Source organism: Sceloporus occidentalis, unplaced genomic scaffold, assembly GCF_023333645.1.
Source record: "Sceloporus occidentalis isolate IW3139 unplaced genomic scaffold, rSceOcc1.0.p SCAF_1, whole genome shotgun sequence".
NCBI classification, from domain to species: domain Eukaryota; kingdom Metazoa; phylum Chordata; class Lepidosauria; order Squamata; family Phrynosomatidae; genus Sceloporus; species Sceloporus occidentalis.
The window spans coordinates 176,148,557-176,269,932 of record NW_028316981.1 but is presented as its reverse complement, the minus strand read 5'-3'; the positions used below and the strand labels follow the sequence as shown (position 1 = coordinate 176,269,932).

The 121,376-nt window shown below is 41.4% G+C and overlaps 6 protein-coding genes across 8 annotated transcripts; 1 reads left to right on the top strand and 5 right to left on the bottom strand.

The window, feature by feature from the left end:
* Positions 1-1,659: 1,659 nt before the first annotated feature.
* On the bottom strand, positions 1,660-12,545 carry LOC149322788 (hepatic lectin-like). The gene is made up of 6 exons (XM_089532236.1): positions 12,452-12,545; positions 10,092-10,190; positions 9,036-9,095; positions 6,347-6,498; positions 4,433-4,545; positions 1,660-2,424 (listed from the first exon to the last, which is right to left on the bottom strand). Exons 1-6 carry the CDS (start codon positions 12,543-12,545, stop codon positions 2,289-2,291), a joined length of 654 nt encoding a protein of 217 aa, XP_089388362.1. The 3' UTR covers positions 1,660-2,288.
* Positions 12,546-50,954: 38,409 nt separating this feature from the next.
* LOC149322787 (uncharacterized) lies at positions 50,955-62,632 on the bottom strand. The gene is made up of 8 exons (XM_089532103.1): positions 62,547-62,632; positions 59,323-59,426; positions 57,997-58,215; positions 57,295-57,354; positions 56,288-56,374; positions 54,907-55,058; positions 52,749-52,861; positions 50,955-51,099 (listed from the first exon to the last, which is right to left on the bottom strand). Exons 1-8 carry the CDS (start codon positions 62,630-62,632, stop codon positions 50,955-50,957), a joined length of 966 nt encoding a protein of 321 aa, XP_089388229.1.
* Positions 62,633-72,625: 9,993 nt separating this feature from the next.
* On the bottom strand, positions 72,626-84,646 carry LOC149322786 (hepatic lectin-like). 2 transcript variants are annotated; one of them, XM_089483021.1, is made up of 9 exons: positions 84,083-84,646; positions 81,218-81,281; positions 80,473-80,531; positions 80,084-80,191; positions 78,872-78,979; positions 77,606-77,680; positions 74,699-74,850; positions 74,146-74,258; positions 72,626-73,319 (listed from the first exon to the last, which is right to left on the bottom strand). In XM_089483021.1, the coding sequence occupies exons 4-9, from the start codon at positions 80,124-80,126 to the stop codon at positions 73,157-73,159; spliced, it is 654 nt and encodes a 217-aa protein (XP_089339147.1). In that variant the 5' UTR covers positions 80,127-80,191; positions 80,473-80,531; positions 81,218-81,281; positions 84,083-84,646; the 3' UTR covers positions 72,626-73,156. The 2 variants fall into 2 exon arrangements, with proteins under 2 accessions (XP_089339147.1, XP_089339141.1); XM_089483015.1 differs by lacking the exon at positions 80,473-80,531.
* Positions 84,647-84,900: 254 nt separating this feature from the next.
* Positions 84,901-96,074, bottom strand: LOC149322785 (hepatic lectin-like). The gene is made up of 6 exons (XM_089483036.1): positions 95,989-96,074; positions 93,028-93,126; positions 90,912-90,986; positions 89,873-90,024; positions 86,178-86,290; positions 84,901-85,491 (listed from the first exon to the last, which is right to left on the bottom strand). Exons 1-6 carry the CDS (start codon positions 96,029-96,031, stop codon positions 85,326-85,328), a joined length of 648 nt encoding a protein of 215 aa, XP_089339162.1. The 5' UTR covers positions 96,032-96,074; the 3' UTR covers positions 84,901-85,325.
* A 6,772-nt stretch (positions 96,075-102,846) lies between these two features.
* FBXL12 (F-box and leucine rich repeat protein 12) lies at positions 102,847-109,333 on the bottom strand. Of its 2 annotated transcripts, none has more exons than XM_089482979.1 (3): positions 109,209-109,333; positions 105,910-105,982; positions 102,847-104,383 (listed from the first exon to the last, which is right to left on the bottom strand). In XM_089482979.1, the coding sequence occupies exons 1-3, from the start codon at positions 109,310-109,312 to the stop codon at positions 103,571-103,573; spliced, it is 990 nt and encodes a 329-aa protein (XP_089339105.1). In that variant the 5' UTR covers positions 109,313-109,333; the 3' UTR covers positions 102,847-103,570. The 2 variants fall into 2 exon arrangements, with proteins under 2 accessions (XP_089339105.1, XP_089339097.1); XM_089482971.1 differs by lacking the exon at positions 109,209-109,333 and adding an exon at positions 106,957-107,549.
* On the top strand, positions 109,319-115,554 carry UBL5 (ubiquitin like 5). The gene is made up of 5 exons (XM_089483003.1): positions 109,319-109,489; positions 110,182-110,318; positions 111,522-111,605; positions 113,024-113,061; positions 115,366-115,554. The coding sequence occupies exons 2-5, from the start codon at positions 110,263-110,265 to the stop codon at positions 115,407-115,409; spliced, it is 222 nt and encodes a 73-aa protein (XP_089339129.1). The 5' UTR covers positions 109,319-109,489; positions 110,182-110,262; the 3' UTR covers positions 115,410-115,554.
* The last annotated feature ends 5,822 nt before the right edge of the window (positions 115,555-121,376 follow it).

The following is a 121,376-nucleotide window of genomic DNA, read 5'->3' as shown; positions in this document are numbered from 1 at the left end:
AGAAGAGAAGGTTAAGAGGTGTTATGATAGCCCTGTTTAAATATTTGAAGGGATATCATATTGAGGAGGGAGCAAGCTTGTTTTCTGCTGCCCCAGAGAACAGGACCTAGAGCAATGGATGCAAGCTCCAGAAACAGAGATTCTAGCTCAACATTAGAAGGGACTTCCTGACTATTTCCCCATGTCCCAGTTGGTGCAGTAGGGGAGAGTAAACTTGCTGGATTGTCAATAGGGCATGTCTTAAAATATGTGAAGAGATTTCCATGAGAGGGTATGGATTTATAGGGAGTCCTACATTTGTAAGATGTGTCTTCCATTTTCAGGTTGCTCCAAATGTATAGGGCACATGCTTCATTTTTACACTGGTAGACCCGGAGCTGGAATAGCCCATCACATCAGAAGCAATTTCAATTTGAAACACACCCACCACAAGCCAAACGTTTTCACCTATCAGCGCAAGACTTATTTCTTCTTAGTGAAATTGATTGTCTTCGACAGTGCTGCTGTTTCCGTTTTTGGAGGTCTTTCAACAGAGGTGGAGTGGACAGTCTTCAGGAGTCATTTAGGTGGATCTATTTCTCCATGGAAAGATGTTGAACTAGGTGGCTGTTGGCATCTCTTCCAATTCTAAGATTCTTTCATTGTCTAACTGGCATTTTAGAATGAGAATGTTGGAAGAGAAGGCAAGGGCCTTCCAATGAAACCCGGAGGTGTCATTGTAAAGAGCCTGAGTGGAAACTGTCCTGGTGGATGGGAAGCCAGGATCCCTGAAATCACCTGGAAAGAAGGAGGCTCTGCCATCTCAAAGAAAACATCTTCTGTTCCAGATCTCTTTCCATTGGGAAGTTCTTTGTGATGGTTAGGTGGAATGTCTCTTCATGTGTTTTGAGTCTATTTCCCGGTGTCCCAATTTGTAGGGAAGAGTAAACTTGCTGGATTGTCAATAGGACATCTCTTAAAATATTGGAAACCATTTCCATGAGAGGGTGTAGATTTATACTGAGTCCTACATTTGTAGGATATGTCCTCAATTTTCAGGTTGATCCAAATTTCTATGGCACATTCTTCATTTTTGCATTGGTAGACCCAGAGTTGGTACATACCATCATACCACAAGCAATTTGAGTTTGAAACACACTCACCACAAGCCAAACATTTTAACCTATCAGCACAAGACCTGTTTGTCAGTGGAATTGATTGTCTTTGACGGTGCTGATGTTTCTGTCTTTGGAGGTCTTAACACAGAGGTGGGATGGACAATCTTCAGGAGTCATTTAGATGAATATATTTCTCCGTGGAAGGAAGTTGAACTAGGTGGCTCTTGGCATCTCTTCCAATTCGAAGATTTTTTTTCATTATTTAAATGGCATTTTAGAATCATAGTCTTGGAAAGGAAGGCAAAGGCCTTCCAATCTAACCCCGATGTGTCATGTAACAAGACCAAGAAACCCTGATTAGGGCTTCTGTCTGCAGCCATTCCTACAGGTCACCTAATTGTACCCAAGTAGTCACATCCTATTTATTCCAATTACAGATTTATATTTACAGCTGCATCAGGGGTGAATGCACACTTGCACCTGTGTATGTGTGAACTGATGGATTTGTATCTACTTTAAATAACAAAAAAAAAAATAATAATAAAATAGCATGGCATAGTGGTTTGAGTATTGCACTGCGACTCGAGACCAGGATTTGATTTCCTACTTGGCCATGAAACCCACCAGGGGACCTTGGGCAAGTCACTTATTCTCAGGGGAAGGCAATGGCAAACCTCCTCTGAAGAAATCTTGCCAAGAAAACCCTGTGATGGGGGTGCTTTAGGGTTGCCATTAGTCAGAAACAACAGCAACAACATGTGCAAGTGTGACAAAGTGGTTTTAGAAGTGGTGACTGTGTCAGTGGCTTCAGCCTAGGATTAAGCAGTACAGTATAACGTCACTTCCAAACAGCCTTGTTGCTTGGAAGACTCCCTATCTTCACCCCAGCTGGGGTAGGGGGAAGAATAAAAAAAGATGTGTGTGTGAAGGACATTTCCACCATGTTTGGAGATCCCGTGCCTCCAAGATAAAATAAATGCCCCTCACATGCCCATTCAGAGATGTGGGCTGTACTTCCACCATTTTAGGTTTACTTATGCATAGGCATGGATAGGATTGCACTGGAAGGGGCAGTATTCTGTCTCTGCATATGTTGTAGTTGTATGCCTTCAATCAATTTCTGACTTATGATGACCTTGCGCAAACCTATTGTTAATGTGTGGAAGTGTGCTTCTCTCTTTTCTTCAATCTTCAGGAAGGTAAAGGTCTTTCACACACATAGAAGTTCTCTCTGTTACAGTTCTCATCATTCCATTCTCCAGAAACACTGATCTCAGCACAGTCTTCATTTCTTTCATAGTCAGTGGGTTGTCCCATTTTCCAGTTTCTAAATTAGAAGAGTGGTGACATTATTCTGTCAGACATATAGCAAGAATATTCATATATTTTTTTCAAACTGTAAAATCCTCAGTCTCCAAGCACATCCACACTGTTCCTGCTATGTGCTCCTTTATTTTCTATTAGTAACTTTAGCACAGCTATTTCCTTGTTTATTACATTTATAGCCCCCCTTTCTTCCTTCATGGAACTCAAAGCAGTTTAAATAGGATTGCCTAGCAGTTTCTTACCCAGGCACTGAGCAGATCCCCCCAACATCTGTAGTGTCTGCAGGTTGTCACATTAGATGGCTTTGAATCATTTTCTGGCACGTCAAGTTAAGTGGAGGCTGGTGTCATCCATGTCATTGGTGGGGTGAATTTACTCTGGGGTTTGGCTGAACTTTACAGGTGCTGCTCAAGGTGCAGAACTCTGTACCCAGAATAGATTCATCACCTTGGATACCTCGTTGAAATGGAGGGTGCATCAACATTGTAGAAATAATGTGGCTTGCACCACTTTGCTGTAGTTTTGCAAGGTCTTAAGCCTTCTCTGCCAAAGAGTGCTGGTGCCTCATAAAACTACAAAGCCCAAGATTCTGTAAGATGGAGCAATGTCAGTTAAAGTAATATCAAATTGCATTATTTGCACAGAGTATATGCACCCCTAGAGTGGATGTACCACTCTACTGATACTATATTATTATTATTATTATTATTATTATTATTATTATTATTAATATCCCACCTCTCCATCAGGATCGAGGCAGTGTACAATATGCATAAAAATACAACAATATAAAATAAACTCATTGACCCTCCCACCAACACAACAGTTAGAATTCCCTTATAACAATAAATACATCCCATTATTAAAGCAATCAGTCAATCACATAACACAGAGAGATGGGTACATAGAATATTCTGTATGGGGACCAAGTCAGCAAGTGACTGAGTGAGTCATTCCGGGAAGACACCCCCCCCCCCCCCCCGGTAAAGTTAAATAAAAAGATGCAGAACCAGTCAATGATATTTTTAAAAATCTCCTCCCCCAAGTTAATTGACTAAATTAAAACAAAATCTACAACAGGGGTCATGTGGAAGTATGGCTTTGTATAAAGTGTAAAGGCAGACTTACTGCTAAACATGAAAAAAAAAGATAATTACCATAGAGTATATACATAAATTCAACCTAGACAATGAGGAAATCAAAATAATTAAAGACTTCTTATACCTTGGATCAAACATTGATCAGAATAGAAATTGCAGTCAAGAAATAAGAAGACTAGGAATCCAAAGGGCAGCTATGAAAAAAGGGCAGCTATGGCCAAAATCCTAAAGTGTAAAGATACACAGCTGAACACTAAAGTCAGAATTGTCCAAGCCATTGTATTCCCCATTGCTATGTAGAGATGTGAGAGCTATACAGTGAAGAAAGTGGATAAAAAGAAAATCAACTCATCTGAGGAAAAGAGTGCTGAGGATACCATGGTTGGCCAAAAAGACAAATGATTGAGTCCTAGAATAATTCAAGCCTGAACTGAGCCTATTGTACTTTGACCACATCATGAGAAGGCATGTTTCATTAGAACAGATAGTCATGGTGGGAAAGGCAGAAGGCAGTAGAAAGAGAGGAAGACCACATGCCAGATTGATAGACTCAATCAGAGAGTTCATGGTCCTGAACCTACAAGACTGAGAAAGATGCTGAAAATAGAGGCTCATGGAGATGTCTCATTCACAGAATCCCCATGAGTCAAAATCAACTCAAAGGCAGCAAACAACACTCATTCTCCTCTCACCCTCAGAACCTTAACTTGGTAGGAAATCCTGGTGTGGTGGCATTGTATTTGCTTCCATCTGGGTTACCAGATTTCGTTTCAACCAAGGTGCTGTAAAACATTTCAGATGAGAGGGTCAGCCAACTTGATGCTTGCTACCTTCCCTGGATGGCCAAACCAGGAGGATACAAGACTTGAAAGGTTTACTAAGCCTGCTGGTCCACACTTTGCTGCTTACTTGAAGCTAGTCCTGTAATTGGTGCCATCAACCCATCGCCATTCTCCTTCAGCTTTCAAATCATTGAGTCCGATCCAGTAGCGTTCACCCTTGGTTTGGAGCTGGAGAAAATTCTGTGAGCCAAAACAAAAGCAAAGAGAGTGAAAATATGGACTGGCTGGCCCTTGATCATTAATGCTACACAAAGACAGTAGGAATACATAGGTTCCATGTTACTGGAATTGTGAATGTGCTTTGAAGTTTAGCATAAACTTTAAATCAGCTATCTAAGTGCTAAACTTATTTTGGGAATAGGCAGGCACTTTTGATGTCTCTGTTTAAAGTTTTGACTAAAATGTGAGGCAAATTCATCACTGCATAGATATGGAAGCCATCAGATACCACTGAATGTATTCAGGCACCGTGTCCCACGTTCATGTAGACAGACTTCCTCTTGAGCTTATCTTGAAAACTACCATACCTTTAGCCTCCTATTCTAATTCCATTTACTGATGGAAATCTACATCATATACATAGTTACAAATGTTTAACTATGAATCGTCTCCTCACCTGATTCCCCATACCTACCAAAACAGCCATCAGTCATACTGAGTGACAAAGGTCTGTTCTGTTGGTGGTTGGGGCACAGAAGGATGATGTTACAAGCCCCCTTCCAGCAGTAATCTCCACTTGGCAAGATGTTGCAACAGTGGTCTTGCTTCAGATCATCACATTGCTGCTCATTGGTGAGTAGGGCCTGGAAACATCATCCTACTGTACCCTGCTTGCCAGCAAAACAGACCTCCATCACTCGATGTGGCTGCTGGTTGTTAATGTATGTTTGGGAGGGCCTTTGCAATCATGGCAGTACTGCCATGATAGTAAACATGACTTCTGAACCTGTGTAAATCTAGATTATGTACATGTAACTGCTCAGCAGGATGTCATCTGTAGATAGATTATAGCAGTCATTTGATTTACAGACTGTATATGGCTGGCATCCTGTTGGCTATTCCAAACAAGAGTAGATCCATTTAAACAATTGTTGAATGGTGGGTCAACACATAGGTAAACTCCACTAATCTAATGGATTGATGCACAACAGGATTTAGACCTGTGTGTGTGTGTGTGTGTGTGTGTGTGTGTGTGTGTGTGTGTGTGTTTGGAGGAGGACTGAATTAGTATGCTGTGAGAAATAAATCATAAAAAATAAATGAAAGTGTATCTGAGCCTGACTGCACAAGTGGCCCCCAGCTGGGAAAAACCCAGTTGTAGCAGAGCTCTTGGCTTTCTTGAGGTGAATGAGTACATTAAACCATTCGAGAGACCAAATGGAGCATTGCATGGGACATTTATAAAAGGGAGAGAGATTATAGGTTTGTAGTTTATGAGTTAAATTTGTTGCTGATCTGCACATTTTCTCCGAGGTTCTAAAAGAGTTGGTATAGGATGTGCAGAACATGCTGCTTCCTGTTACTGATATGTTAAGCCAAGGGTGAGAATTACACTGCCCTCCAGATGTTGTTGGATTATACCTCCCAACATTACTCATCACAGTCTGTGAGAAGGTGCACTTCAACTCTCAACATTTCTAACTAGGATGGCTGGGAATTTAAGCCCAAGAACATCTAGAAGACTTGAAATGAGTCCCATCCCTTTGCTAAGCCTTTCTTAAAGTTTATACAGTTGCCCCTTCATATCAGTGGGCCCTGCATCCACAGATTCAATCATCCACGGTTTGAAAATACCACAAAACAAATTTTGATTTTGCCAGTTTATATAGGGGACAACATTTTACTACACCATTGTATATAATGGGACTTTATCAGCCATGGGTTTTAGTATCAATGAGGACTCCTGGGACCAAACCCCAGTGGATACCAAGGGCCCACTGTATGTTTCTCCTTCCATGCACTTATACTCCAGTATATTTACCTGTTCAGCCACATTGTGGACAACAACCAGGGTTGAATTCTTTTCTTCACAATGGTCCTTAGCTGTGTGCCAAACAACTTTCTGGGTTGAGAAGAAGTAACATCTGCCATGGAAGTACTCCCACTCCCTGCTTTGGGATCCACATGGGAATACTGGCAAAGAAAGAAACACTGAGAATAAAAACCCTGCATCTCTTTCATCAAAAGCAGTTCCTTGAAGCTCTATGTCAGGTCTACTGTATCTTACTAGCTTATGGGAGGCCCTAGCTGAGGTTTTTGGTCCCACATTTACCAAAAATATCTCTTCCAACCATTATGGGAAAGCTGTGTTCTGCCAGAAGCCAAAGGTCTGCTGAGCTGTAAAGTGGGGGTGGGAATAATGTGGTCTCTAGATATTGTTGAACTGCAACTTTCAGCTGTCCTCACCATTGGCTGTGCTAGCTAAGATGAGGGGAGTTGCAGTTCAACATTTTCTAGAAGGCCATTTGACTGTCACCCCATTGTAAAAGATATTAAACAGTTTTGAATGGACAAGTGCATAAGCATCATACCCATTGCAGAGAAGATGAATAGTGGAAGAATGATACACTCTCAAATCACCCTTGGTGGGGCATTTCCTTGCAGCAGTTTGCACTGTTTGTACTGGACCTAGTCTATCCTATCAAAGCTGCTGGCCAAGATGGATGAGGAGGAGGAGGATGAAGGAGCAGGATGTAGGGGGCCAGTGGGGCAAGATTGGGGTGGATGATGATGAGGAGGATGAAGGAGCAGGATGCAGGGAGCCAGTGGAGGGAGATCGAGGAGGATGATGATGAGGAGGATGAAGGAGCAGGACGCAGGGAGCCAGTGGGGCGAGATCAAGGTGAATGAGGAGGAGGATGAAGGAGCAGGACACAGGGAGCCAGTGGAGGGAGATCAAGGAGGATGATGAGGAGGAGGATGAAGGAGCAAGACGCAGGGAGCCAGTGGGGCGAGATCAAGGTGAATGTGGAGGAGGATGAAGGAGCAGGACGCAGGGGGCCAATGGGGCGAGATCTGGGTGGATGAGGAGGATGAGGATGAAGGAGCAGGGCGGAGGGGCCCAGTGGGGCAAGATCTGGGAGGAGGAGGAGGAGGATGAAGTAGCAGGACAGAGGGGGCCAGGGGGGTGAGATCGTGGTGGATGAGGAGGACGAGGATGAAGGAGCAGGACGGAGGGAGCCAGTGGGGTGAGATCGGGGTGGATGAGGAGGATGAGGATGAAGGAGCAGGACACAGGGGGCCAAGGGGGTTGAGATCGGGGTGATGTTCCACACCAGACCAATTTGGATTGAAATCGAAGTGAGCTTGGAAACAAATTTTATGAATTCTCTTGTTACCGAATTCACCTACATTAGGAGTCACTTTGGATTGACTTTGGATCTGGCTTGAAATGACCCCCCATAGAGAGCAATCACGTATGATAATCAATCACGTTATAATGTGAATTCACATGGTTGGAACCAGAATGGCTTCGGATTGGAGTTGCAAAAACCACCGTGTGATAAGGTCCTAGGAGAACAGCAAAGCTTAAGTCCATATCTGACTGATTAATACTTATATCTCTTGAGATTTCACCGGGCTTCATATTTATCTTAAATTGTTTAAGTCATTAAAAATTGTTTAGAAATACAGAAGAGATTGAAATAAAAACTTGAATGATGATTGTTATTACTTTTTTGTTTAGATTTTTTGTAGTTCTATTTGTAGGGCAATTTACATAATTTCTATAAGCAAAAGTATGAAGAAGAACGAAAGCAATGTATTGAAAAGTCCATGAATCTTGTGCTGCAGAACTCTGCCTTCCCCAGAGCTTCTAATATTTGACAGCTTTAGTATATTCAGGAATTGATGTTTTGTCTCTTGTGTAGGAAGTGTATACTTATTTGAGCATTCTCTAATTTCAGTTTATATATATTAGCAGGGCGATTTAGTGCAGACTGTAAGCTTTTCATTAGAAAGTGGTAACAATCCCTTCTAAAATCTGTAACATTCATATCAAACCAAATCTAGTAGTATTCTGCATCCATGGATTATCTGTTATGAGGTATTGTCTACATTCTACATTATAGGTGCTTCAGATCTTTACAACTCCATTTCCCACTAGTTCATGCCAGTCTGGCCAGTGGTGAAGAAAAATGGTAGTAGTAGATCTCCAACATCTTGGTGAAGCCACATGAAATAGGTTAAGTTTCTCACATTTAGTTTACATGCTTCATTTCAAGTGCATCTTTCCAATCATAAGGACTAGCAACTTTCAAGCTACCAAACAAGCAACTTTAAAAAGCAAAAATAAAACTCAAGACCAATACTACTATACCCCTGCAGAATTATGGCATACATATAGCTCTTAATATAAGGTAGCACAGTTTTAAGCTCCTTCAGTTCAACTGAGAGCAGTGCCTTTAAACTCACATGCTGGGGTCCAAACATGCCTGAAATGTGTGTCGACTGATGGGGAATACTTGCTTTTCAAATGCAAACATGAGAGAACCAGAATTTGGGGAATCTATATTCCTAGAAAGTAATCCTATTAGGTGAATTTGAGTTGAAATCCATCTCAGATTTAGTACTATTTCCCTCCCCAGGCATTTGGGTCCAAAAACCAAAGGAGATTTGGGAGGGAAAGAGAGTAGGAGGAAGGGAAGGGAGGGACAAAGAAGAAGACTTACATCCTTCCTTCATTGGAAGCTGCTCATGCACCTTTTTCACCTCTGAAGAAAGCCTTGATCCTAAAATGGTCAGGACATACCAGACACAAAACTATTACTAGCTGAGAAACTTAGAAATGACACAGAAATATTCAAAAGAGAGCCCTTTTTTCTTTCCATTTTAACTATTTTCAAACAATTGCAATGTTCTGAATGCATCTAATACAATAACACAGCTGTGAGCAGCTCTGTAAGAACTATAGTGCCATTTACCAAGTTTCCACATTGCTTATGAGTATTACAGGCTACCAGAGCTCAAGTGAATTAGAGGAAAAACCCTCTCAAATTGCTGTGGTATACAGAGATGTTTTACTTTATGGTTTTGATCCATGTTCCAGCTTTAAGCTCAGAAGGGGATGTAGGTTTCTGAGTTGAGCCTCTTTTAATGACCATTCAATATCCTTTCTTCCCCAAATAACCAAGACAAATATAAGAGTTGTATTATATGTTGGATTTCAAGACTGAAGTAGTGGATTTTATGTTGTTTTATGTTTTTTAAAAGAGTGATGGAATTCTTTTAGATGGGCCACATACAAAAGTAAGTACCTTCTGATGTCAATGAGGCCTACTCTGAGGTAAGTGTGTACAGGACTATACCCTCTACTACAATGCTTCCTTATGTAGAATAGTCCTCCGTATAGAGACTTCATGAATATCTGATGGACATTCTTCAGAGGAGACAAGAACTTATACATGGTTCTGGAAGTGGCTAGAGTTTCTCACTGTGAATCCTCCACATGGTCATAAATGTGTGAAAGGGGTTATGCATAACATCCGCTCTTCTAGGTAAATAGGGTTGTCTGCTCTCCCAATTATCACCATGCTCTACTAGCTCTGGTAGAAATAAATTTGGATCCTAGCTCAGAAATGTTTGGTCAGTAATTTCAATCAGTTTTTTTTAGTCACCATCACTGGCACATTACACAGTGAATGTGTGTGTGATATTCCTCCTATATGCTGCCTTGAATCTATGTATGTATCTCTGAATTATTTCAGAACTCAGAGTAATTTGATTACCATTGGACATCACAATCCCAAACAATATGGCAATCAGTAGGTAAGAGAGCGCCAGCAGCAGGAAAGAGGATCTCCAGTTCCATTCAGGTTGGCATCTGTCTTTTAAAATAAAAAAGAGAGAGAAGGTTGAATTTCTACACAGGAATTTTCTCCAGAGTGCTGCTTTGAAGGCAATCAACTCTGTAAGAATAATAATTGGGCCCAAACCGACAGGCCAAAATAAAGCTGCTTCAGGTCACTTTGGAGGTATACCATTTAAATGCTGCATGCGTCCTAAGAGGCCGGAAGCTGTGACAAAGCCATACTTCAGTCCTAAGGACTGGAGCACAACTTTGGCACAGCTTCTGGCCTATTAAGATGCATGCTTCTTTTAGAAGCATACCTCCAAAGTGACCTGGGCCCAAATATCATTTTGGGTTAGCGGTCACTATGTAGGCAACATGAGTTCATCATTATAAACAGTGAATTGTTTCCCCCAAGCCAACATGGTACTCTGATGCAGTCACATAGATAGCAAACCTCTTCCACTGGATAATTTGGCCACAGAGATAGAGGAAAGCAAGATTTTATACATAGCCTTTACTTTCAGTTTCTGTTTAAATATGATTGTACAGTGGGCAACAATGTCACCATAAAGCTGTATTTCTTGGTTCAAAAATACAGCCTATAGGAAATGGTTATGTTCACTTCAGATGGGCCTCTTTCATTTTGGTTCAGAGTTTGTCAAAACATAGAAGGGAGCATTAACTTTTCTCAATGCTATCAACAATATAAAATGATTCGCATTAGTTAATAAAAAAGTATTGAGACCACATTGAAAAGTAAGAAATGTACCATCAGTGGACAGCATAAAAATAATTCATAAGTTATGACCAAGCCTGAAAGGTGGTTCTACTACTGTACGGTGGCAACTCTACTCTGAGTTTTAATGGTTGCCTCCATTGGTCATTATATCTTCCCCAGTTGCTCCAGAAGCTATTGAGGTGCAGAATCTACTTGTGTTGTTCTCCCGCCTCGATCCATAGGGAGAGGCAGGATATATATAAATAAATTATTATTATTATTATTATTATTATTTAAAAATGATAATCTTTTAATTGTGTTCTAATATTATTATTGTTTTTGGCTAGTTTAAAAATTGTTTGTGAGCCACTTTGGGTCCCAAACTGGGAGAAAGGTGGCATATTAATGCAATGCAATAAAATAAAATACATATATGCTGATCCTTGTAGATCACTACTTTGGGCAAACCATTTGAGCTGTTTAGGTACAGAAAAGAGCAAAAGCTGGTGAAAGTGTGTGCAAGAATATGTAAGCATCAGTTCATCTGCTAAAGGTATGGAAGAAAGTCACAGGCTCTGCATACTGATAACAGAGGTAAGTATCTTCTGAGAGAAACAGCATGATTCATAAGAAAGGCAGGCAATGAATGGGAGATGACAGTGGTTTATATTGCAGGAAAGAAGGGAGTGGCAGAGTGAAAGAACCACACTCTTAAAGGAAATAGCAAAATGTATGCTCCTAAATGTGGAATACAGAATCAGCATGATTTGAGCATTGGACTATGGCTCTGTAAACCAGGGTTCAAACGCCTGCTTAGCCTTGGAAACCCGCTGAGTGACCATAGGCAAGTCACGTCCTTTCAGCCTCTGAGGGAGGCACTGGCAAAATCTTGTCTGAACAAGTCTTGCCAAGAAAACCTTATGATAGGTTTGCCTTAAGATAGCTATAAGTCAGAAATGACTTGAAGGCACACAGCAAAAAAGATGTGGAATTTCTTGACAAGAGCCGGGGAGAAGCTGTTGTGAGAAACAAATAATAATAATATAATATGTTTTATTTATAGACCGCTATTCCGCGATGATCATAGCGGTGTACAGTAAAATCGTAATACAATACAAAATACAGTTAAAGGAGGGAGAAGTCTCGTCCTTCAGGCAGTCCAAGATGTTACTGGGTCTGCCTGATGGCTCCCTCTGAGGCCGAGATGACAGTTGAGGAGGGAGGGGCCTCTTCCTTCAGGCAGTCCCCGATGTTGCTGGGTCTGCCTGATGGCTCCCTCTGAGGCCGAGATGACAGTTGAGGAGGGAGGGGCCTCTTCCATCAGGCAGTCCAAGATGTTGCAAACTATCAGCAGAACAGATTGCCAACCAAAGTCAAGCAAGTAAGGCAATATCAACTATGGCATGGGCAGACTGGCATCTCCCTTTTTCGTTTTTAAACTGCCACATAAAATGTTGATTTTCGGGGGGGGGGGGAGGATGTCTGGGTTTAGTGGAAAACATCCCTCCTGTTCAAAACAGCAGCAATACATTTACCTTCCCCCTTAAGTTCAAGCCATATCTATAGTAAACATCTACCTCTTGTTCCTGAAGCCATGACTGTGCCAGTTTCTTCTAGATGTACTTGGTCTGTGTTCTCCTGCCGCTCATAAGCAACAGCATCTCGAACCATCATGCTGCTGTGTTCACGTTTCTCCTCCTGAAGGCATTTATAATGTGATCAGCAAATTGAGAAACACTTTTTTAGGAAGTCCCTGTTCCTTTGCTGCTTCTTAGAAAGTTGAAGGGGAAGTTCAACCAAGAGAAGGACATGAGCTAGTATTCTTCAGAACTTAGGGAATTACACCTCCATCAGAATGTACTTTTAAAGAAGGACCTTCAGAAAATAATAGAATCATAGAATCTTGGAGTTGGAATAGACCACAAGGCCCATTACATCCAACCCCCTGCCATGCAGGAAAACACAATCAAAGCATTCCTGAAAGACAACCGTCAAACCTCTATTTAAATACTTCCAAAGATGGAGAATCCACCACACTCTGAGGCAGCTCATTCCACTGTTGAACAGCAATTACAGTAGAAAAGTTCTTCCTATGCCCCCCCCCCCCATAAGAAAATGGTATGTTGCATCATAGGGGACTCACCTTGTCTGGTTTTGTTACAGTTCTCTCTGTCCTTTCATCATGTTGTCATTTACAGACTGCAGTGGGATGAAGAAGCAAGAGAAATAGAACAACAACAACTACAACAACACAATGAGTAAGCTTGGGGAAAAGAAGAGGAGGGTGCTCCAGGGATCAGGGTTTATTAAACGCTAGATACATAATGATGGAAAATCACCTATTTCACATAATATCTTATTGGTGGTTGTTGTTGTTAACTGCCCACAAGTTGACCTTGACACATAGTGATCCTATGAATGAGATATCTCCAAGACTCCCTGTCTTCCACTGCTCAGCTTAAGTTTTGCAGACCCATTCCCATTTGGTGTGTGATTTTACTTTCTTTCTTCTTCCCTCCAGCTTTCTCAGCATCTTTCTGAGTCATGCCTTCTCATGGTTTGGCCAAAGTGTGACATCCTAAATTTGATCACCTTGGTTTCTAGGTGTATTTCAGGATTGATCTATTCAAGAACTCATTTGTTTGTCTTTTTGGATGTCTATGGTATCCTCAGCACTCTTCTTCAGCACCACATCTCAAATGAGTTGATTTTCTTTTTAATCGGCTTTCCCCCCGTGTCCAGCTCTCACATCAGTACATAATGATGGGGAACAGCATGGCCTAGACTAAGGCGGGTTATAGACCGCCAAAAAATACGTATTGAATACGTATTAGGGTTAGGAAGGGGCGGTGCTTCCGCACCCCCCTAACCCTAATACGTATTCAATATGTACAATATGGCGGCGGCCGTTCCACACGGCCAATGCCATATTGACGTAACGGACGCTCTGCGTCCGCACATGGTGCACCAGAAGTGACGCTGCGAGTGCACCCTTTGGCACTTGCGGCACCTCTTCCGGGGCCCGAGAAGGAGCACGATTTCCGTGCTCCTTCCTCTGAGCGTCCGGGAGCCCCGTGATGTGACAGTGCTGCTTCTTGGCGGTATGTAATCCGCCAATGCTAATTTTATTGCTCACTTGTATATCTTTACTTTTTAGGATCTTTTCTAGCTCTTTCATGACTGCCCTTCCCATTCCTAGTCTTCTTGTCTCTTGACTGCAGTGTCTGTTCTGATCAACATTTTATCCAAGGTATGAGAAATCCTTAACTATTTTGATTTCCTCATTGTCTAGGTCCTGTGTGGTAATTATTTTTGTTTTCTTTATGTTCAGCTGTAAGCCTGATTTTGCAATTTCTTCCTTGACCTTCCTCAGTAATTGTTCCAAGTCCATGATGTTTTCCACTTGTGATATTGTATCATCTGCATGTCTTAGATTGTTGATATTCTTCTAAATGCATTCTTCCTTTTTCTAAGTTTATTCCTGATTTTCGTATGATGTTTTCTGCATATACATTGAACAAGTAGGGTGATAAACAAGTAGGTTATAACAGCTTTAATATGATACCATTGTTGGTCACCAAAAGGCATTCAGATTAAGATCTAAGATAGTGTAACACCTGCTTTTGCTTTTGTAATAAAACATTCCAGGTGCCTTCACAAGTTTGGGATGGACAGCTTCGGATGTCCATGTCAACTGAATACACAGTTTACAAGCTCTTGCTTTTAGGGAAATATTAACTGAAAATAGATGTTTGCATCTTGTTTCCACTGCTATTTCACATTTTGATCCTGCTTTATGTAAGGCAGGGCTGGAGAACACATATAGCTCCAGATGTTGTTGGATTGCAATTCCAGTCATCCCACACTATTGTCTGTGCTGGCTGGAGCATCTGTCAGAAGGGCGATGCATTCTCCAAGCTTGTGACAAGAATAAGCAGGAACCATCTCTTTGGACGCTTCTATATGACAAATCCCGTCTCCTTTTGTGTCGCGTCTTTTTAGATTGTAAGCCTGAGGGCAGGGAACTGTCCAGTTAAAAAGATTGTATGTACAGCACTGTGTAAATTTACAGCATTTTATAAATAAAGGTTAATAATAATAATAATAACTTTTTTTAAAAAAGCCATGTAAACTGCACTTCCAGTGCTTATCCAAAAAAGTGAAGATGGTACAGATCAGCAAAGTATCATTCCTTTACCCTCTGTAAAGTAGGGTAGATTGCCAGCCTCCTTGTTGGGTAAGTACCTATGTGGTAAAACAAGGGGCTGTGTGTGGGGTAGGGGTTAACAAATACAATAGCATTGTAAAATGTTACCCAAAACCTGTACTCAGCATCTTCAAGGGGTTAAGACAATGGGGCAGAACTCTTGGGGTGGGCATGAGAGTTACTCAAGGGGGCACAAGACTTGGAGGCCCTCCTCCTCCACCTCTTCCCATTCTTTTGTGTAAAATGTACACATACATTGAGTTAAATATTGGATTTACTTAAATAAAATGTTTCTAATTTGAGCAATGTTATTTCCTTATAACATGTTAAAATATGAATATACATGATTGTGTGAATGAGAATATGCACACTAAATAAACAAAATATTTTTTATTCATGTATATGTCAAGTGGATGTGTGTGTGCAACATCCAAATGTAGATGGAAAGCGTGGAGTCCTAAGAGTACCACTGGGTTAAGATCATAGAGGTGAGGCCTAGATGAAGAAAGAGGAAGAAGAAGCTGACCATATTCCGAAGGGAGGCTCGGTTAACCAAATCGAAAGACTTCCTTATTTTTGTGTTGGCATGAAGAGGGCGGGGGGGGGGGGGGATACAAAGGGCAGTGACTTTGTAAGCTGGCAGTGGGCATACACACTTGGAGAGCCATTTTTGGCCCCTCTGATCCCCCATCAGGCTGCAAACCTGCCAGCACTGTTATGAGTGACTGGATGTCACTACTTTGTGGCAAAACACCACTTTTTGGAGGGTGGGCCTACTGAAACCTTGTTTACAGATACAACAGGACCCTTGGGGTCAATTGGGGTCAATTATGTCTGGGAGAAATAAAAACATTTTGGGCTAATTTTTAGTCATTCTTTTTTTCAGGGGCACAGCAGGCTCCAGAGAATCCAGGAAGGCAGGAGCCATCTGTGATTCCCCAAAAGATTGCCTGCCATACACAGACCACACTGTTTCCACCTTTGATGCATGGGATGGAAATGGTTACTGGCTGGCCTCTCCTTTTCATGTCATACCAGCCTATCTTAGCAGATGCCGTTATGGCAGGTAAATGGCTATGTACTATGAACCAAGATGGTTGTGGTGGAGATGAAGCTGGTGGCAGAAAAGTGGAGGATAGGAAGAGGGAGAGGTGTTTGAACTGGAGAATATGATTAGGTGAGCTCTGCAGATTACCCAAGGAACCCAAGAGGCTTCAACTTTTCCATAGATATAGCTGATCTAATTCCTGTTCTTCAGGTTTAGAAATAGCCATTATGCAAGGCAGGAAATGGCTGAGAAGTGTTCCTAGTGAATTCTGAAACAGACTGCTTTAGATATAACACCTCTGCCAGCCAGTACATGGAGACACTAAACTTAGTGGAACCTCAGTCAAAGTGGCTTCAGAAGTGTCCTGAGAGAGTATGGAGGATTATGAACTCATCACACAAAAGGCAAAAATGAGGAATAGAATACTTCTGGGCCACTAGAAAAATGTGAAAATACATTTTTTATGGAATCCGGTGTAACTGTGCAAGTGTATATGCCAAACTAAGAGTGTCTAAGATGTTGGGCTAGGATGGATCATACTCTTAAATGTACCTATGGATTTTGAAGTGTGTTAAAATGGAAATTGGACATGGCATTTTCCAAGCATATCTACCAACAAAAGCCAGTGTGGTTCAGTTGAACTAGGACTATGGGAGACCAAGGTTCAAATTCCCAAATCAGCCACAGAAACCCACTGAGTGGCTTTCAGCAAGTCACGCTCTCAGTCCAAGAGGAAGGCAATGCCAAACCTCCTCTGAAGAAATCTTGCCAAGAAAATCCCATGACTTACCTTCTTCTTAGGGCTGTCATAAGTCGAATGCACGCAGCAGCAGCAGCAGCAACAACAACAACAACCTACCAGATGCAAAAGCTGAATGTCAGAAATATATACTGAGACTCTGGAGTAGTTAGTTTCCTTAATGATATTCGGAGACACTGAGGCACAGATATCATGCATTGACAGCCCTTCAAAGAGAGGAAATCTCCTGAAGCCAGAGGCTCAACTATCCTGTCCTTCAAGGTGGGTATCTCTTTAAATCAATGTGATACCATTAATTACAAAAGCAGGGCAGAGAACTGGATTTTATAGTCTGATTCCTATGTGCTTGGGGTAGATTTAGTCAACCTTTTGATATGGGGGAGGGAATGTGTCTACAAGGAGGGAGAGCAGTCAATGAGCTGAGAGAAGAGTGTGTCCATGTCCAGGAGTTCCAGGAGTGAAACATCACACATGATCTCATCCAATAGGGAGGTACCATAAGAAGTGAGATGACATCACAATGCTACACAACCAGTTGGATTCAGGATATTGAGATGGATCATTCTCAGGGCATTTGAGAGAGGCTGCATTAATGTATAAACAGACAACTCCAGAGGTACTGCAAAGTATGTGTATGAGTGTCTGATTTAAGAACAAATAGTTCTTCTGACAAGTTTCTTGTGGTGGTACAGGTCAGGCTTATTTTGGTTGCCTATTTAGAGGTCTGCGAACACACGCATAAGGTATAATATATATAAGATATATAAGATATAATGCAAGAAATTGAATGTGTGTGGGTGCGTGCATATGTGTTACAGGGAACAAAGGGACAGGCTAATGTGAGGCAGAATGCCCATTCAAATGTAAACAAAGAGATGAGCATGTCTGCATTTCTGTCAGCATTCAGATATGTCTAGATTTGATTTCTAATAAACGCAGAGCAGGTGCAATGGCTGATGGTTAATCTATCGGAAAGCCAAGATCTAGCTTACTCCAGTTTGTTTATATTATCTCAAGTAATCTGGTTGGGGGAGTGGATTGTGGACATAAATAGGGTATTGTCAGTGCCTTTGCTTTGACTGGATCTGATAGCACAGTTGATAAGCTTTGCGGAGGCAAGGGAGATAATAAAAGAAGCTGGATAGATAGCAAGCAGACTGCTCTGCTAGTTTCCATTGTATGAAGAGAATACAACTTCCAAGACAATAACACTGTTCCTGACAACTGATGAACTGCCCAGACATATTCATGTTGATAATAACCAATTAGGCTGTGCTAAAATAGATATAAGGTTGTTTGTAGCTATGTAATGGAAGTTTATAGATATAACAATGCTAAAGATATTAATCCCTTGGATGCTCTAGAGATATTTAGTTTCTCAAAAGAAGAGATGGCATTTGTAAGGGATATATGGCTGGGTTGTATTGTTTAAGACAGCTCTATGTGATCATCATAGAAACACCTGCTAAAGAGATGTAGAGAAATAGAGGTTCAATCCTCCTGAAAGTAAAACATCTTCCTTGCTATATACTATAATGTAATGAATATATGATGCCGTACATCAATGGAATGGAATGGAATGGAATGTAAAGAAAGCAAAGTGCCCAGACATTGACATATCAGTGTTTCTCCCTAAGGGGAATGTATATGTTTGTGTATAATAAATATAAACAAACTGACTCCATATAATAAATAGGCTAAAATATTACTAAAGATCATGCTCATTTCCCCATAGAAATACCCCAAGATTTTAATACTTATGAATGCTTAACTGGCATGCTGATCTTAACTCTGTCTGTCTGGTTTCACCACCATCATCATGAGCTGGATGCCTAGGTGACCAGAAGGTGATAATGGGACTCCAGACAGAATCCAGATTATTTGACAAATGGCCTAGGACCCTCAATCCCTTAGTCTAAAAAGATGGGGTGGGGAATCATGCCTGTTTCACAGGATCCCAGAAAGATGCAGTTAATTACACGTGCGCACACATATGCATGTGTGTGGCTAACAAAAACAATGAATAAATATTAATAATATTAATAAATAACATAGCAAAACATTTTGGCTCTTCAGCAACTGAAGAAGGCAGCAGCAAAACTCTTTTGCTTATTTATTTATTTATTAAGTTCTGTTTGTTAATGTGTGTATGTATGTATATAAAAAAGCATTACACTGCTTTTTGCTGCTACAAAGGTTTGTAAAATACAGGGGACCCTTGTTATACGCTGGGTTTTGGTTCCAAGATCCCCCGTGGATAACAAAATCAGTGGATGCTCAAGTCCCATTAAATAAAAAATGGAACATCAAGGTTTACTATTTGAAATTTATACTTTTTAAAAAACATTTTCAAACCGTGGCTGCTTGAATCCATGTATAAAAAATCCATGTACATATAAGAAGGGCCAACTGTACAGGGAGTAATTTTCATTTCAACATTTTACAGAATTACCTTCTGTCATTACTTTGATCTATAGAGTGAATACCTATTTGTGTGAATATCAAGCATCAAAGATCAAGAATTTTGGCTTCAGCTGTAAAATATACCTTAAAAGTAGGACGGAATAAGGTTGTGTTTGCATCAAAATTGAAGAAATGAGGGATCAGCAGATAGGAAAGGACTACAGTCGTCCCACCATGTTCGTGGGGTTAGGGGAACAAGGCCCCCACAAATATGGAAAATTTGTGAATAGCTGTGCCAGTTACAGGAGAACGTGGGTGGAGTTGGGTCCCAACTTGGGAGAAAGGCGGGATAAAAATAAATAAGTAAATAAGTAAATAAAGGACATAAATGACATAAAGAGTGATGAGTGAAGCAGAGAATATCCTCTTTGCATAAAGGCTCTCAATGAACTTCTGAACCCCAACGCTTTAAATATGTTAGATAAACATATGAGGATGGGAGAGTGGTGTTATCCCACCCACTCCAATATTTCCCTCCTCAAATTATCTCAAGCAGCCAGGTAGGCACAGATAAAAAACAGATAACATTTTTCTCTGCCATTTTTTCCTCCCCTCAGAAAAAATCGATTCTGAGCTGGTGTTCCCACGTATTTGCCTCGCTTTAGAATTGATTCTTTGGAAAAGTACTTCCAAAAATGTAGCGTCAGGAAATGCCGGGCTTTTGGTGTTAGCTCTGCATTTTCCCCACTGGACTCAATCAAATGAGGATCAGAATCAAGTTCTACTGGGAATAAGGGCGATGTACCTTGCATCGAATCCTAGACCTTTTCGTAGTGGGAATGAGGCCTGGGTGACACCAAGTACAGTAATGCCAGTGCCTCCACACATAAAACATATTTCCTATCCAAGGAGTTAGACATGGGAGAAAGGGCTACCTCAGTCCTCCCTCCTCATATGTGTACTTGAACTATTTAGAAAATGTCTATAGACTCTCCATATCTGTGGGCAGCAGAGAAAATGAGCTGAGATGAGTGGCTGCCCATGGCAAGGAGTTTCAAAAAGTGAAGTACCATATGCCATCATGTTACTATGTGATCCCAGCCAATAGGGAGATCACATAGTAAACATGACAACATCACAATGCTTCACAACCAGTTGGATATGACACTATGGGAATGCCTTTGAGAGTACTCTTAGAAACAACTGAAAGGGAGAGGCAATGTTAACACGTAAGGGAAACATTTTGCTTTCCAAAAAAGTGCAACAAAAGAGACAATCCTTTGACGCTACTGAAACTGTTTTGAAATTACAGTGAACAATTTTCACCACAACTACCCACAGAATACAATGATGACTTTTTATTGCTATGATATGTAGAGATGGTAATACTTCATTCAGTTTAAAATAAATCAGCAGGCTTTCTATTATGTGAAGAAATGGAGAAAGGTCTTTTCAGAGAAATCCTCACCCAAAATGTGCAGTGAAAGTAGCATATAGGTTTGGCATTTTAAGACCTTCACTGCCATCTCCTGGATCAGAGAAGCCTGTGATAGATCTTGTGTTATGTGTTACACTTTCAGAAGTCATTTGAAGGGCAGAATTGCAGCTATGATATGAATCCACTGTTTACTAGTAAAAAGATTTCTGAAACCAGAAGAAAATTGGCTAATTATCAACTATAATAAAACTAAAATTATGGTTTTCTCTAAGTGTCTATCCTTGCCTCATTGGGTCATAGCTGGACACAAAATATATCAAGTGAGATGGTTCAGGCATTTGGGAATTATTTTCCAATCTTACGGTGCTTGGGTGTCACAATGGACTGCTGTCATGCAGGAAGCATCTAACAATGTTAAAGCTATAGACTAAAGGTGGTCAGCTATTTCTTGCTGTGATTAGGATATCCTGGGCTTTTCTCCAATACTGGAAAGCCCCCCCCCCCCCAAGTTCTGCTTTGAAAATTGTTTGGTGTACCGAATTCTGCGCCATCAGCACTTTACAGCTTGAAGCCAGTTGCCTGTCAGTTGAATGCACTACCTACAGTTACATTTTAAGGTACTAGCCGAAACATTTTTATGCAGGAGCAGAGACTGGCTGCACATACCTTTTTGCAGAAGCATAGTTGCATCTTTCATTGGTCTGAAGCTATGAAAGACAAGCAGCAGAGATTAGGTGTCTCCAAACCGAGATTGGCATGCCAGATCAAAGATTTTGATATATAATATTTGGCATCTGCTGTATGCACTATTTATTTTCCCATTAATACGGGATTGCTATTTCACCTTGAGAGAGGTGCAAATTATTATTAGGAAATTATTAGAAAATTTGACCATGCCTAAATATTGCATGGTGTTCACTAAAGTTCAATTTAATGTAATCCCTTCTCCTGTATTAAGGGGCCAATATGGGAAATTGCCCATAATGATCATGTTTGTCCTTGTGGAGAGGGTTTGGTAAAGTCTATAACTCATGTTCTTTTTTCTTGTACCTTTTACAAATCTGAGAGATTAAGACTATGCGCACCTCTTTTAAACAAGCTTCCAGGAAGCTCTGTGGACTGTGACATATTTGCTAGGAGATAATAATAATAAAAAGTATATTGGAAGCTATTGCAAAGTTTTTTTCTCCTCTCTGCTGCTGCTGCTAAAACACATAAGATCATGCTACACATCATGCCAATAATATCTGGATCTGACTTAAGGTTTAGAATTAAAAATGTTTAGGTTGTTTTTGTAGATTTTAAAGTGTGATAAAGACAATAGAGAATAGGAAGGTATAAGTAAATTGAAGAAGGTGAGATAATGTATGGATACGTAAAAGAGGGTAAAGGGAGTTGAGTAAGAGTCGAAGGGAAGTCGAAGGGAAGGAAGATTAAATTGACAAGGACTAAACTACAGTGATAGTGGAATATGGACAGTGAGGTACAGAGGAGATATATTTGAAGGATTTGGCAGTGGAAGAGTAAGTAAGAGTAAGTAAGAAACTAGAGATTAAAGAATTTAGAGAGTTATGAGGGAATTGTTTTGGTAAAAGATCCTTTGTTACTCTGGGATGTTTTGCCTACTCATGCCAAGATGATGTAGTGACCTGCTGTATTATGTACATTTATATTGTGAATGTGTGATTGTAATATTTTATTTCTAATCAATATACTTTTTAAAAAAATGAAATAATTTGAATGTTGTTATGTATAGGTTTTCTGGAGATTAGGCACTGCCAGTTAGCCTCCTAAAGCAAGTGTGGGGAACGTGTAGCCCTCCCAATGTTCTTGGATAGCAGTTCACATGACTCTCTCACCTTTGACTATGGTGACCAAGCTGATGGACACTGCAGTCAGGCATATAGAAAGCTATAAATTGCCCATCGCTGCCATAAAGACCCCCTAAAAAGTGCATTTGTCAGTTTTACTGACATAGGAAGATGATTGCATAAATGAATCAAGGTTTAGGCTTATCTAGCTAAGAGATTATTTAGTTTAGAAAAAATTACTTAAGCAGCAATTCTATATTCAATGGACCCTTGGTATCTGTTGAGATTTGGTTCCAGAACACACATACTGCACCAATACAAGAATCCATGGATGCTCATGTATGACTATATACAATGACATAGTAAAATGCTGTCCCTTATATAAAGTGGCAAAGTCAAGGTTTGCTTTTGGGAATTTTTTCAGAAATTAAATTGTCAAGCATGGATGGTTGAATCCATGGATGGAGAATCTATAGATATGGGGGGCCAACTGCAGCATTGAGCCACAGCATTGAGCCATGGCAGTTAAAGCAGATTTTGGAGTATGAAGTATGAATCTATGCTGACAGGATGGCAGCAGTGCTCCTGGTAGATTCTGCCATGCCAGTCAGGCTTTTGCTGAGAAGTCAGACTAAAGGTGCCAAACAGATGGAGGATGATCTCTCAGAGCTAGCTCTAAAGGAGCAAATCCAATACCATCCAAACAATGATACCTTTATTGGGCCAACCAAAATGCACAATTACATGCTGCAAGCTTTTGAAGTCACTCTGGCTTCTTCATCAGGCAAACGGGAGAAAGAATTTGAAGATGTTAGTCATAGCCCTGCATTTTCTGTTTCTGGCCTTAGTTCAAATGGTAGGGAGGGCTATCTGCAGGCTGGCACCTCTCCCTTTGGCCATGCGGTCACTGGTAGATTTTCAAAGTCAAGGAAATTTAATGTCCATTTGCAATTCAAAGAAGATGTTTCCTTGGAATTCAGCATGTCTTCTTCCTATTTGAAGCCACAGGCTCCTATGTAGGTAGAAAACACTGAATTTCTCAAGAAGTCTTCATGTTTCGCATCAGGAAAGCTTTAGGTGGTGTAGAGGTAAAGCATGCCAATCAGTCCAAATAGCTAAAGGAACTAGTAAGTCACAAAAGAAGGCAATAGTATACCATTCCTGAATGCTTTTTACTTTGATCATGCTATGACTCTGGTCCCCTAAGCTTGAGTACATGATAAATCTCCCAAGGGAATTTGCAGAGAAATTCATCAAGGCATATAAGCAGTTAAAGACTGATGATCAAGTGGGTTTCATCAGGGTAAACCTTCTATAACAGTACTTTGGGGAAAAATCAGTTTAAGCTGTGCAGCATTCTTCTCAGGTAATTTGAACAAACAAGTTGGTTGTGGGAGCAGGACCTGTCTTTTTGCTACTGTTCTCTGTAGCCAGAAAGGCATGCCAAAGCAGGTCCCACACCTCCACTATGGTTCTTCATGAAGGCAAAGGTTTCTCACACACATAGAAGGCTTTAGAGTTACAGGACACATCATTCCAAATCCCAGGTCCATCCATTAGGGCGCAGTCTTCTCCCCTGTCATAATTATTGGGCTCACCTGTTTTCCAGTTCCTAAATGAGGAGAACAGTCAGATTATTCTGGCAGAAATTTGGAAAAGAGGAGTAATTACTCTTCACTAGCCCTAAAACACAGATAAGCTATTCCATCTAGATGCCTCCAATTTTGGCACACACCCATTCCCTTACTTATTACATGTACATCCCTCCTTTCCTCCATCAGGGAATTCAAGACAGCCTAAATAAGGTATCGAAGGCGCGTTACAGACCGCCCAAGACGGGCGGTCTCGTGCCGCTGCTGGTTGCAGCGCAGAGGAGCCACAGCAGCCAAACCGCGTGACTCCTCCGCGCTGCAAATAAGAAGCGCCAAAATGGCGCTTCTCTTTGCGGCACGGATATGACGCCGCGAGGTGCTAATGGCACACTCGCAGCGTCATATGTGCCACACGACGTGCGGACGCAGTGCGTCCGCTATGTAAAGATGGCAGCCCCCGTGTGGAACAGGCACCGCCATTTTGTACAGACTCAGTCCGTATTAGGGTTAGGGGCGTCTAACCCTAATACAGACCAAGTCCATACTTTATGCCCGTCTGTAACGGGCCTAAGCAGTCTTCCTTCCAAGTACTGACCAGATTGTGGTCCTGGTAGGTTTGTCAAACACCTGGAAGGCTACAAGGCACACCAAGCACCCTGCATTTGGCTTGGTGTTTTGCAGCCTTTCTCACTGCTGTGTCTTACTTGAAGCTGGTTCTGTAACTGGTGCCATCAATCCATCTCCATTGTCCTTCATTATTCTCATCAGTGAGTCCAATCCAGTGGCGATGGCCCCTGGTTCGAGACTGGAGGAAATTCTGTAAGGCAGAAAGTAGGATCAGAAAAAGGAATATGTGGGAAGAAGCATACCATCTGCACATAAATGTTATTCGTTGTTTCCAGTTGATTCCCCCCAACTCCTCTCCTTCGAAAACATTGTCTCAAACTATTTTGAAAAGGAATGTTTTATCTTTTCCTTACCTGCTGCCTCTCTGTTTTAAATCACTGCTTCTTCTCAATCTGAAGATGACTCAAACAGATTTTCTCTTGTTATTACAAACATGCATCTAAAAACCTGATGGATGGTAGCTTGGAAAGCAATTTACCATAGAGAAGCAGCAGGCATAAATGTTTTTAAGCACTCCATCTTGCCATTTTTCTGCTTCCAAGAGTCTCGTGACAAAGGCTCATCTACATGTGTCAGAATGCTTTGGGGGGTAGCCCAGAGTATTCTGGCTGATTTCCCCCCAAATCCCTCCTTACCTGCTGCAGGTCTTCAATGAATGATGAGTGGCTGCTTTCCCATGCAGGGCCTGTGAGTTGGCCACCACTTACTGCTGTAAGCATGAGTTGCTCAGAGGTCAGAACAAGGCACTCAGCCTCGTTCGGACCTTAGAGTAACTCATGCACACAGAGCAACTCAGCAGGGATGCTTGCAGGGACTGCATGGGAAGGGAGTTGGCTGTCACCTCTGCATTTTGCTCTGGGTTTTCTGGGAAACTGGGAGCAAAAGGTAAGTCTTTTAATACATGGCAAGGAGTGGAAACCCTGGATTGGATCCAGGCATTGTGAAAACAACCTAAATCCTATTTAGGGTTTGGGGCTTGGGGCTTGTATAATGTTCCCATGCAGAAAGCCTGGAGTGATTTTAGGGTTTTTAAGTATGTAGACAAGCCCAAGGTTGTGTGGGTGAGTGCAGTGTTAGGGTTTTGTGACAACAGTTCCATGATGTTTTATTTTGCTCTCACTTAAGAATTCACACTTGCCTCTCCACCAACATCCTTACCTGCTTGGGCAAATCATGAATGACCACCAGGGTTGAATTCTTTTCTTCACAGTGATCCTTAGCTGTGTGCCATGTAGCATCTTGGACAGAGAAGTAGTAACATCCACCATGGAAGTATTCCCATTCCCTACTTCTAGAGCCACATGGGAACACTAGCAAAGAAGGAAAATTTTAGAATTTAAAGCTTTGATGACCGTTTTGTATATTAAAGCAAAAGCAGGGCCTTGCCCTAAGTCAACTCTATTTTTTTGGCTCTTGAGAGCCCTGATTGGCTGAGGTTCTTGGTATCAATGTGTGCACTTTGATATGTCTGAAAAGGAGTAGCTGGTCTACAGTAGAATGTAGAATGCCAACTTTGTCATGATGTAGGCCCCATTCACACTGCCTAGTTTTAGCACTTTGATAGATACTTCTTTAACTGCCATGGCTGCATCCTAAGGAATCCTGAGATTTCTAATTGGTCAGAGGCATCTGAGATGAAATCTCTAAGACCCCCTCTTTCAACTGCCAATCCCAGGATTACCCAGGATGGAGCTATGGCACTTAAAGTGGCATCATAGTGATATAATTATTATAATTGTTTAGAAGGAAAGGGGCCATATAAAAAGAGATTACACCTAAACATTACGAAGAACTTCCTGAGGGTAAGAGCTGTTCATCAGTGGAATACACTGCTTCAGAGAGTGGTGGAGTGGAGTTTCTTCTTTGGAAGTTTTTAAACAGAGAGTGGATGGCCATCTGTCAGGAGTGCTTTGATGGTGCATTTCTGTATGGCAGGTGGTTGACTGGATGGACCTTGTCGTCTCTTCCAACTCTATTATTCTATGAACTGGCTTTGAATGATTGAATCTCTCTGTTGTCCATGTGTATTTTGAATGGATCTGATTAACCGGGGGGGGGGGGGGGGGCTAACAAAAAACCCACTTAACCCAAGTTTTTCTAAAGAAATTCACATTCAATATGAATAGACCAAGGATAAACCGGGATAAAACTCTATGTGCCTTGAATTTGTTTCAAATACAACCACATTGACTCCATCTTTATTTATTCTTTATTTGAGTGCTGGCATGTATGAGCAACAAAAGAGATGTGCATAGGTGTAGGTCTGTAGTGTGAACAGCAAATCCAGAATGAGTGAATGAGATTATTTGCATAGTTGCACTGAAAAAACAACAACATCTGAATGATCCTTCAGAGGCTCTACCCAATGTTGGGTTTGTAAATGTGGGATTCACTGCTGCCTCTGAGCAACCCCTAAATCTGCTTGACAGAGCTGCATAACCCTCCAGAGCTGGTCTACATGCCAGAGGGAGGGCCTAAATATCGCAGCACTACCACCAGCATCAGTCTAATATTGTTTACGGAAAGGGGAAGAATGTCACACATACAGATATAAGGGAAGTCATAGTTGAGTTAATGATAAGCCAAGGTTCCTGATCATGAAGATTTGGTGCTGACATTTGATTCAGACAACACAGTGATGGAGCCCTGGTGGTGCAGTGGTTAAATGCCAGTACTACCGCCAAAAGGTTGTGAGTTCAATCCCGCAGAGCTCCAGGCTGACTCAGCCTTTCATCCTTTTGTAGGTTGGTAAAATGAGTACCCAAATTGTTTGGGGCAACTGGCTAACACATTGGAGATTATCGCACTGCGTTCTGAGAACGTTCTCATCATGTGATGAGAACGGAACGCATTTGAGTATACCGCACGTATGTGTTCCAATCGGGTTCTCAGAGCGTTTAAATGTGTTCCAAATGTGTTCCAGGAGGGTACAGATATGAATGTGTTCCCAGAGAGCTGAAACGTGATGAGAATGTTCCAACAGAGGTGTGTGCGATATTCTTATCTGTTCTCAAATCCGTTCTCTCATTCCTCCGTCTCCTGATTGGCTGAAAGAATGACAGGCAGGGAGGCAGGCAGGCAGGCGAGCGACTGCAGTGAGGGAAGGTGTGTGTGTGTGAGGGGGGAAAGAAGGAGGGAGGGAAGGGAGGAAAGTTGGGACAAGTGAGAGAAGAGGAAAGAAGGGAAAGAGAGAGAAAGAGAGAGGGAAACAGGGGGACCAGAGCAGAGAGCAAGAGGGAGAGGGTCTGGCTGCTTCTGCGGGGGCCTCTAGTGTCATGTCCAGCGGGGCTCCTGTGCTGGCAGCCTGCAGGAGGCAAGGATGGCAGGGATGCCCAGGACCTTCTCCTCCTTCCCTCCAGGAAGGAACCCACAAAAGCTCCTCTGTTTGGAGCAACACACAAAAGCAAGCAAACAACTCCCAGAATTCCATAGCAAAGAGCCAGACAAGAATTAAAGCGGGGAGGGAAGCTCACAGGCCCCACCTGGAATATTGTGTCCAGTTCTGGGCACCACAATTCAAAAAGGACATTGAGAAACTGGAGCGTGTCCAAAGGAGGGCGACTAAAATGGTGAAAGGTCTGGAAACCATGCCCTATGAGGAATGATTTAGGGAGCTGGGGATGTTTAGCCTGGAGAAGAGAAGATTAAGAGGTGATATGATAGCCCTGTTTAAATATTTGAAGGGATGTCACATTGATGAGGGAGCAAGCTTGTTTTCTGCTGCTCCAGAGACTAGGACCCGGAGCAATGGATGCAAGCTCCAGGAAAAGAGATCCCACTTCAATATTAGGAGGAACTTCCTGAGAGTAAGGGCTGTTCGACAGTGGAACACACTCTTTCCTCAGAGTGTAGTGGAGTCTCCTTCCTTGGAGGTCTTTAAGCAGAGGCTGGATGGCCATCTGTTGGGGATGCTTTGATTGTGATTTCCTGCATGGCAGAATGGGGTTGGACTGGATGGCCCTTGTGGTCTCTTCCAACTCTATGATTCTATGATTCTATGAAGGCACACATTACATGCGCGCACACACAGGAGGCAAAAGGCTGACAAGCAGCCAAAATGGGGAATTGGGATGACAGCAGAGGACTCTTCTTTTCTAACCGGTTTAAAGAGCTGCTATGGCTGCCGGGGCTCTGCCCTTGGCCCAGTCCCCTTCCTGGCAACTTGCTTTCCTTCGGCTTGAAGAGACCTGCATGGAGCTCCTCCTTCTTCCCAGCCTTGCAAAGGAGGTTTGGGATGTAACTTGCAATGCTCATCTCTCCCCATTTCTCTTTCTCCCTGCCTTCCTCCCGATCCCTCCTTCTTCTCTCCCTTCCCTCCCTCCACCTTTCCCCCCTCTCTCTCTCACACACACCCCTTCCCTCACTGCAGTCGCTCGCCTGCCTGCTTCACTGCCTCCCTGCCTGTCATTCTTTCAGCCAATCAGGAGACGGAGGCGGCCTTGGTGGAATATGTTCTCGGAACGGTTTCAGGAATCGCTGTGCGGTAAAATGCAGTTCTGATCACGTTCTGATCACGTTCTAGTTTACTAATGCAGTAATATCTGTTCCAGGAACGTTCTCATCACGTGATGATATGGAACGTTCTCAGAACGCAGTGCGATAATCTCCATTGTAAACCACTTGGAGAGTGCTTAGTGATATAAAGAAATGTTAATACTATTGCTATGATCTCTCCAGACAGAATGTCTCTCTTTTTTGTCTGTGGGCAGGGATAGGGTTCTGTCTACTCAATGCTTTTTTTTAAAGAGTCAGAATGACAAGACAAATTCTGTATCAAGAAAACCTTGGGTTCTGTGGCCTCTATATGCATATAAAGTACTTCTCCATTACCTTATTTCTCATACTGCATAATATGTTAAGTAGTTGTAGCTGTTTTATACTGAGAAGGTTGGTGACTAATTTAAAATACATTTATTTACTTCCTGCCTTTTCCCCAACCTTCTGTTTTAAAGGCTGCTGATAAAATCAGATGCCTTAGAAGTTACAGCCTTGGATAGAGAAGATTTGCCTTCCACACCCAGGGAAGGAAGCTCTTGAAAGAGATTCTTGTCTGTATTGCTGGTGGCAGATGGTGGCTTCAATGGCAGTAGCAAAGTAAATTTGCTCTAACTCTATGGGATTGAAAATATGAAGGTTAAACTGAGCTATCCAAGGTGCAGAACCATATTCCCCAAATAGGCTAAGCACTTTGGTTAGCACCTTTAAATTTTGGAATAAATTCCAGGATTGATTCACTCCACTGGAGTCAGTGGCTTCTACTAAGTATTGATCTTCTCCCCACCCAACGAAGTCTAGAAGTCATAATTTCAGTGAGATACTTACACTCATTACTTATCTGAAGCTGTGTATGCAGTTTTTTCACTTCTGAAGGAAGCTTCAATTCTAAATTGTAAGAAGAGATACAAACACATCATTTTTGTTTGTTGGGGGCCTTCAAGTAATTCCCAGCATCTGGTGACCCTTAGGTAACCCTATCTTGGGGTTTTCCTGGCAAAATGTGTTCAGAGGTGGTTTGCATTTGCCTTCCATTGAGGCCAAGAGAGTGTGACTTGCCCAAGGTCGCCCAGCAGCTTTCCATAACTGAGAAGGGATTTGAACCCTGGTCTCCAGAGTCGTAGTTCAATGCTCAAATCACTACCTGTACTTGGTAGTATGTTCTTCTAGCTCTGGGTCATTCATGTCATTAGCTATTGCACAAATCCAAGGTTTTGGGGAGTAACAATATGAGAATGTGAGTGAAAAGCATCCTTCCTGCCTTATTTCTGAAAGTTAGTGAAACATTTTTGATTCAAAGTCGTTTAATTACCATTGGAGATCACAATCCCAAACAATATGATGATCAGCAGGTAAGAGAGTGCCAGCAGCAGATAAACCAGGCAATGAGGTTTCAGTTTCCACCAGGAGATGAGACTGTCTTTCAAAAGAGAAAAGAAAGAGAAGGTAAAATCTTGCCTGGAAATTCTCCTTAGCACTTGTGTTATACATTTAAGCTGCTGCATGGAGACTACTCAATATTACTGTGTAGTAGTGGCTGCTATACAAAGTGAATGAGTAGATGCTCATGTTAAATATATTATTGCAATTACCCTGGCTAATACCTAAATAAAACTATTTTAACTGGAGTGAGAAGAGATGCTTGGATCAGGAAGATAGTTTAATTCTCCTGTTTCAGTCATGATGAAACTACCACCCCACTATACTGCAGTTTCCATCTTGTAGGAAAGTCCTACCCTCTCTGTTTCAATAGTAGTATCCACTGCTCCTAGAACTTTCCTTGATGACTTTTCTGTGGATGAAGAGAACTCTTAACATAGCAAGAGATATTTTAGGAATCCTGTAAGGTACTGCATGAACCTGGCTTCCTGTCATTTTTGCAAAAAATAGAGTTTCTGGGTAAAATAAGGGGCAATAAAAATAAAAATAATATAATATTTATTTCTTACACACCTCTCCCCATGTATCAAGGTGGGGAACAACAATAATTCAACAGTGAACAATTAAAACACATTGATTAAAACATGCAACAGTTTAAAAGGACAAATAAGACACATGCATTTTAAAACAGTCCACATTTAAAATTCAACATCTAAATTAACAATTTAAAATTCATCTCGATAAGACTGCTCAAAGAGACTGGTCTTCAATGCTGTTTTAAATTCAGACAGCATATTCCAGCTCTCGAATCTCTTCTGGCAGGTCATCCTACAGTCTAGGGCAGCTGAAGAAAAGTCCTTTGGCTAACAGTTGCCAACCATGTCTTGGCTGGCTGGAATAAATGTCTGCCAGAGGACCAAGGTGTATGAGGCTCCTGTCTCTGTAAGGGCTGTGTAAGAGAAGAAATTTAAGCAGAGCCAGATAGTGCTAGTGTGACATGCAGCACCTGCTGAAGTTCCTTCTACACAACAGTTAAGAGCCAGTATGGTGTAGTTGTTTAAACACTAAACTACAACTTTGGGAGATAAGGGTTCAAATCACCACTTAGCCATGGAAACCTACTGGGTGACCTGGAATAAGTCATATTCTCTCAGCCTCAGACGAAGGCAAAGACAAACCTGCTCTGAACAAACCTTGCCAAGAAAATCCTGTGATAGGTTTGCCATAGGATCACCATAAATCAGAAGTACCTTGAAGGCACACAACAACGAACACAACAATCAAAGGAACAGGAACCCTGCCCCTTATTTCACCTGGCAACCTGAAATGTGAGCCAGACAAGTGCTATCTCTATCAACAGTCTTTAGATCTCAGAAGCTTTAGATCAATGAAGCTCTGGCTGCTTAAAAAATGAATGAAAGAAAAACATTCCATATGAAACATGCATGCATTTCTAAATGTGTCAGTGCTGTACTGCTCATTGGATTAAGGATACTTGGTAATCTCATGCTGGCACAACAGCATGTACAATCAGCTTTTGCTCCAAGTTGATGTTCAGTGTCCAGAGCTCAGTCCTGGAGGGCCACAGGGCCTTTGGACTGCATTAACAGCAGTCCTGCTGCTTGCCCTCTTCCTGAAACTGAGCCACATCTCTAGCTAATATTTACCTCTTGTTCCAGGTGCCATGGTTGTTCCAGTTTCCTCTAGGTGTTCTTGGTCTGTGCCACCTAGGATGAACATTCTCTTGTGTTCAGTTTTCATCCCCTGATGGTGTTTATAACATAACCAGAAAATTGAGGAACCCTTTTCAGGAAACATGACACATCAGTCCTTGTTCTTTTGGTCTTTCTTAGAAAAATCATAGAAAAGTTCAACCAAAGGAACCAAAGTTCAAGCAAAGGAAATATCCAAATAAATCTTTCCAGGGCTTCAAAGATTAAATCTGCATCAGAATGTACTTATTTTTAAAGAATGGCACCTTCAGAAAATGTCCCCTTTGAGGAAATGGTATATTCAATCATGACAACTCAGTTGGCTTCCTTCATCTAGTTTTTTTACAAATCTGTTTAGCCATCCATCCATCATGTTGCCCTTTCCGGTCTGGTTGCTTTGGATCTCTGGGAGTGGGAGATGGGGTCCAGTGCAATGAGACTGATAAACAGGCCTTTGTGGATGCATGTACATACATTTGTGGGCCTTCTATGGTGAATATAAAGCTACTTTACATGACAGCTCCACCCAGCTCATATCCCTCTAGCTTGTTTATTGTCTAGTGTCTCAGTCAGACATTTCTCCAAGCACTCCTGTATGCCACCCTTTACTTGGAAGTTGAACCTGGTTTTAATGCATGCAAAAATGTATGCTGCTCTTCTACCCTTGCCTGGGCTCTTCCCACAGTAAACTAGTAGGGGCTGTAAATGGGACACAAGGCAAGGCCTGCATAAGTTGTTCATGACTCTATTCATTCATTCCAATACCAAGAGCACTGCATGATGTTATCTTGCTATCTTTCTATGTTGTCTTTCCACCAGCATTAAAAGGTCTTAGTATTCAGACAACTTTTTGACATCTAAACTGGGTTACAGCTGAATAAGGCTACTCTCTCTCTCTCTCTCTCTCTCGCTCTGTGTGTGTGTGTGTGTGTGTGTGTGTGTGTGTGTATGTATGTTAGCCATCTTGAGTACAATCTGCAATATACATGGGACAAATAAATTGGTGCGGGGAGGATTTGGTTAGTGTCATGGATGACAAAAAATTCATTAGACTTTGGACCTGAAAAAAAGAAAAATGATAAACTCAAATAGATCACAGTCTTCTCTGTATTATCATAATCACATTTTCAACCATAGGTCATCTATCTTCCATCTTGTTACTGACATGTACATGGTGGTTCAGCAAATAAGATGCTGATGATCGCAAGTTCACAGATTGGCAGTTTGAGATCCAAGTGGCATGTGACAGAGTAGCTCCTGTCACTAGTCCCGGCTTCTGCCAACCTGGCAGTTTGAAAACATGTGAAAGTGCAAGTAGATAAATAGGTATCACTTCAGTGGTAAGAAAATAGCATTCCATACAGTCATGCTGGCCACATGACCGCAGAGTCATCTTTGACAACATTGCCTTCCTCGGCTTAGTAACAGAGATGAGCATTGCCCCCTACATTTGAACATGACTAGACAATCCTGTTAAGGGAAAACCTTTACCTTTACCTTCATGCCTTTACATGATGGTGGGACTGCATGCTCTAGAGAGGTAAGAGTCTATGCTGAGAGGATGGCAGCAGTGCTGCTGGTAGGGTCTCCCATGCCAGACAGGTTTTTGCTGAGGAGACAGACTAAAGGTACCAAACAACTGGTGGAAGATCTCTCAGAGACAATGACCAGGGCACCGGAGCTAACTCTAAAGGAATTAGTACTTCACAAAAGAAGGCAATGGTAAACCACTCCTGAATGTCATTTACATTGAAAATGTTATTACTCCAGGCCAAAAAACTTTGAATACATAATGACTCTCTCAAGTGAATTTGCAGAGTTTCAATAATAAACAGTAAGCAACCTTTTGCTATTTTGTTTTGCCTGATTATATCTCCATTATCAAGAACTTTGCAAGCTTTATTGCAACTTTGTAAGCTTTATTGGTATTTTAAATAGTTGTTGTTGTTGGGCTTCTGTTTGGGTCCTTGGACATTGGCCTGTGGGGTCCTGCCAGGTGCTGTTTTGTTTCCCCATGTTATATAATGTTACATGAACCAACTGGGAGACATTGAAGTTTATCGCACTGGCCCTAAAACGGGCCCAGAGTGTTCTGAAATGTGCACTGGCCTAACTGACTGGAGCTGATGAAAACTGGAATTAAAGAAAACCCAGCCTTCCCACCTCTGATTTAGAAGGCTTGTGCCCTTCACTTCCTGTGTGATGATTGAAAAAACAGACCCTCAGGTGCAATGATAGGGACCTCCATGACAGTACAGGTTAAGTCTCCCTTACATGAAATGCTTGGGACCGGAAGTGTTTTGGATTTTGGATTTTTTGGATTTTGTAATATTTGCATATACATAGTGAGATATGTTGGAGATGGGAACTAAGTCTAAACAAGAAATTCATTTATGTTCCGTACATGCCTTATACATATTGCCTGAAGGTAATTTTATACACAGTATTTTAAATAATTTTGTGCATGAAACAAAGTTTGTGCACACGTAACCATCAGAAAGCAAAAGTGACATTATCCCAGCCACCCATGTGGACAAATTTGGATTTTGGAATATTTCAAATTTTGAAATTTTGGATATGAGAAACTGAACCTGTACTTTATCTGAGGAGACTAGAAGCAAATCAGAAGAGAATTAATGCCTGGAGAGAGCCTGAGGGGAGCACAGAGAGGAAGGAAATGTGGCAGACAGGGGCATCACTAGGGCTGAGGGCTGCACCAGGTGACACACTAAGTGGGGTGACACCTGAAACATCTGCCTTTTGGTAGAAAGGGGCTGTGGTGTTCACCTGTGTCCCTTCAAAATGCTGAAGAGATGGTGTGATTGGGATGAAGCTCAGTGTGAGGAGAAAGGAGAGGTCACAGGTTTTAAAATAAAATTTAATTTTTAATTTTTTAACATTTAAAAAATTATTTTAAAATTTTATTTTTTTTAAAAAACACATCTTATCAATTTCCACTTTAACCACATGAAGCTATGTACATGTAAATGCCTTTATGTTCTGTGCACTATATTGTAATTTAAATTTAAAGGTATCATTTTAATTTTTCTAGTTGTTTATGTTACAACTCTTGCCACTCAGTGATATACAAGAATGTATCTGTGAATAACATCAGTACAACAAAAAGCTTGACTAAGGATTTTGTATGATGTGGTTTGGGAAGTGGTCAATGATTGTGTGTGCGACACCATGAATTACCTCACTGGGTCATGCCAACCCTAGTGACTGGTGACAAAAGCATCTGGAAAGGATGGAGGAAAGGGCAACCTCAGTCTTCTGCCCTCAAACAGCACCTAGCTTTTCAGCAGTAGCTCTGCCACCAGGCACTGAGTGAAAGAGACTGAGGCTTTCCCTTGCGTCTTGGGACTGTGTAGTCACAGATAGGCCTGACAACCCTTGTTCATTTGCCTATGCCTAGCTCAGCTATTCAACACTATTCACTCTTTCTGTGTGGCTTGGAGCTGGTGTGGGCAGGCTTCAGCCTTGTGGGCAGGGTAGGGCCAACCCTTCCATTACACATCCCTTCCATTAGACAGTTATCTGCCTCAGGTGTGGTGGAAATATTCCTTGTTGAAATAAAAAAACTATAGAAAGATGGAGTCACCTTTGTCAGCCAGAGAGATGGTTTTTGAAATAAAGGCTTGGAGTTTAGAAAAACTAGAGCAAAGGAATAAGGAGTGCATCTTGACCTGGATGGAAGCTGGCACCAGTAAAAAGACATAACATAAACTACTGAGATAAGGACATTCAGAAGCAAGGTTAGAAGGAAGGCTAAAGGAGGGGGTAAGGAGTGATGATGCAGTTTTAATGTATGCATGTATTTCTGTTCTGATTGTAAGAATTCTGTATGTTTAAATTGTAATTAGCCAATCAGGTGTATTGAAGAAGCTTCTTTGTCTTGAATAATATAAAAAGAGCCATTTTGTCTTGTTCGGGGTCTCAGCTTTTGGAACTTGAATTCCACTGAGTTCATTGTTTTCCTTTGTCGACAATTGGAAATAAACTTATGGATTTTCAATTACTAGGTCCTCTTGCCAATCCTTGCCAATCCTATTGCTCTGCAAATCCTAGAAATTTAAGTTTCCTGAAATTTCTGTTACATATTTGGCGAGCCAGCCAGGAGTAAAGGCAAGCAAGAATTGGCAAAGAGTGGAAGAACTTATCTTCCTGCAGGCTCTATGTGTTTTTGGCATTGAGCGGACCCTTGTGAGAAGGCCCTGGCGCCATCCAACATTTTGATTGGAAGGGCTGAACATAAGGATTGGCTCAGTGGTAGGAACAGAGTTTAGCCTATGTGAGACCACTTAGTAATTTGAAAATTCACTGGGGGAAAAGGAAAGGGAAAAGAAAAAAATAGAAAAAGAATCATCTCTTCAGGAACAGGTAAAGTATAAAATATAGGGAAAAGTGCACTAAAAAGGGAGCCTCGTTGACCGGTCCAAATCTTTGGATGCGAGTGGGAGAAAGGACCCCCTCCCTGTGTTAGCTGAGCCAGTAGCAAAGGTTCTGCCCAGAGAAGCCTTCTTGCCAAAACTCAGGAACCGGGCCCCTAGGGAACATAAGCAAGGAACTGGGAACTGAAAGGAGGTAGATTGTGGTGTAAGTATTGATTGCCAAAGTGTGGGATCAGTGTGGAAGTATAAGGCACTTGCTCAGTTGTGCTGGGGTAGTTAATCTACTGATCTCCAAGTGCCAATAAATTGTTTTACCTTTTGTGTGGTGGCAAACCTTTCCCTTCTGTGGTATTTTGTTTTAAATAGCTAGAAGTTAGGTGCTGGTGGAGAGTTGGAGGAGAGCATTGGTATATTGTGAGTATAAATTATGGTTGTGATATTTTGTTTCATTCTGTCTGGTTGTGGTGGAGGCTTCAGTAAAGACTGTTGAGCTCCAGTAAAGAGTAAAACGTGGGTATATAACGTGTGGAATTTGTCTGTATGTAGTGTCTGAGATTTGTGTGTTTTGCAATCTGTCCAGTGTGTACTATAGTGTTTGCGCCTGTTGAAATTGTGCTTGTGGTCTTTTGTTGTTTTGTGTCTAAGGATGGCTGAGGGAGGTAAAACTCCTTTGGATTACATGGTTGGTCATTTTGATGAATGTTTTAGGAAAGGCATGGGGAAACATTTGAAAAAGGAGCGATTAATCTTTTTGTGTAAAGATGTTTGGAGTCAGATTTTGCCAAATTGGCCGAGAGAGGGTAGTATAGATATTGACATTGTCTTGCAGTTGTATTCTAAAACATTGGAGCCAGAAAGAGGGTTACTCAATGATTATTTGTATATTTTCTATTGGTATAAGACTGTTGGAAAAAGCCCACCTGGGTTGAATAATTGCAGAGAATTGGTGTTTAAAAAGGATGAGAGATTAACTAGTATTAAAGAAGCTGTGTTCAAGATTCAGATTGATTTGGCCCAAATTGTGGAAGTGATAGAAAAGATAGAGAGAGACTCTGTAGAGAGAGGTGCAAATCAGGGAAGAAGGCCCCCACATGACAAGAAAAGAGGATTTTGAATTAGCTTTGTGTGTTAGACAGTGGCCAGGAGCAACCCAGAGGTAGAAACTTGTTTGGGGAAATTGAAATTGTTTAAATTATAAAAATTGGAAATTGCCTTTGTGTATATTGTAGATAAATTTTGGAAAATTGGTGTTTTAACTTGAGGTTTTTATGATTTTAAATGATCAGTGCCTTTGGGAAAGTTCTGCCCTAAATTTGAATGCATACCCATTTAAAGCCAAAGGAAAATCTAAATTGAATATTAAGCCTGTGCCTTCCCAGAGACATTGCAAATTCTTTTGTCAGTGAAAGTTTTAAGAAGATGGGCAGAAAGAAGTGCTTTATAGTGGTGGTGTTGTTTTGGCATAGTAATAATAAAATAGTGAGTTTTAAGCTTAGCCAGTAAGCTGTGGCCTGATTTTGTGAACTGGACTGTGGTTGGAAGTTGATCTCAGAGTGGAGAAAATTGTGAGAAAGATAAAAGAAAGTGTTTGAAGGTATGAGGATGTGAAAATGATGGTGTGTGAAAGGAGAAAGCTTATGGAGCGAGTTGATAATGGTTTGGAAAATGGTTGGAATTGAAGGTTTGAATTGAAATTGAAGGCTCAAGAATGTTGCAGAAGGTTTGAGTATGTTTAAGTGGCTGAGAAAGATTTAGAAATGAGTTTGGTGCAGATGGACAAGTGGTTTGAGTTCTGGCTGGAGTTAGAGAGAGAAAGGGGGGTTAGGGAAAGCCCACGGTTTGCATTTTAAAACTTTTCCTTTGGCTAAAGCTAGAATAGTAAAAGCTATGTTGGAAAGAAAACCTGGAATGGAGTTTCGTGTTGCCAATCTGGTGACTTTCACACCAACATGGGTACTTTTCAGAGCTTTTGGTGTGATTTTGGTGATTGGTTTTAATAGTAATTTTGAAAGTTAAGTATTTGGTGAGTTTTGGCCAAACGTTTGGGGAATTATCTTCGAGGCTTGTTGGCTACACTGTTTGTGTTGGCTGTGGCTAAAGGAGATGGAGCAGCACGGCGTTGTTAAGTTGTAAGTTCAAAGCTTGTTTCTTGTTTTAAAAATTTTCTCTTCCCCTCTGGCTAGGGTTGCCATAGTGCCGGACCTCGAAACCGGGAAAAATGTAGGACAAAATTTTCAAATGTAGGACACACAAAAAGTGTGTCCTACATTTGAAAATTCTGTCCTACATTTTACTGCGATCGCAGCGGAGGCCAAGCGGCAAGGGAAAGCCTCCACTTAAGGAGGCTTTCCCTCCCCGCCTGGGCCCCGCCACGATCGGAGGCCAGGATCGGGGCCTCGCCTCGTTCCTGGGACCCTCAGGGACCAGGAAGGAGGCGAGGAGGCCGGCGGCGATCGCCCCGATCCTCGCCTCCTTCTTGGCCCCCGCAGGGACCAGGAAGGAGGCGAGGAGGCCGGCGGCGATCGCCCCGATCCTCGCCTCCTTCTTGGCCCCCGCAGGGACCAGGAAGGAGGCGAGGAGGCCGGCGGCGACCGCCCCGATCCTCGCCTCCTTCTTGGCCCCCGCAGGGACCAGGAAGGAGGCGAGGAGGCCGGCGGCGATCGCCCCGGCCTCGCCTCCTTCTTGGCCCCCGCGGAGGCCAGGAAGGAGGCGAGGAGGCCGGCGGCGATCGCCCCGATCCTCGCCTCCTTCTTGGCCCCCGCAGGGACCAGGAAGGAGGCGAGGAGGCCGGCGGCGATCGCCCCGATCCTCGCCTCCTTCTTGGCCCCCGCAGGGACCAGGAAGGAGGCGAGGAGGCCGGCGGCGATCGCCCCGGCCTCGCCTCCTTCTTGGCCCCCGCGGAGGCCAGGAAGGAGGCGAGGAGGCCGGCGGCGATCGCCCCGGCCTCGCCTCCTTCTTGGCCCCCGCGGAGGCCAGAAAGGAGGCGAGGAGGCCGGCGGCGATCGCCCCGATCCTCGCCTCCTTCTTGGCCCCCGCAGGGACCAGGAAGGAGGCGAGGAGGCCGGCGGCGATCGCCCCGATCCTCGCCTCCTTCTTGGCCCCCGCAGGGACCAGGAAGGAGGCGAGGAGGCCGGCGGCGATCGCCCCGGCCTTGCCTCCTTCTTGGCCCCCGCGGAGGCCAGGAAGGAGGCGAGGAGGCCGGCGGCGATCGCCCCGATCCTCGCCTCCTTCTTGGCCCCCGCAGGGACCAGGAAGGAGGCGAGGAGGCCAGCGGCGATCGCCCCGATCCTCGCCTCCTTCTTGGCCCCCGCGGAGGCCAGGAAGGAGGGAGGAGGCTGCAGGGAGGCGGGAAGGTTGGCGCGGCTGCGCCCAAGAGGCGCCGCCTCCCTGCAGCCTCCTCCGCCTCAGGCCTCGCTGCCCTCCTTTTCCGTCCCGACTCCCAGGCCTCAGAAAGGCCTTGGAGCCGCGGCGGCGGCGGAGGTGGCCGCGGTGGGCGGGGCCGTCCCGGTTTGGGCGCCAAACCGGACCGGGACCGGGATGGCACCGCCCAAACCGGGATTGTCCCGCCGGGGGGCGGGATATGGCAACCCTACCTCTGGCTGAGATTTTTGTAGACTATTTTTAAAGGCAAAGGGTTTTTTTTTCTTAAGTTCATAGAATAGATGTTGTGCTTTAGACTTAGATGAAAAAATAGTAAATGTCTTGTTAAGGGTGATCTATTGAAGATGCTTGTTAAAAGAGATTGCATTAAGATGGTTTGTTTTTCTTTGAGTGGAAAGTGTGTGTGTGTTTGTAGAGAGAGTTCATATTACATGAATAGCAGCCAGACTGGATTCTATCTGACCAGAGAATGCAAGCTTGTTTTTGATATTTTTAAATTTACAGGCAAGCAGCTTTTTGCTCAATATTTTGTTTTTATTTTCTGGCCTCAAGATGCTTTCATGGGTTTTTAAAATGAAGTTTAAGTTGTGCCTTTGGAAATTTATATATGTTTTTTTAAATGCAATTGTTTTTAGTGAAGACCAAAGAGACTTTTTGTCTTTGAATTCTCCATTGTGCTTTTTGGATTTTAAATTATTGACCTGCAATCTTCTGATTGGCAATCCAGCTAAATTATTTTTCCAATTAAAGTTGATAAGATTAGTGTGTTAGGCCTGAATTCTTTTGAAGCCTGGGGAAAAGTTAGGATGTTTTGGTTTTGTAAGGCTACAGCTGTGCTAGGCTGAAACAGCTGTTGCAATTATGAGCATTCGAATGCCTGAGATCATGCAAAGTTTATTTTTTATTTTTTGAGTTTTAAGTTGTGATCCATGAGTTTCCTGGCCTATTCCCTGGCCTATTGAATTTTTGCTTTTTCTGAATATTGTGTGCTTGTTTTGTACTTATTTCAACTGCTAATTTTTGAGGCCATAGCTTTTGTATTTTTGAGCTCAAAGATGCCTGCAAAGTCTTGCCAATGTCATGTTAAAATGGCTTGTTTTAAATCATTTTTTGTTCCTGGTTTTAATTTTTAATTTTGCTCTTGAATATTTTGATTTGTTTTGATTCTTGCTTATTGACTGCAATAATTGTTTTTTTTTTTTTGTTTTAAATGCCTGGCCTAAAGTTTTTGAAATGATTTTTTGTTATAACAGACGCTGAGAACTATTTTTATATTTTTAAGTTTTGAGAATGGCCCATCCAAGAGATTTTTGTATATTGTTTTAGCTTGAATTTTTATTTTTATTTTTTATAATATCTAAATGTATTTTTGAAAGCACCCGAAGTTTCTTTTTGTGATTTTGGAACCCAGAGATCCAGAATATAATTGTTATATTCTGGTTAATTAGTGATTGTCAATTTGATTTACACTCATTGAAATTTATAATTTTTGTTATTTTGAAAAAATAACATGGCGAGCCAGTTGATCCTATGTTGAATTATTATGTGGTTCTGGAATGGAATAAGGAACGATATGAAAGTATTAAAGAGATTGGTATTCTATTATATTGTAGCAAGAGAAAATTTGGAAACACTTTACAAATTCAAATTCTGGTTTCCACTGCCAGACGTAATCAAAATTAATCAAGTTAAATTCAAGCCAGCATGTGTGAAATTGTATCCTAATTCCAAGCTAGAATATATCATTTTGGCCTGAGAGGAGTGACTAAAAAAAAGAGCATGAACTGATTTTTTGAGTCTTGAGTAAAAAGCAAAGAAGTCACTCTATCATAGTTTTGTTTTTTCCTGTTCCCTGTTCTGTTGTCAAACTGTTGTGGATTCAAATGAGATAAAGCTGTGAGTACATTGGGTCAGAGTTAAAGTTTCATATTCAGTATGTATATGTAAATGCAGTCTGTAAAATTAAGGTTACATATGTTTTTTTTTAAAAAAAGCATTCAAAAGGTCCAAAGATGCAGGCATAGATAAAAACCTAAAGAATAAAGAGCTCAGAATGACCCAAGAATGATCCAGGGGATCTGTTGTTAGTTAGAGTTAGCAGTGAGACATAAATTCTAGAAGAGAAATATCTTAGCAAAGCCTATAAGAGGGGAGTTAATGAAATGTGGCTAAAGTATACCTTTAATGTATTCATAACATTCTAATAACTTGTCAATTAGTATTTTTCAGTGTTTTTGCTTTTCCTTTGCCTGGGAAAAGGGGGAGCACAGACAAGAGGAGCGAAGTTTAAGCCCCACTTACAACCGGAAGCTGAGTGGGCTCTACTTCGCCATCAATCAAGAAAAGCTAGGCTGCACCTTTCCAGGACTCCAGGTGCTCTACGCCAGCTCCTCTGAAAGAAAGATTTCAAATGCTCTCTATCACCCCTTTTCTCTTTTATGATTTCCTATATGTTTGTTATAAGTGATTACACAAAAATAATAAAAAGAATACACATACAGGTGCATGTCCCATTTTCACACCCCGGAAGCTGAAATGGGCACCACCTTGGACTTCAATCAAGTTTGAGCTGAAGCTCCATCAAAATATTATTTTTTTCAGAGACATTGCCTCTTTTTCTTGTTTATATTCCTTGTTTGTGTTCTTTATTTATGTTTCTGTTTGTTGTCTGAGGTTTTTATAAGTGATTAATGCTAAAAGTGATAAAGTTCAATCATACATATTCTCAAATCAAATCACATCCCAAGACATAAGCCTACATATACATGCACATATGTTCCTGACATAAGCAATAACATATGATTTTCACAATAAAGTTAATAAAGCAACCCTATTGAAAAGAAGAAATAAGCTCATCAAGCTCCATGATCAAAGACATAATTGTGTTTGTCGTCAGGATTCCTATTAACTGTGGAATTGGCATAAAATTCAAGAAGCATAAGTTTTTTCTCAGGACGCTCTTTGAAAGGAGGGAGACTTTTATACATCTGGAGATAGTCTTAAAGTGTGAAGGCCAGATCTATTCTGATTAAATGGCATTACACAACAAGAGCTATTCCATAGTGATCTCCCTGAGGAAACGTGAGATGGAAGATGCCCCTGGAGTGGAGGAACATCTGAAACATGGTGGCACCCTGGGCATTCCTATTCTGTTATGAGAGTAGTCCAGAGAAGCATAGTAACAGTTGCTTGGCAAGAGTCTGTAACCAGGCTAAAAATTATAGTTTCTCAATGAGAGGTGATTCTGACAGCAGATACAATATTCTTTATAGTGGAGTTTTCCTATTGAATCATGAAACAAATACACAACACATCACTATTAGAAGATTAGCTTGGTGTCAAGAGTAAACTCCAGAGAATCAGATCCAACAAAAGTGTCAAAGGGTTAAAAGCAATGAGAATATGTGTGTTTAACTAATGCTATACATTGTCTTTCTGAAATTGGACCGACTGGAAGATGTTATTGCCTGGTGATGGTAAGAATATTAATATTTTGGTAACTGCTAGACAGGTTTGTTTTGTTCTGAGTTTAGAGTGTCATATAAACATAGTTAATAGTTGATAGTATCATGCAATATGAATATTGATGAAACATCAAAAGGGGGGAATGTGGTGGAAATATTCCTTGTTGAAATAAAAAAACTATAGAAAGATGGAGTCACCTTTGTCAGCCAGAGAGATGGTTTTTGAAATAAAGGCTTGGAGTTTAGAAAAACTAGAGCAAAGGAATAATGAGTGCATCTTGACCTGGATGGAAGCTGGCACCAGTAAAAAAGACATAACATAAACTACTGAGATAAGGACATTCAGAAGCAAGGTTAGAAGGAAGGCTAAAGGAGGGGGTAAGGAGTGATGATGCAGTTTTAATGTATGCATGTATTTCTGTTCTGATTGTAAGAATTCTGTATGTTTAAATTGTAATTAGCCAATCAGGTGTATTGAAGAAGCTTCTTTGTCTTGAATAATATAAAAAGAGCCATTTTGTCTTGTTCGGGGTCTCAGCTTTTGGAACTTGAATTCCACTGAGTTCATTGTTTTCCTTTGTCGACAATTGGAAATAAACTTATGGATTTTCAATTACTAGGTCCTCTTGCCAATCCTTGCCAATCCTATTGCTTTGCAAATCCTAGAAATTTAAGTTTCCTGAAATTTCTGTTACACAGGTAACAATTTAGAATCATAGAATCGTAGAGTTGGAAGAGGCCGCAAGGGCCATCCAGTCCAACTCCCTGCCATGCAGGAAATCTAAATCAAAGCAGCCCCAACAGATGGCTATCCAGCCTCTGCTTAAAGACCTCTAAAGAAGGAGACTCTATCACCCTCCGGGGGAGTTTGTTCCACCGTCGAACAGCCCTTACTGTCAGGAAGTTCTTCCTAATGTTGAGCTGGAATATCTTTTCCTGGAGCTTGCATCCATTGTTCTGCGTTCTAGTCTCTGGAGCAGCAGAAAACAAACTTGCTCCCTCATCAATATGACATCCCTTCAAATATTTAAACAGGGCTATCATATCACCTCTTAACCTTCTCTTCTCCAGGCTGAACATCCCCAACTCCCTAAGTCATTCCTCATAGGGCATGGTTTCCAGACCTTTCACCATTTTAGTCGCCCTCCTTTGGACACGCTCCAGTTTCTCAATGTCCTTTTTTAATTGTGGCACCCAGAACTGGACACAGTATTCCAGGTGGGGCCTGACCAAAGCAGAATACAGTGGCACTATTACTTCTCTTGATCTAGACACTATACTTCTATTGATGCAGTCTAAAATCGCATTGGCCTTGTTAGCTGCTGCATCGCACTCTTGACTCATGTTCAACTTATGGTCTACTTGGACTTCCAGATCCCTTTCACATGTAGTCCCGTTCAGCCAGCTGTCCCCCATCCTATATCTGTGCATTTTATTTTTCCGCCCTAAGTGCAGTACCTTACATTTCTCCGTGTTGAATTTCAATTTGTTAGCTTTGGCCCAGTTTTCTAGTCTGTTCAGGTCATTTTGAATCTTGATCCTGTCCTCTGGAGTATTAGCTACTCCTCCTAATTTGGTGTCATCTTCAAATTTGATAAGTATGCCCCCAATTTTGTCCTCCAAGTCATTGATAAAGATGTTGAATAGCACTGGGCCCAGGACAGAGCCCTGTGGGACCCCACTGGTCACTTCTCTCCAGGATGAAAAGGAGCCATTGTTGAGTACTCTTTGGCTTCGGCTGGTCAACCAATTACAAATCCATTTAACAGTTACTTTGTCTAGCCCACATTTTACAAGCTTGTTTGCAAGAATATCATTGGGAACCGTGTCAAAGGCCTTACTGAAATCAAGATATACTACATCCACAGCATTCCCTTCATGTAACAAGCTGGTAATTTTATCAAAAAAAGAGATCAGGTTTGTCTGGCATGATTTCTTTCTCTGAAACCCGTGTTGACCTTTTGTGATTATGGAATTACTTTCTAGACGTTCACAGACTTTTTGTTTAATTATCTGCTCTAGAATCTTTCCTGGTATCGATGTCAGACTAACTGGACGATAATTGTTGGGATCCTCTTTTTTCCCTTTTTTGAAGATGGGGACGTTTGCCCTCCTCCAGTCTGCTGGCACTTCTCCTGTTCTCCAGGACTTCTCAAAGATTATTGCCAATGGCTCTGATATTACATTTGCCAGTTCTTTTAATACCCTTGGATGTAGTTCATCTGGTCCTGGAGACTTATATTCGTTTAGGTTAAACAGGTATTCCTCTACTACCTCTTTACTTATTCTGTGCTGAAATTCCTCTTTTCTGTCCTCTGCTCTATTATCCTCAGGTTGAGCACCCTTTGCCTTTTCTGAGAAGACTGTAGCAAAAAAGTGTTGAGTAATTCTGCCTTTTCTCTGTCCCGTTAGCATTTTGCCATCTTCTGCACACAGTGGCCCTACTGTTTCCTTCTTCTTCCCTTTGCTGCAAAGAATCTATCACAAAGGGCAACTGATTTGTTAGCTATTTATTATCATTTTACTCTTTCTGCCATGAACTAGGAGCAGTGCTTGTGGGATATTATGCTTTAGAAAATAGCTTGGCTGGTCTTTGGTGTTGTGTACCTCGTGTTTGGCATTGTGGGTGCAATTTTTCTTAACAAATTACCTCCTAGCACTGGGATCTTTGCCCCCATTCTTTTATTGTCTCTGTTAATGTTACTTTTCTGCATTGCTCATTGTCCTTCGCTTGAAAGCCTGAGATTCATTCATCAGAGCCAATTATAAAAGGCAAGGGGGGAAAGACTGCGGAGCCTAGAAATGTGTTCAGAATTATCAGAGTACCAGATTAACGGGAAGCTTTAAAGAAGCGGTGGTGTCAGAAACAAATTAGATTAAAGAACTTGGGGAAACAGGGGCAAGGAATTTTCCAGAAACTGGTCTAAAGAGTTTCTAGTGGTCAAGAGGTGTGGTTCTCTTAATCCTGCTGATTCTGTGACATTAACTTCCTCCTTCAAAGCTTTATGTGAGTTTTAAAAACTGGGCAACTTTGTGTAATATGCTGTGTTAGTCGAAAACAAGCTTAGTATCAAGCTCTGAGCACAGTTTGGGAACAGTCATTCACTTCACATTGAATGTTTGCAGAGAGTTTGATGTTGTCAAACACCATTAACATGTTATTCATTCATAAGGATGATACATAAATTCAATTTTTAAGAATACACCAGTTTTTTCATCAAGGATAAGCTAGTTAGTTCCATTTAATTTACTTAACTAGAATCTCAAGATCCATAGTCTTGGCCAGCATGAGATTCAGCCCATAACAAAAAGTGTCAAAGATTTAAAATGTGATTATTTTTGGTTGCTTGTCCTTGACATGTCATTTAAGAGCAAGATATCATTTCTAAAATATGGATAAGAGAAATATATCTGGCTTTCCAGCATAAAACTGAAAAGACATTGACAAATCTTATATATATATAATTACATTACATTACATTTTATTTCTTCTATATATAAGATAAATCTATCAATGAATGGTAAATGCTGGAGTGATATGACAATGTGATAAAAAAAACAGAATAGAATATTAAGGCAGGATATAATCTGTTAAATAAATCACTCAAATTTCAAAGCAACATTTCAATTTTGGCATTTCAGAAATCATTTTAATACCTGCCCCAGTCAACCTTCCTCAAAAGATCCTGTTCAGCAATTTGTTGCAAGTACAGATTTAAATGCTATCTGACTGATGTGCTGATCTCAGCTTCACTTTAAAAATCAGGCCATGTCCTATTAGCACTGCTAATGAAATCAAGTCATAAACATAAAACCTTCTTATAATAATCATAACTCTGATACATTTAAATAGACGATGACAAAGTTTTACAGGTAAAAGAAAATTAAAACAACAACAACACAAATATACAATATTCAATACTAAAATTCATAGATGCTCAAGTCGTAGTAAATACAATGGTGCAGTAAAATGGTGTGTCTTATATAAAATGGCAAAGGTTAAGGTTTGTGTTTTGAAATGAGTATATTTTTGGAATATTTTCAAGCTGTAGATAGTTGAATCTGCAAATGAAGAATCCATGGATATGGAGGGCCAACTGTAAAAACATTATATATAAGGCATAATAAGCCTAAGTATCCAACTAGTTCCAACTGGAATAGACCCATTGAACTAATGGGAACATAGGAAATCGACACTTAATGCAATTTCCATCACTTCAGTGTGTCTACTCTTGTCAGACCTAACAATTAGATTTTGGTCATAAATATCAAGTAACATTTGCAGAAAAGAGAGAACCCATAAACCCATAAACCATAGAAAATCAAATAAAGCATTCTGTAATGTTGTTGTGAGGGCTACAAAAATTCTTATTATTACAGTATATCTACAAGGGCTATTAACTAAAAGGATTCCACTGGAGCATACTGAAATCCACAGAGGTTTAACTACCACCTGATTTCTGGATTTCTTCTGTAGCATCTCTTGTTTCTCTTTTCAGCATTTGCACAGTTCGCCCCAAGTGTTGGTGTTGATTTGCATTAAACCTATTTATTCAGATATTAGCAGAAATAATTACCATAGGCCTTATGTTTCATGGCAGTATATTTCTAGGTATGGTATACATTGGTGGAAGTGAAGAAAGGTGCAACCACATTTGCACGACTCATTGGAGATTATCGCACTGCGTTCTGAGACCGTTCTCATCATGTGATGAGAACGGAACGCATTTGAGTATACCGCACGTATGTGTTCCAATCGGGTTCTCAGAACGCTTAAATGTGTTCCAAATGTGTTCCAGGAGGGTACAGATATGAATGTGTTCCCAGAGAGCTGAAACGTGATGAGAACGTTCCAACAGAAGTGTGTGCGATATTCTTATGTGTTCTCAAATCCGTTCTCGCATTCCTCCGTCTCCTGATTGGCTGAAAGAATGACAGGCAGGGAGGGAGGCAGGCAGGCGAGCGACTGCAGTGAGGGAAGGTGTGTGTGTGTGAGGGGGGAAAGAAGGAGGGAGGGAAGGGAGGAAAGTTGGGACAAGTGAGAGAAGAGGAAAGAAGGGAAAGAGAGAGAAAGAGAGAGAAAGAGAGAGGGAAACGGGGCCAGGGCAGAGAGCAAGAGGGAGAGGGTCTGGCTGCTTCTGCGGGGGCCTCTAGTGTCATGTCCAGCGGGGCTCCTGTGCTGGCAGCCTGCAGGAGGCAAGGATGGCAGGGATGCCCAGGACCTTCTCCTCCTTCCCTCCAGGAAGGAACCCACAAAAGCTCCTCTGTTTGGAGCAACACACAAAAGCAAGCAAACAACTCCCAGAATTCCATAGCAAAGAGCCAGACAAGAATTAAAGCGGGGAGGGAAGCTCACAGGCCCCACCTGGAATATTGTGTCCAGTTCTGGGCACCACAATTCAAAAAGGAGCGTGTCCAAAGGAGGGCGACTAAAATGGTGAAAGGTCTGGAAACCATGCCCTACAAGGAACGACTTAGGGAGCTGGGGATGTTTAGCCTGGAGAAGAGAAGATTAAGAGGTGATATGATAGCCCTGTTTAAATATTTGAAGGGATGTCACATTGATGAGGGAGCAAGCTTGTTTTCTGCTGCTCCAGAGACTAGGACCCGGAGCAATGGATGCAAGCTCCAGGAAAAGAGATCCCACTTCAATATTAGGAGGAACTTCCTGAGAGTAAGGGCTGTTCGACAGTGGAACACACTCTTTCCTCAGAGTGTAGTGGAGTCTCCTTCCTTGGAGGTCTTTAAGCAGAGGCTGGATGGCCATCTGTTGGGGATGCTTTGATTGTGATTTCCTGCATGGCAGAATGGGGTTGGACTGGATGGCCCTTGTGGTCTCTTCCAACTCTATGATTCTATGATTCTATGAAGGCACACATTACATGCGCACACACACAGGAGGCAAAAGGCTGACAAGCAGCCAAAATGGGGAATTGGGATGACAGCAGAGGACTCTTCTTTTCTAACCGGTTTAAAGAGCTGCTATGGCTGCCGGGGCTCTGCCCTTGGCCCAGTCCCCTCCCTGGCAACTTGCTTTTCTTGAAGAGACCTGCATGGAGCTCCTCCTTCTTCCCAACCTTGCAAAGGAGGTTTGGGATGTAACTTGCAAGGCTCATCTCTCCTCATTTCTCTTTCTCCCTGCCTTCCTCCCGATCCCTCCTTCTTCCCTCCCTTCCCTCCCTCCTCCTTTCCCCCCTCTCTCTCACACACACACCTTCCCTCACTGCAGTCGCTCGCCTGCCTGCTTCAATGCCTCCCTGCCTGTCATTCTTTCAGCCAATCAGGAGACGGAGGCGGCCTTGGTGGAATATGTTCTCGGAACGGTTTCAGGAATCGCTGTGCGGTAAAATGCAGTTCTGATCACGTTCTAGTTTACTAATGCAGTAATATCTGTTCCAGGAACATTCTCATCACGTGATGATAGGAACGTTCTCAGAACGCAGTGCGATAATCTCCATTGTCAGCCACTAAAGGGCAATACAGGTAGACACAGGCAGTAAGTGTTCCCTCCCTAGTGTGTTCACTCTTGGTACTGTTGGCTGTGTTGCTTCCTTAACTGATATTTCCTGGCTTGATTTCACACACAAACACCCAACTTCATATCATTGTTAGCTGTACAGGAAAGGTAGTCTACACTCATTTTTGCCTCACACAAAATATGTAGTTCGCAGATGATTATCTTTAGTTGATTGTTCAAAGCACCAGCCTCTGCATATATGAATATGCACTGCTTAGTTAATGGACTTTCCCAGTCTTTAACAAATACTTGCCTAGCCTATATGTGTGCATGAGCCCTCAGTGAGCCTTTTAAAATGAGAAAGTGAAAACAATTAAGAAGAAAACTGGCTTTATTTACTTTTCAAGCCAATTCTCAAAGTATACAAAAAGGCAGCCTATCACACCATTTGAGTTAGCAGCAGTATGAGCAAAAATAAATTCAAGACTGGAAATCTTTATAAACAGCAGGAAGGATGTTCACAATCAGCCATGGTTTACCAAAAAAATCCAGCCAAATCAGTTTAAAATTAAAGTCTTTAAGAGTTGTAGTTAAAGGACCTCTTTGGGATTCATGTGCTTGGCATATGAAAAGGATATCACTATTCCTGTGTGTCCATGTTGTGGGGTGAACAAAATGTGCTTTTCCAGATGTTGTCTAACTGCAGCTCTCAACAGTCTTGGTCAGCATAATCAGTGGTTATACTGCAACTCCCAGCATTCCTCACCATTGATTACTCTGACCAGGACTGCTGGAAGCTGCAGTCCAACCACGCAAGACCACACTTTCCGTGCCTCTGCATTAGAATAAAGTCTGTAGCAGCAGGCAGTTAGGCCAACACTTTCTCTGTGCATGGGGGCATTTTGGAGATGCTTAGGTCCTTGGGTTTGGCACAGGCTGCTCACAGATGTAGTTGCATGGATAGGTGCAGTAGACATCATTCCATTTCCCATTGTTCCACAGATGTGCACAGTCCTCACCGGATTCACTGTTGTTGGGCTCCCCTGGTGCCCAGTAGCTATGGTCGAAGCAAAATACTTTTAGAAACTATCAGCATATCCAGACTTTAGAAAACTTGCCTCTCCATATCTTGGGTCAAAAAACAGTAGTAAAGCTGCTGCTGGAGATATGGATAAGGGTCATTGTGCAAGAGACTGTGTGTGTGTGTGTGTTGGGGGGGGGGGTTTCTAAAAACTTTTTTGCTGTGTGATGGCTTTCAACTACCTCTTTTCTGCTATAAGGTGCAGGGGGAAATATATTTGGACTGTTTCACGGAGAATTTAGGAAAAGGAGACACATGGATAGATCCTTCCCATAGGTTGTGTTTCTGCTGAAAATCATCTCCCAAAAAGCACCCCTTTCCCTCAAAGTGGCTAAATATAGGACTGGACAATCATAGTGCGGGGAAAGTTAACCCTTACTGCATGGTCCTAATCTGGATTGGGGTAGCTGTGCATGATCTGATGAAACAAAAAAGAAGCGGTAAAAAATAGGATAGTTTGGCTAAGAGATGGGCTAAAGATAATTAGATAATTGACACTTTAGAATGAAGTTTTTGATGACATGATATTTGAGAGACCTTCAGTTACACCTTCCCATTTGAATCTTCTTGGGATAGATGCACACCACAACATCCCAATTTTGGGACAGAATTTTTACAACTTCCACTGCTAATATGTAAAAGAGGCAGCGTGATGTAGTAATTTGAGGATTGGATTCAAATTTGGAGATGAGGATTTGAATTTTGCTTGGTCATAGAAGCCCATTAGGTGACCGTGGGTAGAGGAAGGCAAAACCAAATGCCCCCTGAACAAATCATGCCAAGAAAATCCTGTGAAAGGTTTGTTTTAGGGCTACCATGAGTAAGAAATGACTTTAAGGAAGAGAACATCAAAAAAGTTAGAAGAAAGGCAGTATGGTATCATGGTTTGAGTGTTGGACTAGGAGCTTGTCTACATTACTTATATGCTTTGAATTCTCCCCTGGGCTGGCTATGTGCTGTTCACATTATGCAACCCCCAAAACCCTGAATTGGGTCCAGTCTGTTTACACAATGGCTGGACCAATTCAGAGTTTCTTTTTAATGTGGGGCAAAAGGCTTACCTTTTGCTCCAGGTTTTCTAGAAAACTCAAAACAAAATGCAGTGATGATGGGTGGCTGTCTTTCCACGAGGTCCCTGTGAACATCTCTGCTGAGTTGCTCTGAGGTTAGAACGAGGTGTCCAGTCTCATTCTGATCTCAGACTGGCCCACACCAGCAGTGGCACTGCCGGCCGGCTAGTAGGGATGGCAGACACTTGTCACTGCTGTGTCTTGATGCAGCAGGTGATGGACAATTCAGGTGGAAGAAGCCAGAGCATTCTGGCAAATGTAGATGAGCCCTAGAACTCTAGGAACCAGGGTTCAAATCCCTGTTCAGGTATGGAAAGTCACTGGGTGATCTTGGGAAAATTATACTATCTCAGCCTCAAAGGAAGTCAGTGGTAAACTCCTCTGAATAAATCCTCCTAGGAAAACCCTATGGTAGGATAACCATAAGTCACAGTCAACTTCGAGGTGCAGGACAACAATGAAATCAAATGAGAAGACAATGTATTCCTCTGCACCCATTTCTTTCAAACACATTTGAGAGGAGTGGAAGATCAACCAGGGCTGTTTGATACTCACGTGAAGCCACTTGTGCTGTCACTCCCATCCAGCCATTTCCACTCCCCTTCGACATTCTTATCGCTGAGTCCTATCCAGTAACGTTGGTTGTTGGTCCGATTCTGAAGGAAATTCTACAAGAGTAAACAACAACTGTTAACATAATACAATCCCATGGGATGTTTGAGGGAGGTACAATCCCAGCATTTTGCAAGTTTGCTCAGATTGTAACTATACCCATATTTAAGGAAAGTATAAACTTAGAAATAGCCTACAGACCAATTTCAGTGGCCCTTGGTATCTATTTGGTATTCAGCCCATGGAGTTTGGTTCCAGGACTCCCTGTAGATACCAAAATTTGTGGATGCTTAAATCCCATTAAATACAGTGATGAAGTAAAGTGGTGTGCCTTATATAAAATAGTAAAATCAAAGTCTGCTTTTTGTGATATATATATATATATTTCAAGTCATGTATGGTTGAATTCATGGATAAAGAATCCGTGGATATGGAGAGCCAACTGTACAGTGTTAAACATAAACCATAACATTTTTACAGCTATACTATACATTTTACTATTAAAATGTTTTTATAAATCAGTTTATAAATCATGATCAATTTGATTTTATCCCTAGAAGAAACTTGGTTGATGCTCTCAGTCAAGCTTCAAATACATTTTACAAAAAAGAATAACACTCTACTTGCTTTGCAGTTAAAGCTATCGATTGTCTGGATTGGCAGTATATTTTTGCGGTTCTTGGATGCATGAACATGAGGCAAGAGTTTGTCAATAAACATCCGGAAACTCCAATTAGTACAAAACATGGCAGGCAGGTTAGTCACCGGAAAATCTAGGAGTGACCAGATAACACCTAACACCTAAAGTCACTCCACTGGCTGCCTATTAGTTTCCAGGAGCAGTACAAGGTGTAGGTTATTACCTTTAAAGCCCTTCATGGCTTGGGTCCAACCTACTTAAGGGATCGCCTACTTCCATACAATCCACTCCGCACACTCCGGTCCTCTGGGAGGAATTTATTGCAGCCTTTAAAGACCAGATTAACTGCAACCTCCCAGAAGACCTTTTCTGCAACTACTCCCAGGCTATGGAACGGCTTGCCGGATGAGATCTGTTAAATTACCAGCTTAGATGCTTTTAAGAAAGCAGTCAAGATGGACTTCTTCCAGCAGGCCTTTCCCAAATAAATTCCCCGGCCACAGATTGATTACCCCCTCACCATATATTTACTACCACCCTGCCTATGTCATCTTTATTATAAATTGATTTTAAAACTCTTTTAATTGTAATATATTTAATTCTTTTTTTAGGGGGGAGGATATTGTAATTTTATGTATTATATTGTATGTGAACATTTTAGTGTGAGCCAGTCTGATTGTCTTGCTACAGAAGAGCGGGATATAAATAAAAGTTTTATTTATTTATTTATTTATTTGCTCTAGCATTGGAAACATGAGTCAAACTAATCTGCAGAGATTCAGACAATAAAGGTGTGATGCTAAAAAACAAAACAAAACAAAACAAAACAAAACAAAGAACACAAGATTAGTCTTTTTGCTGCTGATGCCTTCTAGTCCCCCCCCCCATGTCCAAAATAGTATTTTAAAGCTTTAAATTTTTTTGAAGGATTACTATGAACATTTTGGCCTGAAAATAAACTATGAGAAGCCAAAATTATTTTGTATCAGCACCTCAGAAGAGGAACAGAAACAAATCCAGGTAACCTTAGCTACTCTTATAGTAGATACTCTTAGTCTATTTAATCTTACAGTAGATACCTAAGGTTGTTGCCACAATTAAAAAAATAAAGCAGTTTGATAGCACTTTAACTGTCATTACTCAATGCTATGGCATTCTGGGATTTGTAGGGTTTTTTTTAGATATATAGTCTTCTCTGTCAGAGAGCTCTGGTGCCCCACTAAATTTATAATCTGAATGGCAGGAAAATCCAGTGATCTTTTCAAGATGGCACCTCCCTTTTCTAGGCCTCTTTTGGGATCAGGTGTGCTTTGTGCCATGCAATTTTCTGATTGATCTTCTCCATGAGTTGGATTCCCTGCACAGTTATGCTCAAAAGGTAAAATGGCCATTGTAGTACAACACATTTGAAGGGCACCATGTTGGGGAAGGCTGCTCCAGAGGAGGTGAGGTTCTCCTTACCTGTTCAGCCATACTCTTTATGATGACAAGTTGTGATTGTTTCGCCTCACATTTCTTTTTGGCAATCATCCAGGTGGCTTTCTCCAGGGAGAAATAGTAACACTTTCCATGGAATCTCACCCACTGTGTGTTGTCAGGACCACAGGAGGCCACTGGGTAAGGAAAAGAGAGACAGTCATACCTCAGAGATTTGAAAGTCACTTCACAGATGCATGAAAGAGAACAGAAAGATTATCTATGAAGGATGCCCTGTGTCATAGGACACAGTGTCATAGGAGTCTAGAGCAGAGCTGGGCAACTGAAGTGGGTCCAAGGGCCATTTGACTGCTTCTGGGACCCTCTAAATGCTACATGAACTGCCACAAAATTAGAAGAGTGGCTGAAAGCCCACGTCTGGTTTTGAAAAACCCATTGGTTTGTTTTTAATGTGAACCAGTGCAACCTATTTAAAAGGTGATTTGCTGTTTCTGGTGGCATAGAGGAGCCACCAGAAACAGAACACAGAAAAAAAAGGATTTGAGGCACAACTTCCATCCTCCTGATTCACTGGCCAAACAGCCTGCGTCTGATGGAATGTATAGCCCAATATCTTTGAGGGGATCTAGGATGCCTACTCAAGCCCCACAGAAAGGGTAAACAGGGTTGCAAAATGTATAGGAAACCATTGAAAGATGCATTGTATCAAGGAGGTGTGGTGGCCTACCACGGTTGCTCCTCTATGCCACCAAAATGGGTCCTTCTTCACTTCTTTGAAGAAGAGCTTGCTTTGATTTTGCTGTATCATGAATTTTGTATATTTACCAACCTAAATGTTTCTAAAGGATAACATGCATCTGGAACAGCTTAGGGAGGACCCTTAATCACTTGTACAGAGCTAGCAGCTTGATAAATGGCCTTGGAGTAGGGCTAGGCCCATGGCTGGGACCTGTGGAGATAACCACCTGATTGATGGCCTTGGACTGGCCTGATTCCAATCACATGGTCCATCCCCAATGTAGGCAATTGCCAAGTCATTATGAGAGAGACAAATAAAACCTATACAAGCACTTAAAAGTATGGACATAAGGTTGCTTCAGCATGGATCTGCAGGCCTGGGGTGTTGTGTATCTTGGGTTCCCTCTGTTGCTATCTTTGATTGTGTATTCTTGCATGGCAGGGAGTTGGACTCGATGGCCCTTAAGGTCTCTTCTAACTCTATGATTCTATGAGCTCTTTGAGGCTCCCAGCAGCTGAATGGAGGTGTTTGCATGGTATGATTTATGCATATTCTTAAGTACAGTGTGCCTGTGTAATACGTGGGTGCACTATACATGGCCTTCAGCTTATATTGAAAGCCGCGCACCAGAAAAAGTAATGGCATGTATGCCCATGGCACCCGCACCGTACCACACCGTGTGCACGAGCCGCATTGTTTTCAACGGGGCTTGAGCATTCATGGACTTTCCCTTATGCAGGGCTGGGCTGGGGTCTAGAATAGGGAAAGGAGCGTAAGGGAAAGGCGCGCTGTATAATTTAAAGGTAAAGCTTTCCCCTTTGACAAAGTTGTTGTGTCCAACTGTAAGAGGGGTTGCTCATCTCTGTTACTAAGCCGAGGGAGCCAGTATTGTCAAAAACATTTCCATAGAATACAGCCATGGCAGTTCAAGTGGCATTATAACAATATAAATGTGTGGTGTGAAAGTGCCCTAAGAGAAAGGAATTACAGGAGGAAGAGGCTATTGCCTGGTACACATGGGCGCTTTGTGGCGTGACGGCAGTGATTTTAGGGTTTGGCAGTGCGCAGCAACCTCACACTTCCGAACCCTAATATGTACAGATGCCAGCATCATGGTGGCCTCCCATTCATTGGGGAGTTGCCATGATGCTGCTGCCGTATAGCGACCAGATGTCGCTGGCAGGAAGTGGCGTCATGGTGGCACCCCTTCTTGCTTCTGGCATCGTAAAAAAGAAGCCGCTCTAGGTGGCTCTTTTTTTGTGGTGCGTCTGTGTTGCAGCATGGGGATGCTGCAGCACAGACATGGGGCAAAAACAGATGGCACAGAGCTGTCCATCTGTACTGCCCCTATGTTTCACAGGGCTCACACTCAAACCTCCCTTCCAGCATTCTAATGACAAAACTACTGCAGCATCTTCTCTCCCACGAGCACTAACTGATGGAGAAGCAAGCAGGCATTATGCATCTTGAAAACATATGGGCAACAATCCTGGACAAGGGATCAGTTAGGAGAAGTTTGAAAGCTCATGAAATAAAAACAACTGCCATGTATCCACCCCTCCCTTTTCTCCTAGGCTTCATGGTCTGAACTCTTAGACTGTCTGCCCTTCATGTCAAGCATAAGAAAGTTGGAAAGACTTGGCGACACTTCAGGAGAATATGGAAGGACTCACTTTCACGATCCTGTTGAGCCTCTGGTTTTAGCGGTTCTTTGTTCAAATCTGAATAAGATGCTGAAAATTTTAAAAGGAGAAAAGCGATTGTGATGTGTGAAATATCGGGAATTTAGTGCTGAAATTAAAAATTCATCTCTCAGCACTGCCAAATACTATCAAGTGTCAAATATTGAGTGTTAGTTACTATGGGGTCATTCCCACTGCAGTTTGCTTTGGATTTGGGGCAAACGACCCTCGTTCCTATTTGAAACCACTTCTGATCTCATTGGATCAACTCCAGGGGGAAAGAAGTGGGGCAAACCCAAACAAACCGGGGTTTCCTGACACTACTTTGGAAGTGGATAGGTTTTTTTTGGGGGGGGGGGGGGGAGAGAATTGATTCTGAAGCATGCCCAATAAGTGAAAACGACAGATCAGTATCGATTCTTTTTTTTTTACAATAGAAATAATCAAAAAATCAATATATTGCTAAAACAATTACTTACTTTAGCAATAGATCGATTTTTCAATTATTTCTATTAGTTTTTTTTAAAAACAATTATTTCTTGCCCTCCTCCTCCTCTCTCCTCCTGGGTCCCCTGCCCTTGCCCTGCAGCAGTTCTCTCTTCCTTCCCCCCTCTGCTCCTTCCTTCCCTCCCCCCTTCCTTCCTTCCTTCCTTCCTTCCTTCCTTCCTTCCTTCCTTCCTTCTTTCTGCTTACCTTCTCTCTTTCCTTCCCACCACCACTGCTTCTCTGGAGCTGGTGGGACTTCTGGCACTGCTGCCACACCACTGCCGCTTCTCCAGAGCTGGCAGGGGTTGTGGTGCTGCTGCCAAGCCACTGCCACTTTTCCAGAACTTGTGGGGCTTGTGGCACACTGGCCAGCACCGGACAGGCGGCGGTGGCAGTGCAGCAGCAGTGCCAGAAGCCCTGTCAGCTCTAGAGAAGTGGCAGCAGTGGGAAGGAAAGAGAGAAGGTAAGCAGGATGGGGAGAGGGAGAAGGAAGGAAGGAAGGAAGGAAGGAAGGAAGGAAGGAAGGGGGAGAGGTGAGGGAAGGGAAGGAAGAGAAAAAGAGAGCTGCTTTCCCACGGCTCCATCTAATGGGAACGACAAGAGTTCCCAGCAAAAAAAAGCGATTCCACAAAAGGTCCTTTTTCATAGTGAGAATGAGGAACCTTTTGGAAATCCCTTAGAAAGTGGAGTGGAGCCCGATTGGAACGCAGATTATACCCCAACTGGGAATGACCCCTAAATGTCATCTGCTAAATGCTTTCAGACATTACAGGTCCACTCAGGTCCAAAACACATTGCAAAAATAATCCAGTTGGATTACTGCCCTGCCTCAGTGGTAGGAAATTCTGGGAACTGTAGTTTTGTGAGACATTTACCCATCTCTATCAGAAGACTCTGGTACCACAATAAACTACATTTTCCAGGATTCCCTAGTGCTGAGCCAGGGCAGTTAAAGGGGTCTCAAACTCAGTTATTTCTGCAGTGTGTTTTGGACCTGTGATGTCTAATTTTACTTACATAAAGATGATTATGATGATGGTGGTGATGGGAGAAGGGGACCATCCTATGCAAATCATCTTTTGAATCTGGAGAAATCAGAGAACTCAGCATTGGAGAAGACTTTGCATGCTGCAGAAAAGGTTATGTTCAGTGCAACATAGACTGCCTAGTATTACTGAAGAAATAATTCAGTTTGACACCATTTTAACTGCCATGGCTCAATGGTATGCAATTCTGGGAATTATAGTGGCATCAGAGTTCTCTGAGAGAGAAGGCTAAATGTCTCACAAACCTACAGTAGCTAGACTTCCATAGCATTGGACCATGGCAGTTAAAGTGATGTCAAACTGGATTATTTCTGCAGTGTGGATGCAGCCAAAGACTCTTTTAACCCACCTAATAAAAAATATCTCCTGTCAATGTGACTTTTGAAGTGCCTGAGAACTTTTAAATAAGAATGAGAGGGAGAAATATCTCTCCCAGATTCTGTCTTTAAGATAGTACTGAAGTTTGGATTCAAAGTAATTTCATTACCTTTAGAAGCCACAATCCCAAACAATATAATGATCAGAAGATAAGCGACTGCCAGCAGCAGGTAAACCAGGTAGGAGGATTGCCACTGCCATTGACGTATATATCTGGCTATCAAAAGAAAGAAGAAAGAGAAGGTGGAATCTTGGACAGAAAATACCTCCAGCAAGCTAGGACAGTGGAAGAGTTTAATATAACTTTATGGAAAGTGCTATGTAGCTAGCCAGTACAGTACTGTCTACACCCAGATGGTAAACTAATCCTTCTCTTAAATGGACATGAAACTATGATGCAATGATATACATTGTAGACCTTTTAGTAGCATCAGGCAACTCAACTGCACAGGTAGGTAGGATCAGGATTTACTGTATACACTCATGTATAAGTCAACCTCATGTATAGGTCAAGAGCAGGTTTTGGGACCAAAATTATGGATTTTGATATAACCTGTGGATATGTCGAGGGTAAAACTTAGAGGCATGTAACAAAGACTGTAAAGGATGAAGCAAAGGAAAATGATGCTAAAGACAAAATTCAAGCAGGCATAACTGCTTGTCTCTGCTTTCACCAAATTTACGACAGTAGTCCCCTTTTATCTGCAGGGTACTTTCCAAGCTTCCCACTAGATTCCTGAAATCACAGAAAGTACTGAATTCTATACCTGTAATGTTTACCAACTGCGATTGACTCAGGTTAACTGAAACTGCGAAGAGCAAAACCATGGATGGGGGCTGGAAAACTGCATTACATTTTTGGTCCATGGCTGATCATGGGTAACTGAAACTGCAAAAAGAGGTTGTTCGCACTAGCCAAATGGTTCTCCCTGGCCTTGCATCATTTAATGCAGATTATGCAGGGTGAATGCCCTGTGGTAGGACTGAGCCTGATCCTGCCTGTGCAGACAGAGATCTGGGTGATCCAGTCTGATCATGGGGTAAAGAGCCTTTACCACAGGGTAAAATAGACCCAGTTTTTCATGAGGATTCTAAGAAACTCCATGGCAAGACCGGGCTGTTCACATACATTTCCACATCAATGGGGCAAGCGGGGGCTTGTCAGATGGTGTGATAGTCCTGAATCAGTGAAGGGATGGTTGTGTGAACACTCACCTGTCCCAATGCTGACCCAGGGACTAACCCAGGTGAGCACTGGGGCCAGGATAGCACTGACTCATCCTGTCTGCTCAGGCCCAAAGAGAAACGATAGATAAGGATAGATTACTGTATTTCCTGGCTCAGAAGATCAACATGAGGATTATGATCCCTTTTTTTTCTGGCTTAGAATTTTAATGTATATCACAAAAGAATTTAAACTTCTTTACTTGAATTGATAGGAAAATAAAGTATACATTTAGTGCAATATTTAAAACATCAAAAGGGTAGTAGAAGATTGCCAGTGACTTGGGATGGTAAAATAATGGAGAGCATGGTCAAAAGTATACCCTGATTTTTTTTAATGTAGTCATGTCCTGAAAACAAATTATTCCTCACTATTTTCTGAGTTTACTATACTTTGTAAAATATTTTTTGTAAGACACTGTATACCTCTTAAATTGATAACTAATAGTGGACCACCCTTAGGACATGCTGAATATACTTTTAATTTGGTTGTGACCTATTCTGCACTGCAGAAATAATGCAGTTTGACACTGCTTTAACTGCCATGGCTCAGTGCTATGGAATCCTGGATTTTGTAGTTTTATGTGATATTTAGCTTTCTCTGTCAGACAGCTCTGGTGCCACAACAAACCACAAATCCCATTATTCCATAGAATGGAGCCATGGCAGTTAAAGTGGTGTCAAACTGCATTAATTCTGACCTGTGGCAGCAGCCAGACATTAGGGATACAAATCTTCACTTATTTTGTTTAAACTTGTGACAACAAATAGTTTCAAAAGTTTTCTCACTACGAAATGAGGTGAGAAGTGTTTTTCTGCATTTTTTCCTGCATTTTTGGTGAAAAATGCAAAAGTTGGAGTGGTTGTGCCAAATAACTTTTTTTGTGTGTGTGTGGAGGGGGGGGTACAGAAACAATGTATTTTGCACACAACACAAATTTTCTGTGCAAAACCCCTTGTCTTTTGCACACAAAAACCAGGATTTTTGCATAACAAAGCTTTGGCAGAAACAAAATTTTCACAAACAAACAAAACACCCTCACAGGGATTGACCTTCTTCTTCCTCACTGAGGAAGAGAGAAAGTCTGAACATTCATTACATTCCTAAGATAACAGAAAATATATATTTAAAAACATAAATTTCAGGTAGTCCCTAAACCACAGGTTTGAGGTTTGCTTCCTTCCAGCCCTGTGACAAATAAATCAAATACTGACTTTGCCATCAATTCTTCCTTCAGAGTTTCAGATCTGGCCATATGAAGAATAAAACTTTTTTCGGTTTATTTGTCATATTATTAATATGAGAAATCTATCTATCTATCTTAAAAGGGAACATTATTAAAATGTCCAAAATGTCACATTGCTCTATGACATGTTGGGAAGGGAAGGTTACTTGGTGAGCTATCAATTATCAATTGCACAACTAGCTTTGGCTGCAAGGTTGCACAACCATTTCTTTTCATTGTTCAGTCCCAGATTGCAGGGCTGTAGCAATGTGGGTAGGGAGGGATGAGGGCATTGCACACCCCCACATAAAAGTTCTGCCCCCTCCCATTGGCACTTTCTTCCAGTCACCAATTTCTAGCAGAAACTTCAGTTTAGCCTTTAAAAATACAATTTAGGCACCTAAAGAAAAGGGACAAGCAAAGTGCCCAAGGGATAAATAGTCTTGGGCTGCATCCACATTTCAGCAATCATCCAGTTTGACATCACTTTAACTACTGTGTCTCAATACTATGACATTCTGGGAATTGTAGTTATGTGAGACATTTCGCTTTCTCTGTCAAAGAGCTTTGGTGCAACAACAAACTACAGTTTCCAGAATCCCATAGCACTGAGTCGTGGCAATTAAAGTGGTATCAAACTGCGGATGCAGTCTTGGTGTGAATCATTTTCAGTTTCTCACTCTGCAAGGCTAGAAATTTGGAGACTGATGAAACATTTGCAGCGGGAGCGGGGCAGAATGACAGAATACTTATTGGGGTTATAAAGCAACAGTCCTGCTCAGATAGGAAGGTTACTTTTGGATTTGGTGCAGACCAGCCCCACTGTTTAAAAAACAAATACATAGAATGTCTTGAAAGATCAAACTGATTCTATAGCCAGTACTTACCTAACATTCTTCGTGCTGCGGCTGTTCCAGCCTCTTCACTTGTGTCATCTTCCTGTCTCTCATAAGCACCAACTCGAACCATCGTGCTCTTCTGCCAAATCTTTCCTTTTGATGGATTTATATTATGACCCCAAATTTGAGGAACTTAAGGAAATATGATGTGTAGACCTCTTTCCCCTGGCATTTTCTCAGTAAATCAGTCCTCCTGAGAAAACTTAAAATTGCAGCATAATGACTTGGGCCACACAGTTTGGTTTCTTTTTGCTTCATGCCATTATGTTTATATATCACCTTTCCCTTTCCAACCTGGTCAGTCACATTCTTTTCAGCAAGATCTCCATTGGATCCCCTTTTGACCGAATTTCCAAAACACACTGCAGAAATAATCCAGCTTCATTATTATTATTAACATTTATAAATCGTTGTAAATTTAGACTGCTTTGTGAGTCCTCCAGTTGAGAATAACAGATACCAATGGAGATAGTGGAGTGCCATTGAACTAGACCATCATGGAAATCAGAGTTTAATCTCCTCATGCCACAGTTCTGATCTGTCTTCTATTGCATCAGCTTTTTCTGCAACAAGAACTGACTGCAACCATCAACTAACAGTAGGGTAATTCAGCAGCAAATAAAGCATTTGGTGCTATTTTGGTTTGTATCCATGAAGGCCTCATTATGTTGAAATATTTAGGACTATAGACTGAGCAATCCCTGCACATTTCATGCTTTTATCATAATTGTTTCCAAAATCTGCTTCACTATAAGTAAGGACAGTCTTATCATTTACTTCATGCTTACAATTGCTGCAACACAAATTCCTTAGAAATGGGTAGTTTGTGCAAACAGTTGACTCAGCCCAAAGCATGAATATTTTTAAAGTAAACATTGAAGAAAGCAGAATTTATCTCTATTGCTCTCAGGAAGTGCAAAATTGTCCCTGTCCTATGACTCATTTCTTGAATTTGGATCTTTAAAAACAACCGTAAGAGAGGAGTATCTTTGTCAGGCCCCTCAGTTTAGCAGAAATCCTTGTTAACCACCCTCAAGTCAGTCTTGATTCATGGTGACCCCATAAATAAGACATCTTCAAGATCCACTGTTTTCCATTGCTCTGCTTCAGTCCTGCAGATTCAGGCCTTCTGGATTCAGTAAAGCCATCTGGAGTGCAGTCTGCCTCTCTTTTTTCTACCTTCTACCTTTCCTAGCATTACTGTATAGTCTTTTCTAATAAGTCATGTGTTCTTATGGTGTGGCCAAAGTATGACAGCCTCAGTTTTATCATATTGGCTTTCAGGGAGAGTTCTGGATTGAACTGTTCTAGGACCCATTTGTTTGTCTTCCTGGCCATTTTCAGCACTCTTCTTCAACATCACATCTCAAATGAGCTTTCTTTCTATAGGTTTTCTTTATTGACCATTTTTCAAACCTATACATGGTGATGGAGAGAACAATGAATTAGACTATCCCCACTTTAGTGTTCAGAATTACATCGTTGATCTTTAGGATTTTAACCAGTTCTTTCATAGCTGCCCTTTCCATTCTTAGGACCTTATCACATTAGATGAATCCCGGGCAGAAATGGAATTTAAAAGTAGAAAAAACCCTGCAAATATGGGATATTTTTCAGACGACGTTTCTTCCAAAGAGTAATAACATGAAAATAAAGCTAATTGAAAGCTCAACAAAAATGACAGCTTTTTACTTTTGGGAACTTCCAAAAGTAAAAAAGGTGTCATTTTTGTTGACATTTCTTTCACTTTATTTTCGCATTATTACTCTTTGGTGCAAACACATCTGAAAAACCTCCTGCATTTGTGGGTTTTTTATACTTTTAAAATCCTGTTTCTGTGTGGGATTCATCTAGTGTGATAAGGCTCACAGGGGCTGTGCAGACCGCCCCTGAAGGGGTGGCCTGCAGCTGCCTCCATCTTTGCCAGATTGGGGCTGTGGCAACCACACACTGTAGCCCTGATCTGGCCTTTCTGTGGCACAAAAAGGAGCTGCAAAAAGTGGCTCCTTTTTGTGCCCTGGAAAGGGCGCAATAGCTACTGGCACCACGGCTTTAAGGCACTCCTTTGGCACTGCATCATGTTAATGCAGCGACAGAGGAGCACACGCAGCATCACACCATCTTGGGGGCAGAGTTGGGGTGTATGTCATGTGGACACAATAATAATAATAATAATAATAATAATAATAATAATAATAATAATAAATTTATGTATATCCCGCCTCTTCTGTTTTGGGGATCAAGGCGGGTAACAGCAAAGTTTATACAATATACAACAATAAAAACAACAAGCCCCACAAGACCCTGACCCAACCCTCCCTCCCATGTCTCAACTCCACCCCCAGGCCAGCCTTAATGGCCGATATGCACAGCCCCATAGTCTTCTTCTGATTTCTTGAATACAGTCTCCATTCTGGTCAGTATTTATCTGAGTTATGGCAAATCTTTGACTGTTTCGATTTCCTCATTATGTATGTTGATTTTATATAGATTTTCCATAATCACTATTTTTGTTTTCTTATCATTCAGCAGTAATCCTCCCTTTGCACTTCTTTAACTTTTCTTGGGCCTCATTCACATGTCATTTGTTTTACTGGAATGATGTGAATAACCTCACTCATGCGTTCCGGGTTTGTTATTCACACCATGGAACTGCAACTTTCTGGAAACTGTATTGCTGCACACCTCTGCAAGTTTTGTTGCTCACACATGCAGGCCCCCTTCCTTTGTCCCCACACCCACTGGCACCCTCAGCCAGACGGAGAAGGGTTGACATCCCTTTTTCTCTCCCTCCTTTCCCTTTCTCTTTCCTGTTTTCTCCCCAGCAGTGCCTGTTGCACTGGGGAAAGGGTGGCACTTTCTTGACCATATGGGCTGTGGATGCATGGGCTGTGAATGCATTCAAAACCCATTAAAGGCATGGAGACTTTTATCCTGAGTCTATTTGGGTCTATTCACATCATTGTTCACACAGCCAACAATACAAACCTTTTGTAAAACCTCAGGAAAAAGCCCAATATCAATTATCCCGAGGTAAGTGAGATTTTTGGCACCCTCCCCCAACTTAATTGAGTGTATTCGGGATGCATATGAACAACAAAGATTCTTACCAAATTCTTCCTGGATTATTTTTATTGTGTGAATTACCCCTTAGTAGTTGTTCCACTAGTAGTACAATGTCACGTTAGCAGAAATTCCTCACAAAACCCCTTTACAAATATAACATATATAAAATATGTTTTATACTCTTTAGATTGTAAAGTCGAAGATTCCCTCCTCCCGCCATGGCCTGGAACACAGATGACCCCCCCCACACACACACACACTGTAATACTTTCTTATCAAGTCCTGCTTGTTTTACTTATTTAGATTTGTGTAACGTCACAACGAGAGGCGGTGTGGTGGTTTGAGTATTGGACTAGTACTCTAGAGGCCAGGGTTGAATCCCTGCTTGGCATAGAAAATCACTGGATGATTTTGGGCGAGTCACACTCTCTTGATCTCAGAGGAAGGCAAAGGCAATGACTCTTTGAACAAATCTTGCCAAGAACACCCTGTGATACTTTTGTCTTAGGTTGTCATAAGTCAGAAATGACTTGAAGACACACAGCAACAACCTCACGGAATGTAGCTCTCTGTGTGATAGGGGTGTCAGATGTCAGAGCCTGGCCCTGAGTCTCCACGTTTTGTGTGTCATCTCCAGATGGGAGGCAAGTGTGCAAATTTTCCTAACTAGCCTCTAAATGGGATCTGATGCCTTTAGAGTACTTACTGTCTGCCATATATAATGGCAAGGGGTAATTATGTTTCTGTGAGACATGCTTGCTGAATTATTGCAAATCACTCAGCTCAAAACGTTGAGGTTTGTGTGTGTGTGTTAATCCAAAGAAAAACAACTATCCTGTATGATCCCTTCCTTCAATTTCCCTTGAGAATTTATACTTTTATTTCTATCCTTTTTTCATTGGGAACCATCTGTAGGCAGTGTCTGGGTATCAGTCTCTTTCTGCTAAGAGTTGTCAAGCCCATGACATCACAAAGCTCTGCCTCACAATATATCTCTTGCTCTCAGACACTGAGATGTGAGAGACGTGGCAACACTACTCCTGGCTGGAGAATACAGCACACAACCTGCTAGCTTCTCTAGAAGCTGCTGTTTGGAATCCCCAACAAAAGACCATCTCTCATGCAGAGAAGGTTTTTATTAGAGTGAAGCATATGTTTGAAACCCAGTGATGCTTTTAGCTACCACTGGCTCACAAAGCTAAATAAATATGAAGAGAAGATGTGGGTGAGGAAGTGAATCAAGCCTGAGACTTTCAATCTATAATATTATGATATAGATGCTAATGGTTTAATTGAAATTAGATTTATTTGAATGTTGGAAAGAATTTTTTATCCAGATGTGATTGATATATGTTTTACTTCCAATAATTTATTATGTAAATTATGGTCCCAAAATTAAGTTAGATCCAATATTGTAGTTAGAGTAGACCCACTGAAATGAGTTAGACTAATTTCAGTGTGTCTACCATAGTTGGAACTAACTTTGGATTTAGTCCATTTTCTTTATATTTTTGTTAGTATTCTTCTATTGTTCAGAACTAATTACTTTTTCAGGAACCTGGAACCACTGGAGTAATGGTGGCTGCACTGGGATCCAAGGAGAATTGGGGATAATTTTAATTAGCTTGCAACATGCTGTGAGGAAGAATATAAGGCTGAAGTTAAATGTTCCCTACAGTACACTACTTCTTTTGTTAATTGTGATATAAGTTAGAAAAATGTGTGCTGAGGTAGGCACAATGCTTTCAGGGGGTGATATGCTTTCTTCATTTAGGATAACTAACATCCTGAACCATACAGCATAACAGTGGTAGGTATTGGCTCTCATGTCTCTGTGTCAATGAATCCATTATGGGTTTTAGACTGAACTGAAAGTAACTATCCAAGGCTCTGGACTTATTTTGGAGATAGGTTTCAGCTCCTTTAACATATTCACTTCCCCACTGGCATGGATGCATTACTGCAGTGGAGAAGAGTTGAGAATAGTATGATTAGCTAAAAGAGATGGAACAGATGGGTAGGATGGGTAGGATGAATCAAATGGGTAGCATGAAAGTCTTAAATTATAATTCCTAAATCTCTTGCTGATTGAGAAGGCTGGGAAAGTGAATGTGGGCTCAGCAGAAACTGAAGACAGGATTATAAAAAACTGATTAAACCATTACAAATTTCTGCTGAATCAATGGGCCATGCAGAAAAGGTCTGAACTGCTTTCTTTAATGATGATAAGAGAATGTCCACAGAATTAATTAATTAACAAAATTCTTACTGAAGAGATGTGCAGTCAGCTTTGATTTCAAAAACCTAAGCATCTGGATGATGCTATTAAACCGGCCACTGAAATGGAAAAAGATGGAAAATCGAAAAAACAGAACGTTTTGGTTGCTGAAACCAGAGTGTCTCTTCATGCAGCTAGACAGACGGAAGGCTCATAATGGATGGATATGCCAATGTTAGTAGAAGCTTTACAGGAGTAAGATTGACCTGCTTTAAAGAGTTGTGAAAAAGAAATCTCAGAGTTTAAATAAATGGATCATATAAGCTAAACTAAAGAAAAAAGGCAGTTTTATCAGGGAGGAAATGAGAGTGGGCGTTGTGGCAATCGGAGTCAAGATCCTGTGAAGATCCTGAATGGGGAAATTAAAAAGGGGCAGGGATCTTTCCATTGAGAACCAGGGTGATGGCACAAATAGGGAAGTGGTAAGCACTGAATATCAGGCCTGGGATGTTAATTGAAAGGGAAGTTGACAGTCAGGCTTTATGCATTTCTGAAGAATTTCTGTAGAAATCCTGTGTGGGCTTCCATTGATTTTAGCAATATCAATAACTAAACCTCTCCCCCACCCACTTTAATGATGAACATTGGTGGGAGAGGAGGAAGTGAAATGCAAATAGTTGTGAAAGATTTTGAAAACAAATTCTTGGTTTGAGCATGTGTTCAGATGTACCCTAGTTAGAAGTGTGAAAAAGCCCTTCAGAGCCACCCTTTCTGGTTGATGGACTCTCATGTTCTTGTAAGGAATGAAGTAAGGAATGGAGGTTTGAGTATTCCTTATGTAACACACGGGCCAGAATTTTGTTAAGGACATGCATACATGTAACTGTTGCTTACACATACAGATGTCCTTTTTTTGGGGGGGGGGGTGTTGATTTTTTTTTCTCCCTCAGTTGTGCCTAAAATTCCCTCCAAGTTACTATAAAGTTCTTGAAGTTATCTCACCCACCCCTCCTTTTGGACTGTTGCCTGGATTTATCACTGGACTGTGTATGACTTAATAATAATAATAATAATAATAATAATAATAAAATTTATTTGTATCCCGCCCCTCTGAGAACAATCAGGGCAGCTAACAAAGTTAAAAATACAAAACATATAAAATCTCTGGTACCCTCCCCTCCTTAAAAAAAAGTATTAAATTCAATGCAATATTTAAAAAACAGAACAAAAAACAACAACAAACAAACAAACAAACATACAAGCTAAAAACTGACCAGAAGGTCAACATCATACCAACAAGCAACCAGTGGGAGCAGCAGTATCTTTCACAGACGTTTTTCTAAGGCCGGGTTCTCTATTCCGGGAAGGCCTGTCGGAAGAGATCCGTTTTAACAGCCTTTTTAAAGCTATCTAAGGATGTAAGTAGACGGATCTCATCTGGCAGACTGTTCCACAGTCTGGGGGCTTGATCTGAACTGCTCCAACCTCCTTGCTGGTGACTTCTCCTTGTGTTATTCTTGGTTCAGTATTCTCCTGCATTTCCTTTCTGAGGATCTGGTCATTTGCTGAGACCAAAACAAGACACACCGAGATCTTCCAAGGATCTCAACAGTTCTATATAGTCATTGTGCATTAGGCTATGGGGAGGTAGCCAGTGTTGGAGATAGCAACCTTTGTGTGCTGCATTCACTGGTAGTTAGACTCTCTAGGAATTTAAGAAAGCATTGGTCTCTTCTTATTTATTTGTTTACATTCTCTCTCTCAAATGCATCCTTTGTTAATTCTGGTGTCATCAACATGTTGTTTCCTTCCTTTTCCTCTCTCTGGCCATTCAATATGAAGCATGTGGGTTAAGCATGTAAACCTTCTAAAAGAAGACTGAGTTGAGTCTTTGTCTACTAGATGTGGTTGTGGGGGGCTGGTTACAGTTTTTCTAACTTCTGTTTCAGCACTTTGTAAACTCTGCTAGAGAGACCACTCTCTTATATTTAAAACTAACGGCGAAATGTTTCACCAAACCCACCTGCTTGCTGAGAAGACAGAATAGCTATGTGGGGCAGCTTCAGGAGCTTTGTAATTCTAGGGGGAAATATATGACTCAGCATAGCATAGACCCTCATGCAGTTGTACAATCAGCCCTCCTTATCCACGGATTTTTTTATTCACGGATTCAAAACATTTACAGCTTGAAAATGTTTTACAAATATACAAATTCCTATAGGCAAATCTTGATTTTTCCCTTTTATATAAGGGACACCATTTTATTATGCTGTTATATGTAATGGGACTTGAACATCCATGGATTTTGGTATCCACAGGGAGTCCTGAAACCAAACCTCAGTGGATACCAAGGGCCCACTGTATACGATATGCTGAAGAGATGTTGGATTAAAGTGATGGTGTACTGCAAGAGATGGGACTGGTTGGTGGGTGGCAGAGGCAGCTGGTGGCTTTCATGGCTACATCTGCACTGCAGAAATGATCCAGGTTAACAGCACTTTAATTGCTATAGCTCAGTGCAATGGAATTCTGGAATTTGTAGTTTGGCATGACACCAGAGCTCTCTGACAGAGAAGGCTTAATATCTCACAAAACTACAATTCTCAGGCTTCCGTAGCATTGAGCCATGGCTGTTAACATTGTGCCAGCATGTATTATTTCTGCAGTGCAGATGCAGCCCATGTCATCAGAGCAGTAAAGTATGGACATTAACTATCCAAGGTGCTGAACCCATATGCATTCTGCACCTTAGATAGTGTAGGAAATATTGGTATTTATATTAAGCAGAGGGCAGTGTGCCCTAATGCAACATGAGTTTCTGGTGTAAAACAGGGTAGAAATATGCAGGGTGCTCTGGTAAGGTTAAAAAGTTTTAAAATCACATTTATTGTTGCAAGAAATCCATCAGAAATAGGAAAGTCAATAGACAAATGGAAGTTTTCTATACTTGGTTAAAAAAAAAGTCTCTAATGGTGACTCCCATGTGTATGTATGAGCCATCCTGAGGCTGAGAAGTGAAAGCAGGCATGGACTTCAAAGTTTCCCCCTACCATGGAGTAAGTCTCTTACACCACATCTCAAGTCAAATCTCAAGTCTCTATCTTTGGCCTGTTACAGCCAAAATAAAGCTGCTTCGAGTCACAGTGGAGGTATGGTGTTTCAATGATGCATGCGTCCAGAAGTCGCACCAAAGCCACGCTCCAGCCCTAAGGACTGGAGCATGGCTTTTGTGTGGCTTCTGGACTCTTAGGACGCATGCATCATTGAAACACCATACCTTCACTGTGACTCGAAGCAGCTTTATTTTGGCTGTCTGTAACAGGCCAATGACTCTCAAGTCAAGCTTCAAGTCTTTGCAAGATACTTTCGAGTCTCAAGCCTGGGAGCCAACTTGAACAGAATATAAAAAGAGATGGGGAGTGTCTTGGAAGGGAACAGCAAATACATCAGGCAATGGTCTTGAGGTGGGGGTTGAGGTCTGCTCTGCAGCCTGTCCCTACTGCACATCAGAGGAGCCTTCTAAAGCTTTCCAAAGCTGGTGTTATTTATCCTCAGTTCTGAATCAAATTTAGAAAGTCTTTAGCTCAGTGACCATGGTGACCACATCCCAAGTTCTCTCTCTTTGACTGAGACCTTGGAATGTTGCTGTTGGAGTAGACAGAACTGAGCAAGGTGGACCAGTGGTCTGAGGCAGCTTCATGTATTCATATGGACACCAACCACCTGATTGCTGCAACTTAAATAATCATGCAAATTAAGCAAATTGATGTTGTTATGTGCCTTCGTGTTTTTTCAACTTATGGCAAACCTAAGGCTATCATGGGTTTTTCTTTGCAAGGTTTGTTCAAAAGGGGTTTTCCATTGGGCAGTATCACATTGCACTGTTATAGTGCTATTATGCCACTTTAACTGCTGTGGCTGCCTCTTGTGGAATTCTGGGATTTGTGGTTAAGTGAGGCCTATGAGCTAAGAATTCTCTGGCTGAGAATTCTAAATGCCTCACCCTAAACTGCAGATCCCAGGATTTCCCAGGAGGCAGCCATAGCAGTTAAAGTGGAATAATAATGATATATAACAATGTAGTATTATATTGTCCATTGCCTTCTTCTGACGCTGAGAGAATGTGACTTGCTTGTTACCCCAAGGTCTATCCCACTGGACCCACTCCTTTTGATACCAGTTTGATACTAAAGGGATGTTTTAGGCAGGTAGCTGAGAGCGCACCTCAGTGCAGGAAACCAGCCATGCCACAAAAGGACCATATTTGGAGATCCTGTTGGCTCACAATGGTTGAGGCCAGGGCACTTAGCCAGGATAGATTGATTAAGATTGGAATCTGCATAATCCCTTCACTGATAGGAGTGACGGTGGATGATAACCTTTGGGTTTACACATGAACAGAAGTCCAAGATTAGCCTCCTCTGGGAGTGAGACTCCTTTGTCAAGGAACAGTCATGGTGATTGCCCAGCCATTTACAGACTTCCAGTTCTATTCTTCCCTTCTGGGAACTTCCCCTTGATCCCAAAACTTCCCCAGGACACAATACAATTTTGGTACTATGATTGCACTTCAGCTGCCATAGCTGCATCTCATGGAAGTCTGGGGCTAGTAGTTTGGACAGAGCACCAAAGGAGGTCTCTGGCTAAGGATTCTGGATGTTCCTCCCTCAGTTGCAAATCCCAGAATTCCATAAGATGGAACCATAGGAGTTAAAGTGGAATCATAGTACTATAACACCAAGTACTATACAGCAAGAAAGGACTCTAAGAGTCAGAAACTTGCATCAAGCAATTTACTGAAAGATGAGGCTTGCAGAAATATTTATATGGCAATTTACTTCCAGGAGCAAATTACTTAGGTTCCGTGAAATTTTCCTTCTTTCAGGGACACATGGCAGCTCTTGAGAACTGTTTAAAATATACAACTGACAAATATGAAAAAAGTAAAGAAGGAATTTTTAAATTAATATTTCAAGCCACATGTTAAATCATACAAAAGGATAACTTACTATAACTCTGTGGTTTAACTGCAGAAAGTTCAAAATCAGTAAAATACAAGCAGTGCCTCCACAGTAGATTTTGAGCAAGGAAACTCAAAATCAGTCATTACTTTCCCCATCCCCAAATTGGTGAAATCATTTTCGATTTAAGGCACTGAAAAAGTTAATCATCGGGGCTGCCTCTTTGTACATGATTGTCCTAAGAAAGCAATACTGCTCTTTCCAAATGCATGTATTACAGTAAGGTCTGAAGCAGTAGATAGTTAGACCAATGATTTCTCTGTGCCTTGGAGACATTTAATAGAGATGCTTAGTTCCTCTCTTGGTGTTCAGGGCTTGTACCCAGCACAGCCTTCTCACAGATGTAGTAACATGGATAGGTGCAGTAGACATCATTCCATTTTCCGTCAGTCCACAGATGTGCACAGTCCTCTCCTCGATCATCGTCATTGGGCTCCCCTCGTGCCCAGTATCTATGATTAAATAATTAAATAAATAATAATCCAGAATGTCCCAAATTTGCCTACTTAACTTTTTGTGGTTGCTGCATGTAGCTGTGATGGTGATTTGGGTCAGGGCCATTATGCCAGGGAACGTGGGGAGGGGAGGGAAGGAAAATAATAGTTTTTCTCCATGTAATTATCCATGATCCAAATCCTCAGCCATCCCTGAACTTCTACTAGCTGTGGGGTGGGAGACTGTGCCTGTATGTTTGATCGGGACTGTGTACATCTTTTTGTACTGAAAGCCACCACCCGGCTATTAGAAACTTTGTGGGAAGATAACCAAAGTGAGGAAAGTGTCAGTCACTTCCTCCTCCCACTATTTTTCTGATCTGGAAGATCCATGCCTGGTTTGTGTGAAGAAGAAAGCCAGGACACCAAAGGTCAGAATCCAAAGATGCATTATACATTAATGGTAATGTATTGTATGGTAATGTATAGTTTGGCTTTTTAGATTGAACCTTTTGGTAAGATGGTGACTAGGAGAACCTCAGATAGGCTGCCAGTCTGAATCTTCTTGGACTAGACAAAATCAATGGTGACTATTAGTGGCCCCTTGGTTCTGACTCTTGTAACCTTCTGGCTCATGGTGGTGACACTCCCATCAGCCTACCAGCCCACATGGTGCTAGCCACTTATTGGAATGGGAAGACACAATGAAATTCAACATTTGCACATTTGAGGATTCTCATTAGGCAATTTGAAGAACTGGGCTGAGATGAGAACATTTTGTTTGTTTTACCTTGACATGTACCTGACATAGCTGATAGACAGAGTGGAACTGCTTGATGCTTACGTGAAGCCGCTGAGGCTGTCTCTGCCATCCAGCCATGTCCAATGTCCTTCAACTTTTCTGTCAGAGAGTCCTATCCAATAACGCTCATGCCTGGTTCTGATCTGAAGGAAATTCTTTGGGTGAGAGAGAGAGAAGGAAAAACAAAACAAATATAGTTCTGGGTAAATTGGCTTTCATGTTTATCTGGAGGTATCAGTAGATATGGCGAAACCATAAGACATTCATATGCTCAGAAAGGATAAGCTTCCAAGACAATCCAGTGTGTCCTGGAGTACCTATTGGAAATCGTTGGCTTGCCTGTGGACAATCTATAGCCTATGAGCTGCCTGAAGATCTTGAGGAGAATCAGTACAGGAAAGTCTGGATTCCTTCTTCCACTTAATGGCTCTCCTATAAGCCCAGCTGTTCCACAAGGCAGCAGGAACATGACTTTCTTGATGAGGATGTGTATGTGAATGCCTTTTCTGGTCTTTTTTCCATTTCCCATTTAAATTGTACTCTGCCAAGCTTGCCCAACAACTGCTCTAATGGAAGTACACACCCCTTTTTTTACCTGTTCACCTATATTCTCAACGATGGCCAAATGTGAATTCCTCTCTGCACATTGGAGCTTGGCGTCCATCCAGGAAGTTTTCTGCAGGGAGAAGTAGTAGCATTTTCCATTGCAATACTCCCATTCTCTGGCATTGGGACCACATGGGAACACTGAGTAAAGGAAAGGGGATGTTAATTCTTGACGCCTGGAGCCAAAGTTAGCTCACAGAGGTATAAGAGTACAGAAGTGCTAGCCCTAAGGTACTTCATTGTCATAGGAGAACTCAAGAAAATATGAAGATGAAGAATAGGTGCATTGAAAAGGTTTGTAAAAGTGGGATATGTTTGGAAGTATGGTCCTAGTGCTGTAGCTGTTCAAGAAGATTAATAGGCTGTACACACAGCCCTGAAGGGGTGGCCTCCAGCTGCCCCTTTTACAACCAGATTGGGGCCACATCAACCACATGCCATGGCCCCGATCTGGCCTTTCCAGGGCATGAAAAGGAGCTGCAAAAAGTGATAGCCAAAATGCCATGGCTTTAAAACGCTCCTTTGGTGCTGCGTCGTGTGGATGCAGCGCTGGAGGAGTGCCATGACACTGCGTGCCATGTGGTGTGACGCACAGCATCACGGTGCCCTGGGGACACAGCTGGGCTGTGTGTCATGAACACACTATGCCCCGACTCTGCCACCAGTCCGGCCCAAAGGGTCTGGATAGGGCCTCAGTGTCTGTAACTAGAGATAGTCCTCCCCAGGTAAATTTCAGGACAGATTCTTAGGTTTCCATGGGGGTGGATCTTAGCTGCTAAACACCCAGTTCTAAATTGGGCAGATGAAAATAGTGGACAGATGGAGACCCTGTGAAATTGTGGGGTATCCCTAGCCCATGCTAGCTTCATCCTTTATGCTTGGGGTGTGGCCAAGCAGTGCCAAGCCAGAAGTTTCTCTTGTTGGAACTCAGGCAACATCCCGAAACCAAAGCAAAATGGATTGCTAACAAATGATAATGTGAAATCCCCAAACCACTGACTTGTGCTACTAAGAAGAAGAAGTAAAGTCAGTATTATTTAAATATTATTATTATTATTATCATTAGTTAGATTTCAGCAGTTTAGCCTGCTTTGCAAGATGTCTGAGAGAATGATGCCTTTGTTGAGAAAGCGCAAGGTAATGGAGTTATTTTCCATAAGGCCCATTCCAAAGGGTTATCACCTACACTATTCTAATGGGAAAGCGAGACCACACTCCAGCATCTTTCCCTTCTGCCAAGCAGAAGTGAAAAGGCATAAATCTTGAAAACACGCAAGCACTGGTCCTACAATTTGATACCAGTTAGGAGATTGTGAAAGGTTGCAAAATAAAGTGACTGAGTGCTGCCAGGTGACACTCCCTGATCTACTAGGCATGAACTGGAACTTCCAGGCAGTGGTATCACCCACTGCAAGTAACTCATGGTGTCACCTGCCCATTGATCTCCTCCCATACCACATCATACAGAATCCTTAGTAAATTTTTTTGTACTAATATTATTCATAAACTGTAATTCTTGTATATCACAATATGGCCCAGTACATACCGCCCCAAAAGGGCAGGCTGGAGGTGTCAGGTTTTCCTCTGGAGGGACGTCACAGCAGCCAAACTGTGCAACATCCCTCTGCTCCAAAAAGAACCCAGAAAAATTGGGTTCTTTTTCAGATGCTGTGCAGACATCACGAGTGCAGCATTGGCGCACTCGTGACATACATGACATGCAATTATGTCTATATGCTACATATTGCTTACATCACAACGGCGGCCCCCGGCATGGACAGGACACCACCATTAAGCTGCTGCTGTGACGTGCTAGAGTTAGGGACCCTGTGGTTGGTGCACAGTCACTAACCCTAGAATCGCTGCCTGGACACTGCTTTTTGGCGGTATGTACCGAGCCTATGTTATGGTAATAGTTGTGACATAAACAACTAGCAAAATTAAAATTAAACCTTTAAATTATAAGATATGCACAGCCTAAATGTATCTATATTCATAGTTTAATGTGGTTAAGGTGAAAATTTGGTAAGATGTGATGTTTTTAAAAAATTGAAGTGGAGAATATAGAACATTACCTTCTACGTTGCCCTCTGTACATATCTCCTAGACAAAGGTTTCTTGATTGTATTTTAAAATCCCTTTCTGGTAGATCTTGCTTTCAGCAGACTTGTGTCCTTTTGGCTGGCAACAATGCATTTGTTACTTCTATGGTAGCAAAATTTGGTTTAGCTGCTAGCAAGATTAGAATTAGCTTTATTGATCAGAATGATGGCTAGATCTATTCTAGTTTATGGTTCTATTATTTTATTATTTATGATGTATTATTGGTTTTTTGTTGATGGATCTCTTTTATTAACTTTACCATGTTGTTTTTGGTGATTTTTATGCTTTGAGGTTTTTTTTAACACTGTTTTTGTATTTACTGTTTGGATATATTTTATATTGCGACGGCTTTTAGCTTTTAACAATAAATTTCTATTCTATTCTATTCAAAAATTGAAAAACAATAAACAATTAATTTTTAAATTAAAAAATAAAATAAAATAATAATTTTATTTTTAAATTAAATTTTTAATTTCTTTTAAGATTTAAATTTAAATTTAATTTTTTTTTAAAAAAAAAACTTGTGCCATCCCCTCCTGCTGTGCCTCAACCCACTCACACTGACTCTTCAGCATTTTAAAGGGATGTAGGCAAACATTACAGCCTGTTTCTGCCAAAAGGCAGATGTTTGGGAAGCAATGGTGTCACCCGCACTTAGGGTGTCACTTGGTGTGGCCCACACACCCCACATCAGCCTAGTGATGTTCCTGCTTCCAGGCTCTAAGCCTTCCATTTTGAGCAACTGAGATTCCTGAATATTTGCTGATGCGGCGGTAAATATGTAGAGACTTGCATTCAGAATCAAGTCCGGGCTTTTGTTTGGGGAACTTCATTTTCAGTTCGCTCAACTCTGACGAAAGTGTTGTTGCTGGAAATAGAGGAAAGAAAAAAGAAGAGGGAGAGGGTCAAAACATTAGAGTATAAATATAAATAAATAATCTGTCTCTTGATTTTTGGGTACTAAAGGCAGCTTACATATGTTAAATAGAAATATACCAAAAGGTGTAAGTAAATATTTAAGTAAAGTTATCGTTGAAATGAAATTAAACCAGCTATAGAACTGATACCATTTAAAGCAAGTCCCATTAAATCCAAATCCTGACAAAAATCAAATGCAAAGCACACTGAAACAGCCCTGGAACTCTCTGCACTGAACACTGGAAGTCTTACAGGTGATTTAGTGTTGGTTCCAGGTTTGGAGGATGTGATAAGGAGAGGGAAAAGATTGCCACAGTGACTGTGCCTGACTCACCTGCAGTTGGGCTCCCAGGGTTATTAGGGCCCAAACCTAAGACCTAGGGATGACTAGGGAGTTGCCCCTGTTGATACGACAAAGATGATGTTACATGGGGCAGCACCACTGAAGAATATCACATCAAGCCTCAATCACAATTGCACAGGGTTTGCCACTCAAATTAAAAAATGACAAGTCTTAACAAATGTGAAAAATATGTATATGCACATTTTTAAGACAATGCTCACACCCTTGGATTCCTCCTCATTGTTCCATAGACCAGAGAACAGAGACCAGGCCCTAAGATTTGGAGTCCCTACCTACAACTCACTCAAGTACTCAACTCTTCCACAGCACCTACTACTGAGATTACTGCCCTTTTAATCAAAATGTTCCACTGCTTTGATACTACAGCTAAGCATACAACCTTACTAGTAACAATGCATCTACTTTCTATTTAAAGATTTTGATTTCTTTTTTTAAGCAGGCATTCTGTGGCTGGGATCTATTTTAAGGTACTATTCCCACCCACCCCCCACCCACCCACCCCAAAAATTAAATTCTGGTCATGATTTTTCTTGGTATCTAGTTTAGTAAGATGTCCAGTGCCTTTTCAGGCAGGGTTCATTGCTACATGGCCAAGCATTTTGATCGAAGTGTCAGTCATTAAAATATATAAACTAATTTACTAGTGTTGACTAAATTATATTAAACAAAAGCACTAAAACAACAATGCTCCCTGCACACAGAACCAAAGCCAAGAAATCCTCTCCTCTGCAGATGAAATATTTTGGATACTAAAGAGAAAATATGAAAGCTATGTACCTTTGGAAACAGCCACGATCACAAAGATAGTGCTCAGAAGTAAGGACGCAGCCAGCATCACATAGACATGGAAGGTGGGCCTCTGGATGGACTGAAGCCAATTTCTTCCTTTAAAAATAAAAGAAGATGAGTGAAAAAGACACCAGGAAACCTAGTCTGTTACCAGTGGCAATCATGCAAGTATCTTCATTCATGCAGAGTGCCAGCCATGCCAGTGCGTTTTTTTGAGCAGAGTTTCTCCAGTCACTTTGCTATGGTATTGACTTTACACCAGTGAAGCCTTTGTCATCCAACTGGGTGAGCTTGCCTTGCATGATGTTAATGGTTGGCTTTCTTAAGGCTCTTGCTGTGTGTGTACTTGCTTGTGGCATAGTTGCAGCCAAGTTGATCTGTAAGGATGGACTACAGTAATCAAGTACACATTGCCAAAAGTAGGAACAAAAAAAAGCCTAGATTTGCATAAAATGTGCATATGCAAGGTACATTTTTTCCAAACTTCCCAGTGGTGTCACTAGGGTTGACATGACCCAGTGCGATAATGCATGGTGCCACCCCCTCCCCCATTGACCTTTTACTATACCACAACATACAAAATCCTTAGTAATGTTTCTTGTACTAATGTTACTCATAAATTGTAATGCCCATACATAACTGAATGTAATGGTAATAATTGTGACATAAACAACTAGCAAAATAAAAAAAATATAATTTAAATTACAATATGATATGCAGAACCTAAATTTGTTTACATGTACATAGTTGCATGTGATTATAGTGAAAATTTAGTAAGCTGTGATGATTTCAAATAAAATTTTAAAACAATGATTGTTAATATTTTTTTAAAAAATTAAAATATATTTAAACAAACAAACAAACAAACAAACAAACCTGGGCCTCTACAATCTCCTACCACTGAGCCTCACCCCAATCACACCATCTCTTCAGTATTTTAAAGGGACACAGGCAAAAGCCACAGTTCATTTTGGCCAAAAGGCAGATGCTTGGGGCCAGTGGTGTCACTCCTCTTAGGGTGTCACCTGGTGTGGTCCACATACCCTTCACCTCTCTAGTGACATCCCTGCTTGAAACATAAATTTAAACTAAAGGTTGCATATCGAGGTGTGTAAAAAGCTGTATCCCTCTAAAGTAACTGCATAAATGAGTGTCTAAAATCCCACCTCCAGTTGCCACAGATAAGAAAATAATCTCTACCTTTATATATTCGGAAGTCATCTGGAAACTTTTCTTCCTCCATCTTTAGGGGAGGGGAGATGAGTGGGAGTTGGCTGTAGATGTCTTTTCTTGCTACTGTTGATTGACCTATAATAGGGACTTTGCAGTTTACCTTGTCCGTACCATGAGAATGGTTAATCTATAACTTGGTGTGGTGGGACAGACCTCACCCTGCCCTCAGGCCACCAGGCTTTTGAACTCTGGTTCAACAAGAGCTCTTGGGCAATTTATCAATAACTTTTTTGCCTATGCAAAAATTTATTGGCCAGAAATCATAGCATTAAGAAAACCAATACACATTATTGTATATGTATCTCCGACATCTCTGTCATTTACAGAATCACAGAGAATCACAGAAAACTAACTACCTGTTCAGAGTCATGGTAGCAGGTGTCACACAGAGTGCTACACACAGGGCTGGATGAATCTGTTGAAGGCACAATATGGCATTAGTGCCAAACCGTAAATGGCTTAATACTAAGATATTTTAAAGACTGCCACTTCTTTCTTCAACTAAAACATATATTGGTGTTTCCAAGACTCCTCCCTGTATTTAACAACCCAGTAAGAATTGAATGTTGGTGATGAAGGACTGAGTCTTTTTGACAACCTCCCCCCTTAAGCCTGGTGGTGAAACCTTTCCAAGAGTTATTAGACTGGTGGTGATTGGCTGTATTTTGTTTGTCTGTTTTTTTTTTTAATCGTGATGCTCTGTTATTGTGCTAAATCCTTTGTAGGCCCTTTTTGGAGACAAAAGGCAGTATAGTATAGACATTTCTGAACTGATTTGGTTTCTAACAGGTAAAGCAGAACCTAAATGCCACCCCTTTACACTGTGATGGACAAAACTTCAAAAAGTAACTAAAATATATTGGTCAAATATTTATGATTCAATTAAGGAAATCTTGGCATGAAAATGAATTTTGACCCAAAATTTTTCCTCCTGAGCATGGTAACTGACAAACAATTGTGGAAAAAAAACATGGCAAATTGCTATTTATCATGTCATCGCTTGCTCAGATAGTATTTGCTAAACATTGGAAAAACGGAATGTCCAGATACAAAAAAATGGTTAAACAAAGTAATTGACTACATGGAATTGGACACACTTACCTGTATATTGAAGGGCTCTGACTGGAAGGAAGTGAAAAAAGATTGGGATCCATTGTTAAAATACCTGATAAAGAAAAGAGAAATGTTAGTTTTTTGATATTTGATAAAGGATGAGAAATAGAAATGAGTTTATATTTTGACTACAGTGGACCCTTGTAATATGCTGGGGTTTGGTTCCAAGATCCCCCGTGGATAACAAAATCCATGGATGCTCAAGTCCCATTAAATATAATGACAGAAAAAATTGGCGTCCCTTATAAAAAATAGAAACTTAAGGTTTGATATTTGAAATTTATACTTTTTTGGAACTTTAAAAAACAATCACTCGCTGAAGTCTGTGGTCTGTCTGAGGTGGCTGCTTCATCTTGTTTGAGGGTAGGGTTGGTTCCACCTGCCTTGTCCTTGCCTCCTAGTTTCTCCTTCAGTCCTGACTTCTGGCTTGTTGGACTTTATCACATGAGGGAAATTGGAGGGTTAAAGTGGTGGCAATGCATGATCATTCAGGGCTTTAGAGACCATTTCGCAGTTGCTTATCACATGACGCTACACCCAATCCAAAGAGAATCTAGGGAATCAAGAAATGAGCAAATTCACAAAACTAATGGATTTAGATGTCCATTTTGCTTGACTCCCTTCACATCATGCCAGCCATGTGGAAAGCAAGCCCCCCTTGTTGTGCTCTGTGTGTGATAACCAATAGCAAATTGGCTTGCTTTTGTGGGATGCCAGCACTTTAACCATTTTTGGGCTGGAGATCCATTGTGTGGCTCACCCAAGCAGGCAAGAATTGGTAACCTGTTGCCAAGAATACTGCCCACACAAGCAATCCCTGACTTGGGGCTTGATGATGTCACAAGGTGGAACATGGTGATCTCACAGGGTTGCTAGCCCTTGAAAGTCAAAACATTCTTATACGTGACACAGCAATAAAGGGAGGAGGCTTCAGATACAAAGGACAAGAAACACTGGAGAGAAAAACACCTGTATTTTGCGGGATGAAGAAAGGGGAGAAAGCCTCTTATGAGTGAAGGGTGAGATCCTTCTTTTACAATTGATTTCCCAGTTCCATATACATTGCTGTCCCTCGAATTGTTGACAGGAGCATTTATGGTGTTTGTTTATGTGCTGCCAAAAAAGAGAACTGCACTAGTCAGCCCAACAGAAGTTGCCTTTAAAGAGAGCTCTGTCCTAGGTAAACAAGGCTGTTTGGCCATCAGAACAGTAAGTAACTGTTTCTGTGCCTTGCTTGTTTATGGAAACAGTTGGTTCAACAGCTATGTGTAAGGGACACATGTTCAACTTGCAACAGGCAGGCTTGTATCAGCTAATCTAGCGTACATAGAAGAAGCCAATAAGTGTGGTGTGTGTGTGTGTGTATGCGAGAGTGCGTGCGCACATGCCTTTCTCTCTGTGTGCATATATGCCAACTTACATGCTGACCTTGAAATTTAAGATGGAGCTGTCAAATCCTAAGCAATAACCCCCAAACCTGGTCTTGGGGCCAGAGTCTGAAGCCTGGTAAAACTACAACCATCTAACTTCAGTCATAGCAATTTAATACCTTAGAGCAATTCTGTAACTTGAAGCAAAAGAAGATCTAAGCACCACTTATTATTTCACCAGCTCTACTGAAACACCACTTCCTTTCTCAGCAGCAGAAAGCTGCAAGAGAGGGAGATAAAGTGAGGAGTTGGGTTGTTCCACCGGCCCTAGTCAAGGACTATGTGCTGTTTCCTTTTCCTTTAAAACCTATCCCCCTTTCCTTTTGTAGCATATCTTTTCAGATCATAAGTCTTTAAGAAGGAATATCTCTTCCTCTCTTTTCTTTTTAAACTGGTTGCATGTAAACAGCTTCAAGAGCCCTTTTGGTTGATGAACAGGGAGTGCATGAAATCAGTGTTTCTTAAACTATCTGATGAGGGGACCAGTGGGTTCTTTTTTCCCTTTTTTCCCAGGGACCAGCACTAAATTTGTTCCCACTGACTACAGCTGGTACAGAGGCTGTCCTTTTCTCCTCCGGGTCGTTGCAGCAACAACCGCATGGTCGCGACAACAATCCACTGAGATGATGCCAAGGTGCTATTTGCACCCTGGGGTGTTGTGGTGACGTGTCTTGTGCGCCGTGCCATTTGGACACGTCACACAAGGCTGGTCATGGACGGACGCGTGCTGCATCAAGATGATGCAGCCCATACATACTAGGGTTCGGGAGCGTGCAGTTGCTGCACACTCCCAAATCCTAGTATCGGTGGTACCACGCCACTTTTGGCCCATGTGTACCTGGCCTACTTTCTTTCCTAGAACCTTGTTTGCAGACCAGCACTGACCCATGGATCAAAAAGTTCAATAGCTCTGCTCTAAATGACTGAAAAAGAAAATGGTGGCCACAATAAAGGTCTCCCACCATTTCACAGGATTACATTTAGTTGCATATCATCACTAGGTAGAAGAGCAAGGATTGGGGCTGCAACCTGCCTTTGCAGTACAAAGTTCTTTCGTGTTTATCTAACAACAGTGGATAGTGGAAAAGCTTCCTCCCATTGGCTGACAGGGTTATGAAATCTCTGCTGTGGTCACCTAGAATCCTATGATGTGCTTCTGAAGTATTCTCTTGGGCATGTGCACTTTCTTATCTTCACCTCTATTCATTGTGCTGCCACCTAACAGGTCCTTAGGGTTGCTGATAGACTGGGGTGAAGAAGTGGAAAACTTCTCCAACCTGGTGTCCCCAGGACAGGGCAGATTTCAACTCCTGTCATTGCCTAGTCAGCATGGGATGATGGGACTTTCCCAACATCTCTGGAGGACACCAGGTTATGGAAGGCGGAGGAAGCCTTTTGAGAATGGAATGCCTGCAGCTTTTACCTGGGTGGGGGGCTGGAGCAGGCTACTGGGAAAACTTTGTCCAGAATCCTTTTAAGTATGCTACATTATCCATTATGCTGGAGTGCGTGTCCTGCATGAACCCTGTGAGTTTGTATGGAGTGGTAGAAAGAAAAGTCAGAGAACCCGATCCATGTTGCAGGTTAACTAGAGATTATGAAAGGAGAGGTCATTTCAGGCATGTAGGTTGTTGTCCATTGGGTCAGACAAATTCATACAGTTTACAATCCAAGCTCTTGCATGGAATTGACTTCCCATTTGCAGTTCAGAAAGCTGTAGCAGTGGATCTTACCCCTGTGGTTTGCAGTCAAGGCAGCTGTTGCATTAAGGCGTACTGCTTAGTGTGTATCTATCTATCTATCTATCTATCTATCTATCTATCTATCTATAGAGAGAGTTGAGTTGTGTTTTGTAGATAAAGAAGTTGTTACACTGGGGCTTGTGTACTTAAAGGGAAAATGTCCAGCTGTTAAGGATTTTATCTGGTCCTATTCATTTTGTATTGTCAGAACCCCATGCATTAATCCCAAACATTTATCTTTGGATTTCCAACAGGAGGCAGTTATCAACACAGGAAGGTGAACAGAGTAGAAATCAATAGTTCTTGTTAGTTTAGGCTACATGTAAATATTAAAAGTCTTCCTAATTTGGGGAGCAGATAGTCTTTACTGCTGTCCTGATGTTTTTTATTATTATTATTATTATGTGTGTGTTGTTCTCGCCTGACCGTATTTTACACTTATCTTAGGCTATGTTGAATATTTTATCAGAAAGTGGGACATCAATAGTGGACATACACACATAATTAATTAAAGCTTTTATCAGAGCTTAGAAAAATAACTTTTTGATGGTATCTTCCAGAATCTCCTACCCACTGAGAAAATACACTACCAGTATGTCATATAACAACGATGGTGGTCCCTAGATTCCCAAGTAAATGCTTGGCCAGTGGAGCAGCTAGGATCATTGTGGAGACATGGGTAAGGCTTGAGCTACAGAAGAAGTACACAATACATATTATTAATGGATCTAATGGCAAAACATAATGTTGTATTTTCAATTTCTCCCAGAACAGAAATCAAAACCTTTTCATTAATAAGCATGACCAAAATACACGGGAAACATCTGTGTTGGCTTCCTTATATCTCCACCATTTATCAGTAACTCTTGGGTAGTTCTTAGGCCCTTCATGTCTAGGTGCTTCTTCAAAGATGGTGGTAGGTGCTCAGGTCTTCTTTGGTGCAGTTGTGGGTTTGCTTGGCAAAGGCTTCTCACAGATATAATAGCTATTGGAACTACAGGTGTAATCGTTCCATTCTCCATTGATCCAAAGTTGGCCACAATCTTCATCACGGCCTAAATAAGTGTTAGGTTCCCCTGTTTTCCAGTTCCTGTGATGAGAAGAAGATGGTAGATGTCTTCCCTTCCAATAACAAATATTACCAATCAAGAATTTACCAAATGTTTTTGTGTACTTATCAACAAATGGAGAATTGTTTTCTAAAAGTTTGACTGATTTACATTTTCCTCCATTAAATTAAAACAGAAAGTTCACTTCACTCTTCTACTGTATGTGTTGATCCAGAAATCCCAGTGAGTCTATGGAGCTTATTCCCTAAAGGATATATTCCATAAGCAGGTAGAGAATATAGACATAGCTGTGTTGGTCTGGATCAGTATGCAAAAGATCTTGTACAGGCTGAGTTTCCTTTATACAGAATTACAAAATCTGAAATACTCCAAAATCCAAAATTATCCACATGCGAGTCTGAGATAATGATATCTTTCTTTCTGATTGCTCAGTGGTACACAAACTTTGTTTCATACACCAGTGAATACCAGGTGCTGTGGGCTATATTTCAGAGGAAGAAACTGGCAAACCCACCTCTGAGCATTTCTTGCCTAAAAAAACTCTGTGAAATACAAGGGGATTGTCATAAATTGACATATAACATGAAGGCACATACCCACACTGCAGAGTAGAAGCTTCGTAATGTCGCCCAATCAATTTCTCACCCACCCCTAGGTGCAAGTCCATCCTTCATGGTCATAAAGGTGCTGCCTGCCTAGTACTTACTTGAAACCTGTTCTATAGTTACTGCCATCCAACCATTTCCATTCTCCTTCTGTGTGTTTGTCATGGAGCCCAATCCAATACCGTTCATTTCTGGTTTTAGTCTGTAGGAAATTCTGCAAGAAATCCATCAAAAACAAATCCTTTGTGGTTGCACAGAGGAGGGTGGGGGGTGGTCACGTCCTTTTTCTGTCAATGATTTTTTTTTAAGGTGGGTGGATCTGGATTTAATGACTCCTTTTAACAGTAAACTCATGTGGTGAGTGCCTACAGAGTCTAAACCAAAATGAGGACAGTGGAAAATAATAGGGAGATATCAGTCTCATGTGACCAGCTCTTCTTGTAAGCAGCAAATGCTTTAGGCCAGTGGTTCCCAGCCTGTGGGTCAGGACCCCTTTGGGGGGTCTAATGATCCTTTCACAGGGGTCGCCTAAGACCATCAGAAAACACCTATTTAATTACAGTTATGAAGTAGCAACGGAAATAATTTCATGGTTGGGGGTCACCACAACATGAGGAACTGTATTAAAGGGTCGCAGCATTAGGAAGGTTGGGAACCACTGCTTTAGGCAAAGGGCTTGAGGTTTGCTCAGCCCTTTCCCTGATGCACTTCAGAGAAGTCTTCTAAAGCTTTTCAAAAGGTTTAGGAGGATCCTTCTGCCTCAAACACACTGAAATGGCTAGCAATTTTGCTCAGATGTTTCTCTTTTCCTGAGCAGGGATCCTTCTGGACTATACAGTTATAAGCACTATGATTCCACTTTAACTGTCACGGCTGCCTCCTATGGAATCCTGGGTTTTGCAGTTTGTTCAGAGGCACCAGAGGAGATCCCTGGCTGAGGATTATAAAGATCCCCTCCCCTAAATTGAAAACTCCAGGATTTTACAGCAAGGATGTATGGTGGTTAAGGATAGTGCTAAAATTATGTAGTGTGAAAGGGACCAGGACTATAGCATGAACAAAAAACCAAAACATAACTTTGTGATCCATGAGTTTAAATCAGTGATCCCTACATTTTGGCCCTACAGATATTTTGGACTTCAACTCCCAGAAGCCCCACCAGCTTGGCCAACATCCAGGAATTCTGGGAGATGATGTCCCAAACATCTGGAAAACCAAAGTTTGGGAACCACTGGCGGGATACAGACGGGCAAAAAGGGGTGTGTTCATGACGTCATGAAGGTAGAGCCTTCAGACGGCCCTTACCTGAATGCCGCCATGAACACGCCCCCCGCACGCCCCAAGCGGGAAGAAGCGGCATTAAAAAAGTGCTGCTTTCCCCCGCTTCTTTTCTGTATGATGCGCAGCTGCGCAGCTCCGTCTGTAAGCTGCTGCACCAGTACGCCAGAATTGTTATGCTGCTAATTTAAGTTGCCCATTTAAAAGCTCCGTGTCTGCTGCGTCGCATAATGAGTCGGGGTCCTGGAACATGCGCAGTTTGCAGTCAGGCTTTAATTGCAGCATCAGCTGCCATGCAGGTGTGGAAGCTGCAGCACAGCTGCAGTGCATTTTAAGACTCGTAACCCTAACCCTAACCCTAACCCTAGAGCAACATGTACGCATGCGCTGCTAGAATCGGGGAAAGTTTGGAATTTAAAGTGAGCCCCTACACACATTCCTGTGCCATTTTCCCCTAACAATAAAAAACCCTAAAACTTTAAATATTTACATATGTACAAGGGAGGTGATTGGGGGATGGCAGGGGGACAGCGGTGGCAGCGGCGACAGCTGTGGCTGTGCATTGCAGATTCAGCAAGAGCGTGGGGACCAAAGGAGAGGAGGCATCCATGATGCTGGTGACATTGGCAACGAGCAAGCGGACAAGGATGCCAACACCAGCTGATCACCAGCTGGCAGGAGACCACTATTGCTCTTGGGCAGGGCGAGGGAAAAAGTTTTAAAGGGGCTTGGGCACTTTAAATGTGCACATAGGCTTTCTGCCGCCGCTGCTTAGCGCTGCAGCTGTGCAGCTGCGCATCCGCCAGCCGGCAAAAGAAAAAAAAAGGCCCGTTTTTGGCCTCCCGTGAGGAAGCTGCCTCTCTCTTTGCAGCGTCCTCCGAGGCGGCGGTTTGGAAACTGCGGGTCAGAAACGGCCCCAGGTGAGGCGTCTTCACTGCCCCCCATGTGGAAGCCCCATCACCTGAGCCACGCCCCCGGGGCGGGCGGTCTGGAGGCTCCGTATTCAGCAGAATACACCTCCAAGACGTCTTCCCCTGCCCATCTGTATCCCGCCACTGATTCTCAAATAATCAAGAGGAGTAATATCTTTATGAGGACTCCCAACATGTACTTTTCATCTGTCTAAATCAGTAGTTCCCAACCTATGCCCCACACGCGTAGAAAATGTTTAGTTTATGTTGGCACCCCCTACAAAACTAATATCACATTTGAAGATAAGGATGTTTAATTTCTAATTTGCAAATTGAACCACGTACAATACTGGGGAGGGTGAACAAATGGAACTTAAAAAAGCTTTTAACTCGGTGCATAATATGCAATTAGATTCTAATTTATTCAGAAAAACTAAAACAACTGTAAATTGTCAAATTCTCTCCTTTTGATTAAATAAATAATGGAACTACTATTTATGCAACACAACCACCTACAGCACGCCCACGCTGTATGTAGGCTCACCATATGCGGATTTGAGGTTATGTGGACAGCATGTCCTACTATGGTGAGTGGGGCGAGTGCCACAGGGCATGCCATTTGTATCATCATAAGTGGGATTTGCCTTATGCGGGGTGGTGGTGGTGGTGTCCAGAATGGATCCCCCACGTAAGGCAAGGGTGCACTGTACTACCAATTCTCAAGGCACACTGGGAGTTGGCGGGGTGATGATTCATGACTTGTCACTCAAAGACCCAAACCACTCTTTATTGCACCCCCTAAAATTCCATGTCATAGCCTCTGGTGTGTGGGCATCCCAGGCTGGGAATCTTTGGTCTACACGGTACAAAAAAGGAGTAGGGGATATAGGGAATCTGATCCAACATCGTCCCGTTATTATTATTATTATTTGTACCATTTTAGCTGATGAAGAATTATTGCAGAACACCAAAGCTCCAGCACTTGCAAAACATTTTGGTGAGGTTATTATCTAGTTCTGGTTTCCAATGTTTTGTCCTACAACAGCCAGATCCTTTTACTGTTGGCAATGCAGGGGGGACTTCAAAACATGTAGAGGGCCAAAATCAAGTTGGCTATTTTTTTCCCTTTATTTTCTTTTAGGATCACCAAAATGTCATAAAAGTGTGTGAGCTTTGAAGTTCTAATCTCTGGTCTAACTTAAGAGAAATGAAAAATGGCCTGGTGCACATTGCTTTGCCAGAAAGCAGAGGTGGTAGAATCACTGACGCTCCAGATGTTGTTGAATTTTCACTCTCATCAGCCGCAGACAGCATAGCCAGTAGACAGGGATGATAGAGTTGTAATCCAGGCAGTTTGCAGGGCCACAAGTGCCCCATCCTTGCCTTTAAATGGACAAAAATGCTGTTGCACTGAAGATGGCTGATGGATTATTGGGCCGGGGAGATAAAGTATTGTCACTCAGCCATATATCCCCTTTGGACAATGTCTGTTTGCCCATGAGAAGAAAAAGGCAAGCTGCCAGCTTGACTACATTCACCTTGCTTTAATGGGCAAATCTTATACTCCCCATTTCCAAAAGATAGCAAACTTTTTGTTTTCTTCTTACCTGTTTTGCTAAACTATCAACAATGGCCAGTTGGGACTGTTGCCTTTCACAATCAGCCTTAGCTTGTTGCCAGGGAATTGCCTGCAAGGAGAAGTAGTAGCATTTCCCAGAGAAATATTCCCATTGCCTGGTATCAGCACCGCACGGAAACACTGAACAAAGGAAAAGAGATGAGGGTGCAGGTTGAATCTCCATTATCCAGGACTGCAAAATCTGAAATACTCCAAAACCCAAAACTTTTCTCATGGGAGGCTGAGATAGTGACCCCTTTGCTTTCCGATAGTTCAGTATGCACAAACTTTGTTCATGCAAATAACTGTTAAAAATATTGTGTATAAAGTTACCTCCATGCTTTCTGGATAAGGTGGATATGAATTAATTGGGTGCGATCTCCAAGATATGTTATTATGTACATTGATGCAAATTTAGGTATTCCAAAAAAATAATTTTTTAAAAAAATCCCAAATACTTCTGGTCCCAAGCATTTTGGATAATGGAAAGTCAACCTATATTGAGCAGAACTTGATATTGCTTTCTCCAATCAATTTCTGAGAACCAAAGTTAGTAAAATACTAACAAGAAGGTAACTGGGGTTGGTAAGGAGAACCAACTGTGTGGACTAGCATTTGAAGATTTTAAAAAACTCCCTGAATTTGTTAGCCAGTCATGCTCCTGAAAAACACCTTCCCAAGCCCAAGTGTAAACAAAATTGCAAATGTTATGCAGTGTGACCTAAAGCGTCCTAAACCAATGCTAGTCAACATGGTGATACATGAATTGTTGCTGGATCATGAGATGCCAATCCTTGGAAAGTTTCCATGGAAGAAACAATTGTAGCCAATGGGAACAAACATGGAACTGGTGCCTGGTACACTGGGAAAGGGGGATTGCTTGTCCTCCACTTCAGATGGCTTGGAAGGCACACTCTTACTCTGAATTTGATTTGAAGACTACAGCAAAGATACATAAAGATGGGGTGGTGAAAAAGGAAGGGCAAGGGGAGCAGAAGGAAGAGACTGGGAAGTTGGTAGAAACTTACAGTGGAAGTCATGGCCAAAGGGATCCTTTGCAAGGTCAGCATGCAGCTTTCTGAGTTCTGATGAAACTGTTGCTACTGGAATTGTAGAAGCGAAGGAAATAAATTTCAGTCAGATTCTTCCTTGGTCCTCTTGCTGTTTCTGACTTATGGCAACCCTAAGATATTTTCTTGGCAACATTTGTTCAGAGGAGGTTTGCCATTGCCTTCCTCATAGGATAAGAGAGTGTGACTTGCCCAGGTTACCAAGTGGTTTTCAATGGACAAGTGGAAATACGAACCCTGGTCTCCATTAAAACCACTATAGTACATTGGCCCTCAGCTCCTTTTACCCTTCTGCAAAGTTGGCCCTATCATTTATGAGTAGGACTATGCTTTTTAATGCATTTTTTCCTGTTCAATCAATTATCAGAATTACTTAAAAAAGAAAACATTTGGAGTGGCTACTAGAATTTGAAAAATAAATTCAGGTTTTTTAATCGCCAGAATGTTGAAACCTTTCCAGTTCTATCTTCCAGATTCCAGTAATGACTCCAAATATTTCCCTTATACACATAAGAATTCTGGCTACAGATTATCATTATTACTAGGTAAATGTATGTCCTGCTTGTCCTGTACTAGGCATACATGACTCCCTACCTCAAGTCATAATAACAACCCCATGAAGTAAATAAGCATAGAGTGATTCTGTTCAGCCATTGAGCAAGGACTAGAATTTGGACCTCTCATGTTCTGCTTCAACATCCTATGTAATAAGGTGAAAGAGTTTTTAAAATGTGTTCTCTACCACACCTTGAATAAATATGTGTAGAGTACTTCAATTTCTGCTCCTCTGCTGTATAAAAGCTCTGCAGAGCTCAGAGAACCAGAATTGGTGCTCAGAAGAATTTGATTGAAACAGTTCTTTCTTTCCCACATTAAACCAGAGGGAAGCTTCTGATTTCATAGTAGACAAGGTTCTCAATGGGCTACTCATGATGATGGATATATACTTTTCTACAGGATTAGAGTTGGAACATCTTTATGAACGTCAGTAGCACAAGAATGCAAATGGGAGGATGCTGCTGTGTTTATGACCTACCACTGGGCAGTGACATCACAAGGGTTGGCATCACCCATTGCGGTAACACATGGTGTCACCCACCCCCTGACCTCCTCCCATACCACACTATACAACAATGTTTTTTTTGGTACTAGTGTTATTCATAAATCATAATTTCCATATATGAATGAATATGACAAAAATTGTAACATAAACAACTAGCAAATATAAAATTAAAACTTTAAATACCTTTAAATTACATTAGCACGCACAAACAGCCTAAATGCATTTACATGTATATAGTTTCATGTAGTTAAAGTGAAAATTTGGTAAGTTGTGATATTTTTAGAGGAAACATTATATATATATATATATATATATATATATATATATATATATCTCCTTTCTCCGCCCACTGAGTCTCACCCCCACTCACCTAATTTCTTCCATTGAATTCCAGCATTTTAAAGGGATGCCTGCAAACGGCACAGCACAATTTCTGCTAAAAGGCAGATGTTTGGAGAGTAGTGGTGTCACCCCCACCCCAGGCTGTCACCCAGTGCAGTCTGCACTTCCCACATCCCCTGGTGTTGTCCCTGGCTCTAAGTCTCCCATTGATGCATCTGGTTGGCTGCTGTGGGAAACACAATACTGGATTAGGTAGTTCTCTGGTCTGAACTAGTAGGAGACCTTTCATACTAAACATTTATAGCACTATGATTCTTCTTTGACTGCTTTGGCTACCTCCTATGGGATCCTGGGATTTGTAGTTTAGCCTGAGGCACCAGAGGAGAATTCTCTGGCTGAGAAATCCCTCCACTGCCAATCCCTGGATTCCACAGAATGGCGTCATGGCAATTAAAGTGAAGCCATAGTGATGTCAAACTGCATGATGTGAAAGGGCTCCAGAGTTGTTCTTACATTCTTATATTAGGTCATTTTTGATCCATGCAAAGGAAGGAACAGAAACTGCTCTCTCCCCCCCTGAATGTATTAAGTCCACCTGATAATTTCTGCCTTCTACAAATGAAACGTATCAGTTTAGATGTTAATGGTGGTGTGTGTGTGTAAACATACCTTTTGAAAGCGCCACTGCCAAGCCAATGACAACCAGCAAGTAAGAGACACCCAGCAGTGCGTAGATTGGTAAGAACGGCCTTTCAGTAAGAGTTTTCCCTTTGCAGGAAAGAGGAGAATGAGATGGTCGATCCTTTTCCCCCTATTGTTGCCAGCAATCCTAGAAGCTTGTTGAAGACTTTAGGCAAGTGTTCAGAGTTCAGGCTGTCCATTGCTGACCTTGGAAACTACACAGCTCTCAGACAACCTCCCTCCTGATAGAATGGGAATTCTGGGGGTTATAGTCCAAAAATGTAATTTTCCAAACCTAGCATAAAAAATTACAACCCAAAGTAGCATCTTACAGTACTTTGTTCCTGGTGTTGAGTGCAGCATGGAAAAGTTACCTTTTTGGACAATAACTCCCAGATTTTCCCAGTCAGCCTTGTTTCTAGCTATGCTGGCTGGGCGTTCTGAGTGTTGTAGTGAAAAAAGTAACTTTTTCAAGCTCTAACTCAGTCCCTTGTCTGTGTGGTATTGCATTTGCTCCAGCTGTTTACAGAATTATGTGTGGATCATTCACAGTCTGTTGGGTTGTAACCGTCTCCTTAAAAATACCTTTTTTAAAAAAAGATTATGACCAGTACAGAATCCCAGTATAAAAAACAACAACCCCTGGCTGCTATTTAATTTTGAAAAAAGAGTGTATTAATATTATTCATTGAATTGACTTTATGTTTATTCTAGGCACCTATTCCTGCATAGCCACCACTTATGTAAGGATCCTTTACACTTAAAACATCAACTATCTTGGCTGTAAGCAAGTAATTAAATAACAAGATAGTGTATCCGGAACAACATTTGTAGCACTGTCTGACTGGATTTCGCATTCCACTTTATCTCCTCATTCTACCATACATATAAACAAGTGTTGAGACTTATAGATTTTTAAAATGATACAACAATCCTACTTCTTCACATGTGAGGCCCATATATCTAATGTATTTTGATTAATTAAAATAATGAGAAAATATAGTATACCTTTACTTCTTTATGTTTAATCTTTTTCAAAATAAAACCACAAATGTTTTTCATTCAGAATTTTTCATTTTTCTGTATTTTTCATTGATAAAAAACCCTGTTATACTTGTTTACCTCTGTGAATGTTGGGTATTTTTGTTCTAAATTATACTTCATAACTATAAAATATGAAAAAAATAATAATTTTGGAACAATATTATGCTTTGTCAGATACAGTATATTTCTGTTCAGTTAAGAAACCTACTGAGCATTGATTGGGTTGATGTTGATGCTTTTGCATGTGATATGAATGAAACTGAGGTTTAACCAGTAGCACTTACAAATGTTCAAATTTGTATCATACCAGCTTCCAAGAGAAATGGAACAAGATCAGCAATTTTCTTTTTAAAACCAAATTTTGTAAGTTGATAACTGAAATTGTGCAAAAATCTTCAGGCAACCAACCAATGTATAAATATCACCTTTCATTAAAATCAGTTTACAGATGTGCACTGGAAGAGTAAAATGTACAGAAACCCCAAGTATTTGCAGGGAATACTACCAAAATAGCTGGTGGACTGTATGATCAGAAGCTTTGGCCATCATCGGCCATCATCAGCTTTGGTGACTCTGATCAAGTATGTGGATTTGTACAGCATAACAGATATATATATATATATATATATATATATATATATATATATATAATTGTGGGATAATCCAGTCCAGATCATGCATTGGTGTTCCAAATAATGCTTGTTATAGGTGTGTGTAGGTGTATGGAGGGATCCCCCCTCCATATCATATAGTGAGTGCAGGGCCTTTAATCTGTACTGGTATTACAGCTGGGACAAAAGGTTACAGACCTTTATCCCCTTCAGCTGTTCACCTGATCCAGCTTGGAGAGCCATCATGAATAATTTCTCACACAAATGCTTTATAGATATGCTGTCTCTTTGCTGGATTTATGATACTCTGGGGGGGAAAATGGATGTTCAGCATTTCTTGGATTAAGAAAGCAACCAGTCAATATGTGTTAAGGCAATGACTCAAGATGAAGAAATCCAAAACACAGATAACTAGAACATTTCACACATGTAACAAAAATGGTGTGTGTATGTGTGTGAAATACAAGACTGTTACAGCTGATTATTCAAGGTAAAATAAATGGGAAAAGAAGTGTAGAGAGGAGGTTTCCACTTAAAAAGCCTTAAAACTTGGTTTGGATGCAATAGCGTGTCATCACATCCAAAGATGAAATAGCCCCCTTGGTGTCCAATCTCTGGTATGAAAGGAATGGGGTAAGGAGGAGGAAGAAGAGGACAGTGACAAAATTGGCACATTATTTGGGGAAATGAATAATCAGCAAACCAGATCACACACTTCTGCTTATTTATTCAGCAATCTGAGGCCTGATTCCAGTTAAAAAGAATCACAAGGTATCATGTGGCAGAGAGAAAGAGAGAGAAAGAGAGAGAGAGAACAATAGTGAGGATCAAAACTAGAATCAATTACTATTAAACAGGCTGGATTAAAAGAAAGGATAAACTCCATTATGTAAGTATGCAAAGGGGTCTTGTAGCACCTTTGAGACTAACTAAAAGGGAAAAAAATGATAGCATGAACTGTCATGGACTGAAGTCTATGAAAGGTCATGCTACCCACTTCTTTCTTTCAGTTAAACTTAAAGGTGCTACAAGACACCTTTGCATATTGATTTTCCAGACTAACATGGCTATGTCTTTGAATCCATTACATAATACTGCTTTTTAAAGTCAGGGAAAACAGAAGACTTAATTGCCTAGCTCTCAAAAGGCCAGTGGATGCACCAAGCAAACCTCACCTGGGGGAGCATGCCAGCAATAAAAAGACAGGTGGGTAGGGAGATAGGAGATCTTTCAGGTAAAATCTACATCACCTTAGTCAGAAATGAAGCATCAGCAACAGGAAGAGAATTTTTACCTCGGTAAGATCGGAACTCATCCGTAAACTTATCTCCATCCATTTTGGAAAGCTATGTGCAAGAAGGAGCTGCCTTTGTGCTGTTTTGAAACACTTTCTAAAGTAAAGACTTTCTAATTGCACAAGGATGCTTCACATAAAAGGTAAATTATTAATTTGGGAAGGTCCAGACCTAATCCCAAATTGTCTGCTTTTAGACCACCTCTTCCTGGAATATAGCACCTCTAAAAGATCCTCCTACTGCAGATAAATCTAGCAACTTGTGATTTTCATGTGCAGTGTTACCAATTTCCGGGGAATTCCCCAGAATCCTGGGAATTAATTAGTTAATTAATTAATTTCCAAGGATTTTGACTGAATAATAATAATAAAAATTGAGGAATTTCAGGAATTTTGGAAAAACATTCAGGGGGAATATCTTCGAGGCTTGTTGGTAACACTGTTCATGTGATGCTTTTAAAATTTATATTTTAAGTGCATTCTTAGGCAAGATACAAATCTAATTAGTACTAATATACATCATGGCCATTTCATATTTGATCAATCAGACTGTATTACAGCTTGAATTTCCCTTATCAGGAAACCAAAACTTTTTTTTCGTGAGTGGTTGTGATAGTGATACCTTTGCTTTCTGATGTTTCCATTTACACAAACTTTCTTTCATGCACACAATGATTAAGAAAACATTGTATAAAATTACCTTCAAGCTATGTGTATAAAGTATATATGAAATATAAATGAATTTTGTGTTTAGACTTGGGTCCCCTCTCCAAGATATCTCTTTATGTATGTATATGCAAATATGGGTATTCCAAAATAAAATTTTAAAACCCAAAATCCAAAACAATTCTGGGCCCAAGCATTTCCGATAAGAAAGAGTCAAAATGTAAACTCTTGCAGTTGTTTAATAGATACTAATCAGGGCCTCTTTAATTACTAAAAGGTTATTGTTGTCACCTACCTAGATTAGAAAAGTAGAAAGCATTCTGAGTAGGGATTCCAAAGGAGATCTTAGTGACCGTATATTCATGTGAGTAGCAGTTCCCTGGTCCCTGAATTGAATTGTGCCTGGGAACAAAACAGTAACCCAGGTGCAGTTCGCAGCCTAGCTGTTGTATGTTGTATCAGCTATCGTTTCTGGAAAGGTAGCACAACATAACAGGGCATTCCAGAAAAAACTATAATTGGTAAAAAAAGCTAAAACAGATAAAAAGGTACAAAAATCTACAGAAACTTGGTGAGCATTGATCTGCAAGGCTGGCTCTCACAGCTTTTCAGATCTACAAACCTTACCCAGGATGCAGTCTCATTTGCAAAGGCTAAACCTCAGTTGTTGAGTAAATTGTATCCCATTTGGATCTGGACTAAGCATTGCTTTGTTGGCTTTGATCCATTCAATTTCTGAGTCCATATATCTGTTCGAGATTGTTATGAGTTCTACCTGATGTAAATGGGAAGAATGAGGTCTCTTTCACATGAAACAGTTCTAGTGCTTTGATATAACTTTATCTACCATTGCTGCATCATGTGGAATCCTGGGATTTGTAGTTTGGCAAGACTGACAGAGAATTCCAAATGCCTCACAAAATTACTAATCCCAGGATTCCATAAGATGAAGCCATGGCAGTTAAAGTGATATCGAAGTGCTATAACTGGGCCATGTGCAAGAGACCAGAGCAGTGTGTGATTAATGCACTGATATTATAGCACACCAAAATACCGTCCAACTGTCCTGATTTGGCAGTGACTATTACAACGAATCCTCTGCTGTGCCATTTTTTTCAGCTGCTTTTAAAATATCCCAATTGCTCTCTCCTCCTCCCACTTTCCCCCTTTGGCTTCAGCATATTTTATTTGCCACAAACAGAGTTCAAAGTGAAACTCCATTAACTCAAGGAGGAGGGAAGAAGAGAGGAATGTTTCCCTTCCCAGTAGTTTCAGGCAAATGCAAATTGCTGCATCCTCTACTAGCTTGTCTGATCTTCCTCTTTAATAACGTTTGCCATTTTGAAAACACCCTCATGTTGCTAGTCCACATGTGTCCCAGCTTTCATCTGTGAAATGTTGGAGATCAAATCTCTGGAAAACATTTCCCAGAAAATTAAAATAGATGTTAAATAACAGGGCAGGGGCAGGAGGAGGTTATTGTTCTGGCTTTAATATAGACTAGTAGAGGAAAAGGCAAGAGGTGGAGCCTTCAAAGTCAGGAGGAGAAGCCAAAAATTTCCCTCTACCTCCAGTCTTCTGACAGTTGGCAGCCATCAACAATGGAATCAAAATCAATAGCTGTTGTTGGTTTAGGCTATATAAACATTACAATATGTTCTGATCTGGAGGACAGTTAAGGGTGGCAGTTTTCTGGATGATGCAGCAATCACATTCTGTAAAACACTTTTTTTGTCTTATGGTACAGATATCAAGAATGTTCACATTTATTTAAAGACATTTTTCTAGTCCAACGGGGTGAGGAGCATCTGACAAATTCCAAAGCAAAATGGGGCTTCTTTCTCCTTCCCCTGCTATGCTGTTTTCAGATATGTTGGTTCTCCTTTAAAAACAAGTCACTTGCAGTCTTTTTCAGTTTCAGAAACTGTTGCAACTGGTTTCTGAAATTTAACTGTAGAGAAGGAATCCAAGACACTTAAGCATTTAACAAGTAATTTCGTATTTGTTACAACATTGTCTAGAAAGGACAGGACAGGAGAGGACAGGACAGGACAGGATAGGATAGGTCAGGAAAGGACAGGATAGGATAGATGTCAAAGATCCGGTCACATGGATCTAGGACTGGCAGATAGTATAGCATAGTATATGATAGGATAGGATAGGACAGGATAGGATAGATGTAAAAGATCCGGTCGCACAGATCTACGATTTATGCATGTGTCTGGCAGATAGTATAGGACAGGACAGGATAGGATAGATGTCAAAGATTGGCATGGATCTAGGACTGCTGGATAGTATAGTATCGGACAGGATGGTATAGGACAGGACATGACAGGATACGATAGGATAGGACAGGATAGGATAGATGTCAAAGATCTGTTTGCATGGATCTAGGATTTATGCACATGTCTGGTGGATAGTATAGTATAGGACAGGATAGGAAAGAACAGGACAGAGCAGGACAGGATAGGATAGATGTCAAAGATCTGGTTGCACAGATCTAGGACTGGAAGTTAGTATAGGACAGGATAAGATAGGACAGGACAGGACAGGATAGATGTCAAAGATCCAGTCGCACGGATTTAGGATTTATGCATGTGTCTGGCAGATAGTATAGTACAGGACAGGATAGGATAGGACAAGACAGGACAGGATGGGACAGGATAGAATAGGACAGGATAGGATAGGACAGGACAGGATAGATGTCAAAGATCCGGTCGCACGGATCTAGGACTGTCAGATAGCATAGTATAAGACACGATAGGATAAGTCAGGATAGTATAGGATAGGATAGGACAGGACAGGATAGAAGAGGATAGGACAGGACGGGACAGGACAAGATAGGATAGATGTCAAAGATCCGGTCACATGGATCTCTGACTGGCGGATAGGATAGGACAGGACAGGATAGATGTCAAATATCTGGTTGCACGGATTTAGAATTTATGCATGTGTCTGGCGGATAGGACAGGAGAGGATAGGACAGTGTAGGATAGGATAGGAAAGAATAGATGTCAAAGATCCAGTTGCATGGATCTAGGACTGGCGGACAGCATAGTATAGGACAGGATAGTATAAGATGGGATAGGAAAGGACAGGATAGATGTCAAATATCTGGTTGCACAGATTTAGAATTTATGCATGTGTCTGGTGGATAGGACAAGACAGGATAGGACAGTGTAGGATAGGATAGGAAAGAATAGATGTCAAAGATCCAGTTGCATGGATCTAAGACTGGCGGATAGTATAGTATAGGACAGGATAGTATAAGATGGGATAGGACAGGACAGGACAGATGTCAAAGATCCAGTTGCATGAATATAGGATTTATGCACATGTCTGGTGGATAGTATAGTATAGGACAGGATAGGACAGATGCTAAGGTAAACCTATCATGCATTTTATTATTTATTTATTTTTGCAAGGAGAGTTCAGAATATCCATGAGTGAGAGAGTGTGACCTACCCAATGTCAGACTGTGGGTTTACATGGCTGAGCTGGGATTAGAACTCTAGCCTTCCACTTCACCATAGAAATTCACTGGGTGACCTTGGGCAAGTCATATGCTCTCAGCTTCAACTCAACCCTATAATCCTAGGTATTCCTTCATTGTAGAAGACAGTTGGACAAGATGACCCCTGGGAATCCCTTCAAATGCTAGGTGTTATCCATGGCAGAATCCCTGCCATTGCACCCTACCCCTCCTCTTCTCTTTTGTGATAATTCCTGCTTGGCAGAAGAGCATTGCCATTTGCCACCCCACCCCACCTCTTCTGTGAGGGTCACACTGTCTCAGCTCCAGGGGCAGCCTATGGCAAAACCTTCTTTATGCCCAGAAAACCCTTCGTTGATCACATCTTCCTGTGCCATCCTGATGTTGAACAGGAGGTCAGACTACATGTCCTCTAGGATCCCATGTATTCCTATGTATTCTTTCATAGGAGAAGGGAGTTGGACTGGATGGTCCTTGAGGGTCTCCCCAAGTCTACCATTTCTTGTTGGGGCTTCAATCAAAGTTTATTTGTTGAGATTGGGTTTTTTTCTTTCTTTTTGTGTGTGTGCCTTCAGGTTTTTTCAAGCAGAGGAATGTTCTTTAAACCTCTGTCAAACTTCCTTTTGACATGGTAATTGAGTTTGAAATGCAAATAAAATTAGCACCAGCACACATAATTAACGTAAATGTTCGACTTGTCTTTTATTTTCATTCAGGAAATCTGTGAAAAATACTTCTCTAGCGGCTGAAAGAGAGAGACAGAATAACCTTTTGAAAGTGGGACTTGTGAAACGAGTATTTTTTTAAAAAAATTCTTATCAAATTCTCAATGGGCGAGAACAAAAAAATTGGTTTGTCAAACCACTACTTGTGAATACCTGTGGACATTACAATAAACTTTTTTTAATTAAACAAAGCTTGTTTCATCTGAATCTGACAGGAGTTTAACTTGACCACTGGTGTGTTCAGAAGGAGCCAACTTTAAATTTTTGCTTATGCGGCGGCCTGGGCCCGAAATTAGGGCTTTGGACAGTGGAGCGTCCGCACTCTCCATGCTCTCCTGGCGCCATTTAGGGATGTGTACATCCAAATGGCACACGTGCCGATGACGTTTCTTTTGCACCACAGTCCAAATGGCATGGCGCACAAGAGACAACACCACGCCGGTCCAGGGTGCTAATGGTGGCTTGGCAGCGACACGGAAAGGATCTGAATTTCACGGCTCCTTTTTAGAGCGGATCGTTGCTGTGCCTGTGCAGTTGCTGTGGCAACGATCCGGAGGAGAAAGAGGTGGCTTCTGGCCGCCCCTTTCTTTTCATCTGTACACCCCCTATGTTTCAGCAACCCATGATTTATGATTGTAGGGCAGAAGAGAGTGAACAAGCCATAATGTAATCCAGTTGATACAGAGATTGTGGGATGGAAATCTAAAAGATCTGGGTGAGAGGATTTAACAGTCTGGATGGTTGAAACTCCCCATGAAGGACCATGTTTGTACCTTTGGGGATTCTCCTAGTGAAAGGACAGGTAGCATGGATAGCTTTTACCAACTTATGATGATTCACCAGCTGTTTAGAGAGTATGGCTACTAATGCCGTAATCACCACTAAATCTCTCTCGGGCTTTGCTTCGCGAACCAAGATTCAGGAAAGACTCATCCCGCGCTTTGTACAAGCGTGTTGGTGACTAAAAAGTCCAATCCGGGACAAACAGGTCTGGTTGCAGAAAGCACAGCAGAAAGTCTCTTTGGGTGATGTTTCCGGGTTGTGGTTCTTTCTGTGTTGTCGTTTCTCTTCGAGACTCGTTCGCCGTGAGCTTTCGAAAAAGGCTGCAGCATTGTGGATAGTGCGTCTCCATGCTTCCCAATGCGAGGCCAGGGCGGACCATTGTTGGTGATCAATTTGGCCAAGCCTGAGATATTGTTTCAGGAAGTCTTTGTATCTCTTCTTTGGGGCGCCCCTCTTACGTGGTGAGTTCACCGTAGAATACTATTTTTGGGAGGTGATGGTCCTTCATCCTAGAAACGTGTCCTGCCCAGCGCATCTCTTCTCTGGACACCTGTCTTGAGTCTGTAATGGGCTGGATGAGGGAAAACAAACCCAAGCTGGAAAAAAACAATAATGCTAGGAAAAGTGGAGGGAAGTAGAAAGAGAGGAAGGCTGCATGCTAGATGGATGGACTCTGTTAAGGAGCTATGGATATGAGTTTGCAGGACCTGAGCAGAGCAATGGAGGACAGGGAATCTCAGAGATGTCTTAATCACAGGGTTGCCATGTTTCGAGATCGACTCGAGGGCAATTAACAACAACAACAACAGCATTCTATTTGCAACAGAAAAGTAATTTCCCTTGAGATCCAGGCCGCCCTATCCAGTGCAAAGCTGTCCCTTTCTAAGCAGAAAACACTGAATTTCTCAGTAAGTCTCTGTACTGTTACATCTGGAAAAACATTTTAGTGCTGTGTAGGTAAAACTTACCAATTGTACTCCAAAGGAAAGTTTTACCTTTGCTGGAAGTAGAACTTGAGTTAAGTCTCAGTCCATTAGCTCTCTACAAGCCAACAAGAATGAATTAGATCTGTCAAACCCTTGCACTCTGCCATCGTACCCGAACTCTTAAACATCAAAAGACACTCTGTCTCTCTGTTTCAGTTTTTGAGCCTGAAGGATATCCAGTGAAGCTTGCAAACACTGAGAGATACCAATTTACTTTTATTCAAAAATTAAAATAAAATACATTTCATTACATTATCTAAAAACACAGCCATTTCATTAACTATGGTTTAAAAGCTAATCAATGAGGCACATTAATTATCAGAAAATAATCTTAAAATACAGCTTTCAGGTAATTTATTAATGGCAAAAATCTACATGTGCTATTTTGAAGAGCTGACAAACCAGGCAGAGAACCCGGTGTTCTAAAAACAGACTGGTATAATAAGACTTGTCAAGTCTAAAAAAGGTACCTCCATTTTAGATGTGCAGTCATATACTATTCATTAATAAAAAGGCCACATTTTCCTGAAGTCATTAAAAAAAGTAGGAGGTGAAAAGAATGGGTTGCATTGGGACAGAGTTGCTTTGAATCATGAACCCAGGATCCAGAGATGAGTTTGCATGGAAATTTGGAGAGTGTAAAGGTAGGTATGTATTTAGTGCAGCCTTCAAGTATTTGTTACTGCAGCTATTATTTGTTCCTGATTTCATTCCCCAATCTTCACAATAAAATCAGGGGAACCTGCAATATCAACATTGGGAATGCGGTCTGAGAAACAGCATCATCCATTGAGGTGTGCCAGAATCTACTTTCAAAGGTACTTGCTTTGTTCTGCCTCCAAAGAACAGGATATGGCTAAGCAGATGCTTCCCAGTACTGCCATCTTCTGACCTTCTCAACAATAGGCATGGGTTGAACATGCTAACGGCTATGATCCAGCACTGGAATTGGCACTGGAAGTGGTGCTGGCCACCACACAACTAGGTAAGCCTGCTTGGATTTTGTGAATCATCCCACTGTCAAACTCTGTCCTGCTTAAATCAAGATGCTTGAGCTGGGGCAGCACCTGCCCAAGAGCCAAAATGGCCTCCGGGGAAAGCCTGCCGCAGGATTCCAGACAGAGGCTCTCCAAGACTGGCAAGCTGGCCAAGCAAGGAAGACCTACATCTGTCAGAGAAGAACTGCCCCCAAGGCCTAAGCAGCTCAGGCACTTCATATGGCGCCCAATGAAGTGCATGGCTGAATCGCCAATGCAACACTGGCGCAAGACGAGGTGCGTGAGGTCTCCCAGATGGGGTGCTGCTGTCTGGATCCCCATATCTGTTACCCGGTAGGTCTCAGACAGGACAAGAGTCTTGAGAGTGCCCTGTCTTGCAATATTGACGAGGTGCTGGTTGGAGAAAGCAGGGACGTTACGGATAATCAGATGCTGGATCCTTGGGAAAGGCGAACACCCTTGATTGAGTATTGGCACATGGAACCACACTGAAGGGATCTCACAGCAGTTCAGCTCCAGGGTCATGAGAGAGGAGGGGAGACAATAATAGGAGAGGGAGCGGAGGTCTGTCTCGGTCAGGCATAGGCTGTGGAGATGAGGGCACTGCTTGTCCAAGGCCTGCATCAGTGCTGGGGTAAACACTTCTTGCTTCCGAATGGAGTGAAGAGATCCCCGTGCCTTCAAGGTCTGCACAGTGCCCCGGAGATGGTTCCTCAGCAGATACCATAAGACTTTGGAGGACAGCTGGGAGAAAAGGAATCAACAGAGAAGACATGTAGATTAAATGTCACATGAGTAAGGTGGATTTAAGAGGAGGGGAAGGCTTTAATTGTTGAAAACCATCACTCGGGCTGCATCCACACTGCAGAAATAATCCAGTTTGACACTACTAACTGCCATGGCTCAGTGCTATGGAATCCTGGAATTTGTAATTTCTTGTGGCAATAGAGCTCACTCACAGAGGTGGTTAAATGTCTCCCAAAACTAGTTCCCAGAATTCCATAGCATTGACCCATGGCAATTAAAGTGGTGTCAAACTGGATTATTTCTGAACTATGGATGCAGCCTCAGGCTACAAGCCTGTAGTCATGGATCTGGGTTAAAGACCCTTTCCATTCAGCAGGACATACATTCTAAGTTAACATGTACACAGGATAAGGATGCACAGTATTCAGATTTCACATTACTTATAAAAGTCAAAACCTAATTTTAAAAAAGAAAAAGAGGAAGAAGTAGTTGTTTTCCAGAATTTTTCCTCTTTCTTGATTGGAAATTTGGGAATGGGACTGGATTGGGTGGCCCTAAAGAGACACATAGGATGTGGGGATGGAGGAGTTATAGCCTGGTAAAGAAGGTATATGTAAACTAAATCTGTTTATGTTGGGCTCCTCTTAAAAGCATGGGCATTGTAGTTTAGTGAGTGGATTGATTAGTTAGAAAATTCTTCAGATAAATACATTTGTAGCTTAGATGCTTTCTCATGGCAGTATCAAGAAATATGGATGTGGGCTTTGTATAATACATATATACTGTGAATTCAAGATGGCTTTGGCATGCTTTGTGACCTACAACACAGAGCAACTACAGAACAAGGAGCAAATTGCCAGTACAAACATGAAGGCAAAGAGTGACATGGCTGCAACCAGCTTTGCAGTTAGCAATATAATTTCTGCAATTTTTTAGCCCCATATTTAAGTCCTGCTTCAGGGGAAGATATTGGATTCAAAATCTTGAGACTCTTAAGTTTTCATAAGAAAAGGATAACATCATCAGAAAAACCCAACTCCTCCACAGTGTTAGACCTTCCTGAATGTTTATATGTAATGGTGTTTGGAAGCTGACAGAGTAACTGCACAACAGGGCAAAGCTATGTATATTTCTTCAGAATTAATTCCCACTATAGGGCTTATTTTCTAATAGGCAAGTTTAGGATGAGACTCCAGTGGTTGGGGACAGTGCCTCAGTACCCTGCCTATTTTCTTCTTTCCTCCAAATAACGGACTCAGAATAATTTACAATTACAGCGTTGGTAAAACTGGTCCATTTATATTATTTCTCTTAATTCTCATAACTTATATGGGTTACCCAAAAGTCTTTTTACCTATCCATCTGATCACTTAGTTTCAGTGTACCAGATCTTAGTTTTAAAATGTCATTTTTTGTTTTGCTTTTAGCTGAATTTCACCTACAGTGTCTTGATCCCTACCTAGACTGTCTTTTCTCACAGAGATCAAGAAAATTATCCAAAGATGGAGTTTGACCATTCTTGCCTTGTAAGAAGTTAGGTCCAGATGTCTCCACAGCCACTTGTCGCGCACCAAGCGACGCCACCTCCTGCAGACCCTGAAGAAGAAACAGACCAGCCATCATCAGTTAGCATTTCTCACCTAAAGGCAGGGATACAGTGCTTCAATGGAGAGGATCTGAAGAAGCAGATATTCCCCCTGGTCCCTTCCTTCTTTTTATGCAACAACAATGTAGTTGGCAGTGTAGGCTACACCAAATGAATGCCCTCCACAGAACTGTATTTTAAAGGAACAACAACCCAGTTCTGTTTTGCAGCTAGAAACTCTAGGCAAAAAAAGATTTGAAAATATGGTTCTCACAAGTCTTCACAATACCTTTGGGAAACAGCACACTTTTATTCTTGCTTTTTTAGGAGGGAAGGGAGGGGAAAAAAAGAATTCTATGGTATGAAAGGGGCCACTGTTAATCTTTTGGGACTTTAGGGACATTATGGCAACAGGATCACAAAGGACGCCTCCACCTCAGACATTCCTGGAGGTGCAGTTTGTATTCCTTCCCACTTAGGCAAGCCAAATAGAAATAACAGTGTCTCTATTGATTTTTATTGGATGAAAGGAACTGCACTCCCAAATATGACTGTGGGGAGTTCACCACACTGCAAAAGACCTTTGAGGCAACAGGACTGAGTAGGGTCCTGAACTAGTCAACTGCAGGTGTATAGGTTTTGTTAGAGAGCAGCCCTTCTGCACGGCTTGGGCAAATGTATTGCTCTGAAAACATATCCAGGGCTAGTTGTGTTGGCCATGTAACAACAGCATCCAAAATCCACACAGCAGTGATCCCTTTAGAGGGCCAGTCCCAAAACACACAAAGTACATGTTGCAACATGTATGTTGTGCATTTTGGTTGTTCCAATAAAGGTATCACTGTTTTGTGGATTTGGGATGTTATTGTATTGCTGTGAAGGGACACACATCAGCCCTTTGACAATCTGCCTTGATTGCCTATCAAGGTCTGACCCTTTTAAACCGTCAGTCTCAAAGCAGGAGGGAAAGCACCACAAATAGCACCTGAGAAAAGCAAGAAAATCTCCTTTCCCCAAAGTAAGGGCTCTGGCTGGCATCCTTTTGAAAAAGGAGTTACACAGGCTGTTGTTGCTAATCAAGACTAAGTTGGCAACGGTCAGCTGGAGGACTTTTTCTTCAGCTGCCCCCATACTGAGGAATGACCTGCAGGAAGAATCGACAGCTGAATACACTGAATTTAAAAGATGATGATGATGATGATGATAATAATAATAATAATTTATTTTCATCCCGCGTCTCCCTACAGATCGAGGTGGGTTACAAGGAAATAAAGGATATGTAGTACAGCAAATCAAGATTACACAATGATGAACTTTAGAGGTGGATTGTTTTAATGTCTACACATCTTATATGTCCTTTTTTCAAATTGGTGTTTTAAATGATATTTGTCTGTTAACTGTTGTTGTTCCGTGGAGAGAGGTAAGAAATACATTTCTTTCACCAGCAAGCAAAAACATTTTTATTTAGGCAGTCTTTTTAATATGTAATTATGACAGGGTGGGGGTGTGTGCACTTTAGTTATGTTTTATATGGTGTGTGTGTTTTATTTTTAGCTTTTGTATGTTTTTGTGTTAATTTTATACTGTTTTAAGTAGGTGATTTTAATTGTTTTTAAACTCTTATTGTATTTTTTTTTTAAATACTTCAGTTTTGTGAGCCACCTTGGAATCTTTTCTGTGTGGAAGGCAGCATAAAAATGAAATTAATAATGATGATAATAATAATAATAAATTAATAATAATAGGATTTATTTATATGCCGCCCAATCCCTGGGAATCCGGGTGGCTTACAACAGAGGAGATAATAGATGGTTCCCTGGCCTCAGGCTTTCAATGTAAAAAGACACAACACAAAAGGAGAAGGGAATGGTGGGGGGGGGGTTATAATAATAATGATTCATAAATAATAAATTATTAATAATAATGATAATAAATCATAATTAATAATTTACTACAATTAATAATGATGATAACAATAAATAATAATTAATAAATTAATAATGATGGTGATGGTAATAATAAATCATAAATAATAAGTTAATAATGATGATGATAATAAATTATAAATAATAAATTAACAATGATGATGATGATGATGATAATAAATCATAAATAATACATTAATGATGATTATAATAATAATAAATTGATAATAATAATGATGATAAATCATAAATAATAAATCAATAATGAAGATAATAATAAATAATAAAGTTATAATAATAATAAATCATAAATAATAAATTAATAATAATAATGCTGATCTTAATACTAAATGCTATCAGCAGCATCCCAGGAAGAGATAAAGTGGTCAAAGCGAGTATCCAGAGGAGCCAAGGGCTGAGAGTCTGGAGCAGGGGCTCCCTCAGCCCCAGCGCTGCCACCGACCAGCCTCGAGGATATTCCGGGCATGTTTTACCAAAACCCCCGGAATTCCCCAATATTACCCGGAATGTTCAGTCAAAATCCCCGGAAATTCCCCGCCATGTGAAAATGGCGGATCTTTTGCAAATAAGAGTAAAGAGAATTGAATAAAACGAATTGGAACTTATTTCAACTCTCATCAAAATGACCATTAAAACCAACCAAAGAATCTTTCAGTCCTTCTAATAATACTTTTAAGATATTTATTTTGACATGAAGGGGGCTCAGGAAGCTTTGTGCCAAATAGAAACGTGTTCGGATGCAAGCGCACTGCAGAAATAATCCAGTTTGAGACCGCTTTAACTGCCCTGGCTCAGTGCTAGGGAATCCTGGGAATTCTAGTTTTGTGAGAAAGAGCTCTGGTGCCACAATAAACTACAATTCCCATGCATCTGAGGAAGTACGCTTAAGTCTAGGGAAGCTCATGCTGCCAACTCCTTTCTTGCAGTGAGTCTCCAAGTGGCTCCTACTTCGGATGGACGGGACTACGACTCCCATCAGCCTCTTGGAAGATGCGACCGGGACGGGGCCTCAAAGGGGCGGGACTGAACGGGAAGGTATAATTCCCCATAAACGGAATCTGGACTTCAATTCCCAGAGCCCCTCGCTATAGGGCCACGCTGGCTGGCGCTTCTGGGAAGCGAAGTCCAAAGCGGCTGGCCAATGGAAGATCGAGAAGCGTCGACCAATGGGAGCGCAGCAACCCCCTGCGGGCGGCCGTTGGAAAACCCTCGGGATTGAAGGGCGCGGGGGGACTAACGGACGCCCAACGAACGAACCAAAGCGCGGCGTGGGCGGAGTCACGGCACTCACCTGGCCCCGCCCACTCGGTCACGTGGGGGCAGGCAGGCCAGAATCTGGAGCAGGAGAGAGTCTGGGAGAGCGGAGAGGCTCGGCGCCGCCATCGCCATCACCATCACTCGCTCTTCCGCCTGTTCTAGGAATGGCGTCTCGATTGGCCCGGCTTCCGCTTCCGGTGTCCGGCGCGCACGTTTCCGTTTCCGGTTTTTGTCTGTTGTGTGGGAGGCTGCTGCAGTGCTGTGTGAAGAAGAGGCGGTTGTGCGGGGCTCCAAAAGCTCTCCCTTCGCAGGAAGGTGAGGCGGGTGTTTGTGCTTCCTTCACGGGAAAGTGGCGGAGGAAGGAGTCCTTTCTGGGGCTGGAGGAACGGCTTCAGGCTTCTGGCGACCCTAAGGCTATGATGGGGCTCTCCTGGCAAGCCTTGTCCAGAGGAGGTTGCCCATTGGCTCCCTTGAGGCTGGAGGGGCGTGGGTTTCTATGGCCACCGAAGCTGTGCCCTGTCCTGGCTATTCAGGCCCTTTTTGCCACACTGTTGGGCAGGGACTACGTTCTCCTGTGCTGCTAGATAACGGTTGAGCCAGAATGGCTTCCAAAGGAGAGATCCTGTGTGTTTGTTGTGGCACCTTAAAGGCTGACAGATGTATCCTATGTCCATTTGCTGTGTATGGGGCCACAGGAATCTTTCTCTTGCTAGCCATTCTCAGCTGGAAGAAAGCCTCCTGCTTATTGACGTAATGGCAGTCTCACCGTTACATTTCAGGTCCCCTCTTTTGGGCAGGAAAATCATTTGGAAAAGAACAGGTTAAGATAAGTGGCAAATAAACCATTTTGGAAATGTTGTGAGACAGGGAGATAGTCTGTGCAGTTCAGGTGAGTAGCAGGAGTCTGAAATAAGACATCTGAGACTGTGCTTTAAAACAAAGAAAAATTCATATCTATATGAAGCGCCCTGTTAACCAGCTTTTCCCCTGTGTCTTTCTCCCAACAGTACAGTGAAGGCAGGGGACTAGAGGTCTCCTTGCTCAGGAGGAGTTTCTCTTGCGCTCATTGCTCTCAACGCTGGATCGGGATGATTGAAGTGGTCTGCAATGATCGTCTGGGCAAGAAAGTGAGGGTCAAGTGCAAGTATCCAAGGCACAAAGATCTATACTGTCTGTGCGCCCAGGGGAGGCTGGATGGTATTGCCTAGCCTTACATTTAATGTCTGTGTTTCTATTTGTGAGGACTCCCGACATATAACAAAGGAAATACTTAACAACTGAAGGGTCTACCATGAGTGCTGTTCACTTGGAATAGGAACATGTTTTCACACGGATGTTGTCAGTTTAGACATAGGAAGTGGCAAAGAAATTGACTGGATGGTCACTTCCTTTTGAAATAATAGCTTTGCCTCTTCCAGGAAAAACCCTAAAAGTAACAAAATTACCTCCTCAACCCCCAAAATGTCCTTTTAAAAAATGTTTCTGAATGGGGATGACAGTCTGTCCCCAAGCTCCCAAGGAAGGGGGCTTTACCTACCCTTGATGCACATGTTTCACACCATAGATCTTGTTAGACTATAGTTCGCAGCATTCATCAACATTGGCTATGTTGCCTAGAGCTGCTGTGACTTGCAGAAAGACTTCTTCATTACCCCTTCTGCTTTACTCCCAAGGGTAGGATGACCCTTAATATGATATGGTCTCCATTGTGACTAGAATCCTTGTTGTCATCCAAGTTAGTTCACAAAGCAGAAGTTCAAGCATAATGAGGCTACAGATTCCCCACGCCTTAAAAAAAAGGAGTAAGCCAAAGGTTTTATGGAGGAGATTTGTACACAATGAACACAGTGTAAGATAGGTGGAGGTGGCATTAGGTGTTAAAGAGGAAATTTCCATTCTGAGGGCAGCAAGTTTTAAAGGAGCAAGAAATGTGCAGCTGATGTGAAGTAACACAGGCATTACCTTTCTTTGATTTGATAAATGTTTTTTGTTGAAAGATGAGGGAAAAGGCTACTTTATTTGGAAGTTGTTTTGTTCAAGGTGTTTGGATTAATAGGTTTAAATGTTACCCCCGCTGAGTAAGGTAGGTTAGAACAGATGCTTACATTTTTCTCTCTCTCTACAAGCGTTAGGGATATCAGGATAGAATGATTTCAAGGAGGTATATGTTGGGAGTAGGGAGGACACAGAGAAAGAAATGAGGGATGGGGATATATATATGCACAACCTCAATTGCATCCTAGTCACAGGAAATCAGTAGCCTAGAAAACAAGACAATCTCTCTAGTGCTAGTGACAGAGAGGTCTCCATTTGAAACACTTTTTGCTTAACTGGCACCACTGCCCAGCTCTGATGACACCATTCGGGACCTGAAAAAACTCATTGCTGCCCAGACTGGTACCCGGTGGGACAAGATTGTGCTGAAGAAATGGTGAGTAGAAATGAGGAAAGGATTGCAAAAAGCAAAGGTTCTTTTGCTCTGGAAGAATTGTGCATGACATTTTCTGGTCCTAAGGGCCCACAGTTCAACACAGTATTTCTGTTGAATATAAGAGACCCGTGTGTGTGTGTATAGATAGCATTTGTAGTTCCTGGCTTGCCACACATTACTGCAAACAAAAATACATTTTATTGTTTGATACTGATGTTTTTAAATTGACATTTTTTCCTTCCCATATTTATTTATTTATTTTTGTTATTGGTTTATTGATTCCCAGCCAAAATGATTCTCACACAATTAAAAAAACAACCAAAAAGCAATATAAACGAAATACTTTAAAAGTATTCTCATTAAACACATACTATTGGCAGAGTATTGTAAATCCAGAATTTCAGAGAAAATCAATCAGAAAAGTGAGAAAAGGGATTTTGCTTCCCTCTAAAAGGAAGGATAGTATGCCACCAGTTATGGGAGCTGCTATCACTACAAAGGCTCTGTTCCTCATTGGTGGCATTTTGAACTGCCTCATTCAGAGTGAGGCAGGCCAGATTCCAATTCAGTAAGGATCCTGGGACAGTGTTCTAGTAATCGGCAGTGCAAAGATGGTGGCACCACGGAGAGAGTAGGAAGCAACAAATCGAAGGGGCAGAAGCCAAGATACAATTCTTCCCAAACTGAACATTTTTCCTCCAGGCCTTAAAAAAAAAAAAGCAAAGTTCAGTTCTATGCATATTCAGTCGGGAGTAAGCCTAGTGCAACAGCTTTTCTGCCTGGGAAGTATACATCACTTCCATACAGGGTATTTAAAGTTTAAATACCTTCTTATGTCCAGTTTCTGACTGGAAGTAAATGGGAAGAATGAGGAACTCACATAGAACTTGGGCTTTCCATCTCTGAAACAGTTGTGGGAACACAGAAGAGAGCATGATGAGTTGTTATTGATATTATTATTACTACTATTACTGTTATTTTATTCATTGATACTCTGTCTTAGTCCTTCTGCATTAGTCCCAACAATGAGATTCAAGACAGATAACAGCATAGACCTTAATATCCCAAGATGGTAGGGCACATAGAACGAGAGACTCCTGGGATATTCTGACCCATTCCATTTAAGATTTCAAAAATTAGATTCCCCACCTTACATTACATCCCAGGTACCTAATGTCTTATTGTAACTTAATACAGTCATAGAAACCTACTCCTCTTGCAAGCAGGCCATCGTGTTATCTGCAAGTTGCATGTTTCTGAGGTATCTTCATGGAAAAGTCCATATAATGTCCATTGCTCACAGAATTTATTATTTTTTTTTGTAACTACCATGTTAGTGGTGGATGTTTTATGTCACAATTGTCATTGTTAATTTGCTTTGTGTTGCAAATTAAAATTAACCTTTTTTAATGTTACAGGTACACAATTTTCAAGGACCATGTGTCACTGGCAGACTGTATCCTTAAATAATCCTGGTGGTTGTCAGTAAAATTGGAGCTTAACTGTTTGGGTCAGGATACAAGAGAGAAGGGAGGAGCACTCATTATAATCAAGGGCTCTTGCAAAAAAGACAAGTGCCCTCAGCTAGTAGATCTTATTTCTGTTGTGTGTTAAAGAAGGTATTCTACTTCCTAGGGATTGAAATCCTCAGTTGTATAAAATCCTAATTTATTTTACATATTAAAATATTTATATCCCCCTTGTATCTGGAGATCTCAGCAAGGTTTTGCTGTATCTTATGCAAAAATTAGAATTCCACTTTTATAGTTTGCATCTCTTTTCTATCAGGCAAATGGAAGCTGAAAAGAAAGTTGAATTCTATGTCTTATCGCCCCTGAGAGCATGTATGTGTGTCTGTATCTGTGTGTGTGTATATATATGTGTGTGTGTGTGTGTGTGTGTGTGTGTGTGTGTGTACATGCGTGTGTTTAAACGTGCACACCCACAAGCAAACAAGGTAACAAATTTTGGGCTTTCAGATTTTGAATAATGAAACTTTGATTTTTGGAGATGTATGGTTTTTTTTTCTGACTTTCCCTAAAAACCTTGCATCTCCCCCCCCCCCAAAAAAAAATCAAAGTTATATTATTCAAAGTCTGAAAGCCCAAAATGTGTTTGTTTGCTTGTGTGTGTGTGATCTATGAAACTTATCAACCCCTGAGCTTTGAATTTGAGAATTTTCAGTGAACAAGCTTTAGTCAACCTGTATTAATTAAATTCTTTGTTCTAGCCACATTGTAGCTTTACAAAATGATTCCTTTTACATGCTGGTAGAGACTAACACAGCTGTGTCTTTGAATTAATTATAGAATTTTGGCTCGTAAAATGTTGAAGTCTTTGTTTAACAGCTTTAGCACACGCCAGGATGTTAAAACTGTGATTTGAAGTTCACTTCCTATCTTGCTGTCAACAGTTTGGATGAAACAGGACACTATAGTTCAAGTGTGGATCAAGTATAGCCTCTTAAAGTCTATTTAACAGTTTGCAGACCTCCCAGTTGCAGATCAGTAAAAAACTTAGGTAGTATTCCCCACCCCCTGAAGCTTCAATTTTGTGGAGGCAGTTTTCTGGTGTTCAGAGTTGCAGTGCTACCCAACTCTACTAAAACATTATTATTATTATTATTATTATTATTATTATTATTATTATTTAACAAGAAAAAGTGGAGGTGGGAATCCAGCCTTGATTTTATCTGCCCGCTACCCCATTTTCAGGCTTAGCGTGGCATGTGAAAAGTCTTGGAGAATAAAACGTTCTCTTCTAGTGTTACCCAGCCATGCTATAGGTAATGTTAAGTCATGTTTGCTGGCCTTACAAAGGAAGAGGAGAAAAGGTTCTGGATATAGGCCAAGTGCTTGCTGATACCTTTGATTGTCCTGATTTGCCCACTATCCTTTATTGATCTTTAGGAAAAGTTCTGCATTCAGTTTAAAGGCTCAGGTAGTAATGTGTGAAATGATTGTGAATACTTCTTATTGGGCCCAAACAGACAGGCCAAAATAAAGCTGCTTCGGGTCACCTTGGAGGTATGCTTTTTAAATGATGCATGCGTCCTAAGAGGCCAGAAACTGCGTCAAAGCTGTGGTCCAGTCCTTAGGACAGGAGTGTGGCTTTGGCGTGGCTTCTGGCCTCTTAGGATGCATGCATCATTTAAACAGCATACCTCCAAAGTGACCTGAAGCAGCTTTATTGGCCTGTCTGTTCGGGCCTATTATTCATCATTTAAAGTTGGCCAGGCAACTGATGGCTTTCCAGATGTGTTGAATTGCAGTCCCAGCAGTCCCAGCCAGCATTACCAGACATAAAGACTGATGGGATTGCAGTTCAACATCTGGTGAGTTGTTGCCTGATAAGGAGTTAATCTGCATGTACAGCCGGCCCTTCTTATACACGGATTTTTTATACATGGATTCAAGCATCCACAGTTTGAAAATGTTCAAAAAAAGTATAAACTTGAAATATCAAACCTTGATTTTCCATTTTTTATAAGGGACACCATTTTGCTATGTCATTATATTTAATGGGACTTGAGCATCCATGGATTTTGTTATCCACGGGGGATCTTGGAACCAAACCCTGGCGTATAGAAAGGTCCACTGAATGTGTTTTTCGCAGTTCAGACGTGTAGTATTGTATCAGCATCTGTGATATTTCCAAAGGAATTGTCATTTTGGCAGTATGGTAGACTTTTCCATATTAAGCTCACTTACTGAACTTGAACATTATGATGTGGAGATTCACCTTAACTCCTTATTTTCAGATGAAATCCATGATGGCATGAACCTAGAACTATATTATCAGTAGTTCAGTTGTGGCAGATATCACCTTTTCCATGGTCTGTTTTGTTCTTCATTTGTAATTTCACATAACTGTCGATGGCTTGTTTTGTGGCATGAGCTTTGGCTAGCAGTATTTTTACTCTTTATGGCAATAAATCAGAAGACCTGTATCAGACTGTGTTTTTCTTGTTTTTTTAAATATAAATATTTATAATAAATGTGACATTACAACATGTGTCTGATGTGTCTTTCAGGCAAAGAAATTCTAAACATATTATCTCTGGAAATGATAGTGAGAATATAATAGTGCAGCTTTGGGAGTTGGAGTACAAAATCATGATAAAGACTTCTCACTGCTGCCTAATTGCTACAAGTTTGTTTTAGCTCATGTAGAAGACAGGTAAATTTACTTTAGGTGCTGTAGTTATCAGGAATGACAACAGAAAGTACACATCACACAATACACGATCTAACTGTAATTCAGTGATGGAACACAAAATTCCTGTGCAAAATATCTCAGGGTCAAGTCAAAACAATTTCAGTTGGCAAAGTTGGGAATGATCCTTCTGAGCCATTGCCAGCCGGAGCATACACTAATTCAGGCAGCCTGTAAAACAGCTTCATCCTTTCGTAGCTTTTGTAGCTACAGTTCTAGAAAAGAGTAGATTATTGACAGCTAAATGGTACATGGATTAATATGTCTCTGGATAGGGTGGGAAGAAGAGCAAGGGATTGTTTACAACAGGAATAGAAATAATGTGGCCTTCTAAACACTTTTGGACTGCAACTGCCAGCATTCTTCAGACTATGCTGGCTGTTGGGAAGTATAGTCCAATACCATCTAGAGCACCACATCATCCACATCCCTGGGGTAGAATTAGGAAAGTTGGGGCATTGTGAGGTGATTAACCATCTTCTCTTCCTCACTTTGCTAAGTGATCTGATCTCTAGAGATGGACGAACTGCTGCTGGGAATACCTGGCTGGAAACAGCACTATGACTTTTGCTGGGACTTTTGAACTGATCCACTAAGACAGTTTCTTCCCTAGTTTCTTTATAGGCAGGTAGGAAGCTCTTATCTATTTAGATTTGGGATGGGGGACATTGCGCTCTCACTGATGCCCCCATCATTGGTTACTATTGGTTATACTGTCTAGAGCTGATGCAAGGTCAGAATTGTGTGTGTTCTGCCAGATTAGGCAAAAGCAGCCATGGCAAGATTGGGAAGGTTATGAATACTCCAAAAAAGTACAACTAAGACGAGGAGGAAGTGTGGGGATCAGCTCTAAGCTACTTATTCCCAAATGCTTGGTTTGGTATGTGTGCATATGTAGATATATTTACTGAAGCAATTAATAAGATTGAAAATAGCAAGCAAAATGTTTCGGCTTCTGCCTTTTTCATTTGCAAAGATGAAACTATGCAGCTCAGTTTCATCTTTAGCAAATGAAGGCAGAAGCTGAAACATTTTACTTAAGCTATATTCTTTAATCCTGTTTATTAACTGCTTCAGTAAATATGTATTTTTAGTGATTAAGTGCATTCTTCTGGCATCCAAGACTGCATCCTTCTACGTGCAGTTGGTTTACTTTGTAGCCACCTATGCATGTGTATTTGTATCTGTATATATAGATGGAGAGCCAGCATGGATAGTGGTTTGAGTTTTTGTCTGTTACTCCAGAGATCAGAATAATGTTCCCTGCTTGGTCATGGAAACCCACTGGGTGAACTTGGGTGAGTCTCACACACTCAGTCCAGAAAACCCTGTAATAGGGTCACCATAAGCTGGAATGATTTGTAGGCACACAACAATATATGTAGGGGATTTAAAAACAGCACTTCTGATAAGTTTGTTCTGGGATGTAGAGGGATGCAGTTAGTTACTAAAGGTGTGTGTGGGTGTGTGTATACAAACAGCTCAATGAATAAATTGCAAAACTTTTTGGCTCCTGCTTTCTTCAGTTAATAAAAACAAAAGTGAGTTGCATCCAAGTGACAGTTCAGAACACTGTTGCCAACATTTTTAACTGGGTGATAGTGTTAGTTGAAACTACCTAGGCTGAAACCATGCAGAGTGGGCATCACCATCTTTGGATCTTCTGGAAGAGGTGGCTTAAAACATCACCTGTCCCATGGCACTGCTTCCTTCTCTCTGCGGGGGCAGGGGGAAAGTGCAGGTCCTACTGGCTTTTAGACTAGTGTAGTGCATCGGCAAGTTTCTGGACAAAGTAATAAATTGTGTTTTTAAAATGAATAGCATTTTCCAATCCTCTTTTAATAGTTGCTCTTGTTTTCTGTTTCAGCTACATTCTTGTTTTATCTATTACTGTGAGCCAGCATCAATTTCATTCTAGGATAAAAAATCCAATACATAACTTCTGGTAGGCTGCAACTTCCTCACCACTGGTCTGACCTCTTATGTGTGTTTGTGGTATTTGTGTGTGTGGTTTGCCTTCAAGTAATTTTCGACTTGAGAGCAACCCTATAACAAGGTTTTCTGGGCAAGATTTTTCTGAGAGTATTTTCCATTGCTTCCTCTAAGGCTGAGAGTGTATGACTTGCATAAGATCACCCAGTGGGTTTTCATGGCAGACTTGGGATTAGAACCCTGCTCTCCAGAGTAACAATCAACACTCAGACTACTACACCACCGTGGCTCTTTGTAGGTCATACAGTTATATTGTGAGACTCCTTGGACCAGGACTATGGGGCCATATCTTGCGTGCACATTGCTGTTAGTGATGAATCCCCTGTTCACTTCTCCCTGAAAGTGATATTAACACAATGTTTTGTAATGGATAATGTGCCATATACAATAAAACTAAGCACAATTGCTTTTCCCTGCAATAAGACACAAAGGAATGTTGCCTTGGAGCTGCTAGACCTTGACTGCTGCATTTGTTATGAGTGTAGTGTTAAGTGTCCATATTCCGAGGTAAGTTCTACTTAGTTCAGTAGAAATAAACATGGTTAGTACTGAAGCAGTTCAGGCTGAGAAAACCTCTGCACAGTATGTATATTTGCAAAATAAAATAAAATCTTGATGCCGGTAATTTGTTTTTAGGGTGTTTTTTTTCTTGGCAGTATACAGCTGTTATAAGTTTTGAAATCTATCTTTTTATTTTTTAAATTTTTTTCACAATCACATAAATAAACATACCAACACACAATACAGTACCTAGACATACAAATACTAAATACACTAAAATACATAATAGAATTACACATAAACTTATGACTTCCATCCTCTATAGCATATGTTGCTTTTTGTATCTCTTATCTATGTTCTTTCATTTTCGTGTATATTTTTATATGTTCCATCAAACTAAATCATCATTATTTTCATATTTCATTATGTATCTATACAGAATTTGTTTCTCTCCCTTGTGAATACAATGCTTCTTCAGCAGATATTTGTACTACTTTATCTACAAATTGTTTCTATTACACTATCTTCTTAAAGATTTTGAAAGAATCTCCCATTCGAAATCTTTAAGAAGATAGTGTAATAGAAACAATAATGATTTAGTTTGGTGGAACATATAAAAATATATGTGAAAATGAAAGAACATATAAGATACAAAAAGCAACATATTATGCTATAGATGGAAGTCATAAGTTTATGTATAATTCTATTATGTATTTTAGTGTATCTATCGTTAATATTCTACCCAAGGCAAGACTTTTTGTAAAAAGGGGCATATCTTTGCACTTGTTGCTAATGGGATCAATGCAGTGTTTATGCCCCAAGCAGAGGAAGAATTGGAGAGTGAAGTGCCAGCTAAGCAGAAAAAGGGAGGCAAATGATCAGAGAGAGTGGGGCCTTTCCTGGCAGAGAGGACATAAAAGGACTTGAGTCTCTGGGCAGTATCCTGTTAGTCGTATACATGTACATTAAGTGTGGTTTATGTGTTGCATTTTGGGGTTTGTAGTTCATTGAGGCCTAAAAGCTCTCTGGCTGAGAATTTTAAGTGCCTCTCCCTAAACTGCAAATCCCAGATGGGAGACAGCCAGAGCAGTAAAAGTGGAATAGCAGCACTGTAAGAATGTAGTGCAGACACAGTGGGCAAGGAGAGTAGGCTAATAACCATGTTTAGATGGGCCCAATAACATCAAAAAACCCACCAAACTGATACCTTTATGGGGTCAACCAAAATGCACAATGGACATGTTGCAAGCTTTTGATGCTCCACTGGCTTCATCAGGTAAAGTGTTAAAAACCATACAGGAAAGAAAAAAATAAAAAATGTGTCATAGGCCGCATTTTGCTGTTTCTGCTCTCAGTTCAGATGGTAAGGAGGGGCATTTCTTGCAGGTTGGCACCTCCTCCTTCTGGCCATGTGACAACTGGGAGATGATCTCAAAGTCCAGGAAATTTAACATCAGCTTGCAACACAAAAAAGATACAGTTGGCTCATCTGCGGCTTTGATGATTTGTGGATCTGATTAATATGTTCTCTCTAGGAATCTCTAGGACTTCCAGTGCAACTCTGCTGGAAATTGACCATAGAGCTGCACTGGAGGACATAAGAGGTTACCAGTAAAAACATTTCTCTAGGCATTTGTAAGTCTTCCAGTGTGATTGTCAACTTTTGGCAGCAGATACCAAGGGCCCACTGTATGCGTGTCCCCCCACATTTGCTGGGGTTAGGGGCACAGGAGTCCCCCAAGAATGTGGAAAAACCACAGATAACAAAAACACTATGTTTTTACCTAAGAGACCACCTCTCTAGGAATATCTAAGTCCTCCGACTCTGTGGTCAACATCTGCCAGACATTGGCCATAGAATTACCCTGGAGGAGCTATAAATGCCTAGTGGACTGTTCTCTCTACTGACCTCTAGGTCCTTCAGTGTCACTTTTGGTTAACGTTGACTGTACAGTTGCGCTGGAGGACCTAGATATTCCTAGAGAGAACATAGTAATAAAATCAGTGCATAATCAAAGCTGTAAAAGTCAAAGCCGCAAATGTGGAGGTATGAGTGTATATATTTGAGGTTCCACCCCCCATTTTGGCGGGGGTCCTGTGCCCCTAACTCCAGTGAATGTGGAGGAGCCACCGTACACTCATCCCTCCGCATCTGCAGCTTTGACTTTTGCAGATTTGATTATTGACAGATTGTATTAATCTGTTCTGTCTGGGAATACCTAGGTCCTCCAGCGCAACTCTATGGTCAACTTTAACCAAAAGTCCCACTGAAGGACCTGGAGATTCTTAGAGAGAATAGTCCACTAGGCCTTTGTAACTCCCCCAGCGCAATTCTATGGTCCATGTCTGTTGGATGTTGACCACAGAGTTGCACTGGAGGACCTAGGGGAGACTCCTAGAGAGGTTTCCTCTCACGAAAGAAACATAGTGTTTTTGTTATTTGGGATTTTCCCACATTCATGGGGGTCCTGTGCCACTTTAACTGCCCTGGCTCAGTGCTAGGGAATCCTGGGAATTTTAATTTATTGTGGCACAAATCCAGAGCTCTCTTAGAGAGAGGAGGCTAAATGTCTTTCAAAAGTCCAGTTCCCAGGATACCCGAGCGTTGAGCCAGGGCAGTTTAGATTGTCTCAAACTGGATTATTTCTGCAGTGTGTTTTGGACCATAAGTTTGTTCTGTGCCTTCTTATTTCCCATTTAGGGGGTTTTCTTGTCAAGATTTGTTCAGAGTTTGCCAGTGTGACCCAACTTACGGTGGCCCTAAGGCAAACCTATTATCATCATTATTTTCTTATAGCCCGCCTTTCTCCCAATATAGGGACTCATGGCGGCTTGCCATTGCCATCCTCTTGAGGCCGAGAGAGCGTGACTCCCCAAGGACATCCAATGGGCTGCCATGTCCGAACCTCTGGTCCAAAACACACGGCAGACATGATCCAGTTTGAGACCGCTTTAACTGCCTGGACTCAGTGCTAGGGGATTCTGGGAACTGTAGTTTTGCGAGACATTTACCCTCTGTCAGAGAGATCTCTGGTGCCACAGGAAACTACAACTCCCAGAATT

Bases quoted from the DNA above. Each gene is read 5' to 3' on its own strand.
- LOC149322786 (XM_089483021.1), bottom strand. From the start codon at position 80,126: ATGGAGGAAGAAAAGTTTCCAGATGACTTCCGAATATATAAAG. The intron at 74,851-77,605 runs GCAAGTCTCTAC...TCCTTTACTCAG, and splicing joins GCCCGGACTTGATTCTGAAT to TGTTCCCATGTGGTCCCAAT. The intron at 74,259-74,698 runs GTAAAAAAAGGG...TCTCACCCAAAG, and splicing joins TTGAGAATATAGGTGAACAG to AATTTCCTTCAGATCAGAAC.
- LOC149322788 (XM_089532236.1), bottom strand. From the start codon at position 12,545: ATGGTTCGAGATGCTGTTGCTTATGAGCGGCAGGAGAACACAGACCAA. The intron at 4,546-6,346 runs GTAAATATACTG...TTTGGCTCACAG, and splicing joins TCCACAATGTGGCTGAACAG to AATTTTCTCCAGCTCCAAAC. The intron at 2,425-4,432 runs GTAAGCAGCAAA...CTTCTAATTTAG, and splicing joins AATTACAGGACTAGCTTCAA to AAACTGGAAAATGGGACAAC.
- LOC149322785 (XM_089483036.1), bottom strand. From the start codon at position 96,031: ATGGATGGAGATAAGTTTACGGATGAGTTCCGATCTTACCGAG. The intron at 93,127-95,988 runs GTAAAAATTCTC...TTTCCTGCAAAG, and splicing joins TGAGTTCCGATCTTACCGAG to GGAAAACTCTTACTGAAAGG. The intron at 90,025-90,911 runs GTAAGTTTCTAC...TCCTTTGTTCAG, and splicing joins CTTTGGCCATGACTTCCACT to TGTTTCCGTGCGGTGCTGAT.
- FBXL12 (XM_089482971.1), bottom strand. From the start codon at position 107,201: ATGAAAATAAATTATTATTATTATTATCATCATCATCATCATCATCTT. The intron at 105,983-106,956 runs GTGCTATTTGTG...TTTCTTCTTCAG, and splicing joins GATTTTCTTGCTTTTCTCAG to GGTCTGCAGGAGGTGGCGTC. The intron at 104,384-105,909 runs GCAAGAATGGTC...CTTTTCTCCCAG, and splicing joins TGGACCTAACTTCTTACAAG to CTGTCCTCCAAAGTCTTATG.
- LOC149322787 (XM_089532103.1), bottom strand. From the start codon at position 62,632: ATGGTTCGAGTTGGTGCTTATGAGAGACAGGAAGATGACACAAGTGAA. The intron at 57,355-57,996 runs GTAAGCAGAAAG...TAAAATTTTCAG, and splicing joins GTGGGAAGGAAAGAGAGAAG to CATCTTATTCAGATTTGAAC. The intron at 55,059-56,287 runs GTGCGGGTGCCA...TTCCTTACCCAG, and splicing joins CGTGCACACGGTGTGGTACG to TGGCCTCCTGTGGTCCTGAC.
- UBL5 (XM_089483003.1), top strand. From the start codon at position 110,263: ATGATTGAAGTGGTCTGCAATGATCGTCTGGGCAAGAAAGTGAGGGTC. The intron at 111,606-113,023 runs GTGAGTAGAAAT...TTAATGTTACAG, and splicing joins AAGATTGTGCTGAAGAAATG to GTACACAATTTTCAAGGACC. The intron at 113,062-115,365 runs GTATCCTTAAAT...CCTTATTTTCAG, and splicing joins CCATGTGTCACTGGCAGACT to ATGAAATCCATGATGGCATG.